Here is a 144,179-nt window from a genome sequence, read left to right as displayed (position 1 = left end):
GAGGTGTGTCAGAGTCCAACCAATCCTCTTCGATTTCCACGTGGAATGCATTTGTGACTCCAAGGTTAGCCTCTCGTTTTTGTCTTATACGTTGTTGTCGCTCCTTAGCCTCAGCTTGAGCTTGTATCTTCTTTAACTCGGTTTGTGCTTTGGCGGCCTTCTTTTGATGAATGGCCCATAGTTCTTCTTGTCTTAAAGGATCATAATATCTTTTGAATTTACTCCCATTGAGGAATCCAATGGTTTCAACTCCATCAAGAGTTTCCACACGAAGGGTACCTTGTGGGGTAATTTCACATACTCTATATGGTCCTTTACCAGCATTTTTCAACTTTTTCTTCTCTTTACGTACTCCATACATAAGGACTTTATCACCAACTTTGATGTCCTTGTCCTTCACATGGCGATCAAACCACTTCTTTCTCCTTTCCTTTTCCACAAGAGCATTTTTCACAGCCAACTGTCTCTCTTCGTCTAGTTTTTCTAAGATATACAAACGCTCGGTTAAGGGGTTACCATTCCATCCTTCTTGCGAAGCTACCCTAAGACTAGGAATGACAAACTCCCAAGGCATAACCGCTTCTTGGCCGTATACCATTTTGAATGGCGTACAATTAATAGCCACTTTATAAGCTGTACGATAAGCCCATAGAGCAGATGTCAACTTCAAATCCCAATCAGTGCGATGAGCTTCTACCGTCTTGGTTAAAATAGAGATTAGATTCTTGTTGGTGCTCTCGGCTTGTCCATTAGCTTGCGGGTAATAAGGTGTAGACTTATGGTGGGATATCATAAAGGTAGTGGTAAGCTCTCTTATTACCTCATTTATAAAATGGGTACCATTATCACTAACAATTTCAAAAGGGCAACCAAATCTTGTGATAATGTTCTCAAAAAGAAACTTAGCTGTTGTCCTCGCGTCAGCTTTTTGTGAAGACTTAGCTTCAGCCCACTTTGTTACATAGTCCGTAGCAACTAGAATATATCGAGATTGAGTGTTACGAGCTGCGGGACTAATTGGACCTACAAAGTCTAAGCCCCTTTTTTCAAATGGTTGGGTTACTTTAATAGGATGTAAGGGCATTCTGTCTTTGCACTGTGTGGTCTTGTAACGTTGGCACTCATCACACCCTTTTGTAAAAAGTGATGCATCCTTAAATAAAGTTGGCCACCAATAGCCTGATTGCAGCACCTTTCTAGCAGTCAGGTCTCCTGAAAAATGTCCTCCTACTATGCCCATATGTGCTTCTTGCAAGATATACAAATATTCATCCTCGCGGGCACAACGCCTAAGAATATCATCCTTGCCTAGTCTATACAGAGTTCCGGCAATCAAACAATAGGATTCACATTCTTTTACTAGCCTTCGAGCGATATCCTTACGAAGTTCCTTGGGTGGAAAACCATTAACTAAAAAGTTAACAATGTTCTCACTCCATTCAGGCATAGTCTCAACTATGAATAGGGAAGTATCGGGTAATTCATCATCAACTCCTGTAGGGGCTTCACCATTGGGTATGCGAGACAAATGATCAGCCATGACGTGCCTTTTACCGGGTCTCACTACAATTTTGAAATCAAACTCCATAAGAATTAACAACCATCGTGTGATTCTTCCTGTGGAGCATGGCTTGTTTACCAGATACAGCAACGCTTGATGATCCACATAAAATACAAACTTGTTTTCCAGAAGGTAATAGCGAAATTTCTTTACTGCATAAACCATTGCTAAACCTTCTCGCTCTGTAGTGGTGTAGTTCCTTTCAGCATTGTTCAATTGACGGCTCGCAAAGCTAATGGGATAGTCCAATTTATGTTCTCCTAGTTGAGTGAGAACACACCCAATAGCAAAGTTTGATGCATCAATATGCACATGGAAAATGACATCCCAGTTAGGTGTCCTTAAAATCGGAGCACTTGCTAGTGTTTTCTTCAATTGTTCATAGGCCTGGTCACACTCTTCAGTCCATATAAATTCAATGAGAAGCTTGTACAAAGGACGTGCTATCTCAGCGAAAAATAAAATAAACCGTCGATAATAACCCACGTGTCCCATGAACCTTTGAACTCCCTTGTAATTGGTTGGTGGAGGTAACTCTAGAATCACTTTAATTTTTCTCTCATCGGTTGAGATACCATTCTTAGATACTATATGCCCTAAAATAACTCCATGCTTGACCCAAAATTGGCATTTGAACGGGTTCAATGAGATACGATATAACCTACACTTTTCAAACACCTTCCGCAAACATGATAGATGTTCTTTCCAAGAAGAGTAAACACAAAGGTCGTCTAAGAAAGCTTCACAAAACTCTCTCAAATATTCTTTAAAAGCAGTGTTTATTAATCGTTGGAATGTAGCAGGGGCATTTGTTAAGCCAAAAGCCATCACACGAAATACAAACACGCCAAATTCTGTGATGAAGGCAGTTTTAGCTTGGTCCTCTAGCGCTATCGTGATTTGGTTGTAGCCTGAGTACCCATCTAGAAAGCTATAAGCTTCCTTGCCTACAACTCTTTCGAGTACATGTTCGGAATATGGTAGGGGGTAATGGTCTCTTCTAGTAGCTGCATTAACTTTTTTGAGGTCCACGCACACCCTGAGTTTCCCATTCTTTTTTGGCACGATAACTATTGGAGACACCCATTCAGAGTGTTCAATAGGATATATGAACCCACATTTGATAAGCTTTTCTAGTTCTTCTTGAATGATCTTTGCGTACTTAGGATTCATCGGGTAGGGTCTTTGTTGTACGGGCTTCGCAGTGCTAATCATAGGGATTGTATGTTGGACCACAGAAGGTGGAACACCTTTCATATCATGGTATGTCCAAGCGAATATGTCCTTGAATTCCTTGAGAAGCTCTTTGAGGACCGCCTCTTCAACTTCTGTGAGGTCTTGGGCAATAAAAACAGGTTTTGATTCTTCACCGGGGTCGGCTAATTCTATTTCTTTAACTATTGCCGGACCATCATAGATTCCATTATTCCCATCGATAGGTATTCTTTGGGCTTTTGTGTACACAACCTTTGCTTCCCCTGTGGTGTAAGATTTGAAATGTTCTGGTGCAGGATGCAAGTCTGGGGATTCTAGTTGTGCTTTGGTCTGTGCTTCCATTTCTGCTTTCTTGTGTTGTCGAGCTAACTCTTGGTTTTGACGCCTCCTTGCAGTGCGGCTCAACTTTGGCTTGTCTATGATCTCTAATTGGGCTATGTCATGGGGTCGCGGTCTACACCACATAACATTTTGGAGATATTCACCCCAATCGTCTACCAATTTTCGATGAGCATCACATGCTCCTATATAACTGAGCCATTCTGCTGAGGATCTCTTCTTTTTTATCCTAGCACGTACATTGGCTCGATATCGACGCCTCTTAAAGTTTTTCTTTTTCTTATTTGAGACCTGCTTTTGATTTGCATTTAGATCTGGCTCACTAAAGGAGTCCTCGTTGGTGTCCTCTTCACTCTCGGAGGAGCTATCATCGGTTGATGTGCTCGGTCCTTCCGAATGTTTTGACTCTGAACTTGCTCCACTCTCTAATTCATGAGATTCAGAATCCGTTTCACTCTGGGAGTTCGTGTCTGAGTCGTGTTGGTCAAAGTCTTCTATTGAGCTATCGGTATCACTGTCAGATTGGTCTACAATTGCCTTGCCCTTAGAAGATGCATGTATGGCACTTATCATGTTCAGAGGTGCAATTTGTGGTACCTCTTCCCCCTCTGGTGTGACCCAAGTGGTTCCTCTATTTCCCCAGGTATCTATGGTTGCAGCTAGGTGTACCCAGTCTACGTTGTCTGATTCCGTCATACCTGGTAACACATCCATGTAAGGAGAATCTTGGCCAATGTCTATATCCTTCTTACAAGTGTAACAATATTGTAGTGGGGCCGAGTGAACTGTGGTGTCAGAGCGATGATCAATAATGGTTTTACTCCCTAAGGGGTGTACCTTACCAGTCACCAAATCCACTCTAAGGACAGAGTCTTGGAATTGCAAATAGACATGATTTTTAGACCAATCATGAACCATTTGTGCTTCCCTCATGAATGGTCGTCCTAAAATCATTTCATATGACATAAGGTGTTTAGAGAAATCCATTACAATGAACGTATGTCGTACCTTGTGTCCTAGAACTTTGATCTTAAGATCCTTGAGCATCCCCATAGGTTTGGCTATGGTACCATTTGCCATCTTTACCACAATGTTAGTAACACTGAGGCGGGGTTTTCCCATGGATTCCCAACAATCTTTTGTAACGATGCTAACTCCCGCACCACCATCAAGAATTCCCTTTATAGTTAATCCCTTGGTAGTGATGGGTAGGGTCGCATTAGACTCGTCGCCTTCAAAATATTGCCCTAATTCGTTAATGGGTACCTCGATCACAGACTCGTGTCCATCTAAGTCAAGTGATTGCACATGATTTTCCTCATCAATCATAATCGAGTCAGGCCTATTTGGTTGCGCAAACTGCGGTAATCCCGTTCGTAGCTCTCCGTTAAGGAATGCTCGAAGTGCAAGGAATAACTCAGGATCTCCATACAGCTTTGCTATGATCGTGGTTCGGACCTCAGAAGACATGAAGTCCACTAGTTTGGCAACATTCATTGGCATTTTGCAGGGTGTAGGTCCTTGACTAGGAACAGGTGAGGATGGAATCTCATATTCCTCAATGGGATCAGGTATTCCTTCGTTAAACATCCTTTCCAACAAGAAAGGTGTATGCTCACTTTCTGATGTCCCGTCCTCACTCTCTTCTTGGATGATACTAGATATGGCTAACGGTCTATGGTTCATGTGGGGTGGATGAACTTGCGTGGGAAACAATGTGTCATGAATTTTGACATGCATGGGTTCTGGTTCTAGTTTCCTTTGAGTCTCCTCCACTAAACCTCTTAGATGTTTCACCTACTCAATCTCGTCTACTGGGTTTGGGTACGTCCCAATCTTCTTTTTACGATTCTTCCCTTTTTGCCCTTGCGGTTTATCTTGGGGGTCTTGGATTGGATTTGGAAACACTTGTGGTGTTTTTAGAGGCTCTTTATGGTTTTCTCTTATTTGGTTTTCATTTGGTTCCATGTTACGGTTTTCTTTGTCGGTCTTTCCCTTTGTGGTATTGGTTCTAGCCTCCATTGTCTCGATTGAATGTGAATCATCCTCGAGGTCATTCATATACACGGGGTCATCTCCTGTTCCTATGTTTGTTTTGGAACTTGGCTTTGAATTTCCCGTATTCTGCGACCTCTTCCTTCGTGTCTTCTTTTTCTTTGCTTGGATAACTGACGCGGTATCTCTCTCTTCGAGGATATGGCCTGGCCCTTGAAGCATGGACCGTGTAATCGCATAAGCGGGTGCGACGGGTGGTATTGGCGTTGTCACACTAGCAATTTCGACCAAATTTAGGGGTGTGATTTTAGGCGCATTTGGGTTATAGGGGCATTGGGCAATCAAGTGATCTAATGCCACAACGATTACATGTGAGTATTGGCATTGCAGACGTGCTCCCTTGATTCATTTGCATCTGTGCAGCATTCTTTTGCAGCCTAATAGGGCACTCCGCTGCCCGATGTGGTCCACCACACTCGTAGCATTGAAGAGGTGGCCTCCTAACCTGGGTGTTGATATTTTGACCTCTGGATGCGAGAGTAGCAACTTGATAAACCGGCTTGACTTGCCCCCAATAATATTCCATGTAGTATATAGGACACTCTTCCAATGTATCAAGTCCGTAGGCAATACTAGTGTCTATTTCCTCCTCACAGCCATCTGCATAAGCATTAGATGGCTCGCAACCCACTTGGTTCATAGGGGCGACTCTTGGATGCAGAGGCTGCGGTCCTAGCACAGGAGGTGGTAGCGGTGTAGCTTGTACAACATTTTGAGATCTAGGGACCATGTGTTGCGGTAGTTGCTCAATAGGTGGAGCAGCATCAATACAGGAGCTCGAGGTGCATCCGTCCAGGCTACAGGTGGTCTATTTGCCATCATACGTTTGATCATTAGACAATCCTTAGCTTGGTGACCATACCTACCACATGCGTTGCAAGTTCCATTAAATTTTACTCTAAACGTAGGGCACTCACTAGTGCTATGTGGACCTAAGCAAATGGAACACCATTGTTGCTCCCTTCTTGGATACATGTGACTATTTTGAGGGGGTCGATTATCCTTAAGAGACTCTTGGATTGCCTTGGTGAGGTCTGTCAAGAATGTCTCAAATACCTTTGGCTCATTGGCAATGGGCTTTGCAGTCATGGGTTCATACTCAATGGCTTGTGAGCTAGTGGATCTCGTGTCAGTAGACACCCTCATGCCTGCTATCATCAAGTTGTCCTCTAATTGGATTGCATTGGCAGTGACATCTTCCCAGGTTGTGATACCTCTAATCACTAGTCCATTATAGATTCCTTCATTCCTCAACCCTCGAATGAATCGATCAAGCAGTTGGTTATTGTTGAAGCGCTCATTTACAGGGCAGCGAGAGTTTAAGTGCTTTAGACGACTAATGAAGTCCCTTACTGACTCTCCTTCCTTACGTTCGGCCTTCTGTAGCTAAGATGCTACACCCCAAAGCACACCTTCTCGTATGTACTCCTTTAGAAACAACCTTCGAAGGGTAGGGTAGATTGTTTTCTCGTCCACCCTTAGGGTTCTATACCAATCTCCAGCCTTCCCACTTAATGTCAAGCTTAAGGCATTGCACTTATGTAGTTCGTTGCGTTCCCCTAAGGAATCACATACTTGTTCAAACACTTCAATGTGTTTTCTAGCATCTTCGTCCCCATTGAATTTTTGCGTGAGTTTGGCAATTTGTACTGCCTTACTTCTAGGCTCTCTATCAGATGCATGACGCATATTTTCCGCGATAGATCGACCTATGGTTTGAGCAAACGCAGCCAAGTCACCTATGTGAGGAGGCAGGGCCGGTGGAGGTACTCTTGGAATCATATGTGGGAGAGGGACGGGTACCGGTCTTGGCATATGTGTGGATGATGCAGGATATGGAACATAACCAGGCATAGGTCCACTCGGATAAGGGCTAGGGAGCGGCACTCAAGGAGCATAAACAAGTGGTACAATTGGAGGTGTGGGGGCCATGTGTGCATAAGGGGCTAGAGGCACATACGGTCGAGGCCCCATATTAGGTACTACGACACTAGGTAGTGGCATTGCGCTAATCGTAGATGTCATCGGTACATTCTCTGTCAGGCCTATCCCTGGAGTGAGCACTGTGTTTTCCTTAATAGATGGTTGAGCCAAGTTAGGGAAGCTAAAGTTGTCGCTCGGAGGCTCAGATTGCATAGAGACCCCAAGTGAAATGACGTAAGATGGGTCCATGGGACTCATTAGAGGAGTCTCCATTTGTGATAGAGTAGGCTGTTGAGCCTTGCTCGTATCCAGAAATCTCATGGGGCCAGTTGAGAGTATATTTACCCCTCAGTTTTGCCTTTCTGATTGAATAATGCCATGGATAACATTACAGATCATTTTCTGTTGATCTTCGATGCTCGTGGTACTAGAGGTGGATTGTACAATCTCTATCCATCCTACATGGTAGGCGTGGCCAGAGTGTAGATCCGTCAACACCTCAGTGTGGAGGTCGTATGTCCAATGATCATTAATGAACAATCCTTCTAGAGTCGACATGTTAACGGTTTCTTGTGAGGTAGAAGCAATGTTGCTCCCCGTGGTTTTACTTGTCACCAACGGTACTCTAAAGGGAACTTCTGAAGGAGGCAGCTCAACAGGGCCTTCTTGGTAAGAAGTTGGCAGGATATCCACATGGACACTCTTTGGTGGTGTGGGGTCCACGTGCGATGTGAAAGGAGAGTCCACTTCCCCACCCCCTTCGTGTGCTTCATTTGCATCAGGTTCCGAGCGAGTAGCTCTACCTAATGTTTCCATGAAATGGCTAAACATACTAGTACTAGTCTGTGGAGCTTCGGGAGGTGCATGGCCTTCTCTCTCAGTGTTTTGGGTAGGGTATGCTTCCATGATTTCTGAGTCGGAGGAGGAATCACTAGCAGCTATTTTAGGGTCTTGGGTGGTGCTACCTTGTGTCCCCGTTGAGGGTCTAGAGCCTATCGTGGATGGGTAATGGGTGCCCGTATGAATAGAGGCACCCTTAATATGCTCGTGTTCTAGCACCCGCCCAGAGCGTAAGTGCATGTGCGTTTGATACCCTCAGGTGTCAAAAAGCTGCTCTAGGAGGCCTTGTGACTAGTTTTTTGCGTGTTTTTTGTTTGTTTTTTTGCTAGATTTTTTAGAGCGTGTCGTGGAATGGGCCGTGTGATAGCTCGAAACAAGCGTATCGCTAGGAGGGACGCGCTGTGCTTTACAGCCCACCGTTTGGTTCTATTTTGCTCTTGAAAAGCCCGAAACAGTCTTTTCCTAGCTGGGGAACTAGGCTCCAAATAGCAAGTCTAAGGGTGCAAGTGGGAAGAGAAGGGAGGAGAGTGGAGGACTTGCCCCACATGCTCTCATTCCCTCTTGAGGGGGTAGGGTATATATATAAGAGTGAGTCTAGTATATATCATAAGATTGAGGACTGAGGCCTGGGCTTGGGCTTGGGCTTGGGCAAATGATCCCGATCCCGATCAAAATTTTAGTGATCCCCCCCGTCACTCACGCTTAAATATTTTTGATTTTTTCTCGTCCGTTTTTATAACCTCCCCCTCGCTCACGTTTTTATTTTTCGATTTTTTTAAAATTTTTATTTTTGTGCGCATTGACCTCACCTAACTATTTACTGTCCCACCTACCTCTACTGACCTGCTAATCAGTGGTTCACCTAATTACTAACCTACTTAATTAACTAACTGTGCGCCTAACTGTGCACAAACCAGAAAACACAGAAAATGCAGAAAATTGAAACTTGACAGAACTGTGCAGTGCAAACCAGAAAATGCAGAAAACGCTGAAACGCAAGAAATGCTAACTGTGTAAGCCGAAATCTGAGCTTAATAGAACTAACAAAACAGAGCTTAACAGAACACAGAAAACTTGAATACAATCAACAACATTGTGTCTTTCTCTACTGTTTTTGCATAACAACAATAATCAAACTTAAGCCGCGCCTTTCCTACATAAAAAATAGCTTCAATACAATTTACAGGTCGCCATTGGAGCTTCACGCGCAGCAGCTCCCCGGCAGCGGCGCCAAAAATGTCACGGCTAGGGACTTGCTACGCGCCGTGTGCGAGCCACAAAGGCTCCTAGCACAAAGTCATACAACAGACAAGCTCACAAGGAAGAATGGTGTGTCACTCACCTTCCTGCGTAGTTGCGAATGAAGGATTCCCGCGCCGCGAAGAAGAGGGAGACGCCGCTACGCCGCGCTCAACCGCCTCGCCGCCGTCGTGCCGCCGCAACGCTCGATCACACACACACTCTCACACTCTCTCTCTCTCTCTCACACGTACACACACACACACACACAAGGAGATGGTGAAGGAGAAGGTGGAGATGGAGCAAGAGCAGCTTCTATTGCACAATGAGAGAATGAGTAAAAATTAGGTTTAGTGGCTTTTATATGAGCTCACCCCATTCACACTTGGGCGCCCATACTTAGCCAACTACCTCCTTGAATATTCCAATTAGAGTGCGCCTGTCATCGGCGATCACCCTTACCCTGTTCCTATTGGTCCGACAAGCCCGGTACCTGACTCTAAATAATACAACGTTTATAGATCATAGGGTGTCCGTGTGCTGTGAGGGTTAACATGTGCCAAATCAAGCTTTCTACCTATAAACTTTTCCTCAGGTGTTACATCATGCACCGCAGCTGTAGGTGTCCTATTCATAATGTACACAGCTGTATTTACAGCTTCAGCCCAGAAATGATGAGGCATGTTCTTCTCATTCATCAATGCACGTGCAACCTCTGCAATGTGCCTGTTTTTCCTTTCTGCGACCCCATTCTGCTGTGGAGTATATCTGATTGTAAACTGCCTGCGTATACCATGCATTCGCAAAAAATTTGAAAAATCATTGGAGAAGTACTCTCCCCCTCCATCTGACCTCAATGTCTTGATTTGCATATCTGTCTCCTTCTCAATCATGACTTTGAAGTCCTGAAAGTGACCAAACACTTCACTTTTGTTACACATGAAGTAGACCCATAATTTCCTTGTATGGTCATCAATGAAAGAGACATAATACCTGCAACCATGTATACTTGCAGTATCGGTTGGACCCCAAACATCTGTGTGCACCACCTCAAGTGGCTTTTTACATACATTGCGCTCATGTGGAAATGAGCCCTTTGACTGTTTTCCAAACTGGCATGTTGCACACACTTTATGCATACCATCGACCTTGAATTTGGGCAAACCTTTTACAATCTGTTTTGATTGCATGCTGCGCAATCTCTGCTCATTGACATGGCCAATGCGTTTGTGCCAAATGTCAACATCAGCCACAACACCTGTGCCCTGTGCAAATAATGCAGCTTTTACCTCAGGCATGTCTACATTCAGCGTAAACATTCTGCCCACACATTTGCCCTCTGTGATCAGCTTACAGCCATTCTGGAAATCTTCTACATAACAGCCATTTGGATTGAAGCGAACCTGCAAACCCTGCTCAACCATTTGTCCAACAGAAACAAGATTCTTTGTAATGTTTGGGACATGAAGTACATATGCTAAGTACTTTGATTTGCCACTCTTCGTATTTAGAGGTATGTCCCCTACATGAGCAATGGGGTGAGCTGTGTCATCTCCTGTCTGCACATAGCCTGACACATCTGGTTTGCGCATATCTCTAAACCACTCTCCACGAGACGTCATGTGATTAGAGGCACCTGAATCCACATACCAAACATCATCTTGGGTGGAATTCTCTGCAGTCATTGTATTCATTACATGCTGCATAACAAACATGCGCTCGTTTTTGCTATCATCTGCATCTCTGCTAGTAGATGCAAAGTTGCCATGTTCTCTCTTTCCACTTGCTTTTCCCTTTGGACAGTCACGTGACATGTGACCTCTTTCACCACAAGTCCAACATTCTCTGCTATCTGCAGTATGTTGCTGCCTGCTTGATCTTGCACCATGACCTCTTTGACTCCCCCTGCCTTGAGACTGGTTTCCCCTGCCACCTGTATTGTTTTGATTTGATTGACCTTCTCGAAATTGGCCCCTGCAACCACTTGGGCCTCGACCATGACCTCTACCTCTACCTCTGTTGGAGTTAGAATAGAAGGCCTGTTCAGAATTATTTCTGCCATGAGAAGAACATGTGTCAAGGTTCTTCTCCTCAAGAATAAGCATAGAAATCAAATCTTGGAACACGGGGATGTCGTCTCTTGTATTCATGGAATACCTGAAATGTACATACTCATCTCCTAGGCCATCCAAGCATGCACGTACAATGTCATCGTCTTCCACTGAGACTTTAATAGATCCAAGAGCCTCAATGATACTCTTGATCTTCAAGGCATAATCATTGATGGAGAGGTTGTTCCTCTTAACCTGATTTAGCTCCGACTTTAGTTGAAGCTTCCTGGCCTTGGTGTTCACCTTGAACACTCTGCCTAAGTTTTTCCATGCAATGGCGGGGGTTTCAGCATCCTGTAGATAGCCCATCATGCCATCTGTGATGCTCATAGAAAGCAAATACATCACTTTGCTCTGGCCTTGTTGCCAGTCCCTCAAAGCTTTCCTTTGTTCTGCTGTAGCATTTGCCTCGGGAATCTCTGGGTTTTTTTCATTGTCTCCTTCTACATAGTCCCAATAACCTTTTCCTTTTAGGAAATTTGTTATTCTGAACTTCCATGCAGGGTAGTTATTTTTCTCAAGCTTCTCAGTAACAATCTGACTGAAACTGTCAGACATCTTGAAGCACTAAGACAAAATAGTTGCAATCTGCAAAAACCTGCAAATCTATTGAACCTGCTATCGTGGTACCTGTAACGCTTTCTACACTCAACGAGTGTCCACAATCAAGCGTACATACAACCACTATACTTGTACAGTAAATCTCTGTGTACTGCACTTTGGAGACCTGTTCAGAAACTTGTACGAAAAACCCTAGTTCAAAGACCAACATAGGGACTGGTGACGACCCCGTATATATGAACAACGCTGAAGAAGATTCTAATTCAGGTGAAACCATGGAGACCAAAACGACCACTAACATAGAAACCAACAAGGAAGATCTTCATGAGCCACAATGGCGAGGATCCAAAAAGAAGATAGGAACTTACCCAAACCCTACAGAGGAGATTGAGCGAGTCAAGCAATTAAGGAATTTTATAGAAGATACCCAAAGGGATCTAGAACCAACACCTAGGAAGATCCAGATTACAGAAGCCGTGTTCCCTACGCAACAACAACCTCACCAAGTCCATAGACCCTTGGGCATACCTAGTGTCATCCAAGAAGAAAGTGACTTAAAGTCATGGGAAAGTGGGCGTACTCACTTCTTGATGGAAAGAATGTTTACAGAGGGACTACCTGATCCTATCGAAGAAATGGAGATCCCATCTTCCCCACGTCAAGGGACTCAAGGCCAAAAGGTGCCGTTAAACATTGCCAAATTGATGGATTTCATGTCTTCAGAAGTTAGATCCACCATCATGTCCAAACTATATAAAGACCCTGAGCTAGTCTCAGCTCTTTGGGCCTTCCTCAATGGAGAATTGAAGTTTGGGCTACCACAATTTGCACAGATGGATGGAGCTGGGGAGATGCCAATAGAGGAGGAATACATAGATCCACAACCCAACCTAGATGAGAACCTTGTTATAGAAATACCTGTTAACAAGTTGGGACAATACTTTGAGGGTGATGAATCCAATGCGACTATACCAATCACTACTAAGGGATTAACTATGAAGGGAATCCTTGATGGTGGCACTGGGGTTAGCATTGTGACTAAAAACTGTTGGGAAACTATGGGAAGACCTCACCTTGCGACCACAACCATAGTAGTGAAGATGGCCAATGGGTCTATTGTTAAACCTATTGGGATGCTAGAAGATCTCAAGATCAAGATCTTTGGACATAAAATAAGAGTTACCATCATTGTTATGGATTTCTCCAAGCACACTATGGCATCGGAGATGATCTTAGGACGTCCTTTCATGAGGGAAGCAAAAATGGTGCATGACTGGTCTAAAAACCATGTCTACCTGCAGTTCCAAGATTCTGTCATTCGAGTGGATCTTGTGATGGGTCGAGCACATCCTCTAGGAAACAGGTTTATAATTGATCATAGATCTGACACCACAGTTCACTGGGCCCCATTGCAGTATTGTTACACGTGTAAAGCAGACACTGATGTTGGGGAAGATTCTCCTTATATGGATGTACTACCTGGGATGACTGAGTCGGACAATGTGATTGGGTCCACCTAGCAGCAACCATAGACACTTGGGGAAACAGGGGGATGACATGGGTAACACCTGAGGGGGATGAAATACCTGTACCTTTAAATATGCTACAAGCAATGCATATAGCTTCTGGAAAGACTCATCCTAATATAACGAAGAAAACATACAAGTGGGCTTCTTTAGCGACCATGGCAGATGCTAAAAAACAAAAGCCTTGTAGGAAACGTACCACTCGCTCCAAGAAATGTAAGAAAACGTGGCGCTGGATTCCTAAACGACTATTGGAAGCCCAAGGCTACTATCAAGGAAATGATCAAATCTGGGTGCCAAAACGTAGATTGTGTTCTTACCTATCACATGACCCATGTGAGCCCAATCCTGTAGCTCCAAAACGAATCAACGATTGCGGAAAGAAAAAAATCACAGAATGCTACACACCCGCTCCAGAGCTAGTTTGGGTACCGAAGAAATAACAATTTGTTCCACCTAGCTCAGGAAGGGGGGAGTCCCATGAAGCTTCTAGCTTCTCATATAATGCATCCATAGAGGTAAAAGCTTCTCCAGAGTCTCCACCTACAATAGTGGACCTCCATGAAGATACAAAGGAATCCAAACCTCCCAGTATTCAAGAATCACCTAATGGACCACTTCAAGTTCGATCCTGGGAGAGTACCTTACCACCCTTGCAACTCGACGAGGCACCTAAGGTAATAGAAAACTACTGGAAAAAATCCTCACCTAGTACCAATTGGAAGGATTGGTTTCAAAGGGTGACGAGCTCATTTCAAACGGTATGATCTACCCAAGGAAGGGGGGAGTGTTTGCTGACATCCATCATTCACTTGCTTCCCTCTCAACCTTCCTCCCTGACCTCTCAATCTCCCAATCTTAGGAAATGTACATATAAAGCCTTATACTCACAAAATAAAAATAAAAATAAAGAGCAAGAGCAATAAGCAAATGAGTATGCACAATAAAAGTCAAAACATTTGACCCAAACCTACACATTCACATTCGGTACACTGAAACAGAAACCTATGTCATAAAACACCTTTGATCCTCATCACTCAAGTGATGAAGGGTAGGTAGAATTAGTACGATAGGAGTGTTTCAGTTTTAGAGTTGAGTGATTAGCAAACTTCTTTTTTCCCACTGATGTGCCTCCTAGAGGTAATGTTTGTGTTTCCTTGTGTATACATGAACGTGTTGCTGTTGTTAGGATTTGGACCTTCATGGAATCTTTATCTCGACTCGCTCTTCAAATCAAGCGCGACCATCAACACAAACAGGTGTTTCTTGTCCATTAGCATTGCCCCTTATCTTTTTTGCATCTATGATTGTCTACTTTGATTGTGATTGGTAGCATAATATCCAGCACATTTCCTTAGTATCAAACATTTAATTCAATGTAAGTTTTTGTCATAATCACTTGTCTAGGTTTAAAAATCAAGCAAGTTCGACTAAGCTAGTTTGACCAAGTTAGGTGTTAGAGATCTTCTCTTAATACCATGGGGAATTCCTTCCTAATAATCAATGGTTACTTGGGTTCTTAATCCGATTTAGGTAGCATTGTGTGAAATGTACTAGGGCTTTCTAGTGGGCTTGACCCTATTGACCTTTAGCTTAAGTATTATAAAGGGAGTTTACTAGTGTGATGAGCCTGGGGAGGTGTATCAGTGTTATACGACCCCCCAAAGTTACAAAATTAAAATGATGAAAATGAACAAACAAAAAATCAAAGTGCCACAATGTAAAATCTTAAGCTGGAAGAGAAATCTCAGCTTGATTGGGTACTTCACTCACATGTATCGCCCTATGGTACTAGAGCCCTAGAGGTTCCCAGTGTGGGCGCTTTTTCTTGAAAAGCAAAAAACCCAAGGCATACAAAATAAGCACACATATCAAAATTGAATCACTGTGAAAAGACTTTGGGGGGTCAAAGAAAAAGTAATCAGTCAGGCGATGATTTCATGAGAAATTCCTTTTATCGTAGCTTAACTACAAGGTCTTCTAGGTATAGCCTCTAATCAGCCCTCGAACATGAAATACTTGGCTCTCGCGATTAAATAACTTAATTGACCAGAGAAAATTAAGAAGCTTACCCATGGTATTAATAGTCGATCTCTAGTGCCTTTCGATCGTTAAATTAGCGACCCCATACTTGTTTAATTTTTTACCTTTACATTTGTTTATGCATTTGATTACATTGCAATTTAATGTTTATTGCTGACAAATTGTTTAAAATTCTGTTACCAATCAATTTGTCTGCCTAAACTGCATATGCTTTTTAATCGCTTATGAGAATGCAATTACTGTGCCAATGTTGTTTGATTTTGCAGTGACTAAAGAAGGTTAAGGACATTCATCTCAAATGCTCTTCCACCTCGATGAACGAGCTTCAACTCAATAGCTTTCGAGGACGGAATCTACATCAGGAAGGGGGGCATGTTAACCCTCACGGCTCACGGACACCCTATCACCTACGACGGACGTTGTAACCTACGGCGGACATTGTATTATTTATTTGGTAGAGTCAGGTACCGGGCTTGTCGGTCCAATAGGAAAAGGGTAAGAGTGATCGCCGATGAGAGGCGCACTCTAACTTGAACATTCAAGGGATTAGTTGGCTAAGCATGGGCGCCCAAGTGTGAATGGGTCGAGCTCATATAAAAGTCAACTAAACCTAAAATTCACTCATTCTCTCATTTGTGCAATAGAAGAGTGCTCTTGCTCCATCTCCATCTTCTTCTTCTTCATCTCCTTGTGTGTGTGTGTATGTGTGTGTGTGTGTGAGAGAGAGAGAGAGAGAGAGAGTGTGTGATCGAGCATTGCGACGGCGACGGCGACGGCGAAGCGGTTGAGCGCGGCAAAGCGGCGGCTCCTTCTTCTTCGCGGTGAGGAATCCTCCACGAAGCAAGCGTAGAGCGGTGAGTGACACACCATCGCCTTCTTTGAGCTTACTAGTTTAGGCTTGTTGTGTGCTTGGAGCCATTTGTGGCTCGCACACCGTGTATCGGCAAGTTCCTTGCATTAACACGTGCGACATACGTGCACAAAAATGCAAAATTTTGTTGATATGGCGACGGCGAAGCGGTTGAGCGCGGCAAAGCGGCGGCTCCTTCTTCTTCGCAGTGAGGAATCCTCCACGAAGCAAGCGTAGAGCGGTGAGTGACACACCATCGCCTTCTTTGAGCTTACTAGTTTAGGCTTGTTGTGTGCTTGGAGCCATTTGTGGCTCGCACACGGTGTATCGGCAAGTTCCTTGCATTGACACGTGCGACATACGTGCACAAAAATGCAAAATTTTGTTGATATGTATTTTTTGGTGGTTTGTAGGTTGAATGATTTTGGATATGTCACCACTTCTTACACTGACATTTTGTGCATGATGCGTGCAATGTGCTTAGCTTCGAAAAACACCTTGGTTAAGAGGATGAATTTCACAGTCTACAAATGGATGCAATCATATATTGAAAAGAAACTTGGAAAGAAAGCGTGCTATAACGTCCTAATGATAGTGATGTCATAGTACGCTATAACCTTGAACCCTTCCCCTCAAGCTGAAAAGGACATTATGCTACCTTCAAAGTTTCAACAATGCTACAAGAAAGCTTTTTTTGAGGCAGATGGTCCAAGCAGAAGGAGGACAAAGTAAGCACTTGCTATTGTCAATCCCAATCTAGGCGATGAATGGTGGAGGTCTGAAAGTGTATTGTGCATCACTACTCTATGCCTAGTGTTGATTTGATTGTCTGTTCAAAACCCTGCGGACTATTGAATGGACTAACTGGCCCAAGTAGATTACTGAGGAAAGATTGTACGTTCTGGCATGTGATGATCTTCCTCCTTAGAAGAAAACTTACATTCTTTGAGCAATGGCCTCTTCTAATCTAGTAAATGTCAAAAGTTTGGATATTCCATAGACAGGTATTATTGTTCGTTTTTTTTTGTGCAAAATAAAAAATGGTAGGTTTCACTCGATGTAATTGACGCTATTCTCTATATCCTATATTGCAGCTGACCATGTCTTTTTCTATGATTGGATGCGTGTGGAGGTTCTATGGAACACCATACAGCACGAAGTTTGTTTTCTATACAACAACATGAGAAATATCACATCCACGCTTGGTCCAGGAGAGATGCTTGATTCCTTTCTAGATGAAGCAAAGTTGACTCACAGAAATGAGGATTTCCAATACGAGCTTGGTAAATTTAAATCTTTGGGAAGAGCTTGCCCAAAGCTTTAAGAAAGCTCTCACAGAGGTCGGTAACTTCAATAAAATAATTTATTTCTCATGCCCTTGCTTTCTCGAGTATAAGGAGGGAAAATTTCATGCCAGTAAAGAATTGCAGCATAAGAATGCTATCAAGGAGAGGAAGGAATGTGCACGGAGGGTTGTCCTAGTGGAGATGCCAAAAACACCTACAAAACCCACTACAACAACAAGAACAACTCTTTCATCTGAGAAAGTTGACAAAGTATCGTATTCTTGAGTATGTTTTGACCTTGGAACGTTTCAAACGCATCATAAACTTTGACTTTGCTTAGAGTTTTTTGTTGTAGACCAGGATTCCAAAAGACATAGGAAAGAAACCCTCGTCAAGCGAGCTAAAGGAAAGAAGTGAGTTGCAAACTTCTGACATAATCTAGTTAGAAAAGAATCCAAGTATCTTGTCTTTACAAGAACCATTTTAATGATATATAACATAGAGCATGATGCGGCCAGGCCAACTGAAAAAGATCTCAAAGAATTCTCCCACTCCTTGGAGCAATTGTTAGATCAGAAGGGAGATCAACACATGGTGGTGAGCACTGATCTAGGTTTTTGTAAGACCTGTTTTGAGAATCTTAATGCTATCATTTTTCAGGTGTATTTTGTTGACCAACTACTTTGTTTTGTTGGTTGTGTTCTTCAGTGTTCGATCGGCCATGTGAGAAAGGACAACCGTGTGTATGTCCAAGATGGGGGTTTGGGTGGCTACCTCGATGTCCGCTTTAATCATGTTTTTGCCTCCAAATTGCCTTGTGGATGGTATCCTGTTGTCATCTACACAGGAATGGAATGACATGGATGTTTTTTATTTTGGCAAAGTTGCACATCTGAGTTTTTTGATAGCAGATGACAATGGCATATTTGTTGTTGTTTGCATACCTAGCCAACATCGAATGGTACATGATGTTGCAATAGGCGCATGCTGGGAGCCAGCATACACTACAGTCACAGTTTGCAAGACACCAGTATACAAGAATGTTAATATGATCATAAGATCACTTCTTCTTATTGTTTTCAAGAAAAACCAAGCCCCAATTGCTGAAGTGCTAAAACCCAATGAGGACACATGGATCGATACAATCCAAGAGAGCAAATGGACCATGCAAGAAGATGAACACCATTGAGAGGTACATCCTTTTTTGTAATTTCTTTTTTTGTGTAGTTTTGTTTCTTTCTCTACTTTTCTCACAAGTCCTCTCGTTGTAGGAGGAATGGAATGTGGACATTGCTGTCTGTATCAGATATTGAACATATATACCAAGAAGGGAGATGTGGTAGTGTAATATGGAGGAGACACAAGTGTTCTTGGAATGCTTGGTAGCCATATGGGACGATACTTCATGATCATGGAGAGTAATAAAACACTTTTGGATGAGATTCCAAAAATTACAAAAGCACAAGCAGCGTGGCTAAGCAAAAGAAAAGCATTAGAACAATGATTCTGGGATTTGGACAAACACTAGTTGACTACAATTATATTTGAGAAGCGGGACAGATGGAGTGCGTTTGAAAGGGAGTTGAGTGAGGCTACGTCGGCCTATACGGAGAGCCAATCTTGGCAAGTGGGTTTGGATCCCATATACCCATGGAGTGAGTAGCACACAACAATGATCTGCCTGGCTGCATTTGGATCGTCTTCGCTACAAGATTTTGTGACGACAAAAAAACACAGCGGAGTTCAGAGCTCTCATAGTTGAGCCAAGAGTGATTCCCTTGGCAAGGGAAGCACATGGATTGCATGTTTCCAAAGTATTGAGGAGGCATGTTTAGTGTCAAGGTGGTCAAACACTCGGAACACTCAGATGTTGGTCAAAGAGGGACAGATGGAGTGCGTTTCAGAGGGAGTTGAGTGAGATTGCATCCGCCTATACGGAGATCTGGACTTGGCAAGTGGGTTTGAATCCTATATACCCATGGAGTGAGTAGCACACAACAATGATCTGGTTGCGTTTGGGTCACCTTCGCTACAAGATTCAGCGGTGATGGAAAAACATAGTGGATTTCAAAGAGAATGCACATTCCTCTCAGATTCGAGCCAGGAGTGGTTTTCTTGGCAAATGAAACACATGTATTACATGTATCATGAGTGTTGAGGAGGCATGTTTAGTGTCCAGGTGTTTGGATGCTCGAAACACTCATGATACATGTAATACATGTGTTTCCCTACATGGACAAAAATGGAAATAGAGAGAGAAAGAGATGGTAGCTATGGAGTTTAGAGGCTCTTATCATAATACAAGAGTAGTTCTCAATTGTTGAGAGACTTCTTGCTTCTTTGCAAATTTCACAAGAGAGAGGTGATGAGAGGTATGTAGAGGTTTCCACCACGAGGTTGATAGAGAGCGCAATCACTATGAAATGAGAAAAGTAATAGAGGGAGTAGAGAGAGTTACTTCTTCTTCCTGCGTATAGCTAGAGGGAGCTTGCATGCAGATTAGAGACCAAGAATTGACTCAATTTTTTAGGAAAGAAAGAGCATTTATCTTAGGCGTGCGACATAAAGTATCTCAAAAAATCAAAGGATCATGCTCTGTGTGTGTGTGTGTGTGTGTGTGTGTGTGTGTGTGTGTGTGTGTGTGTGTGTGTGTGTGTGTGTGTGTAGTTGTTTTACCATTAAAAATATGACATAATTGAACTTTTTACATTCAAAAGATAGCTGGCTTTAGAAGAAATGAAATGATAAGTACAAAACCAACTCAGTCTTAGAATTATTTTTGTACAATGTTTGTAATAATGAAGCCTCATTCTAGTATACAAAGTAACAAAAGAACTCCCCAGTAGTAAGTGAATGTGTAATCCAGTGTAAGACAGCTTGCCAAAGCCAAAGAAAACCTTCCAAGACAAGATAGAGTCCTTACCTGCATCCATCCAAGCAAGACAACAGATATGTTAGCCTTGGATGTGTTTTACAGGTATCAATGGACTATACCATTTGTTATCCATGTGGATCTTACCAAAAAAAAATCAACTTTGTACAAGCTCAGTCCATAGTAAATGTTTTAATTTTTAAAAAGGAACCCAAAATTTCCAATTTATATAAGAATTTAATATCATTCTAATTAGAAGGCCATTACCCCTTCTAATCCAAGTGTCTGAATCCCCCCTTATTTAGTCACAATTCATCTTTTAATGAAAGCACCAATTAGTGCAGTAGGTTTGTTCCTTTTTATTAAAAATTCCTTTAGTAGTTCCAATCTAGCCATAGGCTAGTTCAATGTCTGTTTTAAAGTTTGGGCAAAGTTTTAGGCCCATCATGTTATCAGAACTCACCAGTTTTGTAAGTTTACCTACCTTATACATCCTTAAGGCCAACCCAGGTGGCAAGAAGCCCTTGCTGAATCCAAATAAGAACACGAGTCTTCCCTCTACTTTTTTTTTAAAAATTAAGCTATACAATATGCAATTCCTTATGTGAATATAAACAGGAGATCCTTGTAGAACTTTCATCATGACGGTTTTAGCCATTCAGCTAGTAACCAAAAGAAGTGGTGCTACAAAAGAACCATCTAACACCCATAAGCAACAGGTTCAAGCCCTACTTTCACCATAATTTATAAGATCATAATGCCTATGTAACGATCGAAAGGCAGTGCATCAACCAGAATTTAGTGAATCATCACAGAAGCCGTAATGGAATGTAGTCAATGTGGAATCCTATATTATAGTGATGTAAATAGCATTGTGCAATGGTAAACCCTCTTTTTGTTCAAAAAATACTTCCTAAGCAGTAGTTAGCAGTAACCAAAAATAACCAAGTAAACAATAATTGCTAGTGAGTCAACAGACAAACGGGATTTCCACTAATCAAGAAAAGATACATATAATTGCCGCACTACCGAGACCAACAAAAATGAAAGAAGTGCGGGCATTTATGGGTCATTGTGGGTACTATAGGCGTTTCATATACATGTATGCGGTAATAGCTAATCCTTTGTATGCCCTCATTGCTAAGCTTGAGTGGACGGAAGAATGTGAGAAGTCTTTTCACAAATTGAAGCAGGGCTTAATTTTTGCTCCAATTTTGCAAGCCCCTGATTGGAGCAAGATCTTTTACGTTCATGTTGATGCATCAGCCTATGCCATAGGGTGCATATTAGCCCATCCAGGAGAAAAAAAAATGGATTTTCCCATTTGCTACTCTAGCAGATAGTTGAATAACGGTGGAGAAAAATTATACCACTACAGAGAGAGAAGGTCTAGGAATGATATATGCTGTCAAAAAATTTAGACATTACCTTCTTGCAAACAAGTTCGTTTTCTAATTTGTAGATCACCAAGCACTGTTATATCTCGTAAACAAACCTTGCAACACTGGAAGGATTGTTCGTTGGTTTATCCTATTGCTTGAGTTTGATTTCACAGTAGTCGTAAAAAAGAGAACTACACACACATGAGCAGATCATCTTTCGAGACTGTTCCATGGGGAAGCACCTGAAGGAATTGATGATGATCTTCCAGATTCGTACCTATTTTAACGTTGAAATAGTTCTGAGGTGGAGTGAAGAGGTCATCCCTCTACTTATAATCGGATTATTACAGGTAGAAAGACAACCATCAATCATACATCGAACAAGAAATCTCTAGCTTTTAGCCGGACGACTGTACAAGCAAGGTAAGGATGGGATTTTGAGACTATGTGTACAGCTGGATGAATACAAATACTACCTCAAACAGGCTCATATACAACTTACGGGGTTTCACAATGGAGAAACACAAACATACCAACTACTAAAGAGACTAGGGGTCTACTGGAAAAACATGGAAAACAGTGTCCATACTTATGTAAAATCATGTGATATTTGTACAAAGCAACCTCCAATGGAACATGCCACCATGTCTCAAGTAGTACAAGATCCCAAATGAAGTACTTACATAATTGAGTACTTAAAAAACAAGATCTTTCCAGAGGGATGGGGTAATTGTGAAATATTGTGTAGTTTTGTGAATATTGAATATATCGTTTTTACAACAAGCTTAACAAAACTTATCTTTATTTGTCTTCATGAAATTTTATTGGAGGCGGCTTCGTAGGCTCCACGCTTCAAGAAATTTTGAATGACAGATGTCGATGGGCTAAGCAGTTTGGCTTACACCCTATAGGGTAGCGCTTAAATCTGGCTTACACCGTATAGGGCAGTGCAATTTGTTCTTGTTTGATAGCACCAAATACTCGCTCTCTCTCTCACAACAAAGTCTCATATCTCTCTATCAAGTATGGACCACAAAAAGACCTCTCTCTCTATCCACCTTTATCTCTCAAATGCAAAGAGAATAGGCAGCTCTATTCTCTCTCTCTCTCTCTCTCTCTCTCTCTCTCTCTCTCTCTCTCTCTCTCTCTCTCTCTCTCTCTCTCTCTCTCTCTCTCTCTCTCTCTCTCTCGGTTTGCTACAGTGAGTTTGTAGCAAAGCTCTCTCTTGATATTCTAGGGGAGAACCTCACTCTCTCTTTCTTGGTTTATGCAAAAAGGGTCTCCCTCTCAGCAGCAAGAGCTTCTCTCGCTCTCTCTCTCTTCACTAAGTTTCAACGAGAAAAGAAGAAGAAGAAGAAGAGTATTTTAATGTCGTAGGAAACTATCCCAAGAGAAACTCTATCTCTCTCTTTCTCTTTCTATTACCCTTTTGCAACGAGAGAAACTCTTCTTGTAGTCATCGGCACTTGATAGCCCTCAAAAGTGAACTCTCTCTCTACACTCTCTATTTCCCAAGCATGGGAATGCACCCCTAGTGGCGATAAATGAATTCAAAGGCTCTCTTTTTTTCAAAAGAAACTTCTCTCTTCCTTTGTGTCGATCTTCATACAAAGCGCTTCTCTCTCTCTTTCGACTCCCTCTCGATTCCTCTCGCACTTCATGGGCACCACCCTCTCTGGCGACTCTCTCGTCCCTCAGCATGCCCCCCTCGTCATCTCATCCCACTTCAGGCATTGGGTTCCCACCTATTCAACAATTCTCAGCCCTTGCATGTATTCTCTTTCTCTTTTTGACCCTCAACATAGAGCTTCTCTCTCTAACTCTCTCTCCTCCTGCGGTCTCTCTCCATCAGAACGCACACTCAGAGACAGTCTCCCCTCATGCTATCTCACTTGATCTCTTGGCAACACCCCCAAGCATGACTCTTCTCCCCGTTCTCTTGACAGTGCCCCTTTGCAACCGACAATCTCTCACCAATCAACACACCCCACTCATTAGTCTTGTCACCCCTTGACAGCTCATTAAAAAAATCCTATTAAAAGATTATTTTTCTCATTTAATCAAAGCCTCCTTAAGCTCCCTTTCACACTATCTCAACTCCGACTTGGCCACCCAAGTTTGCCTAAACAAAGCAACATCCTCTCTTGCATGGCCTGGCAACTAGTGCGCCCTCTCCTACCACCCGCTCGGTCAGTTTATTTAAAAAAACATTAAAACACCTTTTTGCATCCTAAGACAAAGCCTCCTTAAGATCTTGTTCACACCCGATGCAACTCTCGGCTCCCATGGCTTCTTGCAAAGAGATAGTTCTCTCTCCCTATCTGGATCCCTGGAGAAGGAGATTCCCTCTTTCTCTACAATTCTCCAGCGGGGCTATCTCTCTACTAAATAGAGATCACACACACCCACACAATGTTGCTCATAAATTTCTTCTCAAAACCCCCGACAACGAAGAAATGGGTGGTACTTTCCTCTTCTCACGCTCTCTTTGTTCTTTTTGCAATGTGCACGATCATGTCGATGTCGTCGAGTTGAACGTCTTTAGATTTTTTTCTCTTTAAGCATGATGATAATAGGTTCGGTGTCTTCATTGCTTGTCAAAAGTAACTCCTCAAGGTAGAGCAAGTGAAATCATCATCGTGAAAATTCTTAATAAAATGACATTTCAAGCTCGCTTAAAGTGCTCAAAATCTCATGCAGATTCTCTCTTTCTTTGTCAAAATTCACATGCTCTCGGCCAAAAAAATCCAACAATAGCGTTTTGCATCGACATTACAGTTGGAGTTTTCTACAAGTTTCACAGGGTTACATGTATAGGTTGCAGTACTAATCAATTCCAAGGGGGTTTCTAAATATCGAGCAAAAAAAATCGAGCGTAGACAAATTTTGAGTGAATCTAAGGACAAGTTAGAATGAGCTATTGTGCAACCATCCAATATAATAGACCTCTTTGTTGTGGAAATCTCTAGTAAGAGTTGCTCAACCCACCTTGTTATTGACTGAGCTGCACTCATGACCTCTCTAGCTAGCCTAATAGCCTCATCTTTAGCCTTCACACAAATTATAAGCTCATGTTTCAAGCTTTCCATAACATTTTACTGGTTTGTAACTTCTTAAGTGCCAACTCATACCGCTACTTTTTAGCATCTAGTTCTACTTGCGATCAACCTTTCTTCTCCAAGAAAATTGCACTTACCTTCTCCACATAATGCACTTTGTCATTCTTACAAGCATTATTCATCCCATTAAGCTTCACTACTAATTTGTCAACGGAAGAGGTGGAAGAGAAACAGTACCGGGGGGTGCAGGGGGTAAAGCAGGAAGAGATAGGTAAAAATGTACCTCTCCTACAATGAAGAAGCAGGTGTACGCCATCACCTTCCCGCTCTTTGTGAGTGTGTGCATGACCTGATCCATGAGAGTGCATGAGAAATATGGAAGTAGAACGCGGTATGTTGCAATGTGCACCTTTTGCTTGAATAGGATGCCTCTTGAATCTCGTATAACCCAATTCGAGTGGGAGTTTTGCATATTGACATCACTTGGGTACTGTTGTGAGCTCTTTTGAGATTGTATCCCCCTTAGGGACTTTGTTTAATACATGCATCAGTTCTTGGTGCATGTGTGTGCGATTACTCATGTACGTTGCTTTCCAGCGTGAAAAAGGGAAAGCTGTTGTGAAGTCTGATGCCCCCAAGGGCGATGTAAAGATAAAAGAGATCAATGTGGTTGAATCTCCACCTCCAAAGGTTGTTCTCGACGTGCAAGAGCCATCAAATGTGCTTTTTTTCACTTTCGATTTGATTCTAGATGCGTTATTGGCTCTTGATGAGTGTTCTGTGCAAAATTGGATCATTGATTCAGGTGCCACTTTCCATGTTACTCCCCATAGGGAATGATTTTCCACATATACTGCTATGCATGGTTCAATCAAGCGTTGAGATTCCTATCAGCTTGATATATGCGGTATGGGAGATTGCAAGTTATGCATGACAAATGGAACTGAATTTATGCTTTGCGGAGTCAGACATGTTTGTAAACTGACTAAGAGTTTGGTGTCAGTTGGTCAGCTTGATGCTCTAGCCTATACTATTGTTTTTGGCAATGGTTCTTGGATGGTGCATAAAGCAAATTTAGTTGTCATAAAAGGTCAAAAATATGGCTCATTGTACTCTTTATATGTCTCTTCAATCAAAGAGAGTTCTATCTATGTAGCCGAGTAGCCTTCTACTGAGTTGTGGCATATTCGGCTAGGCCATATGAGCCAGAAAGGAATGAAAATTCTTTGATATTTGGGCTACTTGTGTTAAACTATTCTGATTTCAATCGATGTGAGCATTGCATCTATGGCAAGCAAACTAGGCAAACTTCCTCGTCATTACATCGAGAGTTGGGAAACCCTCTAGATTTGGTTCATAGCAATTTATGTGGGCCTATGCCACGTAAATCTCTAGGGGGAACACTATATTTCCTGAAATTCATAGATGACTCTAATCGAAAGGTGTGGGTCTACCTCTTGAAGAGGAAAGACGGAGTGTTTACTACATTCCAAAAATTCTTAGCCATGGTTGAGAACCAATTTGGTAGAAAGCTAAAAGCTTTTCAAACTGACAATGGTGGATAGTATGCTCCACAAAGTTCAAGAATTTCTATAGCAGATGAGGGGTTTGATGACAATTTACTACGGCGTACACACCTGCTCAAAATGGAATTACTAAGCATATAAATCGCACGATTCAAGAAAGAGCCACAACCGTGTTATCTATGGCAAATTTACCTCTTGAGTTTTGGAGAGAGGGAGTTAAGACAACTGTGCATATCATTAATAGATCACCTAGTACTCCATTGAATTTTAAGATTCTATAGGAGATGTGGAATGGCAAGAAGCCAAATTATGATAGATTACGTGTGTTTGGGTGCGAAGCACTCTGACACATTCCCAAAGGAATTCGCAAGAAGCTAAGTCGCACAAGTGCATCTTCATTGGTTATGGTGCAGATGGAGAGATGGGATATCGTTTCTGGCACCCGAAATCTAGACAGTTTATTTGTAGCTCACAAGTGATACTCAATGAGTCTGAAATGCATAGACAGCCTGTTAAAGAGGCAGGATATCGAAAAGTAAATTTTGAGAATGTAGCTTGCACAAATTTGGGAAAATCAAATGAGTCTATTGGTGATGTTCCTACCACTATTACTACTCTAGAGAGAGAAGAATTCAGTTGTCATGTTGTGAGAATATCTACACATATATCTCATGCACCTTAGCGTTTTTATCCAAGATATGACTATGTGTCATGCACTGACTACAATGAGCTGACTTGTTACAAAGAAGCTATTCAAATGGAAGATAGCATGAAGCGGGAGCAAGAATGATGGCTCCCTCATCATGCTCATCTTGTACGTGGATGATATGCTTATAGCCAGGAAGTCCAAAGATGAGATTGCACTTCTCAAGGATGCCTTAAGCAAGCAATTTTCCATGAAAGATTTGGGTGATACACATCATTTTCTTGGTATGTGTATCAAGCGAGATCTAAGCATGGAGTACTTGAACTATCACAGGAAGAGTATACTCACAAGGTCTTGCAATGTTTTAACATGCAAGGGGGGAAAACATTGAGTACTCCAACGGTTCCATACGTAAAACTTAGCAAGCATGATTGTCCCAAATCGGATGCTGAACAGATAGAGATGGAAAAGGTGCCATATTCTTTGACAGTTGGCAATCTCATGTTCTTCATGGTTAGCACACAACCAGATATTGTATTTGCAGTGGAAGTGGTTAACGGGTATATGGAAAATATAGGCAAAAAGCATTGGGAAGCAATGAAGGATAGTGAAGCATATTTTGAGATACATCAAGGGTTCAACCAACAAGTGCTTACGCTTTTGAAACAGTAATGCATCCATAGTCGTATACACTGATGCGGATTATGCGGGTTGTGTGGAAAGTAGACGATTCACATCTGGCTACATTTTCTTATTTGTTGGAGTGGCAGTCTCTTGGAGATAGTGTCTCCAAAATTGCATTTTGTCTTCCACTACTGAGGCTAAGTATGTTGCAGTTTCCAATGCCAGAAAGGAAGATGTGTGGTTATCTCGTATAGTGGGAGACCTTGGTATACACCAGACTTGAGTGTTACATTGTGACATCTAGAGTGTGATTGTGCTAGCAAAGAACCCCATGTTTCATTCCAAATTGAAACACATTGAGTTCATGTATCATGTGATACGCGATATTTTGGCTAGCAAACGCATTGAGTTAGCCAAAGTTCACACGGATGACAACCCTGCAGATGCTCTTACAAAGAGCTTAGCCTCAAAGCGATTCGCACATTGCATTGAGATGATGGGTTAGGGTGAAGCCTTGTGATGCTTCACATTTGTATGAGTTTATACTAACATAGGCCACTTGGGTCACTATGGTCTTCAAGTGGGAGATTGTAAGGGTGCAGGCCATATTGGCCGGGCGTCGCCCATTACTAACATTACTTTATTCATTGCATAATACGAAAGAATAAGCTCAGGGGGTTCACTATTCAATTACCCCTATATAACGTGCGTTTGTGAGGTAATTAAAAATCCCTTTTTTAACATGCTTGAATGAATAAAATGACCCTTATTTTATATATTTTTTCCAAAATGGAATATAAAAGCCCCTTATTTTAATGTATCTCTATTAAATTGCCTAAGTTTTTTGCATTTTAAAACCCCTCATGTTGAACTCATGTGGTATATTAACTTGATTACATAGTGCACCCCCCGAGAGAATAAGGGGCTATGAAAATTTATCCACTCAGAGCTCCACCTACACAACAGCACTTCCACTTCTGCACTAGCATCACCCACACTCCCGCTTGCCTCACAAATGCACAGTAGTTATACAACAAGTGGGAGCAAAAGTCTCTTCATAATCGATGCCTTTTCTATTGTGCATAACCTTTTGCAATAAGTCGAGCCTTATAGCGATCAATTTCACCATTTGGCTTACATTTCAACTTGTAAACCCACTTTGTACCAATGGCCTTTTGCCAGGAGGCAAATCACATAAAGTCCATGTGTTGTTTTCTATAAGTGCATCATATTCTGATTGCATGGCTCATCCAATTTTTTGAATTCTGTGCTTCATAAAAAGACAGAGGTTCTCAACATCACATGAGCTAGAAATAGCCCAATCATAGCAATCCAATGCATAAGATGCATGGCCGGAGCCTGAATGAGTATGACTAGACAAAGGTGCATCCAATTTACTATCACACAAAGTATGCACCGGTCATTTTGGCATGCATCTAGCGTGCTCATTCGCAACCCTTTCCACATCATCATGTACATCTACATCAATATTAGACTGATCTATAACATTTTCAGAAACCCCCATAGGTTGTACTTTTTTCTCATTTGAATTTATATTCAAATTTCCACCATTGAAAAAAGGTAACTAATTGTCATAAATTTCATGTGAGCTTACATTACTATCTCTAGGACATGACAACAAGGGCTACACAGAATCTTCCACAAACACAGCATCTTGTGAAATTAAGATACACTTTGTTTGTGAATGGTACAACCTGTAACCTTTGCTCTCAGCCTTGTAACCAACAAAAATGCATTTGATAGCCTTATCATCCAATTTTTTGCACTACGTTTGTGACACTAAAGCATAAGCCAAACAACCAAAAACACGCACATGATCAATAGATTGCTTTCTATCATGCCATGCTTCATAAGGATTCATAGACTACAAAGCTTTCATAGGACACCTGTTAAATACATAAGTGACACACATGATAGCCTCAAGCCAAAATGAATGTGGCAAAGCTTGACTCACTACAACACATCGCACGAAAATCGATGTTTGTACCGATGCAAATAAACGTGGCCTAAAATTTAAAGGCATCGGAATAAGTGTCTGTAATATAAACATCGGACTTGTATCATCGATATACGTGTCGATATAATCAATTTCTATACCAACATGTATATTGACGCTCATATCAACGCATGTACCGATGCTTTTCTAGACGCTTGTAGATACGTACATATCAACGTCTGCACCTGCAAAAGATTTTTGAGCAGAGAGTAGTGTCATTTGTTGCTACATCTGTTGCAATAACAAAGGCACAACCTCTCTGCTCAAAAGAAGAAGGCAAATGTAATCGCACTTTGCATTAAGATAGATTGATAGTGCATCATAAAACAATAAAGAAGTGTTAAGCAAACTACCATAAATATAAAACTAGAAATTGAAATAATCAAAACCACGATAGCATAACTATTATCATTGCCATAAATAGTTACAAAACTATAAGTATAACCATAATGATAACTGTAAGAAAAACCATAGCCTTATATTTGAACATAATCATTACCTTAACCATAAACAACACCATAATGACAATGACATAACAATAAACATAAGCATAAGCATGACCATAAAAGGGTGTCGGAACCATAACCATTGCCACTGACATAACCATATAAATACCATATCCAAAACCGTTGTTAACACCATAACCGTTGCCACTATCATAAGCATAAGCTTAAGCATAAACATAACCATAACCATAAAAGAGTTATCAAAACCATAACCATTGTTGCTAGCATAATAAAAAGAGAAACAATAACCATTGTTAGTGGCATAGCAAAAAATAAACCATAACCATAAACATTATCATAAGCATAAGCATAACAATGAAGGTATTGTTAGAACCATAAACATTTCAATTATGTGCATCATAAACTTAATCATAATCATAAATAGTGATTATGTGTGTGTGCATGAAAGAAAAAGAAGAAGCATTCACATTAAGCACTCATTTTTTGTTTGTAAGAAAGAATCCTATATGAAAAGCCCTTCAAAAGCTAGCTAATAAAAGCAGCGCTGCAATGGTGGCTTACTTGATAAGGAATTAACACTCAGGGTTGGAGATCCAGGCATGGGTGCAAACATGCAGATTACCGTGATGACCAGCTGGGAGGGTCAGTTCTTCACGATGGACGTGGAGGTAGACCAGCCAGTCAAAAAGATGAAGGCGCTCTTACAGCGGTGAAGAGGGATAGCCGCGCCATCGCAGTGCTTGCTTCAGCTGCACGTCAACACCATCGAGCTGCCCAACTCTTACATTTTGCACTCCGCGGGCATCACCAAGGGGTACATCCGTGTCTTAGGAGTGCCGGTACGAGCGCCAAACCCCGATCGTGAGCATCATCATCATGATCCGCAGCAGCAACAACAGGAAGCTGAGCTTGCCTTCATGATGAACGCCGACCCCTTCTATGTTGAGGCGCAGCGCAGAAAGAAGGCCAACATCCAGCAGAAGAACATCCATGACAACTGGTTAGAGGCCATGGAGCACTACCCTGAAGTCTTCGCCAGGGAGAATTACACGTTGAGCTGTTTGTGGACATGGTGGTAAATGACGTTCCCATCAAGGCCCGTGTCAACAGTGGAGCAGCGATTTTGACCATGTCCTATAGGAGAGGTACAGTGGCGATTTCGACCATGTCATCTACATGGCTACGCATACGTCTGCACCAAGCACCACCCCGATGTGCCACACCAAAGGGGCTTACACAATCAATGTATTCTGATGGACAAAGAACAAAACTACACCTTATATGATCCTCGTTTAACTATCACAAGAAGTTTTTGACAAATTCTCACAATAATTCCCACATTGTGACTTATCTCAACTGCGAAGGGGACTTGGCAATGGAAGAAGAGCAAAATTATCCCTTATTTGATCCTCGTTTTAACTATGGCAACACCACCCAATAGTCATCTACCACCCATACGTCTACACCACGCACCAACCCGACGCATGTCTATAGAAGCATGCTCAATGTATGTTTTAATGCCTGTTTGCATCACAAAGAATTACCTACGTTGCATTGTTCTTGTTTAAAGACCAGCATGTAGTGTTGTAAAGGTGGTTCTCTTAAATTGTGCTCATCTTTGCCTTTTGTAGCCTACTCTTATGGCTCTTGCTCACAAGCAACATGATAAATAAGCAAGAGCAAGGGGTTTTGTAGATCCACTATGGAGATGTTCCCACAAGCCTGATCATTTTGACTCGAAACTTATATTGATCATCCTGTCATATAGACTCCACATTGGTCTTCTCTCAACCTGCATGATCTAATCTCCTTTAAAAGGATGCCTTGCATGTGAAATTGACACTTCAAAATAATTGAGGCTTGCATGCTTGATGAGGACTAGTCTAGATATATAGTTGTAGTCAATTCCCAACAATGTAGCTTAACATCATGCTCAAGCTCCATTTGATTCTCCCTTTCTATCATCAGGGATGCAAAAGTGGAAGTGGAAATTCTCAAGCTCTATTTGCAAACATTTCATTCTCCCTCTATCATTAAAGATACAAAAGTGGCAGTGAAAAAGTATTGTTACAGGTGAAAAAGCATGCACGGAATGATGTTCATGAGCAATCACGATTAGAAAAGCACAGAGTATCCACAACGTGCGATGTTGATATTGATACATGGCCCATTCTATGGCTTTGATTTTTAATAATCAAAGGTTACAAACTCTTCAAAGATCGAGAGAAGGGATAATTGTGGCAAGAAAGCATCCAAAAAAACATGAAGACAACTTGTGGAATGAGCTGGTCACTTGACAATTATCCCAAGTTAGAACTTCATTGTCAGATGTCAGATCAGATTAGACCAAATAGGATGAAGAGAATCAGACTTTAAATGACAATTAAAAAACTAGACAGACAATCAAACTAAAAGAGTATAATCAAATGTTGGACAACAAGACAACTAGAACTAATATGTTCAGATTACTCAGCTAGAAGTACAAATGAACTAGCATTGGATGCTGAATTACAAGTGAGTCTAAGAGTTTCCAAAAGCTTATGAGTACAACAGAGCTTTGCTAAAGACTAGCCTTGAGGGGCTCACTACACTAAAAAGAAGATCACATCATTTCAATATTAGGAATTAATTTATTGTATATTTTGTCACATTTTTGTATACAAAAGGGTGTTGAAATTGATATTGGAAAACATTTACACATTGAATTAAAAAAGGGTCCCTTTTACTAGTGAAAATTCCACAACTAAGGGCTTAAATAGTCCTTGAACACAAATGACATATAGGATTTACATATAGTGACTACCGTAATGAATCTGCTTGATTGGCTTTGATACGGGCTTCATACAGAAGTTCAACCATCTCTTTGAACTAGTAATTGTAGCAATTCATTTGTATACTTGATGAGCAGACTAATTTGGCATCACCAATGACTCATCATACCCCTAAAATTCACCAAGTCATCTTTTAATTAAGAGATTGTGCTTTCCTATTCTGTTTCATTGAGCATAGATTTCCAAGCCACAGAGAGCGCCTTGCTTTGCTCATACCATTCCTAAGTCTGATCTGCTATTTTGACATATCTCACCATGAGTTGGATCATTGTAAGGTAGAATTGTGAGAGCTCCTCCTCCTTCATGAAGATTGCATACATCAACATCGGTGAGTTTGGTATTGCCTTGATGTAGTTGAGGATGATCGGATTTTCTTGTTGCATCACTTTTTTTAGAGCCCTCACCAAATGAAACAAACTCTTTAGCGCATTCTCCTAGTCTCTGAGTGTCATCTGAGTTCTTGGGCCTTGACTACTGGATGCATTGTTCTCCAACATTAGGAAAAATATGAACCTTTGCATGGGCCTTGTAAGGATCCCTAATTTTAAGGGATTAAGGTTGATTTTGTGTAGACTTTGGGGGACAAGTGTATTTAACAGTCTACTTTTGAGTAGGATTCTCTAGCCTTTTTTTAGGGCCATCTAGGATGTGGTCCTCCTAGAGGTCCCTTTCTCTCTCTAGCTCTTGAAAAGTGAAGGAAAAAAGTTGTTGTGGCATTAACTACCTCCTTCCATCCCTTTTCCATGCCACATAATCCAAAACATGCATAACCCTAAGCTAGAAAATGTTTTTTTTTAAAAAAATCAAATTTCACCTATTTTTTCCTCAAAAGTTCATCTTAACGTATCTACATATCAAACAAAGGTTTTTTTGATCTGTTTTGGACTTACACTCACTAAAAGGCCAATTTTTGAATTTTTATTTTCCCACCAAAAAAATTACTCTCTCCCTCTCCTCTCCTCCTCCCTCTCCCTTGCGTCTCTCCTACCTCTCCCCTACCTCCCCCTTCCATTGCCTTCCCCCTTTAAATCCTTAGGTTTAGCAGCCATATTGCTCAACAATATCACAAACTATATATCCCACACACCATAAGTGTGTATATTTGCTTGCCCACAGAGTTTGCATCAAAAGTCACACACATGGGTGACCAAAGATCATCCCAACAATGTCGTGCTACAGATTGACGTCAATGTTGATTGTTGGGTGGATGCAAGTGATAGTCTATACACTCTAATTCATTTTATATTGTCTTTGTTCCTCCTAAAATATTTAATTCAGATTTTGAACCATTTTTCACAAAAATCTCCTATGTGTATGTATGTGTATACCCAACACACACACATGCACTCACTCATGTCCTTCTCTTTCATTGTAGAGCTTGCATAACCTTATAAGCTTTGACATAATAGATCTTAAACATCACTTTTCCTCTAAAACAACCTTCTTTGTTACATCTTGCAGGTAGGTGCTTCAAATCCATGCTTATAAGAGGTAGATAATCTCATCACAATGTATATTATAGGATTGTTTATGACCAAGTGGATGGAAATACTTGCAAATTTGTACAACATATACTAAGCAAGTGTCTTTATTATACAACTTGCAAATGTTGAATTCATACATGCTTTTTGTTTGAACAACTGGTCTCTAACGCGTCATGGTACAAGGTGACCTCTTACTATGCTAGTTGAGTGGTGGTGTTTGTAACAATGGCTCAAGGAATTGGCAGAACATGAATCTTTTATGGTGGCACAAAGATCTCCTCAAGCAATGTGGCTCCCACTACACCAAGAACCATTATGCTAACATGGAGAGATCCCTCATAGGACAATACAACATGTTGCTTTTCATCAGCAACACACCCTTTCCTAACCTGAAGGCACCCCCACCAAAGATATTTTTATGTGATAGCTATCCCATGAGTACACCATGTCATGGAACGGATGCAAGAACTATGAACGCACTACCCCTTGTAAGTTGTCCATGAATGTATGTTTCTCAAAGTCAATGAGAAGAATTTTGGACTTTTTTGTTTGTTGATATGTAGGAGCACTCTAGGTCTACCATATTTTGAGATGTTTGATAAGTTAAATAAGATTTGTAGTCATTTAAAGTGTAAATTTGTTTGTTTTTTGGTAAGATTGTACATGAGAAGACATAAATGAGAACTTTTAAAGAATAAACCTAGATGAGATTCCTATTATGCACTTATGACACCATCTCTCCTTGAACCCTTTGATTTCTATTGTTGTGGGGGGTCCAAGGGGGGCCTATTTTCAAATTTTTAGCAATAACTTTTGCTTGAAAGAAATTTTGTTTGTTTTAAAGTTTGTACAGAGTCTAGGAATTCATTCAGATTCTTTTCCTTCAATTTTTAAATTTTGACCCAAGGCAATCCTTGGAAGCCACTTTTGAAGGACTTGGGGTGAGATTTTGAGAAAGTTTTGTATGTGGAAAATACATCTCTTAAAACAAGTAGAAACATTGGTTCTTTGAGTATTTTCAAATTCCAGGATTTCGATAATCGTTGGAGCCCGTAGATGAAGGAAAAAGTAAGAAATGTATGTTTTACATCATTATTTTAGAAATTACCAACTTGCAGGTTGATATTTGGAGAATCTGAGCAAGATATGATTTTTTACATCACAAGATGGTTGAAGAGCGTGACAACGTGATAAAATATCATGTGAGATAAGCCCAAACAGATTCGGAGTCGATTGGGAGCTACAAGTTGTTGAAAATAGCCTAAAATTAATTTTAAAAAACCTAAAATTTGTATCATGGACAAACACCTAAATTCTGTAACTACTTGCCATTTAAAGGCCCTAGGTCCCCTCAACAAGAGGGGTCACAAGGGCACACAAAATGCCCAAATAGGGATCCTTGTTTGGGCATTTGCACGCCCTTGTGGCCCCTGTTGTTAAGGGGCCTTTAAATGGAAAACATGCTCTTTTTTCCATGCATGGCCATGAGATAGAGGTGTGGTGTTTGATGTACAGAGAGCAAGCGCCCCCCCTCCCCCCACCCCACCCCATTTTGTTATGTGTTCAAAGGCCTCTTAAATCCTATGCATTGGGAATGTTTTGATAAAGAAATTTCTTTGGTTTTTGAAACCACATTGACTCCTACTGTTATAGTACCCAACCACAGGTTTCTTGACTAGCAGTTTACATAGGCTCGAGTGGTATATATCTTCTATGTTAACAATACATGCATCTATAATTTATGTTTACACTTTCTCTATCCAAATGAGCTACATAGTAGAAGTCAAATCCAAAATCTTATAGTTAAGTTCACAAGGGTGATAGCTATTGGTAGCAATACCAAAGAAATAACTACCAGTAGCCAATGAATAGGGATATTTAAGAAGATTTGATACCAAAAACTTGTCAACACTACTAAAAAAACAGGTGGAAACTCAAAGGATATACAATATATGTATGATGAAACATGAATCAACAATAAGTTAATCGTTCACCTATCAATCACCGCTATACATCGACACCTCCATCTCAAGTTGTTCTTTCTCAAAGTCAAGCTTGGCATAGGCATACTAGTATGGAAACAATAACATGTTGGAAAGCAAGAGTTTAGATTTCTCAACTTGTGAAACAGTGCTAATGAATCATGTGTTAGCAGGTCACCACGACGGACGTCTGCAGCATAGCTTATTTACTAACATAATGTCAATATGCAAGGAAGTGACTTGGGATGGGGCACGGAGACTCAATGGGATCGTCAATCTCAGCAAAGTGAACCTAAAGGACTGTTCATACTTCTACAATAGAAAATCAACCACTTCCTAGTCAGAGAATCAGTCTATGTCCAATCTCAACGCTCTAGGTCATCACGCCTTTTCGGCATCCAAACAAATTCGAAATGCAACAAAACTTAAGGAGAGGTATTACAAAACCTAAGGAAATATTCCTACTAAGTTCTGCAGTCATGTGGGAAGGTACGGAAATCACGATCCATCCAAAAAAATGTATAGAAAACTGACACAGAACTACATGGAAAGGTTTCCCTTAAGCATAGAAACTCTCTTCCAAGGTCAAAACATTTTAAAAAAACCATTTAAGACCTCAAATCAATGCATTTAGCTCACAACAGACAAGATGTTTCAAACCACAAAGAATTGAGAATGATTACACTTAGATTGAAGAGCCAGAGACAAGGAACACAATGTGCTATTTGGAATTGAATTCTATTTACCAGACAAGGAGAAAGATTGATTACAATTTGTAGCAACAAGGTATCTCTCTGTCGACATCCAATTACTTTCCAAGATAATGATAATGTTCTTTACAAAACTAAGGGTTTTCACTTGAAAACTTGGGAATCTTTCCCACGGCCATTTGGTCACTTACATGGTTTGTAGGCTCAGAGAGACTAAGAGGGATTGATAGATTATATTACAATTTGAGAATCATCATTACCAGAATTACACCACTTCTTTTGAAAAAATGATTGGATACAACAACTTCACCTTTTGAGTGACATTCTATTGTGTCCACCAAACATTCCCCCCTTCCTATTCATTGCACGTCCTTGTGCAATTTGCCTTTGATTGTTGCCTTAGTAGATGATCAGGGGATGATCAATCTCTTTTCCAGTGTCCTAGTGAGGCGCCTGAATTTTTGTGCCCTTGCCTCGATCTCCATCTTCGTTGCTACCTCTTTGAAAGGATTATTGCTGAGAGTACTCTGATATGCTATATGTTGAGCTAGTAAATCTTTGGTCACGGGATTAAAGATGGAGGACTCCACTTCAAATAATCCTATCATGAATGCGTCCTCAAAAGTTTGGCTTTGTGATGCAAATCCAACCAATAGGAAAGCTTCAATGAATGCTCAACTCCTCTACCATGCTAATTACTAAGATATGCTAAGCTTTTATGAGTGATTAGGTGAGGAAATATACTTCTTTCTTGTAAGACTACTCCTTCTTCTTCTCAATCTACTCTCATACCCCGCTAGCTCTCACCATCTTTGAAGGTGTGTGAGGTCTTGGGTCTGAGACCGTGAGGGAATTGATGTTGTGTTTTATAAGTGTGTGCATGGTGCTTGAAGCTTTCATCTTCATTACACCAGCAAGTTATTGAAGGAACACAAAGTATTGTATTGTAAAATGTTTGTATGTAGTGGGAGGGCAAGAACATGACTTTTGCATACAATTCCATGATAATGTTTCTACTGGGAATTTATGTTACCATATTCCAGCACAACCCTCTTGTGCCTTCCATAAAAACTTGCCTAGGATGCTCCGCTGCTTCTATATCATTGAATACCGTAATGCAGGTGATTAGCATCTTTGCAATCTTCACTAGCATTTGGCATGCAATCTTCACTAGCATCTGGCATGCAAGATATGGTATTTCCTTCATCACCTTGACGACTCCCTTGAGCGTCTGAACCATATACTTTTATGATGAGAGAATGTTATTGCTTGGCCTCATTATAATTGGGTAGTTTAGAACTACTGGTCTTTTGCTTTTGCCCCATAAATAAAAGCTTTCCCAAGATCGTCGTCTATCGATGGGACAATAAATTGGGTCCATCATGAGATGTTGTGGAGTATTTCTATAATATGTTTCATTAGTTGGGCGCTGCTCAAACCATTTCCTTCGCCATATTGGTTGATTGTTGATTATAGTATGAATCTGTATGGCAGTGACACAACATCCCTGTAATCTTCTCTTTGGCTTGGCTCAAGGACAGGTAGCATTTTTTGTTTCCATAAGAGAGCCTCTTGCCTCATCAGTGGTAGTGCGATCATGAAATTCCCGAGGTCTTTTACCACTTCGTCGAGAGTGACCATGAGAAGGTCCGCTGACTCCAACACCTTGAGGTCATATTGTAGATACTCCTTGTGTGAAGGGTCTTTGACTTCTGAGATCCACCGCTGAATTTCTTGTTTTGTAGTATCCAAGATGGACATCATGGCTGGATCTTCAAATTCATGCATTGCCGTTCCTATGCTTGTACCTAGCATACCTTTGTGGTGAGCTTCAATGGTGAATTGTTCCAATCCTTCTGTTTGTTCAACTTCCACAAGGACTGTTCATATTGGCTTCACCTGTGTTGCCCTTATAGCATCCAAATCTTCCTTTGCCTCTACCAGTTGCTTTCTCAAATTTTCAATTTCTTTGTCTTTAGCTTTTTGCAAAGCTCTATGCAGTGCTTTCATAATTTGCATGTCATACTTCTCTTGAGCAAGGGCCTCCTTTAGATCCGGGACCTCTTTAGTCAGCAAGGTCGATTTAGTTGTCATGCTTGTGGAGCTCGACATCTCCAGCAAGGCTAAAATTTGGGTCAGAGTCTTGCTAACCATCGCATAAGACTGTTGCAGCTTCACATTGTGTTACCTCTCCCTGATGCTTTTGTTTCACCCTCTTCTGGACTCCCTCTTGTTTTAGCTTGCTTTTGAATAAGGCCTCAGGATGTTTCAATTGCTGCTTTGGCTAGTGGGGTAGCTTCATGTTCTTCTCCTAACCCTATTCCATAATGTTTTTGCCGGCACTGACCATTTTAGCCTTGATTACTTCCAAATGACCATTTGCAAACTGAAGGTAACAAATCATTAGGTTTTAATGATTTTAAGACCCCTTTTTGTGACTATTTTGCCTGGTCAGTTATCCTTTTGTATCCTCCATTGAGTGATCAACTTCTGCCCTGATTTTGTCATCAAGGTACATGGATCGCGATCCATGTTGGGAAGGATATTGGGGTTCCAGTTAGTGGAAGTTGTTCATGGGCTTATGGGGAACTCATTGTGCAAGTTTCTCTGATTTTAGGGCTTGGGGAATATGGTTCGTGATCCATGTTCCAACCCCTTTTGCAATTGTTTTCGCATGCAGTGATTCTGTCGATTATTAGGGGTCTACCGAAGAAAAGGTTTTTGAGCAAGGTTTGAACTCCCCCATTGGCTTTGGCAACTTGCAAAAATTCTGACTTAGATCTGCTCTGATCTGCTGTTTTGGTAATGCTAGTGCAGTGTGGAGAATAAACAAGTGTTCTTGTAGGGTTAATGATCATACCTGTCAAATTTGGTGGAGTAAGAGCTATCGAGGTGGTCGCAGTAGGCAGAGACAAAGCGAGAAACTCTATGCTTCTCTCTCTCTCTCTCTCTCTCTCTCTCTCTCTCTCTCTCTCTCTCTCTCTCTCTCTCTCTCTCTCTCTCTCTCTCTCTCTCTCTCTCTCTCTCTCTCTCAATGCAAATGAGCATATTTTGCCCCATTTCACTATATGTTCCCTATCTACCCGAAATGCCCCATTCATACTTACCTCCATTGATCATATCTTGCTTTTCATATCACCTGCAGTTCCAACCGTTCTTTATTCTGATATTCAATAGACAAATGGCCTTTGATCTGCAGTTTTGATCCTTAGAAGTTGGCTCAAAATCCATCTCGTGCAAACCTTTTCATGTCTGCCATGTTTGAAGCCCTTGCTTTGAAATTTTGGTGTTTGCTTTTAGAAGTCAATTTCGACTTTCCTGGCTCAACTTATTAATTTTTGTTGATTATTTGTCCTTTTTAGCTTTTTAGTGCTAGAATTAAAGAAAAATTGCCCACAACTATTATTAATTGGCCAAAATTTTGCCAAAATTATTGTAATTACTCATACATACATATTCTTAACCTGTCATTTAGATGGTGTCAATATGGCTCATGATTATGCCTACTAAGAGTTAAAAGGCTAAAAAAAAAATTGTTAAAGGAAAAGAAAATAATATATACAACATGATGAGTATCTTGTTGTCTTTTCCCCCCCTTCCTATAGAAAGTCGTCCCAGATGAACATGTGTCAAAGTGCATGGGTAGGAAGTAAGTGCCGTAGATTGTGGCGCTATGATGCGAATTGAAGATATGCATGGGGTAACAAAGTGTTGTGCAAGATGTGGGTTCTGAACAACAACTTCAGGGGCTTTTGATGATGAGGTTAGGTTGAAGCTGCGTGGTCCAAACAAAAGTAGTTGTAGAAAACGTGCTTGTTCTTTGATAGTGGCACATAGAAGTTGTGACACTGCATTGTCTTTTGATCGAGGGCTCTGTTTTGGACGCCATTGAAATTGCTTTGATGTTCGAGTCATCTAGTGAGCGAGTTGGTTTCTGTTTCCATATCCAAATGACGTCTTTTGGTTGTGTCGATGGTGTGATTGGATAGACCTGGTTTGCTTGACAAAATCCTTGGGTGGTTTGTTGAGGGTTGGGTTTGGTTGATGCTGCGTGGGTGGACTTGTAGCACCATTTCATTTGGGTATGCATAATTTCTTTTGATGGTTTTGCATAATGGACTTTTTTACCCAAATTTTCTTGACCATCGTTTGAGAACATCATTGTATGGGAGCAGGTGTTGATTGGAGAGGTTCCCATTTGTAGTCCGATTGTACAAATGGTGTGGTGAAAGATTTTTCATGTAGCATGAGTTATAAGGTATTATCCTGCCAATTTGGTGTGGCTTGATAGGTGCGCATCCATGGCACTCCCAGAATAGTTGCTTCATTAAGATCTGTACCCTCAACCACATGAAACTGATAAGGATAAACCGTTCCATCAATAGTTATTGGTAAATTTACATGTCCTAGGATGTTCATTGTTCCTTGGTTGGCCACTTTGAACCCAGTAGTATTTGGCATCAGAGGTCCTTTTCTTAATTTCATAAAGGTAGACTAGTTGACAACATTTGCTCTTGCCCCAGTGTCTACTAATGCACGCTTGATGGTACCATCATCAAGTTGCAACACAATTCGTAGATCTATGCCACCTAACCATGTAGACTCCATTTGTATGGATGCCATTGGAGGAAAATTGGTACAATTGTTCTATTGGCCATTTCTCTGAAGGTTTGCCAGCTCATTCCGCTTTAATATTCTACTCTTAGCTTCTTGCTATGCCTGATCCTAAATATCAAGGGCTCGACTTCTTCCCTGATCTGCTGCATGTATTGTTTGGATTTCTTCTGGTGTCAATGGATGAAGATATTTCTTTAACCTACAGCCACTCATCCAATTAGGCATCTCCTCATCGGCCAACGTTGCAAGCTTGATGGCACCACTGCGTGATATATCATGTATTACAAAAGGCCCCATCCCTCGCCTTTTGAGTTTTTTGGAGTGTTGTTTTAGGGTATACACCAAAATGTAATCCCCTTTTTGAAACTTCTTGCTAATCACATGTTGATCATGGAAAGCTTTCATTTGTCATTTTTGAGCATATATACCTGCTACCACTCTCATTCTGGTTTTATCTAATTACTCTAGGATGTCTAGTTTCTCGGATAGCTCGTGTCCTGTCCATCCTAATTGTGTTGAGACTCTAATGTGTTAATTACAAATTCCATGGGTAAAATTTCCTTAATCCCTAACACAAGGTTAAAAGGAGTGGTTCCGATGGAAGTTTTAAATGCTACCCTATAAGCCCATAATGCTGAGTGTAGCTTTTGATCCCAATCATTTCTTGAGTCACTCACTATTTTGGTGAGCACCGTGCATAAGATTTTATCCGTACTCTCTGCTTGTCCATTAGCTTGTGGGTGATATGGTGCTGATTTGCGATGGATCACCATGAATTCGTCAACTAAGCTTTCAAGACGTTGATAGACCATTTTTGGCGTGTACAAAGTAGCGTTTATATACATGGTCATATGTACAAAAATATGTAAATACATGCATTTGGGAGCTTTTCAAAGTGGTTTCAAGTTCAAAAAAAGATGCAACGTGTACACATTGTGAATAGGCAGGTTCGCGTGCAAGCAGTCGAGCACATGTACATGCCCAGATAGGGTATCGGGGCCTTGTATATGGTTCTAGGTGGATTATTTTGGCTCTAGAGAATGTGTTTGAGCTTTCTAGAATGTAAATAATGCAGGCGACAAGTATGGGTACTCTCATCCCGCTCAAGAAGTTTGGGACATGCAGTAACTGTCTATTTATGGTGCCTGAGCTGCGCATCGCCATAGAAGTGGTCAAAAATGGAATATGGGTATGTGGAAAAGTGGTTTGGGTATCAAGGATCAAGCATGCAAAATTTGGTGAATTTTAGAGTCCGTTTGGGGTTTTTCCCGCGAAAATGCCCGTTGAGGGGTCAAAATTAGCCAAAACTGGGCCAAAAAAGGTCAAAATTGGTTTTAAAAAAAGGTGTGAAAGGGCTTCAAATTTCGACATCACTCACGGTGCCGTGATGGTCTAGGCTGAGGGAGAACTTTTGAAGAGCAATATCAACACTTTCACCCCTCTCTGTGTGGGAGGGAGCAGGGTTCCTACAGATGGTGTAGTGCAATCCCGTCGCGTTCGCGTCCTGTTTTCGAGTGTGTGGAGGAGTGAATGAGAGCTTTCTCTCTTCAATTTTGCACCTGGGAGAGTCTATGGAAGTTCTGAGGTTTCCATGTATGTCTGTGCGCTAGGATTTGAGGGAAGAAGGTGCGGCTTTTTGCAAAACTATGTGACCCTGTATCGGTGCCATTAGGGTTGGCGCTACTCCAAAGAGTCCAACATAGTGGAGTTTGGTGAAGGCTTTGCAATAGTTTGAGAGTGGGCTTTTGTGGCTGGAGTTTTTGGGTTTTTGATGGTTTTTCTTGTATATTTTGGTCACCATGAAGCGTGATTTCAAGTGTTGATCACCTCTACTCACCTTATAGTGTCTGCAGGCAGCCAAGGGCTTGTAGGTCGAGGCGTTTGGTTTTTGAATTGAGCTTGTGGGTAGAATTTTTAGAGAGCTTTTGAGTGGTGGTGAGTAAAGTGAGAAATTTAATTAAATTCCTTGTGTTGTGTTGAGTTGTCTGGGTGTGTGAGTGTGCGCACGACATCTTTTGCTCCATCATCCTTTGGCGATCCTGTTGGGGAGCGAAAATTTGACGGTTGTGCACCCAGGTGATGCAGATTTGCTGTGAAGTTTGAGCTTCATTGAAGAAAAGTGGTGGTTTGGTTAAGGTGCTTTGGTTGAGGTGCAAGACTTCAACTTTTGTGGAGTTACTCATGTAAGGGAGAAGCAACTCCGAAGAGATGGCTTATAGTCGGCCAGTGTTCACAGGAAAGGAGGATGTGAAGGACTGGATTGCGGACTTCGAGTGGCATACGCTTGGTATGCACATTGTGAATGACGAAGCAAAGCTTTATGTATATCCTCTTGCACTCAAAGGAGAAGCTCGAGAGTGGTTCAAAGGTTTAGAGGAAGACAAAAAGCAAACATGGGAGCAGGTGAAGCTGACAATTTTGGACAGGTTTGGAAAGAAACTAACCGCAACAGAAGTGACAACAAAATTGAGAGGTTTGCAGCAAGATGTTCATGCTAACTTTAAAGAGTTTTTGCAACACTTCAAAGGACTTTGGTTTCAATTAGAGGCGGCATCCCAAGTACCTCCAGGGGATTTCTTTAAAGTGCGTCAGTTTATGGATTGTCTGCATCCAAGTGTAAGGAAGAAGGTCGATCAAGATGAGCCTGCTACATTTGAAAGAGCTGTGGAAATTGCCGAGGCCAAGAGCAAGAAGATCAAGAGAAGGTGGGAGCAAGGCATGACACACGCTGAGCCAGTTGTGGTGCAACCAATGGTCCCTATGGCAACGGATGATAGAGTGGAGCGAGTGGTTCAAGGTCCAGATCCCATTACGGCCCGGGTTTTGCATGATCTTGCCGATCAGTTGCAAGAATTAAGAATTAACATAATGAATAGGAACCAAAGAGAGGAGCGGCCAGCTGGGAGAGGTAGGGGACGAAGGATACAAGGTAGATGCTACAACTATGATGTAGAGGGTCACTACGTGTCATAAAATCTAATATCTAATATCTAACCAACCCAAATGATTTTCTCATATTAAATTGATCACTTAATGTGGGAGAATAAACGGGAACAAGTGTTAAGATATAGACATGTGCTTATAGATCTATCTCAACACGGGGCCAATGGTAAAGGGGCCCAAATGAGAGATCGTCTATCAAAGAGCAAGGCTAACAAATGGAGCATAAGACCTTAGGGTTAGCTTCATTGAAGACCTCCAATAATGTGTATAAAAGGCCTTTGACCTTAGGTAAGCTATGGCTGAGCTTGAGGCGCGGGAACCCGACCCAACTCGAGGTGCTTGTCCTGCTTGTCATGCTTGATGACTAAGGTGCTTGATGATTGAGGTGTTTGAGATGCTTGAGGTGCTTGACATGCTTGAGATGCTAGGGTTGCACTTGAGGTGAGAACCCAGCCCAAGCTTAAAGTGCTTATGAGCCAAGCTTGTGGTGGGAACTGGGACTATGCATGAGGGGCTTGAGGTGTCAAAAAGTCAAAGATTCAATCCCTACAAGGAGGGGGCGAGCCCTACATGAGGGGGGCTGAGAGAGAACACCCACACACTCACACAAGGCACGCATGGTACAAAGAAAGCAAAAGGGACACTTGTCAAGTTCCTCCTCATGTTGCCCTCATGGTGTGCCTGAAGCCTATTGGTTGGCCACCAAAGGGGTCCAATAAGAATTTAGGACATTTAATTAATTAATTTAACATTTATCTAGCCCTCTCTCTCAAAGGGGAAAGGGGGACACTTGTCTCAAGGCTACCATTGCTACTTGTAATGCCTCCTGCTTGTGATTGGTTGGGCCTGGAGGGGTCCAATGAGCTTCAAGCATAAGCTACAAGGGGGGGTCGACCCAAGCAAGCTAAGGGGTTGCTTAGGGGGTATACTCACCCACACACACTCACAAACACTCTCATTGTGTGCTATGCAAAGTGCAAGAGCTCCCTCTCCTTCTCCAAGCAAGTAGAGGTTGAGAGCCTACACCAACACTCTTGGATATGGAGTGCAAATCCAACCAAGAGCCATGCTTCAATGCTTAAGCTTGCTATCTCCTTCTTCTTCATTACTATGCTATTATGTATGCTAGAAACAAGAGTTATGCTAAGTGAGGAACTAATTCTTTCTCCAACGAAATGTTTCTTCTTCCTCTTCCCTACCCTCATTCCCTGCTAGCTCTCTCCACCTTCGAAGGTGTTTGAGGTCTTGGGACTGAGGCTTGGGATAGTTAAAGCTTTCTTCAAGTTTATGTTATGTTTGTGATGCATGAAGCTTTCCATCTTCATTGCATCACCTAGGTCACAAGGAACACAAAGATTGTATTGTAACAAGTCTCTCTTAATGGGAGAAATCATAATACAAATGCCTATTGGAGGGGGGACCGGCTCAACATAAATCTGGTCCTCAACTGTTGTCATGTTCTCTAAATTCTCTCTCTTGCAAAAGTATTGTTCATGCCAAGTTAGCTAATTGCTATGATTATGTTGCTATCTTCAATTATGTTCACACGCTATGCTCACAAAGTCATTTCTCAAAAGTACTCTCATTAATTTCCGCTACTCTCAAATTAGATAGGCCAATTTCATTACATTGGTATCAGAGCATTTGGTTCCTCTTTTCTTGCTTAAGAAGAGAGGTCCTTAAGTAGCCTATAAATGGTTGATGTTGTTAATTATATTCGGGTAAGTGGAACTGGGATCTATTATTGGTTTTGTTGAGCCCACTATGTGGGGGATGGTGCACACCTTGGGAGCTTTGGACTTAATAATGGAGTCTTTAGACTTGCCTACGGCTTTACCATTATTAAGCCATAAGAAGTCCGAAAGGAGCTAGCCCTTGGCAACTCTGCTATGTTAGACCTACTCCTCTACTCTCTATAATTAACCACTTCGAGCCGTGGGTGTAGATACTTAAGAGCCGATTTTCAAAGGCTAAGAGGAGTGGCAACTAAGGTTTTGAATTGCCAAAGCATACACTAAGTACATACATAAATTTTGTTAACATGGTTGACAATAATCAAGAGAGTAGAATGAACATTGATAGCTTTGATTTTGCAGAAGGTGCTAATGATGATGCTCCCATGTTTGTGAATTTTCTCGTCACTAGGTTGCAGCAAGCTATGGGCAACCCTGCTTTGCAAGCCGAAGTTACTCAACAACTTCGTGCTTATGGAATTTCCCTTCCTCTCCAAGAGGAGAGAGAGCTTAGGAGGCCTCTTGAAGAGACCGCCAAAAGAAGACTCTCTCCCATTCGAGAGGAGGAATCCAAAGAGCAAGAAAGCAATGAACGTTTAAGTTCCTCTGAAGATGTGGCTCCACGAAGACGACGGTCTAGACGATGATCGCCCACTCCTCCCAAGAGGAAAAGATCAACACATAGTCCTTCTCCTCATCACTCTGAAAGACAAGAGAGGAAACAAAGGAAGAAAAGGCCTAGGAAGAGGTCACCCTCTTCTCCTTCTTCTTCACCTTCCTCCTCTTCTGACGAAAGTTATGGTTATTCTCCTAGAGAATACAAGAGGGGAGGACATCACAAATCATTTCCTACATGGCGAAGGTCACAAAAGCTAAAGAAGTTCAAGGAGGGAGGAAAGAGTATTTTTTTTCTCACCTATGATGGCACCTTCGGTGCTACCGACAAAGTGTTGTCCTTCATCCAGCAATTTGATGCGGCCTTTGGAGATGAGGGCTTCACAGAGTCCTCTAAGCTACGCCATGTAGCTATGAACTTCCACAAATCAGCTCGTCAATGGTGGGCTAGCCTTCGTGGAAATGGTGAAGCCCCAAAGACATGGAAAACTCTACGAGTTTCCATCATGAAGCAATTCCTTGCAAGCAATGCAAAGGACAAAGTGCTTACCGAATGGCGCAGCTTGAAGCTCCTCTCCCATGAGTCTATCCACAAATATGTAGACAACTTTTGGGATTTACATCTCAAGGCTACTGTCTTTCAAAAGATAGACTTTTCCGAGCAAAGGCAGCAATTCTGTGCGGGATTACCTGAAGAGATGGCCGAATACATCAACTCTCAACGGCCTAGTACTATTAGCGAAGTAATCCATCACACCATGGTTACCTCACGCATCAATTTCCATCAAAGGGCTAGACGTAATGTCAAGCCCATGGAAAACAAAGACAAAAATGATGCAAAGGGGAAAACCAATGTTCAAAATACTTCCCAAGTCAATTCCAACAACAACAACAATCGGTCCAAGGAGAAGGGAGTTTACAAAGGTAAAAACAAACTCTCTCCTGAAGAGATTGAAGCTTTTCGCAAGGACCATAAGTGTTTCAAGTGTGGGGAGCAAGGACATGGCTATCGTTCTTGCCCCAAGAAGAATACTCATAATGAGCCTCCTAGGGCTTCCACCATCAAAGCTCCCAAAGAGGATGCTCATTCCAAAGGATCATCACTTTCCTATGCTTGGGGAAAGGTAAGAGAGCATGATTCCTTCATCTTGTTTGACCCTGGCTCTACTCTTAACTTCATATCAATGGAGTTGGCCACCAAGTTGGGCATTCAAGCTTTTGAGATGGGAGATATAGTAGTGGCTTATGCAGCTTTCAAGGGACAACAAGCCTCCGTTACTCCCTTGATTGGGAAGTTGAGGCTTCATGTCCAAAGCTATGTCGACAAGGAAGACTTCTTCATCTCTCCTCTCCAACATGAGGATGTTATCCTAGGGGCACCATGGTTTGATCGCATGGCTACCAACATGAAGTTTCCTGAAAGGAGAATCTACTTCACCTACAGGGGAAAGAACATGTATATAGATGCTAGTGAGTGTGGTCGCACTATTCCACTTGTAAATCCTCTTGCTTTTGATAAGTCAATGAAGAGCTCAGTTTCTGCGTACATGATTTTTGTCAAAGAGTCTCTAAAAGATACTAATGTTTCATCAAATGTAAATGGTAGGAATCAAGAAGAGTTAGAATTGTCTAATTTTCTAAAAGGATTCCAAGATGTGTTCATCGACGATATCCCTATGGACTTACCTCCAAAACGAGGGTATGATGACCATCGTATTGAGCTCCTTCCTGGAAGCTCACCACCTAACAAGCCTCCTTATCGAGTCTCACAAGCTCAACAAGAGGAGATCATGAGGCAAGTACAAGAGCTGGTAGACAAAGGGATGGTGAGGCCTAGTTCCTCTCCCTTTTGTTCTCCAGTCCTTTTAGTGCAAAAGAAAGATGGTACATACCGTATGTGTGTGGACTATCGAGCACTAAACCATATCACTATCAAAAACAGATTTCCCGTACCTCGGGTAGAAGATCTGTTTGATAAGCTACAAGGCTCGACCTACTTCAGTAGGATTGACCTTAAGAGTGGCTATCATCAAATAAGGATAGTGGATGAAGATATCTTAAAGACCGCGTTTCGCACAACGTTTGGTCTTTATGAATATTTAGTCATGCCTTTTGGCTTGACTAATGCACCAGCTACGTTCAATCGTTTGATGGAGAAAATTTTTAGACCATACCGCAAATTCACTGGAGTGTTCTTTGATGATCTCATCATCTACTCCAAGTCTTTGGAGGAACATAAGCAACATCTTCAAGTGATTTTTCAAGCATTGAGGGAGAACAAGCTTTTTCTCAACCAAAAGAAAAGCAAATTCTTCCTTCAAGAGATTCAATACCTAGGTCATATTATCTCTAAAGATGGTATCCAAATGGATCCATCAAAGTTAGAGGTAATAAAAGCATGGCCTAACCCAAGAAATCTACATGAGCTAAGAAGCTTTGTTGGTATGTGCGCATACTATAGACGCTTCATAGCAAAATTCTCTCAAGTAGCAGGACCACTACACGACTTAACTAAGAAGAACGTTAAGTTTGTATGGACTGCCAAGGAGCAAAATGCTTTTGAAAAGCTCAAAGAGAAGCCTACTTCCCAACCAGTCCTTGTGCTTTCGGATCTCTCAAAGCCATTTGAGGTCCAATGTGATGCTTGTGGTGATTGCCTTGGAGCAGTTTTGCTTCAAGAAGGGCATGCCATAGCATATGAGAGCCGAAGGCTCAATATTGATGAACGAGTCTTGGGCATTTATGAGAAAGAGCTTTTAGCTGTTCTACATGCCCTAGACACATGGAAGCACTACCTATTGGGGACTCCATTTAGCCTACGAACCGACCACCAAAGTCTCACGTATTTCATGACGCAAACCAAGCTTTCCGACAAACAAATGAGGTGGGAAAATTTTCTTTCACAATTTAATTTCCATATTGCTCACATAGCTAGTAAGCACAATCAAGTGGCCGATGCACTTTCACGACGACCCAAAGTTAATGTGGTGTCTATAGCTACTCACAATGATCTATCCTCTATGATAGATGAGTATGCTATTGACCCTGACTTTAGAGACATAATGTCCGCCCTTGCTTTGGGGAAGAAAGAGGAACCATTCACTTTGCAGGATGGTTATCTTCTCCATGGCAATAGGCTATGTGTTATCCATTCCCTTCGTGAGAAAGTTATGTATGAATCCCATGCTCCTCCATATGTGGGGCATAGAGGTATTCAACCTACTCTCCGAGGAGTAGAGACGTACTTTTATTGGCCTACCATGAATGTGGACATACAAGAGTATGTTTCCAATTGTGTAGTATGCCAAAAGACCATGTATGATAGAGGGAAGCAACCTGGATTACTCCAACCATTGCCTATTCCAAATTCACCATGGTAGAGTATATCCATGGATTTCATCTTGGGATTACCCAAGTCTATCCATGGGAATACAGGAATATGGACAATAGTTGACAGGTTTAGCAAGCAAGCACATTTTATTCCTGTCAAAAAGACTATTAAGGCACATCAAATGGCAACTCTCTTCATATCTCAGATTTTCAAGCACCATGGATTACCCACATCCATCGTGTCAGATAGAGATCCTAGAATGAACAGTAATTTCTGGAAAGGTCTCTTTGACAATCTAGAAACAAGATTGAATTTCTCTTCGGCCTATCACCCACAAACGGATGGCCAAAGTGAGATAGCCAATCTTACGATACTCGATCTACTCAAGACTTATGTTACCGAAGTAGATCAACGCTCACAATGGGAAAAGTACTTACCTCTTGTAGACTATGCCTACAATAACACTGTACATACTTCTACGGGAAAAGCACATTTTGAGATCATTGAGGGAAGACCTAAAAGTCCATTGCTACTCAAAGTATATGGGAAGATCTTCGCCGCCGATGAGTATAGCCGTGACCTACAAGAATCTTTTCAAAAGATTAAGGAGGCTATATCCATCTCTCAACAAAGGCAAAAATCTGCTGCTGATAAGCTCAGAAGAGCCTTAATGTTCAAAGAAAATGATTGGGTCTTACTCAAGTTTCCTAAGGCTCGATTAAGGCAAACGACGGGCAAAAATCCTACGGGCCATCAAAAGTATTATGCTAAACTAGCAAAAAGATACTATGGTCCTTTCCAACTCTTGAAGCCCATCAATGAGACGGCTAGTTGCCCAACCATTGGCTCATACACAATGCCTTTCATGTAAGCCTACTTAAGCCCTACAAAGGAGAGCCACCAACTGAACCAATTATTGAAGACCCTCCCGAAGTTGAAGACCAAGAAGAGGTTCCACAACCCGAAGCTGTTCTTCGGCATGAAGACAAGGTACTACGACATGGTAAGATTATCCGACGGTATCTTATTAAGTTCAAAAATTATCCTTTTGAAGATGCTAGATGGATGCAAGGAATATAGCTTAAGGATAGTATGAACCTTGTCAATGCTTACAATGCTACATTAGAGTAAGAAAATGTACAAATTTCTTTTAAATGACTCATGTTTTTGTCTTATAAGTCTAGTCCTCTTTTTAATTGTGCACAAATTTAACTAGTATGCATGCTTAGAATCATGTTTGTGATGACGACGTCTCTCAAACACCAAGTAGAATTTGTCACTCTACTTTGGGAGAATGAAATGGACTAAAGAGTAGACATGATTGCGGCAGCTATGTCTCCCAAGCACCAAATGGATTAGTCATCCATCTTGGAAAGATGTCGTAGGGTAAAAAGGGATCCTCTACCCGCTAAGTAAAATTGACTATTGACTAAGGCTTTATCTCTTCTACCTCATAGTCGAGGACGACTATGATTTCAAGAGAGAGGTAATGTCATAAAATAATATCTAATATCTAACCAACCCAAATGATTTTCTCATATTAAATTGATCACTTAATGTGGGAGAATAAACGGGAACAAGTGTTAAGATATAGACATGTGCTTATAGATCTATCTCAACACGGGGCCAATGGTAAAGGGGCCCAAATGAGAGATAGTCTATCAAAGAGCAAGGCTAACAAATGGAGCATAATACTTTAGGGTTAGCTTCATTGAAGACCTCCAATAATGTGTATAAAAGGCCTTTGACCTTAGGTAAGCTACGACTGAGCTTGAGGCGCGGGAACCCGACCCAGCTCGAGGTGCTTGTCCTACTTGTCATGCTTGATGACTAAGGTGCTTGAGGTGCTTGATGATTGAAGTGCTTGAGATGCTAGGGTTGCACTTGAGGTGAGAACCCAGCCCAAGCTTAAAGTGCTTATGAGCCAAGCTTGTGGTGGGAACTGGGCCTATGCATGAGGGGCTTGAGGTGTCAAAAAGTCAAAGATTCAATCCCTACAAGAAGGGGGCGAGCCCTACATGAGGGGGGATGAGAGAGAACACCCACACACTCACACAAGGCATGCATGGTACAAAGAAAGCAAAAGGGACACTTGTCAAGTTCCTCCTCATGTTGCCCTCATGGTGTGCCTGAAGCCTATTGGTTGGCCACCCAAGGGGTCCAATACGAATTTAGGAGATTTAATTAATTGATTTAGCATTTATCTCTCTCTCAAAGGGGAAAGGGGGACACTTGTCTCAAGGCTACCCTTGCTGCTTGTAATGCCTCCTGCTTGTGATTGGCTGGGCTTGGAGGGGTGGGCCTGGAGGGGTCCAATGAGCTTCAAGCATAAGCTACAAGGGGGGGTCGACCCAAGCAAGCTAGGGGGTTGCTTAGGGGGTATACTCACCCACACACACTCACAAACACTCTCATTGTGTGCTATGCAAAGTGCAAGAGCTCCCTCTCCTTCTCCAAGCAAGTAGAGGTTGAGAGCCTGCACCAACACTCTTGGATATGGAGTGCAAATCCAACCAAGAGCCATGCTTCAATGCTTAAGCTTGCTATCTCCTTCTTCTTCATTACTATGCTATTATGTATGCTAGAAAGAAGAGTTATGCTAAGTGAGGAACTAATTCTTTCTCCTACGAAATGTTTCTTCTTCCTCTTCCCTACCCTCATTCCCTGCTAGCTCTCTCCACCTTCGAAGGTGTTTGAGGTCTTGGGACTGAGGCTTGGAATAGTTAAAGCTTTCTTCAAGTTTATGTTATGTTTGTGATGCATGAAGCTTTCCATCTTCATTGCATCACCTAGGTCACAAGGAACACAAAGATTGTATTGTAACAAGTCTCTCTTAATGGGAGAAATCATAATACAAATGCCTATTGGAGGGGGGACCGGCTCCACATAAATCTGGTCCTCAACTGTTGTCATGTTCTCTAAATTCTCTTTCTTGCAAAAGTATTGTTCATGCCAAGTTAACTAATTGCTATGATTATGTTGCTATCTTCAATTATGTTCACCCGCTATGCTCACAAAGTCATTTCTCAAAAGTACTCTCATTAATTTCCTCTACTCTCAAATGAAATAGGCCAATTTCATTACACTACATCCCTGATTGTCTTGAACCACCAAGAGAGAGAGGAGGGATATACCCCTTTTATGGACGTGGTCGAGGGAGAATAGAAGAAAATCATCAAGAGCGGGCACTAGAAGCACCGCCGCCGCAACAACCACAATCGTTGCCTGGAAATGGAGAAGGCAGAGCTATTAACATCATTACCCTTGAGAATCAAGATGTGGATGGTTTGGTCAGTAAGAGAGCTAGGCATGATAGGGAGAAAGAGACGGAAGAAGAGAGGGAAACAAGAGCAAGGAAAGGGAGGGCTAAGGTAGAAGACAAACCAGAGAGTAGCGAGAGGCAGCGAAGAAGGAAAATTGGTCCAAAGGACTACCTCCTTGGCCAAGGTGTTGAAGACTATGATATTGTAGATGACATACAAAATCAAAAGGCAAATATATCTTTTGGTTAGTTGGTGGCTTTGAACGCTAAATTGAGGAGGCAGTGGACCAAGTGTGTGAGTACGCAGCTTCCTTCCAAGAAGGAAAAGCATCAAAGTATGGTGTCATCTTTGAGGGTTGGTCACCCAGTGGATATGGTGCCAATAGTTGAAGCTATGCTGGGAAAGAAGACGGAAGTGCAAGCATATGTGGATGGTGGTGCCCAGGTGTGTGTCATGACCGAGGCTATCATGTGGGTTGTACATCAACCAGATATTGTTATACTATTTTCTTGAATGGTGACATATTTGAGGAGGTTTATGTAACGCAGCCTCGCGGTTTTTTCATTAAAGGAAGGAAGATAAAGTGTGCAAATGTAAGAAAGCTTTGTATGGGTTGAAGCAATCTCCCATGCTTGGTATGAGAAAGCTGACACTCAATTGGTTAAACGAGGCTTTTGTAACAGTCTAGCAGAAATCACTTTGTATGTAAAGCATGAGGGTGATGAACTTCTCATTGTTGTTCTATATGTGGATGATTTGTTGATCACTGGACCTAATGAGACACATATTGATGAATTGAAGGCTCATTTGAATGCTACTCTCGAGATGACAGAGTTGGGGCTGTTGCATCATTACTTGGGCATACAGTTTAAGCAGTGTGATGGCGGTATTGCCTTGTGTCAGACAAGTTACATTAAAACATTGCTATGTAAGTTTGGACTTGAGGATTGCAAACCTATTGCCAATCTCATGGAAACAAGTTTGAAGACTCTCATGATGTAGGTGATCCTGCTAATGTCACTCTTTACCAAATTGTTGTTGGATGCCTTATGTATGTACTTAATACGTGGTTGCATATTCAATTTGCAATCTCACAGGTTAGCAGATTAATGCATAGCCAAGGGTCTAAGCATTGTCAGACTGTCATGAGGAATTTTTGCTACTTGAGTGGCACTTTATGTCTTGGCTTGTTTTATCCCAAGGGAGGATCATTGCTGCCAGATTTACATGTTTTTTTGGATTCGGATTGGGCTAGTTATCATGACATGCGAGTGTCTAAGAGGGGTTTTTGTTTTATGCTTGGCAGTTCATGCATATCATTGTTGAGCAAGAAGCAAACTACCATGGCCGCTTCCTATTGTGAGGCTGAGTATAGAGCAGTCTTCACAGCTACGGTTGAGTGGTGCTCAGACGCCTTATGGCTGATTTGGGTGTTGTACAGAACAATGCCAACATATCACCTACACTAACATAGCGCATTGGTAGTTGCAAGGAACCCAGTTTTTCATGCTCGCACAAAGCACATTAAGGGGCACAAACACTATGTCAAGGAGACACTCTGAGCATGAGAGATCAACTTAGCTTATGTGCCAACACAAGACAACCTTGCAGATCTTTTCACAAAGGCAGTGTCTCTTGAGTAGTTCAAACCTTTCCCCAAAGCTTTGGGCTTATTCCCCTTTGTGGATTGATCATGTTCTCAAGGTATGGCAATTCCCTATATGCTATGTGCTAGCTCTCATTCCCAAGGGGGTAATTTGTTACCATACATATGCGGTAGTGATGTGTGTGAACACACTTAGGACCATAAAGGTATTTTTTTCCTCATGATAGCCGGTTTTCAAAAATCTAAAAAAAAGAGAACGTTCCTTTTTCGTCTGCCCAAAGCACGGCGCAACGCCAGAGGGCTCGGCAATGCGCTGGTTGACTGATGGTCCACGAATGGCACATTTTCAGCCCTTCATCCGCGAGTATAGAAGACCTCGAGTAGCCCGGTTAACACTTTGAAAAGGAGGAAAATAAGCTATCTTCTAGTTAGTGAAAGGCTCTCCGTACGAGAAGACCTGCCTGCTCCAATCCAATACGCCACCCTCATTTATGGCATCACCCGCCCCTTGCCACTTCCAGGCCGGGACCATAGCCCTTGCCCTCTTGGCCTCGCGGACATCACCTAGCTTGTCACACCCTCGTCAGCCCCCTACAAGCCCTGATCCTCCCCTCGCTCTCGCCAAGCTTGGCCTTATACCCCGCCCGTTATCCCGCAAGGTTTGTGGCCCCATCAACACCATGGGCTCAGCTCGCCCCCTGCCATGTCCCACGTGGCCTAGCTTTGGCGGCACCCCTGCTCATGGCCCATCACTGCCCATTATTAGCCCTCCGATGGCCAGCTTTGATGAGCCGCGACCGCGGGAAAGAACCCAACTGGGGAAGCTTAATAATGCAAAAATAATATAAAAATTAGTTTTTTTTCCTCCCCTGCACTAATGCCACCCTCTTCCCTCCCATGCATGCGCCCACAGCGGGCTGCCCCTCCTTTGGCACCACCCTCAGCCTCTCTCTCCCCATCACTCGCTCTCTCGGCATCTCTCTCTCCCACTCTCTCTCATACCCTCCCTCTCTCATTCTCTTGTCGGCCGAGCCCATGTGGCGCATGAAATCTCTCTCTCTCTCTCTCTCTCTCTCTCTCTCTCTCTCTCTCTCTCTCTCTCTCTCTCTCTCTCTCTCTCTCTCTCTCTCCCTCCATCGTCCGTCAACCCACGAGGGGCCGCCATGCTTGGGACAAATGTCTCCCTCTCTCTCTTTCATTATTCACACACACATACACACACACACACCCTTACTACAGTTTCTCCCCACCCCTCTTGTCCATATTCTCTCATCCATACTCTCTCTTTCTCCCTCTCGCGGGCCGCCATTCCAGCTTCTCCCTCTCTCCCCATTACCCACTCTCCCTGGCCCGCTATAGCCCCTGATTTCCCTCACTCTCTCTCTCTCTCTCTCTCTCTCTCTCTCTCTCTCTCTCTCTCTGTGTGTGTGTGTGTGTTTGTGTGTGTGTGCAGTGTTTGTGCTATTTTAAATCACCGTTGTCCGCGTCCTAGCCGCTCAAAGCTAGGTGGTGCCCCCTATTCATTTCCTGTGGCCATCTCGGCGTGCACGATCCTGGTGTTGAGGTCGTCGGGGTCCGTGTTGTGCTTTGCACTTGTCACTCATTAAGAGGTTTTTCCCCCGTGCATTGTATATACGCCCATCATTCTATGGCTAACTTATCTTTCCATTGCACACTAAGTAATACTACTCTCTGTTGTGTACCTTGAGATTCTTCATCATCTCCAAGCTGTGTGGGCTTCCCTACAACCCTGTTTCCAACAAGGTGCTCCATGCGAGGGCCCATTCGAAGGCCAATCACAGATTACTTTAAGAGCATCCCTCCTCAGGCATCAGACTACACGACATATCGTCCCATATCACGTGGGACTCTGGTAGCGAGAGCTACAGAGATCATAAGATCCCGATGCCCACAACCTCCTCACAAATTACATCGTTGTTTTGTCTACCACCATCAACGTATTCAAGATATAAGTGAGAGATATAGAGCAGCTCCTATGAGGTTCTTCACAGAGCAGGAGATTGATATCATGTTGTAGAGACCTATGAGAGAGTTTATGTGAGGACACAAGATGAGACAAGCCTAGTAGGGCACCCCTGTACCAGTGGGTTATACAAATTGGCGAGCGGGTATTTCTGAGCAATGAAATAATCGAGCAAGTCCCTTTAAACATTCTTTATTACTAAGAGAAAATTGCAGAAGTACAAGAGGGTTTTCCATTGTTGCAAACTAACCCCACAACCAAACTCAAATACCATGATGACTAATCCCATGGAACCAAACTTGGAGCCAATTTCAATCATGGAACAAATAAATGCCCCCAACTTGTCGCAAGTGTTGACGAAATCATTCCACATCGATGCTTGCGACAAGCCAAGGGCACCTAGCATATGCTGTTCTAGCACTTTCCACCTCTATTATCCACTTCGAATACATTTCCATCCATAGTCTTCAAGATTCTTCGAAGTGCACTTTTTCAACCTATCAAACATGACTCCGAAGTGCATACAATGTAATGTTCTATAGTGGTTTGTACCATTCGCGTAGGCCTCTAGCATTCACTCTCCTATAGATAGCCATTTATCAAAGTGTAAAATGGTGTCTCATAGTAAAAAGTGATCAACCCCAACCAAGGGCCTAAGCAGTGTTAGAAAAAAACCAGGGTTCAGTGTATTTTAAGCAATCTCAAGAGCCTTCGATCTGGATCGCACCTTTGAGCTCTATGTCCAGCGTGAAGTTGAAAGTGCCAACATCTCTCACCAAAATGAAGGCTTGTTGTTAAAAACCACATAACCATCCCTCTCTCTCTCTCTCTCTCTCTCTCTCTCTCTCTCTCTCTCTCTCTCTCTCTCTCTCTCTCTCTCTCTCCCCTAGATCTTTAAGGTCTCTTGGATAGTTTCCTACGACGTTAAAACTCTCTTCTTCTTCTTCTTCTTCTTCTTCTTCTTCTTCTTCTTCTCTCTGTGTGTGTGTGTGTGTGTGTGTGTGTGTGTGTGTGTGTTTTTGTTTATGCATGTGCTCTGTGTGTGTGTGTGTGTGTGTTTTTTGTTTATGCATGTGCTCTCTCTCTCTCTCTCTCTCTCTCTCTCTCTCTCTCTCTCTCTCAATCTCTCTCAATCTCTCTCTCAATCTCTCAAAAACACAATGTGTGTGTGTGCGCGTGCGCGTGTGTGCGTGTGAGAGAGAGAGAGAGGGAGAGAGAGAAAGGAGGGGAAGGGAACATGGGAGAGAGGAGAGCGAAGGAGCATACCTGGCTCTCCTTCCTCTCCTCGTGTGTGTATGTGTGTGTGGAGAAGAAAGAGAGAGAGAAAGGGAGAGCGCGGGTTACCTTTGCTTGCTTGAGTGTCGAAAACTCAAATCTAAAATCTGAGTTTTTGGACGCTCTCGGTTATTTTTTACCCCTGTCGACGTCGCTATAGGCGTTGCTATGAGCGTCGCTATTTTACTTGTAACTTAGCGACGCCGTGGGTTTTCACTTTTGAGCGTCGCTAATATGAAGTACATCTTGTAGTGTGACCAACTACTTTGTTTTGTTGGTTGTGTTCTTTAGTGTTCGACGAGCAGAATTGTCTCTCCTTCTTGGATACAAGCATGGAGAAAATGAGATTGTTGGCTCCATGTTGGCAGGCATTGAAGGCCATGTGAAAAAGGACAACCGTGTGTATGTCTAGGCTGGGGTTTGGATGGCTGCATGGATGTCCGCTTCAATCATGTTTTTGCCTCCAAATTGCCTTGTGCATGGTATCCCGTTGTCATCTACACAAGAATGGAATGACATGGATGTTTGTCATTTCGACAAAGTTGCACATCTGAGTTTTTTGATAGCAGATGAAAATGACATATTTGTTTCCATACCTAGCTAACATTGATGCAATAGGTGCAGGGTGGGAGCGAGCATACACTATAGTCATAGTTTGCAAGACACCAGTATGCAAGGATGTTAATATGATCATAAGATCGCTTCTTCTTATTGTTTTCAAGAAAAATCGAGCCCCAATTGCTGAAGTGTTGAAACCCAAATGAGGACACACAGCTCGATACAATCCAAGAGAGCGAATGGACCATGCAAGAAGATGGAACACCATTGAGAGGTACATCCTTTTTTGTAGTTGCTTTTTTTGTGTAGTTCTGTTGCTTTCTCTACTTTTCTCCTTTCCTCACAAGTCCTCTCGTTGCAGGAGGAATGGAACGTGGACATTGCTATCTGTATCAGATGTTGAACATGTATACCAAGAAGGGAGATGTGGTAGTGCAATATGGAGGAGACACAGGTGTTCTTGGAATGCTTGGTAGCCATATGGGATGATACTTCACGATCATGGAGAGTAAGAAAAAAAATTTGGATGAGCTTCCAAAAATTACGAAAGCACAAGCAGCACGGCTAAGCGAAAGAAAAGCATTAGAACAATGATTCTGGGATATGGACAAACACTAGTTGACTACAATTATATTTGAGAAGAGGGACAGATGGAATGTGTTTCAAAGGGAGTTGAGTGAGGCTACATCGGCCTATACGTAGAGCCGGTCTTGGCAAGTGGGTTTGGATCCCGTATACCCATGGAGTGAGTAGCACACAACAATGATCTGGCTACATTTGGATCGCCTTCACTACAAGATTTTACGATGATAAAAAAACGCAACGGATTTCAAAGAAAATGTGCATTTCTCTCATGGTCGAGCCAAGAGTGATTCCCTTGGCGAGTGAAGCACATGGATTGCATGTCTCCAAAGTATTGAGGAGGCATGTTTAGTGTCAAGGTGGTCAGACACTCGTAACACTCGGATGTCGGTCAAAGAGGGACAAATGGAGTGCATTTTAGAGGGAGTCGAGTGAGACTGCGTCGGCCTATACGGAGAGCTGGACTTGGCAAGTGGGTTTGGATCCCATATTCCCATGGAATGAGTAGCACACGACAATGATCTGACTGCGTTTGGGTCACCTTCGCTACAAGGTTCGACGGCAATGGAAAAACGCAGTGGATTTCAAAAAGAATGTGCATTCCTCTTAGAGTCGAGCGAGGAGTGGTTTTCTTGGTGAATGAAACATATGCATTACATATTTCATGAGTGTTTGGGAGGCATGTTTAGTGTCCAGGTGTTTGGATGCTTGAAACACTCATATGTTGTTCAAAGAGGGACAGATGTAGAGCGTTTCAAAGGGAGTTGAATGAGGCTGCGTCGACCTATACAGAGAGTCGATATTGGAAAGTGGGCTTGGATCCTGTATACCCATGGCATGAGCATCGCACGCCAATGATCTGGCTGCATTTGGGTCAACATGAATACAAGATTCCGCATGTTATTGTTTCAAAGAAATTATGCAATCCTCTCAGAGTCGAGGGCGGAGTGGTTTTGATGGCGAACAAAACCCATGGATTGTCTATTTCCAGAGTCTTGAGGAGGCATGTTTAGTGTGAAGGTGGTCGGATTCCTGGAACCCTCAGATGGTGGTCAAAGATGGGTAGATGGAGTGCGTTTCAAAGGGAGTTAAGTGTGGGTACATCGGCCTATAAGGAGAGATGGTCTTGCCAATTGGGTTTGAATCCTGCCTACCCATGGCACGAGAAGAACACACTAATGATATGGCTGTGTTTGAGTCATTGTGGCTCCAAGAGTCAACTGCGACGAAAAAACGTAGTGAATTTTAGAGAAAATACGCATTCCTCTTAAGGAATGATTCCCTTGGTGGCGAACTAAGCCAATGTATTGCATGTTTCAAGAGTGTTGAGGAGACGTGTTTAGTGTCAAGGTTGGGATGCCTAGAACCCTAAGATGTTGGTCAAAGAGGGACAAATGGAGTGCGTTTTAGAGGGAGTTGAGTGAGGCTGCATCGACCTACAAGGAGAGCCGGTCTTGGCAAGTGGATTTGGATCCCGTCATGGTGTGAGCAATAACGCACCAATGATGTGGCTGCGTTTGGGTCATTGTAGCTCCAGGAGGGATAGATGCAGTGCGTTTCAAAGGGAGTTGAGTGCGGATGCGTTGGAATATAAGGAGAGCCGACATTGGCAAGTGGGTTTGAATCCTATCTATTCAATGATGGAAATACGCAACAAATTTCTGAGACAATGCACATTCCTTCATGTTGGTTGAACATGCGGACCCCTTGGATGTTGGTCAAAGAGAGCTCTTTTGAAGAATACATAGAAAAAAGCTTTCTCAATGGACAAAGAGCTCAAGCAAAATGCTAGCCAAGCGAGTTATTTGTGTGAAGCCATAGAAAGAAGCTCACTCCATGGACAAAAAGCTCACTCAAAAATCTTGCTTTGTACCCTTCCCCATGTTCAACAAGCTGAAAACTATGTGTGTGGTGTGCATACGCTCACGTAGATACATAAAAAGCATGCTCTTCTCTTAAGTTGTGCATGCAAAAGAGACACCGTTTTGATTGTATCTACCAAACCCCTATGAAACAGACCAAACCCTTTGAGACGATGATTAATCACATTGTTTGGAGTATTATCTCTTATTTGCCTCATGTCAAAATTTTGATTTTGTGAAGAGTTATGTTCAATATATAGCATGTTGTTTCTTGTACTTAGTCAAAGTTTTGGACCTTAGGCTCTTTGGAGGGCTACCAAATGTACTCATTGGATGTGAAATCCCACTTAACCAAGAAAAGACCTTAATTATTAGTTTTGATAAATGTATTTAGACTGCCTTTATCACCTCAAGGATGTGAGTTATTAATTGCTTTTGGTATGGGATGGAGGGGTATCATATGGAGTTGTGGGTTTGATGTGAATAAAGTTCATATATGCGTTATGTCTTGCTTTTTTTGAACTAATCCCACTTGTTGGATGTCCATAAAGATATGATTGGATGTATGGCTACCTCTCGGCTACCTACACCAAGTTGTATGTTCAATTTTGCATAAAACAACTTTCTTTTTGCATCATAGTTATTCACATTGATCTCATATGTGCGAGGTAATGTGGTAAGGTGATAGCCTATGTTATAGGAATGAGATTGGTGCATTGATATGGGGTCAAACACTCTCTCTTGTGTGTTATGCATGCATCCATAAATAGGAAAAATTTGTTTTGCATGAAAGAAGTTATGGCATATGTTTACTCATAGTGATAGGGTTGTTTTTTTTATCATAATTATGATCATGTGATGGTGATAGTTTGTGCACGAAACCTTGGAGAACATGTGTATGTCTCATATGCACATCTCTACTACTTTCTATCCTTCTAGGTAAAAACTATGTAGAAGGAGGATCAAGTGCAGTTGTAATGTGGCACTTGCATATGATTAAAGGCTTTTACATTGGTGATTTGAAATGATGTTTAATCATTCGTCAAAAAATATTTATGCATTAAAAAATCACCTTAAGCATCATATACGTATGTGAGTCGATCAATAGTAGGTGCAATGAAACTCCAACTGTAGGAGTTGCTTTTAAGATGGTTATGGTTTATGGTCAAGGGCTAAGATTTTCCTTGTGGTTATTGTTATTATTTCTAGTTGTGATAGGGGATGTGACTCTTGGATTATTTTTTTGGATATGCTTGTACTAAAGTGATGTGCTAAAGTGGTTTTATAAGATGGTTAAGCATCACCCAAAGTGGGGTTGAGTGCTCACTCATCTAATCGATTGTGGTTTATGTCTTATAGTTTGATTATGGCTTGAGGTTTGTCTCTTGGCCATAGCCAAGGTGTGATGACATGTATCGCGAGAGCCATATGTATGGCTTACGGTTCATGCTAAGAGTAGAGAACCAACTTGATTGATTGTCTTAAGAGGAATTGTTTGATATGTATACATGGCTGCATAAAGACGAGTCATGTTTATGTCGATATGCAACTTTATTAGATGATGAGAGATACCCCTTCCCAGGGGTCTATGCACAAAATACACAATTTACACTTTTATACAATTTTCAATATACATCAGAGTTTGCATAGGGGAAGAGTTATCAGCGCCTGACTTAGCATGGAGTTTAGGCCATGAGCCGGACTGCATCCAGAGGCACCTATCGACTAGTGCTACGTTTGAATGGGTGATATGAATGGAAGCCTACACAAGAAAAATAACATTGTGAAGGGTGAATATATGCGTACACGCATTGCAGGAAGAGAGAGAGAGAGAGAGAGAGAGAGAGAGAGAGAGAGAGAGAGAGAGAGAGAGAGTGCACAGAGACACAAAAAATGACGAAAGACAATCTTTAAATGCTCCATCTAAATGAAACAGGCAATCATGTATTAATGCAATAACAAAAACTGGGTATACCATAACATCACAAATATAAAATGACTAATAGAGCACCAGAACCTATGTAGGGATCGATCGGTCCACCCATCCACTTCCGCTCTACTACGGACATAGAGAATTTCACTTCGTCGGGAGTGAGCCATAACACCTCCAACCTACCTGAGCCAGACATAGGTTGAGGCTGCTTCGCCTCCCTCCATGAACTCGAGCTCTAAAAGGATTTCAAATACCAGCAGGTTATAGGGTATCAATACCAACCATACTAGTTTAGGCGCCACACCTCTTCAATGCACAACATCAGGTGTTTAAGCAAAGCCAATGCAAGATTCTCAACACATTAGCCGTATAAAATGTCAACCCTCGTCGCACTAATCTTGTAGATGAGTCTAACAAAAAAGAAGACCTAAGCAACACTCCCTATGCAACAAAACCCTAGGTCATCGACCCTTTTGTCTAAGGCTAAGCGATGTAGGTGATCCTAGTCTTGTGGTGATGCTGCTATGAGAAACAGGGTTATACAAATTGGCAAGCGGGTATTTCTGAGCAATGAAATAATCAAAGCAAGTCCCTTTAAACATTCTTTATTACTAAGAGAAAATTGCAGAAGTACAAGAGGGTTTTCCATTGTTGCAAACTAACCCCACAACCAAACTCAAATACCATGATGACTAATCCCATGGAACCAAACTTGGAGCCAATTTCAATCATGGAACAAATAAATGCCCCCAACTTGTCGCAAGTGTCGACGAAATCATTCCACATCGATGCTTGCGACAAGCCAAGGGCACCTAGCATATGCTGTTCTAGCACTTTCCACCTCTATTATCCACTTCGAATACATTTCCATCCATAGTCTTCAAGATTCTTCGAAGTGCACTTTTTCAACCTATCAAACATGACTCCGGAGTGCATACAATGTAATGTTCTATAGTGGTTTGTACCATTAGCGTAGGCCTCTAGCATTCACTCTCCTATAGATAGCCATTTATCAAAGTGTAAAATGGTGTCTCATAGTAAAAAGTGATCAACCCCAACCAAGGGCCTAAGTACTGTTAGAAAAAAACCAGGGTTTAGTGTATTTTAAGCAATCTCAAGAGCATGCGATCTGGATCGCACCTTTGAGCTCTATGTCCAGCGTGAAGTTGAAAGTGCCAACATCTCTCACCAAAATGAAGGCTTGCTGTTAAAAACCACAGAACCATATCTCTCTCTCTCTCTCTCTCTCTCTCTCTCTCTCTCTCTCTCTCTAACCAAACCTTAAGTAATCTACGAGGACCAAAATACAAAAGTCTACAAGCCATCTAGCACAAAGAAGTTGCTTGCTATAAAAAACTCTATATCAGCAGCATACTAAATTTTCCAACCAACAAAAACAGTATCTAGAACATGCTGAAATTACTTCCAAGCATGGCCAGCTCCAAAGGCTAGTTTTGAAGCAAAACTTCCTATTCTATCATAAAGCCTCTGCAAAACCAGCCCAGAAAGCATCTCCCCACCTCATGACAAATGAAGTCAAAGAAGATTGCAGGTGAATACACACTCTAGAATATCCATCTTCTTCCTGCTGCATCTCAAACGCAAGAGGATCATCTACAGACATACGGCACCTAGCTTGTTACCTCTTGAAGCAGCTCTATTTCCACTCGAATGTTGCCATAGATTTCCTCCAATGATTCCAAACAAAAAAGCTTGCTGCCTGGTAGAAAAACGACACTTGGCAGCTTACAAAGTCCACATTCGTGACAACTTTATGGTGGCCTTCACCATTATGCTGAACAACACCCAACTTTCTTAGGTGTCGTCGACTCATTACTTGTAGAACTAATCGTTTGCCCTTGTCTTGGTACAGCAGCAAGGTCTTCGCCTATGTCAAGAGCCTTTTCGCTAACCACCCTGTAAATCTTCATAAGGACTTGCATGAATGCATTTTCAACATTTGTTGCTTCCAAGGCAGAGGTCTCCATAAAGAATAAACACTCATCTCTGCAAAAGACTGGCTATCCTCTGTTGAAACTGCCCTCAAGTGTCGCAGATCGGATTTGTTTCCCACAATCATTATCACAACAATTGAGTCTCTGTGCTCCCTGAGTTCTCGAAAGTCATATGTCTAGCTATGTCATACACGAGCAAAGCACCCACTGCACCCCGGTAATATGCATTAGTGATTGCTCGGTATCTTTCTTGGCTGGCAGTATTCCAAATCTATGCTTTGATGGTCTTGCCATCGACATTGATGGTGCGGGTAGCAAACTTGATATCGATGGTGGACCTAAACTCTAGGGCGAACTCATTCTGAGAGAAGCGCAATAGCAGGTTGGACTTGCCTACACCGGAGTCATCTATTAGAACCACCTTGAAGAGGTAATCATGTATAGTCGTCCATAAGGTCTGTAGGCCATCGCCACACTCAAAGTGGGAGTCTGCTAGGACCTAAGAAGAAGCCTCTCTCTCTCTCTCTCTCTCTCTCTCTCTCTCTCTCTCTCTCTCTCTCTCTCTCTCTCTGGCTGAAGGCGAGCAGATGGTGTAGTGGGGAGGGAGGTGAAGCATCCTGAGAAGGGGGGAAGGAGCACATGCAAGGGCTCTCCCCGCACACGCTTTTCTGGCTTCAAAGTAATTTTTTCTTCTGTGACTACAACCGCACTGACTGGAGGAGGTGATCTCGGCCGCCAGCTGAAGGGGACCGCACGCTCCAGTATCTCCTTGGTCTGCTCCTGCAACCATTCCGCACTGGGGGAAGGAGCACATGCAAGGGCTCTCCCCGCACACGCTTTTCTGGCTTCAAAGTAATTTTTTCTTCTGTGACTACAACTGCACTGACTGGAGGAGGTGATCTCGGCCGCCAGCTGAAGGGGACCGCACGCTCCAGTATCTCCTTTGTCTGCTGCTGCAACCATTCCGCACCGGCGCGGAATGGTTGCAGTAGCAAACCAGTGAAAGGGAAAATTACCAAAATACTCCTTTAAGTTGCCCTCAAATTTCAAAAGTTCCCAAAGTACCCCCGATCGTTTGTCCTAAATTCCCAAAATACGCCCGGTTATGAGATTAAATTTCTCCAAAGATAATTTTCTTTTGAAGCTTTTCATAAGAACACTGATTGTCTATCAATACAACATGCTAAAACTAGAATTTGAGTTGGTTATGTAGGCTCTGGAGACGAATTGCTTCATTATTGTTTGAACATAATTGCCCTTTTTGTGAGGTAATTTGTGACAAACTCCATGCTAAGCACTCAAAAACGGATCTCAATTGTCGCAAAGGAATAAAGATTAGAAAATCTTGAAGAATCCAACCAAAATAGATACAAGGGTATTTTGAGAATTTCTAAAATATGAGGGGTATTTTGAGGATTTCCACAAATAATTAGAGGGGTACTTTGATAATTTTCCCTTGAAAAAAATAGGATTTGTCAAAATGAGTTGGACTCCAAGCTTTTGTGTATGATTTTTTTTTTTGTCGCTTTTCTCACTCGCACCTACAATTGCTGCGTTTTGCCCATTTACTGCTTCCTGTCCATAGGATCACGACCACACAATCTGGCTCTTGCTAAATATCATACTCTCAAGGATATGGGATCCTTGAGAGCCTGCCATGTAGCCGCGAGGACAACCTACTTTAGTAGATTAACCAGTCAGCAGTTCGTTCCACCAAACATGTTTGAACATAAGCTACAAATGAGCACGAACTTTGTATAACACAACTCGAGATCCAAACTAGGGCAGGCTACGAATGAGCACGAACTCTGTTCAACATAAGTCAAGATTCGAACCAACACTCTCGATTCATTCCAACATGGTATACCCCATAGCGCTAATGATATTCATATTTATCCTAAGTCACAGACGACAGTACTAAGATTGGAGGGACATTGGATTGTAGCCATAGACGTCGGCATGTAGAAGAAACAGTTCTTTTGTACCTCTGTTCCTGTGATAGTTGCTCTTGTTTACCTATTGTTGCAAAAGATATGGTAGGCTTTGGAAGTTGTAAATCACCATTCTCTGAGCTAGGACTAAAAGATTCTTTCAATCTTGCATGGATATCCTAGGAGTAGATTATTCTCTAGTTGTGCCATGGCCTTGGGTGTTTTTAACAGTGAGAGCACTCACAATATAGAAGTTTTAAGGAATTGTTGCTTCATGACTTTATCTCTGCATCCAACAGGCAAATGCAACTGAGACTTGGTCCTTTCCTCTGTAGAAGAACTTGCATTTGGCTTTGGTCGGCTCTAGTCGTATCGTTTTTGTCTACTGATCTCACAATAGACGTTAGGCAAGAAATTGTCTCAAGGAAAGTGGCTCCAAAAGCAAAATGATCAGATAAAGCAGCAATTTGGAGGTTCTGCAAAAGGCACCTCTTCAAGCTTTACTTTATCCTTAAATTTGCAATTAGGAGGGCTCGGAGAATTAAGAGGCAACTTAGAAGCCAATGCTGCACAAGCTTCCAACGAACTTAGGTGAAACAAGAAGTTTTGACTTGAACTTTTGGTAATTAGTAAAATGGAGCTTGCCAAATTTTTTACAACTTATTTTTGAGAGGAGGTATGCGACATGGAATTGAATTGTATATGTTTCAAGTATAAAGAGATTGCTTGTGCCTCCGGTATTCAATTTTTATATTGGTTCTAAAATCTCATTTTTTGTCGATTGAGTGTTAGATTTGTGTAGTGAAAGTAATGTGCATGACCTAATTTTTTTCTTTCACCATTGTTGACATTATTTTTTTCTTTTAGCATTTTTGAGAGGAGGTGCGCCACATGGAATTGAATTGTATATGTTTCAAATATGAAGAGATTGCTTGTGCCTCGCGTATTTAATTTTCATATTGGTTCTAAAATCTCAATTTTGTCGATTGAGTGTTAGATTTGTGTAGTGAAGGTAATGTGCATGACATAATTTTTTTCTTTCACCGTTGTTACTATTGTATCAATTTGCTCGAATTTGTCTTCGCTCGATTTTTTTTGCTCGGTGATTAGAAATCCCCTGAGAAACATAACACACGAGTCCAATCACAATAGCATCTTCCATATGCACAAACAATCTTTTCTAAGCAGTCAGATTGTACAGGGTCTCTATCCTTACACGTCCACTATGAACCATAAAAAACAATTTCTTGATCCAACCCAAGAACCATAAATCATAATCCAATCACATCACATGGGTGAGCACCCCACCCAACTCATGGTGATGCACATCCAATCCTACAAGACCACTTTAGTTCATAATACGATTGGAAAAATTTCGAAAGTGCAACTATATCACGAAAAAAGATCCAATAAACACATCGGCTTCCACAATAACAAATCACAACCATAATGCATGAGGGATCTCAACCCTTGACCATAAACCATATTCCATACTGAACCGACTTCCCACACTTGGAGTTTGACATATCCACTGCAATCAAAGTAAACCTACACGCATGGTCCTTCAGACATGAACTTTTTATGCATAAAATAAGTCCAACCAACAACTAAACATGATATCAAAATGCAATTTTGACAATACTCAACCATGCATAAGTGATGCACCGTGACTGCATCTCACCCTCCTAACACATAAAGCTAGTTTTGACCTAGAAGGGTTGAAAGCAACATACACATGCACATGAGGCATCCACATGATATCAAAATCCACTTTTGACAATACCCAACCATGCGACTGCACCTCACCCTCTTAACACATAGAGCACCTAGAAGGGTGGAAAGCAACATACACATGCACATGAGGCATCCACATCCATCCGTGAGGTTCCATATGACATCATTTCATCAACATAACCAGGATGCAAAATAGCTCGGTCACCTTAATCAACCATAAACCATAGCTTCACATATATGCAAAAAACAACTTTTGCCATTTTTGGTATTTGACCTCAAACCAATGCATCAAGCTCATCTCCATAATATATACTAACACCTTATCACATCACTTTGCCCATATGAGACTCATGCATCAAACGGTAACATGAAAAGAAAGCCACTTTATTCATATCTATATGCACTGTTCGGGTTGACTAACCATATACCCTCATATAAGTTTATGGACACCCAACACTTGAAATCAATTGACTAAAATAAATCATACATCATATATAAACAGCTTGACCAATTCGTGGTAAAAAATAGCGTTTAAAAAAAAAGACAAAATTTTCGAAAATTGAACCATGGGTTCCCTTTATCCACCGGAACAAGAAAGCGAGCTCTTTTTTTACTAAAAAGCACTAAAAATCATACAAAGCTAAAAATAACGTTAAAAACGTTCGAAAAGCAAATTTTTACAAAATTGAACCATAGCTTCCTCGAGATTTGTAAATTAAGGATCCGGTCTTGCTTTATGCAAAGAAGCACCAAAAAGCACAAAAAACATGAAAAAACTAAAAAAAAGGATTTTTCTAAAAACTAAACCAAATGTCCATCCGATCTATTGGAACATGAAAACGACTTTGATTCTCACTTTAAAACCTTACAACACTACCAAACAAAGCATTCTAAACCAAAATTTAGTGAAAAGGATATTGATATCTATTTTTTTATTTTTAAAAGAGACCCAAAATTTGAAGATCTTATAGATGACCGCTTAGAAATTTACACTACACAAACAATTAGGGAAAGATTTATGGGGTTGTCCCCATTGTCCATGTAGGAGGGGTTGGCTAAGGTAGGATTTTCCATGGGACCTACACTAATAAGTTGGACAGAAAGATCCGTTTAAAAGATCCGTGCCAAGTATGTAGGAGGGGTTGGCTAAGGTAGGATTTTCCATGGGACCTACACTAATAAGTCGACCAGAAAGATATGTGCCAAGTCTGTACAACTTATTCATGTTTGGGGGGGCTGACCTTGCATTGGGTAAGGTTAAGCAAAGATACATGGCGCGTAAACTTGTTTGGTTGGTGTTGATACCCTACTACTGATAAGTACTTGGAATCCTTTCAGAGTTCGGACTCATGGAGGGAGATGAAGTGGCCTTATTCGCAGTGTGGCACAAGATAGAGGTGTTCTAGCTTGCTTTTAGGGAAGTGAGATTCTCTCTGTCCATAATAATAGTAGATGGATGGGTGGACTATTTGGTCCCATACAAGTTTCGGTGCCCTTACAAATCATATTTGGTCTAAAGTTATGATGTACTCACTTTTGGTGGCACAAATTCATGGTTCTGCTCATTTAGCTTTGGTTGGGGCATTGCAAGGTTCTCTCATATATTCTCGTGTCCATCTATGCATTGTATTTCACTATCCACTACTCTTTCTCTCTCTTTTTCATTTAGAAACAATATACACATATATTCACCCTCAACTTGGTCATTTTTTGCATGCGCTTTCATTCAAACACATTCAAGGGTAGCACTAGTGGCTAAGTAGCTTTGGGTTCAGTCTTGCTCATGGTTTAAACTCCAGGCTTGGTCGAGCGTGAGAATTCTCTCCCCTATGTTGTTGCTTACGCACTCTGATGTACATTGAAATCGTTATATTAATGAAAGATGTAAATTGTTAGTACCCTTGGAGAGGGGATCTCTTATAGATGTGTTTAGGCTTCATGTCACACATTATAATCCGTAATCTATCATAATTCTTGATATGGTAGCTAAGTGGATGCAAGGCACACAAGTAAGTCTTTGAGGATTTGCTTATTCAATTGAAATGTTCCAGGGGAGAGGGATGTCTTGGACAAAAATGTTGTTTAAGTGGTGTATTTATGAAAGCACAAAATAGTTATTAAGTAGCTTCTCTTTAGGCAGCATCACCGCGGGAGGCTCACTCTACACCCCTCTCTTACCATACGATTTTGGACTTCTTTCAAATGCAAACTGTTCGTTTTCCTTTGGAGGCAGTGGAGAGTTGAACTTGGGTCTTTACCATCTATGGTTAGCTGCCGTTTGAACTGCTTCTGAGAGCTTGAACTGAAAAAAATAGCGCGGGAAGCAAAGGAAGCCACTTCTTCCCCTTCGTGCCCGCTGCAGGACTAGCATTGAAGCGTGTGAATATGGCGTCAGAAAACGTTCACCAGTTTGGAAATATTATGCTTGGCGGTCGCGGCGGTGCTGTAAGTACTCCTTCTTTCCGCAAAACTTAAATGCCTCTACCTCTTTTCGTAAAAAATTAGGGTTTTCCCAGCTTTGGTGCATGCAGAACATTGTTTGCGACTTCCTCTCTTTTTTTTTCTGTCCTCAAATTTTTTCTTCTTTGCATTCCACTGTGGTTTTTGCTTGAGTTTTAATATAATTCTGTTCAGGACGAATCATCATGGTTACTTGTCTTTCTGGCTTACCCAACCTCTTCAATTCCCAATAGAACTCGGGGCCAGCAAAAATTGAATTTTAATCTTTCTGTTCAAGACATGAATCACGGATGTATTTTGTCTTAGGCTGTTTTTCAATATGTGTTGTTCTTATCTTTTGTTGTTATAATTCTATCTAACTGTTTCCTTTTAGTGGTAGGCTTCATCATGGGTGAGTCTCCCTTGGATCCCTAGAGTCGCAACTTAAAGTAGTTCACAGAACTTTGCAGTGATGTATGCTCATGTCTGTGAAGGAGCATTTGACACCGAGTTCTTCACAACTATGTATGATAGAGTTGATAATATTGTGTTGTGGATGCCTGATGTTAGTCTATAACTTTCACTTTCCTTATCGAGGTACATGCTTGTATATTTGCCCTTTTTTTTGGTTTGCTCATTAGAAGCTACCTACTTAGTAAATTAGTTGTCATTTTTCTTGTAGGCAACTATAAATTAACAAATTTAATAGTTTTTTGTATTACATGGCATTGGTTCAATGATTGTTTATGGAAAAGAGAGAGGGAGGGAGGGAGCAAGGCATGTCAAACATAGTATATCAACAAAAAATGAATAATCATTTTAGTGTAAAGTGTATATATTTAACTAGTAGTGTGTCTTTGTGATTCACTTCTTTTTTCAGAATTCAGGGCAGTTAAAGATTTATGCTGGTGGCTTTGTTTGGAGAAAGACAGGCGGTGGTAAGGTGGTCGAGGTTTCGAAGGCAGATGTTTCTAGCCTAAGCTGGACTCGTGTTCCTAGAGGCTATCAACTTGGTGTGCGCTTGAAAGCAGGGTCCAATGTCAAGTTCAATGGTTTCAAAGAACAGGTTTACATACTGAAGTGAAGGTTTATTGATTGTCCTTAGGGTGTCATTCTATGTCTTAAAAATTTGCAAGCAAGAGCACCTATTTGGGTCATAACTCAACATAATAGCAGATACAGATACAAAGATAGTGAGGATACTAAATTGCGGAAATAGAGGCTTTACATTAATGGACATTCTGTATAATTAGAGGATGATTGTGTACATTATTTGAAAGTATTTTATTACAGTCCTCTTTTCTTGTCACAGTTTTAGTTGCTCAGGAAGGTCTTCTTTTGTTATGTGTACTGCTCTGTTGAAGTCTCCTTTGTTTAAGTTTGACAATTGAATCTTGTATTGATGGTCTATTGGAAAGGGTTAGGTTTGTAGCTGCATATGATTCGGGCTGCTAATGTTATTTCTTGGATTCTTATGATTGTTCAGGATGTCTCTACGCTATCTAATTTTATGTCCATAAACTTGGGCGTAGTCCCTGAGGATAAGCCACTTTCAGTCAGCGGAAGAAACTGGGGTCAAGCAGACCTAAACGGTGTGAACTGTTGTCATGCATTATATTTTTATGAATTACTCTTATTTCCTTGTTTCTCTCTCTAACATGTGTATTATGGTTAGGGAACATGCTATCATTTGAAGTTGGAGGCAAGCAGGCCTTTGAATTGTCATTAGCAGATGTTTCACAGACACAACTGCAAGGAAAAAATGACGTTCTATTGGAATTTCATGTGGATGACACTACTGGTGCAAACGAGGTGATTTGCTTTTTTATTTGGTTTTTTTGGGTTTGTGGCTCTCTCCCAGATTGGACTTACTTGTTGGTTCTTTTTTTTGCCTGTTTAGAAAGACTGTTTGATGGAGATGAGTTTTCATGTGCCTACAACAAATACTACTTATGTCGGAGATGATAACAATCCGCCAGCTCAGGTCTGGGAATTGACACAGATGCTTTTGTTCGTTTGAGCATGTCTCAGAATTTTATTATGGGATTCCAAAGTAGCTGGTTTAGGCCAGTTCTCTGTGTTCAATACTAAACCATAGTAATTTCTTGGGTTCTTTATTTAACGCTATGGCATACTTGACCGTTTAGGTGTTTTGCGACAAAATTCTCTCCATGGCAGATGTGGCGTCTTCAGCCGCTGAAGCGGTTGCTGTTTTCAGGGAGGTTACTATATTAACTCCAAGGTAAATTTTGTGTTTTAAGACAAATTAAACGTGCAGATTGCTTATCATTTCAGAGGAAGAACAATAAAATGCTCATATTTTTACTGCTGTATGCTGGTTCATTCTCCTTGGGAGTTGCGGTCGCTTTGTCTTGGTGCCTTTTGTGATTGCAGATGACATGATTTACTCGGAACAAAAAAGGGAAGAGACATTTGATATGTTTTGATAGTTTTCATGTTTATATTTTGATACCGCCAGGGGTCGATACAGTGTGGAATTGCATCTTTCCTTTTTACGCTTGCAAGGTCAAGCCAATGATTTCAAGATTCAATATACTAGCGTTGTTCGCCTTTTTGTCATTCCAAAGGTAGGGGTATTCTTTAGCACTCTCATTTTGCAAGAATGTTTATCAGAAGGACTGTACATATTATCATACGGATCGTGATATCTCATGGGTACATTTTTTTTCATCTCCAGTCCAATCAGCCACACACTTTCGTAGTAATCTCGCTGGATCCTCCCATACGAAAAGGACAGACATTTTATCCCCACATCGTCTTGCAGGTAATTTTACATACCTTTTTCATCTCATTGAAGTAAGCTTTTTTTTTTTTTTAACAGGTAATTTTACACACCTTTTTCATCTCATTGAAGTAAGCCTGCACATTGTTGCATCATTCAAATTTCTCATGTGCATAGTTGTGAGACTGGTGAGTGTTTGGGGTTTGAAGGGGCAAGAAAATTTGGGGAGGGGAGATGATGTATTGATCGGCAAAGTATTGGGAGGTGCTTTAGTGTGAGATGAGAATTGTTCAGTAAGGGGAAGTTATGCAGGTAAGGTGTATCTGGAGTCCTGCATTGCCTGTAGAAATGGAGTTTGCATATCACCTACGAGATGGGTGTGCTTGTTGCTGGTTTTGTCAAAACAGCTGTCCACTGATACTTTCACAAACTTGTGCCAAGTGTTTGACATCTTTTTGACATCAAACATGTGTCATGTTTTCTTCCCTCTTTTGTTAGTTTTCGACAGATGACACACTTGAATTGGACCTGACCATCAGTGAGGACCTGCTGACGTCAAAGTATAATGACCGGCTCGAAGCAACATACCAAGTCAGTTTAGCTGTCCAGTTTCTCTCTGCTTAAATTTTTGAATTTGATTCTGGCTAGTCTCATACTTTGACTTTCGGCATAGGGGCTTGAGGTGGAGGTGTTTGCTCAAGTCTTGCGAGGCTTATCAGGAGCGAAGGTGACAAGGCCAGGGAAATTCAGAAGCAGCCAAGACGGCTATGCAGTCAGAGCATCTTTGAAAGCAGAGGATGGTGTTTTGTATCCCTTGGAGAAAGCATTTTTCTTTTTACCAAAGCCACCAACTCTTATCCTTCATGATGAGGTTGGTCGAATAAAAACTCTTTGTTGACCATAAGCTGAATTAAACTTATTGTAGGAATGATATACAAAGAAAAAACCTAAAGAAACTGGGAAAGCCTCTCCTAAAGAGATTAAATTAAGCTGTTAAACTATAAATAATTCTTCAATGTTGGATCTTGATGAGGTTGAACTGCAGGGCGTGTCTTTCTTAGTGAGGGCATTCTCGCCTGTATCATACTCAAGTTCTGCAATGGAGCACCTGCTTCCTTCTTTCTGCCACTAAAGATGTCTTTGTATGGTCTTTGCTGCCACCTCTTGAACCTACACTGGGATGCTGTTTTAGCAATTTTACCTACCCTATATAGGGGCCGAGCAGAAATGCCTGACCCACACCCTACATGCAATGACCCAAAATGTGGGAGAAATAGGAGTAAACTAGGGCGCCCTTCAGAAAGGCACAAGGTTCCTGCCCGACAAAATCTAGGAAAAAATCCCCGACAGGCCTAGAATCTGGAAAAGCCTCACAAGGCTGGACATAGCCACAAACAAGATCTAGACACCAAAAGCATAAGTTCTAAAAACATCAGGTTCCAGAAGCATCTGCCTTCAAAAAGCTTGTGCCAAATTTGCCCAGGCCTGCACCTGCCTACAGAAATCACGGGATTCCATACGCTGCCACGTGGCACTGTTGGTGTAGGACGCAGAAAATCCGTACAATCAGCCCGCCAGCAGATTTTAGGCCCTGTCGGCAGAATTTTATAAGTTGGGTAAACTTCATTTTCCCTTTAGGCACCTCGGCGAACACTTATAAGTACCTGTTCCTGCCTCTAAGTTTTAGGCCCCTCGGCAAGAATCTGCCAAACACTGTCAAGTTAGTTCATGACCCGCCGGTCACTTAGATGACCTAGTGCCATGCAGATGGACATAGATGCAAACATCACATAGGATTAACTGTTCCTGCACTCAGGGTTATCAAGCAAACCTCTCTATAGAGAATTGCAGGGCCTAGAATAGACAATCCTATCCACCAATGACAACAAGTGCTAGCGACCTCCATCAAAGTCTGCTAGGTCCTAGGATCCTGTCACTTGTGCAGGCTAGAATTTCACCATCTCTAGCATGTACACCATGCTGTGTGGGCATGTCATCAATAGCTATATGCTATAGAAAAAGTCAGAGATGGGCTGTGCTTCCATTGAGAATTAGTCGAGCCATCTTGCTCCGAAGTGCGGCTCACAATGCTAGAAGCTAACATACACGTGTCCCTTACTTGAGTATCACTACAATTTACAACTTGTAACTCATCTCCCATACCATTATTCAAAGATTGAATAGGTCCTCTAGGCTTTACCAAGGAAGTAGGAGCCATCGCCCGAGCCTAGTTGGAATGAGGTGGGTTGCTTGGACAACTATTCTAGAGTTAGAGTTAGACTTCAGATGGCCAGATGATTGATTCAAATTTCAGATGAACAATTGAACTGAAAGGGAATAGACTTAAGATTATAAGACAAGTGGAATTGTATTCGGATTTAGATGATGATTCGAAGTACAAGAGTTCAAAGACAGAGCTCTAAAATGAAAGTACAACTGGTACAAGACTCGTCCAGAGTCTGAAGAATGAAGAGTCTTGAGCCAAGAGTAGCGTCCCCAAAATGGGGTTAGTGGGTCCTATTTATAGGTTTCCGTGGCAGTGGAGTTTTTGTTGTACAGTTAGTCTAGCTGGTCCTATTTATAGGTATCCGCGGCATTGAAGTCTGATTGGTCGTACAGTCTCGCAGAATAGGGTAACTGACGGGAACTCTGCTGTTGAGCTGGCTTTATCTCTTTTGCTTAGACTTCCACTTATCTGGAGCCTTCTTCATTTCAGGCATATGAACTTGTTGCACTGGTGGTTGTGCAGTTTGGTGAAACTGGCACGTAGACTCACGGAAGTGCGGTAGACTTTAGCTTTCACCCGATCTTTACACTGTTTAACTTTATTACGTCTTTACACTGTTTAACTTTATTACGCAAAGGAACTTCATGAACAAGCCTATAAATTGGAATTCAACACTTCAAACAAACCACAGCTTGGCAGCTAGAGTGCTCCCAAGCAGATAGTGACACCGCATTGCTCCCAAAGGTTGGCGCCCCTTCCGGTATTTCTCCTATTCTAGCCCAATTTTGGCACCATAATTGCAATAGGAGGCTTCATAGAAAAAATTCGCATATCCTAGGTGACTTCCCGCGCACATTACAACACTTTGACAAACTTGGCGAGAAAATACAGCATGCTGAAATCTTTGGAGTCTGTTTTTCACCCCTAAAATGCACCGGATTACTTGTTTCGCAGTTCCCTAACTTCCCCGAAGCTCCTCGGACTATTAGGGATGAAAAAGGATCAAAACCCTAAACCTGCAAAAAAACACAAGCTATAATTCCCTATTTGGGGCTCTGTTTTGCGTGCAGATCGCATTTGTAGCAAGTTCGCACCTACAGGTGTAAGGTGCAGCGGAAGTGAATGTTGAACTTTGCTTAAGATGAGTGCTCCGAACTGTGCTCAAGAGTTCTTTTTTCTTACGGAAGAAAGAGCCTTCCGTTCCTTTAGTGAGAGAGTGCAATGATCACAAACAAAGTGAATTGACATTGTGAATGAAGGTGTTGAGAGAGAGAGAGAGAGAGAGAGAGAGAGAGAGAGAGAGAGAGAGAGAGAGAGAGAGAGAGAGAGAGAGAGAGAGAGAGAGAGAGAGAGATGAAATGTTATATTAATGCCTTCAAAAGGCCAAAGTGACCTATGAGACCAGAAAGTTACAATGTGGTGGATCTGATACAAAGTCAAAGTAACAAAATAACAACATAACAAAACAAAAAATACTTTGGGATCCTAGATTGCTCGATGTGAACTAAGCAAAATGGGCGGCTTGTTGGGATAGCTAAATCACAGGAGATCTAGCATCGATCGTTGGCGGATCTCATCAATCTCCTCCATGGTCAATAGTCTCGTGCATGCTTGGCCAGAGTGCTCCGAATCTTTTGATGTAGCCTCCGTCGATGCTGTGTATGTCCTCCACAGTCGTGGGCGCTTGGATTTCCCCAGCTCAATCGCTCAGTTGATCAGTGTGCCTCTGGTGTGAGACGAAAGGGAGCTCTGCTGTGGGAGTGGCTCCTGCAATTGTCCCGTGTTTGCTCTAAAGAAATCTGTGATCTGTCTCTGAGACTGGCTAGCCTCTCCACTCATCAGGCTATCTCTGTGTCTGCGCAGCTTGAGCAAGAACAAACCCATGCATCTCTGATCCTCGTATCCCATGACTCTGGAGAGTGGTCCAAAACCCTCTCTGAACAAGCAATGGAAGCGGCCTCGTATCTCGTAGTAGACGGGGCAGCGGCATGTGTAGTGCAACTCTGTCTCAGGCTCCATGTCACACAAGGGGCATGTCTTGGCCTCTGTAGATTGCTGGTAATCCGTTGTATCTCCCAGTCTCAATCCACAACTGGTGAGAAGATGTGCGTAACTGGCCAATAGCACATCGTATACCATGAGACAAGTGGGTTATTATGTATCTGGGTCTCGTCACAAAACCATCCTCCGTAAGCTGGAGAAGATGCTCTCTGTAGAAAGCCATCTTCGTGCCCAACTCCTGTGCTGGCTGTATCCATGTCCTCTTGGTGTCTAGCTGGGTTAGGTCTTGGCGGATGAGCCTGGTGATCTCGGACTGTGTAAGAGTGGGAGATGGTGCATCCAATGAGTATTGGAAGGGTGGCAACCTGTCTATGCTGAACCCATGCGCCTGAAACCATGATGTCATCTCCCCATACCAGCATGCTGTATCTCCTCCCTGCATGGCTAACTGTCGAGAGGACTCAAGTGCAATCCAAGCATATCTGTCTCTAGGAAGTTCCCACGTGCGGTGTATGAAGGAGATTGATCTGGTGAGTGCCTCAACCACTAGTGGGGGGGCCGCTAGCTCTGCTTTGATAATGGCACGTGGTACTGATGCCTTGGTTCTAATGAGCCGCGAGATCATAGAGACGAGAGGTTTCTCCATGTTCCCCCATCCATCAGTGCGACCCGACCTCCCGTGGTGATCCAATGAAGGTCCCCATATCTCAGTGCCATAGAGCAATGCAGAAGCCACCAAAGTGTCAAAGAGCCAGAGCTTCGTCCGAGGCTCCTGAAATCGAACTTGCGAACACATCCTCTCCAATCTACCCAATGCTGCATGGGCTCTAGTCAATCTGGTCTCTGCTGCTCTCCTGAGTGAGAATGCAGGTCCGCTAAAAACCACTCCAAGGTAAGTGTAAGCATCTGTGTACTCCACAGTCTCTTGGTCGTATGTGAATGTAGGTGCTGACCTCCTGATCCACTGTGGGGTGGTATTAAACACCATAACCTTGGTTTTACTAAGGTTGACAGACAAACCACTTTCGTGGGCAAACCTATGGAAAGCATCCAAGTGACGCTGCATCCCCTCCGGAGATTCGGAGATCAACACAATATCATCTTCATATAACAAACGTAGAATCCATGTCCTTGCCAGCTGTGCACCTCTATCACCATCTCTCTTAATGTAGTCAGAAACCTCATCCACATACATACCGAATAGACTAGGAGAGAGCGGGCAGCCCTACTTCACCCCAATAGTGGAGTGAACCGGTGTAGATAGTCCCTCAGGGGTGCATACATGCCCTACTACTGATTTGTACAATGCCATGATCCCCAAATGAGCTCTGTGGGTACTCCCATCTCCTGTAATCTGCGCATCAATCTAGCTCCGGGTATTGTGTCAATGGCTTTGTGGAAGTCCACAAAGCTACAATAGATCCGTCTCCCATGAGATCTGCCCTCCTCGATGATGGTCCTGAGTGTCAAGATATGGTCAAGAGTAGAGAAGCCTCTCTTGAACCTTGCCTGCCCAGCTGCAAGCATTCCTTCCCTCTCTGCCCTTCTACTCAATTGTTGCTCAAGAATGGATGCATACAACCGTGCCAGTGTGTGTCCAATCATGATAGTGCGATAATTTATAGGCTCCATAGGGTCTCTTGACTTGAAGATAGGTACAATCGTAGATAGGCCCCAAGTATCCGGCAAGCCCTCACACATGGCACGGTTAAACATAACTGCTAGAAGCTCTGCTAGTAGATCTTTGGCATGCATGAAATGCTCAGCCACTAAGCCATCATGATCATATGCTCTCCTAGTCCTCATCCTGTCAATGGCTTTCTTCACCATCTCAGCGATGAAAAAAGCACAAGTGTGTGGGCATGGATTGGGGGGGTCAGGAAGGGGCGGCTGTCCAGGTATTGTGTACAAAGATGATGCGTACTAACCCCAGGTCTCTGTGGAGGTAACGGCAGGGGTGGGGGGGGGGGGGGAGACTCCTCATGAAAGAGCCGCCACGCCTCATGCGAGTCCTGACTCAAGAATAGCTGGTACAAATCTTGCTCTAGGCGAGCCAAAAATGCCCTCTTCTTCCGCGGCACCAGGTGTCGGAAGTCAATCTGTGACTGTCTGTGAGTGACGTCCCCCAAAAGCACGAAGTTTAGCTCTAGTCTGGCGACACTCCTCATCATACCAGTTGTTCTGAGGCATGCTCCTTGATCGGCGTCTCTGCTCAGGCTGGGTGTGTGGGTATGCCTCTGCTGCTGCATCATGTAATGTCTGTGTCAGTATATTAGTAAGCTTCTCCAGAGGTCGCCCCGGTTCCTCAATGCATAGGCGTTTGTAGATCTCGTCTATGTATACAGAATCCGTCTCCCGCGTGAAGGTGTTGCGAGTAGGGGCTGCTACTTGTGGCCTGTGTGCTACACTGAACTAGAAGGAGATGGTCATCGACACAAGAGCATGATCCACTGCCACCCCAACCGGTCTGGGCCCAACTGTGAGATCCTGGATACTAGAGATGAGATTCGGCTGCGCCATGACATAGTCCACTGTGTTGGCTCCATGTCTGTGTGGGAAGCATGTGAAACCTCCCGCAGACAACAGGAAACCTCTGTAGGCCATTCAAGGTGGCCAGTCCATGTGCAATGCCCATGTCTATCAGGTGTCGCCCATACTCAGTATATTCCACATCGTGTGATATTCTGGCCAGGCCCGTCTCTACAAAATCTAGCTCTCTCAGCATCTCCTCTGAAGTATCATAAAACACTGTCTGGTGATGGGCAGTCCTAGCATTGAAGTCCCCTAGAATGATAATGTCACCATCTCTAGAGAACTCCCATATGTCATCATCCAAAATAGAAAAGGGGGACTGTCCTCTGGGTGATACATAGAAACGTACTTGGGGGAAAGTAGCAATTAGCAATGTAGAGATATCTGCCTGTCTCTGCTTTCAATCTCACCCACATGTACCTAGCTTGCTCATCCCTGTGGGCTATATGTATCAATGGCTTCAAATCCTCTCTAAATAACATTGCCACTTCCCCCGAGCCCCGTCCTTTGTGCTCTGAGCGCGTCTCCCGTCCGTAAGCTATCTCCCATCTGTATCCATTGATGTGAGGCATGGATTGCCCAGAGGCCTGATGTGTCTCAGAGTAAAAGATGATGTCTCTTCTAGTAAAACTATCCTCAAAAGCACCCACATCAAGACGCATAGATCCATTACAGTTCCAGGCAGCCACTTTGAGTGTGGTCCCATAAGTCTCGCACCATCATGTGGAGCGTCGCTCTAGTATTACCACTCTTTCATCTCGGTAAAAGGCAATCTTGCCTTTTCCCTTGCCGCTCTAATCTCTGGCATTACCTCCTGCATATGAGCGATCTGCGAGAGGGTAAGATCATCCCCGAGAATGATGCCCGTGTAAGGTGCAGCGGAATGATTGTTTGCGCTTTGCTCAAGATGAGTGCTCCGAACTGTGCTCAAGGTTCCTTTTAATTCTTATGGAAGGGAGAGCCTTCCGTTCTTGATGAGAGAATGCTATGATCACAAACAAAGTGAATGGACACTGTGCGTGCAAGTGAATGAGACTGAGAGATAGAGATAGAAGAGAGATACGACACCAGAGACGTTGTAAAACCCTCCTCCGAAGGCCCCACTCGTCGGCGAGAGTGGTCTACTTATGATTGCACAAAGTGGTACAATGATGATGCAACTTGGTACTATGTCGGTGACGACGACGGGGATGACGACGACGATTTTAGGGTTGAAATCTGCGGTCTTCTATCTGCTGTCCATAAAAACGCTATGGCTGAAAATTTGGGACTGTTTCGGGTGGCTGAAAAACGCTGTTTTGGCTGCGTTTTTGAAGGCTGAAAATGACGATATCTTGCATGCATCTAGGGCTGAATCTGCTGCTGTATGGAGTGCTGCAAATGCTTCACTTCAGGCTGAAAATGAAAACGCTGGCAGATTTGGGGAGCATTAGTAAAAACGCTAGGGATCTGGGATGGATGGCGATGCTACAAAACGCTAGGCTTGATGTTGGCGGTGACGGCAAAGCTGAAAACGCCAGAGGATTGTGGGCGATGAGGGAAAACTGAAAACGCCAGGGCTAGGGGTTGGGGTTGACCAAAAACGCCAAGGTGTAGAGGTTCTTGATGGTTCCTACTGAGAAGGTGCCTGTTGAGCGGGGAGCTCCTGTTGCCTCTTCTGCCAAATAGTGCTAGCTCTAGTTTGCTTATATACAAACTTAGCAAAATTGCCCTATCTACTTTTGTTGGGAAGTCACTTAATTTAATAAGTGAAAAATGTCAAAAATAGGGAAAATAAGCTAAATGCACTGGAAAATTCCCTTGATGGAATGTGATGGATTCTGGTGGGAATATTGATGATCATGTTGTGTGCAACCAGAGGATATGCATCTATACTGAGTGACTGGGCATGCACGGTCTACGAATAGACTCACAAAAGTGCCAGATCACTTCTAATCTAGATCGATTGGACTGACTGAACCCTGAACATGCTGTAGCTTGTCCATGGACACATAGGGTTGGATGTGTCACGTGACAGCCCGTCTCTTTAAGAGTTGGCCTTTTCTTCAAGAAGGACTTCTTCGCTTCCATGGAGGGAAAACGGAGGACGAGTGCCCTTTCTTTTGAGGTTTCCCCACTGCTTCCATTTTTCTTTATGTTGCCCACTCTCCAGGCTCTTGTGTGCGTCGGCTCATGAACCCCCATCAAGGCCATGAGTTCTTTTACCTCTTCGTCCACATTGTCTTTGTCTCTAAGACCACCAATTCTCACATGTAAAGCGCACACACGTCTTCTTTGCTCCTCCTCTAGTGTCAGATTAATGATAGTGGGTGTGGACGTGGATGTTATCTCCTTGCTTTTTCCTTTCTTGGCCACCTCGATCCATTTCTCGGCTTCATCCGGCTTCTGTTGAGTTTTTGTAAGAACATCTACCCAAGAAGTCGTCATCTCTTTGTGTTGCTCTTCTCCCTCTTTGATGGCCCATACTTGCTCCTTGATCGTGTTGATTTCTTCGATTATTGAGGGTTGCAATTCGCCCTCTTCCAGTGTGTTTCTTGATCGTGCTTGGGCGAGATCTTTCTTGAGTGACGCAATCTCTTCATCTTGAGTCGTCACCCGATCTTCCAGTGCATTGATCTTGCTTTCTTGGATCAACACGCGTCCTTCGAGCATTTTTATTGTGCCCAATAGATTGCGGTTCATCTTGGCAATGGTCTCCTTCATTTCCTCTTTGCACTTTTGAATGGCATCCTCTATGGGGAAGTGTAAGTGAAAAGGGAGCAGTGAGTCACGTTACTGGAGGAAACAAAGCACAAAGTTCAACAACAATCAATAGATGGCTGCAAGATGTGGGCACAGGCTTCTCAAGTTATTCAGTCATATGGTTCTTCATTATCTGCTTATGGTTTTCTTTTCTTCTTAGGGGCTCATTTTGTACGGGCCTTTAGTCTAATGTTTCTATTCAGTGGTTGCGGCTATTGATAATAACTTATTGAATCTATAGTTTGGGCTTATAACAAATTGAAAGTTGCTCTTGTCACCCGGAGCTCTAAGTATTATACATCCTTTTGTTTTCAAAAACAAGTTGTTTATACATATAGTTTCAATATCTCCACTTATGAATGCAGCTTTCTCCTTATCTGGCAAGCTGCTATGTAGCGATTGGGGTTAGACATGTTAGCCCAGTGCCCAATGGAACCTACGGGGTCTGACATTGAGACAAGGGGTTTAAAACAAGGACAGAAGTGAAGGCTGTAACTAGCGGCAATGCACAAGGCAAAGCGTCTTCTATGCCATAAGATTCCACGTCTTTGACAATCTCCCATACACTTTCCTTAAGTGACTCTGGGTGTTCACAAGTTTCCGGGGCCGTAAAGTTGAAGTTTAGTCTTTTGTCTTTTGCTTCCGTAAAAATTGGCTTCAATTTCTCTAAAGAAGACCCCCATATCCGGACTTTCAGAATCCTTTAATCTTAATGTGGCAGCGGAAAAGAAAAAGGCCAAGAAGATACGACAAAGGCAATACTATTGTTATATGGGCAATTCGTCATTCACATTTTTGTTTAAAGCCAATTTTGTCCAATAAAGTCCGTAAGGCAAAGGACAAGTCTATAGTGTAATAGTAATGAGATAGATTACGTAAGGCTTTATTACAAAGTGTGCTCCGCTCCTTGTATTTGTTTAACTGCGTGCGAAGTAATAAAGAGAGAGAGAGAGAGAGAAGAATACGACACCAGACGGTTCTCAAACCCTCCTCCAAGGGCCTCCCTCTCTATGGCGAGAGAGGTCTATGCTATTGATTGCACAAATCTGGTACAATGGTCTAGATGCAATGGACTTGTCGACGATGTTGACGACAATGATGACGATGACGAGGACGGGCTGAAATCTGAAAACGTTGAGGTTGAAATCTGCAAATTTGCTAACTGTTGAATTCTGACACTGTGTCGGCGAGGACGGCGACGCGATGACGATGCGCTAAAAACGTGGATGCTGAATTTGCGGACAGCGGGTTGAAACTGAAAACGCTGGCTGATCTGGCGGTACGGCGAGGATCTGTTGCGGGTAGGTGAGATTTGCGAGGCGAGGGGCTAGATCTGCTGTGTCTAAGTGCTGGAAACTGAAAACGCTGATGCAATGGCATGATCTGAGGCCGAAAAACTGTAAACGCTAGGCAATCTGCAATCTGCGAAAAAAGGCTAGGTGAACTGTAGCCAAACGCTGGTCTGGATATGCTATCTATTGAAAACACTAGGCTGGTTCTGTTGTAGAATATGCTAGGCTGATTTGCAACCAAAACGCTAACTGCTTCTTGTTGGCTGGAAAATGCTAGGCCTCCTGCCGGTCTTACTGAGAAGGTGCACTGCAAGTTGCTGGACTTCTTCTGCCTCTTCTGCTAGAAAGTGCTAGCGTTAGGTTTTCTTATATATTGACTTAGCAAAATTGCCCTACCCAGTTTTCCAACAAAAGTCACTTTATTCTATAATAAGTGAAAAATGGATAAATTGGGAAAGCTGGGTGAAACCTGTAGCGCGGATAATGTGTCGTGCTCTCTACAGTGTGGGTGCCCCTCAGTGCAATGTGCGCGACAATCTCACTCAAACAAATGGAAACTCTCTCAACAGAATGAAACACAAGAACAATGGATAACAACAACAGAGACACAACAGTGGACCAGAACATGCAGACTCGACTAGCTCAAAGAACCATGTACAGACTCAGGTGTGGCAGCACACTCAACTCCAGCCCAGGACTCACAGGTACAAAATGGGGTGTCGAGGCTCAGATGTGCAGGGATGGTGAAGCAGTGCTCAGTGTAAGACCCGCTACCTAGACGACGAACCGACCATCTATATAAGATAACGATAATGACCCAACGGCTACTAATAGATACAATCATACAGAGCCACCAACGGCCCATAAATGTCAGCCAGCTAAGTGTGACCTGGCCACATGTCCACTAGGCCACCTTCCGTATCCCTGCCACGTGTCACCGCCCAGAGTGTCCGTCCAATGTGAACAGACCAGACCAACTGTACTAACTGTAATTGTGTCCTGTGAAAGTGACACTGTAGCCTGCTACAGGTTCCCCGCCACAAGACTAGTCACCGTCTCGGTGAGCCAAAACTGAATGAACTGCAAATTTAACTATATGTACAATGAAAGGTGGGGTAAGAGCACAGTCCTGTCACCCAAGGGAAAGTGTCGTCGCCACTGCTGCTCTAGAAGTATCCAGATCGAGAGGAGCCATCAGATCGATTGTGTAACTATGCGGTTGCTGTACTGTGCTCTGCATAACGTGGTTTCCTGTGGTTGTAGCAGCCATCTGCTGCACAGCCGATGGAAGCACCTGCCTTGAAGTGAACTCCGGACGCCTAGTAACACATCCATGGCGGTGTGCACCAGCAACACCGTCACAACAAGGAACACTCTGGCTCTGCATGTGTGGCATCTGGACCTGAGACCCCTGCTGAGTGAAGTATTGGAATTGGGGCTGTGGGTAGTGTCCCATGAACTGCTGAGAGGGCTGAGAGGGACCTGCTGGGTAGTGTCCCATGAACTGCTGAGAGGGCTGAGAGGGACCTGCTGGCACTGCAAAGCCTGTTGGATTCTGGACCTGTATCCCTGGCTCAGTCCATCCATATCCCACAGGAGCCTGGGTAGGCCTGTTATCATACATAAGCATTTCTTGAAATCCCTGCACCTGTGCTTTTAGGTCATCAATAATCCTCGACTTTATCTTCAATGCCTGCTATAGTGCAAAAATCGTTGCATCTCAATCTGCGATGACACTCTCGGCAACTCGCAGATATCCCTCCATAGCTATGTATGTGACAGAGTGATGCTGGTGGGTTGCAATTAGCTACTCCGCGCCTAGCTCGATGGTGGCAATAGCAGCTCTGGAGTCCTGAAGTAACTTCTCTGAAAGCTGAAACAGAGAAGTGGAGTTGGTCCTACCTGAAGATCCCTCAGATGAATGTGATGCTGGAGGGCGCACATGTGGCACAGCCGGCGAGCTAGAAGTAGGTACAGTTGGTGTAGTAGGTGTCTCGGAGATTGTTGCTGTAGGTGGAGCGAGAGATATGTTGACCGGTGTATGAGTGAAGATGGGAGAAGAAGGAAGAGGATCCTGTATGGTTGAAGTGACCATCCTGTCCTGAGGAGCGGCAGTAGACACTGGTGCCGGCACAGCAGAACCAGGTGTAGAAGTAGACGTATGATGTTGAAAATGTACCCTAGTCTGCTGGCTCTCAGAAACTGGCAAGGAGAGTAGAGACTTCACTGTATCCTTCACCACTTTCGCCTTGATCTTCTTTTTCTTGGTGACTGCGGGGTCAACCTGCATGCTCAAGGTTTTCCTTTTCCCTTTCGAGGTTCCCTGTTCCTCATCCACTTCATTTATGTTAATAGGTATGTTTATGACCCATGCCAAGAGAGGTGCCGCAAAACATTTAAAACTTAACTGCACAGACTGCACTTGGGCCCGAAATCTTTTAGCCCTAGATTGCAAAGAGCTGAAGAGAATTTGGTGGAATCCACATGGGATAGTGTGGATTAAACAGTATAGCCCGTCGCAGTGGGAGAATGTAGTGAGAAGATCTGTTTTTACCTTGTCTTCGTTGGCATCCCGAGCCAGAAAGTAATACCTGAAGATTGCGAGAAGCCGTTTGTTTCGCTCATAATTTGGGTGATCCGAGCTCAATAGCTCTTGACATGCTTGAGTTGTCGCATCCTTGGACAACAAAGAGAAAGTGCGAGTAGTAGACTTCACAGCTGGAAAGTTGGTCATACCCATGGCATGGCCAAGCCTTGTAGCTGTTAGCTTGTGGCCCTGGACCTTTGGAAAGTCTTTCAACAGTTGATGTATCAGTTCTGCTGGAACCGTATCAGGTAAATTTGCATCAGCTAATGCTGTGAGGCCCAGAGTCCGTAGCTGAGCAGTCGAAAGCACCTCACTGAGAGATGGTCGAGGTTGCTGCATATGAAAATTTAATGAGAATGTTGTGCGATTTTTTGAAGAAGCAGGCCTCTTGATTTCATGAGTGATGATTTGCTACTTTTCTTTTTTCTGAGCCACTTTTGAATGTTCCTCCTGATCACTGGAAGCACCTGACTCGGAATTTACATCTGAATCATCAGATACTGTTGAGTCTGCTTTGTAGCTCTCATCACTTGGGTCACTGGAGGTAAAGTCATCTATGTCATGGCTGCTGCTGCTTGCAGATACTTCCTCTGCTTCGCTCTCTGATTCTGCAACCAGAGGTTTCCTCCTCTTCAACTCTACCTTTTTCTTGCTACTTCCTTCTGGCTGTTTCTCGTGCTTGCTACCTCCTGCCATGGTGAGGTCGGATGGATGACAACCAGAGCAGTTGAGTAGACAAGTGATGGAAAAGTACTCAGTCAGATGCAGACCAAGTTGGATTTTCTGCAAAACGATTTAGGCTGGGGCGAGTTCGAACAAAAATAGGGCAGGGGCGAAATTGGGTGGATAGAGGGTAGGGGCGAGAGTTAGAGGGTAGGGCGAGAGAGTGTGCTGGCAGAGAGTAGGGGCGAGGATATAGGTAAGGGGCGAGAGGGGTGCTGGGAGACGGTAGGGGCGAGGGTATAGGTAAGGGGCGAGAGGGGTGCTGGGAGAGGGTAGGGGCGAGAGTGGGAGGGTAGGGGCGAAAGGGGTGCTGGGAGAGGGTAGGGGCGAGAGGGGGTGCTGCAGAGGGTAGGGGCGAGGGTATAGGTAAGGGGCGAGAGGGGTGCTAGGAGAGGGTAGGGGCGAGGGGGGTGCTGAGAGGGTAGGGGCGAGGGTTAGAGGGTAGGGGGCGAGCAGCAAGGGGTAGGTAGGCCGAGGGGCTTGGGAGACTATGGTAGGTTAAGGGCGCAGCGAGTGTGAGCAGGTACAAAGTGCTAGCAGATACAAAGAGAGGATAATTTTTGAGTAGTACAAAGTTTGAGCAGATACAAAGAAAGGGCAATTTTGACTCCAGATAAAGAAGGGTATTAGTAGATTAAGGTTCCTGCATCAAAGCTGAAATTTTAATGGCACCAAAGGTTTTTGTTGCTATTGGAATCAAAAGTTCTTTGACATAAACTCTGCCAATTCCTCACATAGACAGTATTGCATTGGGAGTCTCATCCAGCCCTTGATTACACCTTGTTCACTGTCCCAATCGCCATCTAAGCAGAGTCCCCAAGCAGATTCCACTTTTCAAACTGAACAAAACCACTCTGACTAGAAGCTTGACTGAAAGCTTAACTGGAAGGACCTTAATACTTAACCGCAAATAACATTGACAATAGAAACACTTAGAGGAGTGACTGATTAGAGGAGTGACTGGACTGTAGAAGTTCCCGATAATACCCTATTACGAGGACTTAGTGGAGAAAAGATATCTTAGAGGAAAGGCGGAAACTTGTAGACATAGCAGAAACTGAGACAGTAACAGAACACCCGTTTTGATGGAAAGATAGTGGGGAGGAGAGAGATGGGACATAGAACCTACAGATGGCAGAATAGTTGCAGACCCTTTACTTAGAGGAGTAATAGCACTTGATTCTAGAGCCATTTACCAGTGGCAAAGGAACGCCTTCCAAAGTGATTAACTGGACAGCCCCCTGTGGCAAAATCTCATGTACTATGAAGGGCCCTTGCCAGGTTGGAACCAGCTTCTTTGCTTTTTTCAAATATTTTGTCTGATAGAGTAGCACTAGTGTGCCTTGCGTTATTTTCGGCTTTCTGAGGTGGCGATCATGCCACGCTTTGCGACGAAGTTGCTCCGCTTGCAGAGCGTGTGAAGCTAAACGGCGGCTTTCATCCAATAAGGTGAGACGGGATATAGAAGCAGATTCCATGCCCCAACTTGCACACAGACTGCCCACCCTAGGGGATTCGGAGTTGAACTCAAATGGAGCTATGGCTTCCAAACCGAAAGCTAGTTGAAAAGGCGTTTGATTCGTTGTTGCTTTGAAAGATGTGCGGTATGTCCAAAGAGTACCGTGCACAGCCTGAGCCCACGATGCTGGATGGAGATGACATGCTTTCCGCAAGAGGGCGATCAGAACCTTGTTGGTGCTTTCGGCCTGCCCATTGGCTCTAGGGTAATAAGAGCACAACTTGCGATGAAAAATCTTGTAATTGGCCAGCAAAGTTGAGATCAGGTCATTGACAAAACGACTGCCCCTATCACTGGTGATCTCTAAGGGACATCCAAATCTGCATAAAATATTTGCATATAAAAATTTGGCTACTGTATTGCCAGTGCAATCTACTGTCGCCACTACCTCTGCCCACTTTGTTGCATAGTCTGTAGCCACTAGCAGATATTTGCGACTACCTGGTTGAGCCGGGGGATATATTGGACCCACAAAGTCCAAGCCCCATCTCTCAAAAGGTAGCCACGCCATCGAGATCTGCAGAGGACGGTTGGATTGCTTACTTGGCTTCGGCCCACAACGCTGGCACACATCACAAACCTTAGAATATGCTATTGCATCCTTAAAAATGTAGGGCCACCATAGACCACTCTGTAGAATCTTCTGGGCAGTGATGTGACCAGGGTAATGGCCACCAGTGGGACCATTGTGGGCATCCTCCAGAATATGCTCCACCTCATGAGGCGAGACACAACGCTTCAGAACACCATCTGGTCCCGATTTGTAGAGGTGGTCCCCAATCAGAGTGAAAGGCCTGGACTTCAACAGCAATCTCCTCTTCTGCAGTGGAGATGCCTTCTCTGGGTATAGCCCAGTAGATAGAAAATGTAGGACCTCGCCGTACCATTCCGGTGTTGTATCGATTTTAAAAAGACTGCTATCTGGAAAGTCATCCGCAATCCCTGTAGCTTCTTCACCTGTGCGAATGCGAGAGAGGTGGTCAGCCATTACATGATGCTTACCAGGACAGAGTACCACTTCAAAATCAAACTCTTGGAATAGGAGGAGCCATCACCATACTCGACCTGCGACCTGTGGCTTATTAAGCAGATAGCGCAAGGCATGGTGATCATTAATAATTGTGAAGTGGACCCCTAACAAATAGTGACGAAATTTTTGTAGAGCATACACTATAGCCAAACCTTCCCTCTCTGTGGTGCTATAGTTGCGCTCTGCTTTGGTGAGCAAGCGACTTGTATAATGTACAGGGCGATCCAAGTTGAACTCTTTGCTAGGCTGAGTCAGCACAACACCCACAGCCAGCAGACTGGCATCTGTATGCACATGAAAAGGTAGGGCCCAATCCGGGGCAACTAGAATAGGCGCTTCAGTGAGGCGTTTTTTGAGGTATGCAAATGCTTCAGCCTCAGGTGTTGACCACTGGAAGGGAACAGCAGCACTGGTGAGCCGGGTCAATGGTTGAGCAACCTGTGCATACATATGTATAAACCTGCGATGATAGCCGGTGTGGCCCACAAAGCTCTGAACACCTTTGGGATTTATGAGAGGAGGTAACTTCAAGATGACCACTATCTTCTCTGGGTCAGGTGCTAAACCTTGAGCAGAGACCACATGGCCCAACAGTGTGCCCTTTGTGACCAAAAAATGACACTTGTTCGGATTGAGCTTTAACCATGCCTCTCTGCACCTGAGGAAGACTGCAGAGAGCTGAGTAAGATGCTCCTTTAGATTTTCTACTGGGATCGAACATTGAGCACCTGAGAAGGTGGAAAAGTCGTCCATGAATATGCGAAGGTGATCAGTAAGCAGAGGACAAAAGATGAGATATACTATGCGATTGAAAGAAGGCGGTGCATTTTTAAGCCCAAAAGACATTCTAGTGTAGATGAAAATACCACAGGGAGTCACAAAAGCTGTTTTGATTTGGTCGTTAGGATGTATTCCTAACTGATTGTAGCCGCTGAACCCGTCCATAAAACTATACAGTACATGGCCAGTGACCTCTTCAAGGACTCTCTCAGTGAAAGGTGTCGGAAATCCGTCCGAGATTGTGACCTTATTCAGAGCCCGGTAGTCGACGCAAACTCGAATTTTGTTGGACTACTTCTTTGGGGCAATAACCATAGGGGACAACCATTCTGAGTGCTCTACTGGTACAATAATACCTACTTCTTGCATTTTTTCCAACTCGATTTTGATTGCTTCTGCATACTTGGGATTCAGTTTGTAAGCCCGTCCTCTGACCGGCTTAGCCCCCTCAACCAGAGGAATTGTGTGGACTCCTAGCTCTGCTGGGATTCCTTCTAAATCGTGGTAAGACCAGGCAAACACATCCTTGAAAGAGCGCTCGAAAGAGATTACCAGGTCGAGTAGAGCGGGGTGATCCCATAACCAAGTGGCTAATAAGATGGGCTGATGGTTGTCAGGGCCGCCTAGGTTGACCTCTCTGACTGGGTCAAGCGGTGCAGTGGGCGAGGTTGCGTCAGAGGGAGAAGACCGTGCCGCCTCTGTTAGCTTCTGGACATTATGAGCTGGCATCTGATCAATGTTGAAATCAGCATACTCTTCCTGCAACCATCTTGATGGAAGCTCTGCAAATGGTAAATCCTCAGATACCTCAAGGTGCTCCGGCATGGGTGGAGAGTCAGATGGAGTAGAGGCTAAGGAAGGAGCTTGGGTGTTGGCCAACTCTTGCAAGGAAGACTTTTTCCCCCTTCTATGGTGGGTTATAGGCTCACCCAGGCTGACGGTTTCCATCAAGGGACCCTCTGAAGGATGGGCACCAGAGACCGGTCCACTTGGTTCTAGCTCACTTGGCTGACTGGGATTACTGGCTTCAGGGGTAGCTTCAGGTGTAGGATCAGGGGGAGAGGGTGAATCTGTTGGCAAAGGTTGAAGAGAGACTACATAGCATGGCATCGAAGAGGTAGCTTCTAACCACTGCAGTAAGTCTTCATCGGACCCATCAGGAGGGACCGGCTGCTCCAAGTCAGGGTTGGACTCTACTGACAAAGAGCTCTGTTGAACAACCGGATCCATACCTCCTTCGAGACGAATTTGTTGCATTGGAGAGCCAGGAGTATGTATCCACATGGCGTCGGTTCCCTAGTCGTGAAGTGCTTTCGTATGTCGCAACCATGGCCTACCAATCAGCAAGGGATAACCTCCCTCTACCTGGGGAAGATTAACTACCACAAAATCCAAGTTAAAAGTGAAATCTTGTACCTTCAGAGGCACCTTGTCGACTATGCCCATTGGGTAGACTGTTCTCTGATCGGCCAATGTAACAGTGAAAGGAGCAGGTCGGGTAGGCTTTAGACCTAAGGCCATCATAGTGAACTCGGGCATCAAATTGATTCCAGATCCTCCATCAACGATAACGCCAGATAGCTGGTGCCCAAGAATAGATACAGTGAGGCGAGGACTTTTATAATCGGTGAGGGGAGCAGATGGATAGGAAATCAAATAAGACTCTGAGGGTTGTACAGGGAGGTGCCCGCCACTAGGCCCAGCCCCTGGGTACAGAGATTGAATGACTGACAGGGTGTCACTTCTAAGTGTTGCGTCGAGCCTTAGCATGTCGTATAGTGACACCTGTTGAAAAGTATTTTTCAAGATGGCTTCTGTTGTGGGCTTGGCGCCTTCGAATTGAGCTCTCTTTGGGACCTTAATCTGTTCCAAGTCCGCCACTGCTTCCAAGAAGGCTCCATCAATGTCAGATAACAGTGAAGTTGGTTTGCTTTGAGCAATTTTGAAGGACTTGTCCTTTGGGTCAAATAGACCAGCTTGAGGAAGTGGGGACTGGCGAGGTGGACCTGTTGGCAGACTGAGACCAAGAGCTTCTCTTTGTGCCCTAGTAAGGACACCAGCAAGCTCCTCCACTTGCAGTGGCTTAACCACATGAGTAGCAGGTGATGGTTGAGACACGGTGTTCACAGTAATCAAGTTTATCTTCGGGAAGGTGAATTCTTGTTGGTTCTGAGTCGAGCTTGAAGACGTGGATGCCCTTTGCGTGGGACAATCCTTACTGTAGTGATCCTTCGAATCAGGGCAATGACGACAAGGAGGGGACCCCTCAGGTAAAGGACACTTGCTCTGATAATGCCCATATTCTCCGCATCTGAAGCAAAGTATGGGCCGATTGGAAGGACGGAACGGGGGACGAGGTGGTTGCTGCATGGAGTTGGAGGCTGAAGTGTAGAAGCTCTGAGGGGTTGAGGTGGCATTAGCATTATAAAAACTTTGAGTCGGGAAAGTACTTGACATACCTTGGACAGCAGGGGTATTGAGCAAAGGTGGCATGTAGTTGGGATGGCCGTAGTGGGAAACCATGTTGGATGCTGGTGCTAACCCCTGTTGGAGAGTAGGACCAAGACTTTGCTGTATTTTGTGCAATCCCTTTATATAGTAGCAATCCTTATCTTCATGACCCGATTTTTCGCAGAAGTGGCAATAAGAGCGAAGGGGACAGTCCTGTGGAGGGTGTCCTGGAGAGCGGCATGAACTACACCATACCATAGCCTTAGTCTCTTGCTGAGACCTGAGACCTTCTAACTCTCTTTTAAGTTGATCATAAGCCTCTTGATGTGGAGGCTTCTCCTGTCCGAGAGAGAAGGATCTCTCTTCGTGAAGGGCCCGCTGTAACTTTAGGGCTTCCAGTTCCCTTCTTAACGAAGTCAAGGGGTCCGATGGACTGTCCATGAGTACAGGGGCAGTATCTAAGTGAGGAGAGTCAGTGAATTGCCTTCTTGCTCCCTCTATTCTAGTAGCAGTAGCAACAAAGTCCTCCAGACTGGCTTCAGAAGTCTTAGGCAGAGCCTTCTCTACCCACTTCTTCACCATGAATTCCCTTGGTTGCTGAGGCAGCTTGGCGACCAGGGACTTTGTTCTAGTCATGAGCTCTGCAAATGTCTGCTTGGGCTGGAGCAACAGGTTGGCCAACTCATCTAGAATCTTCTCTTGATAATCCCCTGCTCGGAAAGCTTCACATAACTGCTGTCTCCTTAACATGGTCCAAGTAGTAAAGTGGTTTTCAACAAACTGACTGTACCATTTATCTGCAAGACCATCCAAGGTGGACGGGAAGAGCACCAAGTATGCGTCTTCTCTGTTGAGGCCACGACCTCTGCAAAGAGAGACAAACCTCCGAGCATGGTCGTTTGCATCTTCTGCGGAGAGACCTTTAAAGGTAGGGAACTTGATGTTCACCTTTGCCAGAACACTTGTGAGCTCCTCCATGGCCTCTTGCTCCTGAGTTTGTTGCTCACTAGCTTGCTGTAACAGAATAGGGGAGAGCCTTACCGGAGAAGGTGACCTGGAGGATGTAGAACCGGTCGAAGGAATGGAGGTAGCCGTATGAGTAGGTATGGGTGATGGGGTTAATATGCTTCTACTGGGCACCAAGGGTTGACGTCGTCTGTGGTAGTACTTCAGAGGACTCAGTAGTGCACTTTGACGCTCCAAAGACCTCCTTGTATGTGTCATGCAGTAACCGCCAACCCCACCAAGCTTTGGGCAAGAAGACCTTCACTTGGGCAAGACAACCTTCACTTGGGTGAACATTGGTCTAGACTCTACTAGACCAAGGCGAGTGACTAGACCACCTTGCCTGGACCAGGACGAGGAAGGACTAGACCAGGGACGAGAAGGACTAGACCAGGACGAGCACTGGGTGGACCAGGGCGAGAGAGGGCTAGACCAACAAGGCGAGAGACTAGACCAACTAGATTAAGTTGTCAAGGGTGAAACTGGACCAGACCAACAGGCTGCACAGGCGAAGCGAAGAAACCAGCTACTCAACTGAGTGAGACTTCAGTTGAGGTCCCACCGTGATCGCCAAAATGAGAGCACCTGTAGCGCGGATAATGTGTCGTGCTCTCTACAGTGTGGGTGCCCCTCAGTGCAATGTGCGCGACAATCTCACTCAAACAAATGGAAACTCTGTCAACAGAATGAAACACAGGAACAATGGATAACAACAGAGACACAACAGTGGACCAGAACATGCGGACTTGACTAGCTCAAAGAACCATGTACAGACTCAGGCGTGGCAGCACACTCAGCTCCAGCCCAGCCTCACAGGTACAAAATGGGGTGTCGAGGCTCAGATGTGCAGGGATGGTGAAGCAGTGCTCAGTGTAAGACCCGCTACCTAAACGACGAACCGACCATCTATATAAGATAACGATAATAACCCAACGGCTACTACTCATAGATACAATCATACAGAGCCACCAACGGCCCATAAATGTTAGCCAGCTAAGTGTGACCTGGCCACATGTCCACTAGGCCACCATCCGTATCCCTGCCACGTGTCACCGCCCAGAGTGTCCGTCCAGTGTGAACAGACCAGACCAATTGTAACTGTGTCCTGTGAAAGTGACACTGTAGCTTGCTACAAAACCAGAGGATATGCAACTACTCTAAGTGCCTTGACATGCATGGCCTGCGCACAGGCTCACAAAGGTGTCAGAACACTTCCTAAGCTGACCTGAACCCTGAACCTGAAGTAGCTTGTCCACATGCACATAGGGTTAGATGTGCACGTGACACTAGGTCTACTTTCCCTTTGATTTGGACGAGATTTCTCGTGAGAAATGTTTGCGAATCAACCTGTACCTGTGGGGGATTAGCAATTAGCTATTCCAGTTATGTGCAAGAGGCTCTTGCCTCACAACCATGCATAAACCCACACAACTGTATATACAGATGAGTAGCCCTTGAGCTGGGCATCACGATTCTGTATTCAAAAGGGGAGAGAGGTGCACAAGAGCGGAATCATCCTGCTACATAGAACAAGGGAGAAGGCAAGCTTTTCATTTAAAGCTGTAAACCTGCACCCACTACTTACACACACATTGTAGGCTTCACAATGAAGAAGAAGGCAACCAAAATCAGCCTTTTTCTCAAAATTGGGTGCCCCCAATTGATGTGGCCTTGTAGAGTGTCTAGTTTGCCCCTTTTGAGTTAATTTCCTAGTACCCACCAACTTATAAAGTGTCGTGTGACTTTGAACTAAGCCTAGCCAACCTATTACTACTCGGATTCCAGTGCTGATTGGCCTGACCAACTCGTGGCGACCTAGCCTTCATTGCTATGGGTGAAACTCTTGGCCATCGGCTGTTTCACACTTGCTATACAATGTCTGGACATTTGTAACGTCAAAAGGAGGGTCCCAAAAATTAAATAAAAATCAAGGAAAGAAACCAACAACCAAGGTTAGTGGTTGTCACATCTTCGTGACGTCAGGCCACCACTCGCTGGTGGGGAGTGTTGGAGATTGCGTTTTTCTTTTGGATGATTCAATAAATGGCTTCTTTTTGGAGTTCTATATGATTCGGGTTTGCTATTTAGTTACAGAGGAAGTAATTTTACTCTATGTTGTCTCAGATTTCTTTCTAATGGTACTTATTCTCTTTTCCCAGGATTGAGCGGGAAGTGGTTGAGCCACTTCGGTGGTTGCTTCGTCTTTCGGAATTTTGGTGTGACGGTTGCTCTTTCTAGTGAATATGAGCATTTGTTACTATGCCGTGTCTTCCAGATTGATCCTTGGAGACTGCAGTTTAGGACACCTACTTATCCTTAATTGACATGTCGTCTGATACATGTGGATAATGGTCCTTCTTGGACCATAAAAAGAAGGACCAAAAACCAGTTACAGTTAGCTATGGCATTTATCACAGTGGGGAGACAGTCTTCATGGTTCTCCTAGTGCTACAGACTTGGACACCCCAAGCCGGAAATTTGGCACGACACATGAGAGAATTACTTAAAATACTTCACAACTTTTAAAATAGATTCGACACGGCCCGGCGTAGTTCCGTGCTCAAAGGGTTTGGCCCCAAAATCCGGCGCCGCTTTCGGTATTTGTTTTTAGGAAAAATTACCATAATAAATCTCTAATTTGTGGAAATTCTCAAAATACCCCTCAAATTTCAAAAAGTCCCAACATACACTCGTATCTATTTTTGTTGGATTGTTTTATATTTTCTAATTTTTATTCCTTTTTGACAACTGAGATTCGTTTTTGAGTGCTCAGAACGTAATTTGTGACTACCTCGTAAAGAAAGGCAATTATGTGTAAAAATAATGACTCCAAAACCTATACTCTAATTCTACTTTTAGCATCTTGTATTGATAGACAATCAGTTTTCTTATGAAAAGATACAACTTTTTTTATTTTAGGAAATATTTAATCTCACAACCAAGGGTATTTTGGGAATTTTGGAAAATTTGAAGGGCATTTTGGGAATTTATGGCAAAATATTGGGCATATTTTGGGATTTTTTGAATTTTAGGGATATTTTGGGAATTTCCGCAAATTAGAGGGGTATTTTGGTAATTTTTCCTTGTTTTATATTAATACTTGAGCAAAGTTACAGAGTCAGAGGTTGTCCTCTTTGCTCAATTGCTCGTCAGCAAACCGAGTTCAGGAGGCCCTCAAGTTCTTATTTATAGGCCCATGGTCTTCAAAATTAAAAGCAGCTACATGAAAAGCTGTAAATTCAAAAGCAACTGGCCCAAAAGCAGCCAGCATGAATCGCGGAAATCCATACAACTTGCCACATGGCATGTCAACGCAAAACGTGGAGGTTTTGTATTGCTGCCACGTCAGCGTTCTAGCGAAGTTTGCGGGAATCCGTACTGTTTGAAAAGCTGCAAATTCAAAAGCAACTGGCCCAAAAGCAACCAACATGAATCGTGGAAATCCATGCAACCTGCCACATGGCATGTCAACGCAAAACGTGGAGGTTCTGTATTGCTGCCACGTCAAGATGTCGGCGAAGTTTGCGGGAATTCGTACCGTTGTTCCTACATTTCAGCCACGTCATCAGTTTGTGACATACCCCCCTCTTGAAAGAATTGTAGCCCTCGATTACGCTTGCAAAATCAAACATAAGCCATAAACCAGTTCAATAGACACGGACTCTAAGTACCGACACACTAGACGACACAAATCCAGCACTTGTACAAAGACGACGGTCACATCACATCACATTCAAGTCATTCCACATAAAATCCATCCAGATATAGGACCATGATTCTTGGCAACATATTTAGCAATCGCATCTAGATACACACCGAAGCTCACGGATGTCGGATTAACTAATTCTTATTGCGATCATGTCCATAGATTTCTCGAGAACAAAATTCTGCAGCCATTTTGTCAATCATTTCGTCTTTCAATCTTGCATTCAAACATAATCACATGTGTGAGTAATCAAAAATCAGATTCATTTTCGAGAATTCCAGTTCACCAATCACACACTGAGTCCATACTGACAGAGTGTTTCAATCATTGAGTCTAGTCATCTTATTGCTGTGTAGCCATCTCATCCTTGGGAACTCTTGACGCGCTCACCACATTATCCAATCATATTATTCATCTGCAATCAACATTATCATTCAAACTTCATGATTCTTATCTCGAATTGTGAGCTGGATTTTGGAGCTGTTATTGCTTCCAATTGCATTGATATGCAAATTGGTCATCATCTCATTCTTGATTTCACCTGTTATCTGTACACAAATAGCAAGATCTTTCAAAACATATTAATTTCACATAAATTTAGAGTCATCTCCGAGAATTCCTATTTCAAAATTATTCATTCATAAAGTCTTAAAGGAAAAAAATACTGTCAGCACATCAATATATTTTTCAATTTTTCTATCCAATATGCGTTCTAGAGCGAGCTATCTCCTCGCCCAGTTCTATTCCAGTTTGTCAGTCGTTCTCATTCTTGTGCCTTTTTGGGCACTGCAGATATATGTCGTTCCCCATAGTCGAAACACTTTCCCTCTTTGAGGTATTCGTCAATCTGTTCCTCTGTCAGTCGAGGGCGTGTATCTTTGTTTCTTTCGCTTTTGTCATCATTTGTCAAAGGTTGATCTCTGTCAGTCGGGGGCGTGTATCTTTGTTTCTTCTACTTCCGTCATCATTTGTCGAAGGTTGATCTGTTGGATACGTCAAGTTACCTGAATGCATAGCAAACCCTTGCTTAGCATGTCCCATCAGTTGTTGTATGGACTCAGATTTCTGTAATAAGCAGTAATCTTGAATCTCTTTGGGAAGTCCACAACAGAATCAATCGATTTGGTGCTAAAAATTGATTTTTAAAAAAGATGACGCCTTTTAGAAAAACATCCCAAAATCTCTCGCAATAAGTATCCAGAGTATCTGCCTTGGCTATCCGAAGATGATTCCGGGCGGTAATCACGTCATGTTCGTACTCTTGAGTGAGCCACGAGGAAATAAAGTCTTTTGAACTTCAGCCACTTTGTCGGTGCTTCTTTTCGTAATAGAAGAGTGGACCACTACGTGCGTGCATTTCCTTTCAAATAGGATGTTGCTCTTCTAATCTTGGAGTGCTCTGAATAGCGCCCTCCAGGAAAAGCTTTGTCAAACTGTTGAATAAAAGCGAGGGCCTTGTGTGCATCTCGAAAACCTGAAAAAGGTATCAAATTTTATTGCTTGTCCGCCCTCCTCGAATTCTTTGGTCTTCTTGCTCTTATCTTCGAGAAAGTCGTAAGGGTGATGTTGTGGGCAATGGGAGGGCAGCTTAGCTGGCGTTTCTCGACAGGTCTTCCCAGCGTTTTTGCTGGCAGCCATGGTCTCGTTTCCGCTCTCCCTCGAGATCAGTGTTGTTTTGAGGAGAGATTCCCCTAGAGCCTCGCTTTCTCAAGAGGCTAGGGTAGCCCATGTCGAGGCCATGTTAGTGGTCTCTTGTGCACAAGCAGATGGTAGTAGCAGTCAGTTGTGTGTACCTTAGATCTATCCATTGGGGTATGTTTGTTTTAAGCCATACCACCTTTGGTCACTTGTACAAGTAGCTCGTTATCGACATGGAGAGCCTTTCCGAGAAATCCCTCTCTCTCTTTCTCTCTCTCCCTCTCATTCTCAGATGTCGTGTCTCTTTTTAGCGATCTCTCTTCTCCACAAGTGCCTTGTTTATGTATGTGGCATTGCAGGTGTTCTAGATCAGAGTCGAGGTGTTCACCAGATCGCAAACCGGTTCTTGTCTTCATCGCATCTTCCGCTGCCTATTCTGACAAGATGCTCTCCTAAGAGTGGCTGAAGGGGCTGTCACTAGGAGGTGTATTTTTCCTGTTGCCTTCTTTAAATATGTACTACATATTTTTTATTTAGTTTATTTTTACTTGTTTCCCCCGGAACCCTTGAAAAGGTGCAAGTGGACATTGCATGGCCCATGTGAAACGGTTCCGACCGAACGCGTTTCTCACATTGGGAATCTAGGGCGGTCAGTTTGGGACTGGTCAGGCCAAAAAGCATTAAATTCTGATGAGTATGGAAGCCTGTGTGTGCCAAATAGAATTTGGGCCACTCGTGAAGTCACTTACAACTTTATAAGTTGGTGGGAACTAGGGAATTAACTCAAAAGAGGCAAACTGGACACATGGCAGTAGGAGAGCAACGTGCAGGTCAACACACAATTTAAGAAGTTCTCATCCCAAGAGGGGGCGCCCTAATTGAGAGTGGAGATTGATTTTTGACGAAGTGACCTACAGTGTATGTGTGAGTGGTGGTTGCAGGTGATCACAACTTTAATGGAAAGCTTGCCTTCTTCCTTGTCTCATGTAATGTGACGATTTGCTCTCGCGCATCTCTCTCTCCCCTTTGCATATATGGTGATGCCCCACTAGTCGGGCTTCTCGGTTGATCATGTACACTTTTGGGGGTTTTATGCGTGTTTGCCAAGGCAACCGCCTTCTGAACAAGTACCGGATTAGCTAATTGCTAATCCCCCACAGGTATGCACAATTCCATCGTGAAAGATTGCGAATTCGGAGAGTCTTCTTGCGTAAACTCGTCCAAATCATAGGGGGATTGTCCCTTGCATGCGGGAGCTCTTGAAACGTGTGTAGACGCGTTGCTCCCCCACAACGATCCGCAGAGAATTATAGCATGTGTTTTTCTGTAGGTTTAGGGTTTCGCACCTAAACTGCAAGAAAACTCCAAGGGAGTGTCGGAAGGCCTTGCGATGCTTAGATAGGGCTTTGGACACGTGGCAGTGACAAAATAGGGAATTATAGCACGCTGAAATTCTGTTACAGCTCACCAAAAAGCTTCTAAAATGCGAGGGAATCCGTCCCAAAGGTGTACTTTTGACCTATAGGGGTTTTGGCGTCGTTATGTTGCCGAAATCAAGTCAGAAACCTGCAATTTCAGCCCTTGACAGGTTTGGACAGCTAGGTGAGAGTTTGACATAAGTGTTTGGTTCAACTGAATAAAGATATACCGAAAGGGGCGTCAGTCTTTGGGGCCTACAAGGTGTCGGTCTTCGTGTGTGCAGTGATGGTCTAGTCGCTAGGCCTATCTATGCTCTCGTTTCTTCTTGGTGCTCTGTGTAAAATTAACAGGTAATTGAATAAGTACCACCCTCTACTGTGTACAGGCCGGTTATATGGTTCCATTCACAAGATAGTCACTTTTTCTTCAAAAAGTGCAGCGTGGATTGTTGTGGGTGAAAGCAACACAGAGCTTGTCGTTATGGAAGAGAAGAGAGACCAAATACTTGAAGAGGAATCTTCCTTACAAGGCACAAAGAAAGTTCCTTCCAACTCTTCAAGAAGAGGACAGGTTATTTAGAGCTCAACTGCGTAGCAACATGGAAATGTTTCAGAAATTGGCCAACAACCAAGGATGCAGGAGTTTTTACAGGCTCCTACACAGGGTTTTCAGGCTTTGACAGAGGACATGATTGAGCCGTTGCAAGAAAAGGGGATTTCCAATGCACAGATGTCTCTCGATGCTCGAGGGAAAGCCCATGTGATTGAGCAACCAACGGTGTCCATTAATCCCAAGCAATTTGCTTTACCTGGACAAGGAACCGTTTGTGAATGGTCAAGGGAGTAATGAATAGGCTATTCGTCAGACCTTTCCGTTACCTACTTTATATCCTGGTTATTTTGGACGTGGTTCAATGTTTCAAGCTATGACTGGACCTTCCACATGCTATATGCCAGGGAATGTGTTTGGGACAATGCAAATAGGCATGGTTAACCCTAAAAGTTTCTGTACTCTCATAGATTCTGGTGATAGTGTACTCTCTCCAATCCTCCGCCTAAATGTCGCTTTTGATTTAGGTCGGGTTTCATAGATATTTTCATCTCCGAGGTTGGCTAGTTGGTCCATCCTCCGGCACCTCGTGTGAGGCTTCTGCCCTCCTGTTGCTTTTGTTGCCTCACGCGGCGTGCTGGCATCATAGAGCGGTGCCGGGATGCCCCGTTGAAACCTGTGTACTTGTGAGAGTGTGCGTGTGCGGAAGAGAGAGAGAGAGAGAGAGAGAGAGAGAGAGAGAGAGAGAGAGAGAGAGAGAGAGAGAGAGAGAGAGAGATGAAAATGAAATGTTATATTAACGTCTTCAAAAGGCCAAAGTGACCTATGAGACTAGAAAGTTACAATGTGGTGGATCTGATACAAGGTCAGAGTAACAAAAATGACAAAATAGAATACTATGGAATCCTAAACTGCTAAATGTGAGGTAAGCAGCTAGGCGGGATAGCTAAATCACAAAAGATCCAGCATCAGTCGCCAACGGATCTCATCAATCTCCTCCATGGTCAATAGCATGACCGGGCAACGTGCATGTCGGGCCAAAGTGATCCGAATCCCTTGATGCAGCCTCCGTCGATGTTGTGTAGTCCTCTGCAGTCGTGGGCGTCTGGATCTCCCTAGCTTGGTCGCTCGGTCGATCAGTGTGCCTCTGGTGTGAGGCGACGAGCTCTCCTGTGGTAGTAGCTCCTCCGGGTGTTCAGTGTCTGCTCTAAAGAAGTCTGTGATCCGTCTCTGAGACTGGCTAGCCTCTCCCCTCATCAGGCTCTCTCTGTGTCTGCACAACTAAAACAGACCCAAGCATCTCTGATCCTCGTATCACATGACTCCGGAGAGTGGTCCAAAGCCCTCTCTGAACAAGCAGTGGAAGCAGCCACGTATCTCGTAGTAGACGGGGCAGTGGCAAGTGTAGTGTAACTCTGTCTCAGGCTCTATGTCACATAGGAGGCATGTCCTGGCCTCTGTCGGTTCTCCACTGTATCTCCCAGTCTCGATCCGCAGCAGCTGGTGTGAAGATTTGCGTATCTGGCCAATAGCGCATCGTATCCCATGAGACAAGTGGGTGTCCATGTATCTGGGCCTCGTCACAAAGCTGTCCTCTGTAAGTTGGAGAAGATGCTCTTTGTAGAAAGCCATCTTCGTGCCCAACTCCTGTGCTGGCTGTATCCATGTCCTCTTGGTGTCTAGCTGAGTCAGGTCCTGGCGGATGAGCCTGGTGATCTTGGATTGTGTAAGAGTCGAAGAGGGTGCATCCTGTGAGTACTGGAAGGGGGGCAATCTGTCTATGTTGAACCCATGTGCCTGAAACCATGATGTCATCTCCCCGTACTAGCGTGTTGTATCTCCCTGCATGGCTAACTGTCGAGAGGACTCAAGTGCAAGGCGGACATATTTGTCTCTGGTAAGTTCTCACGTGTGGTGTATGAAGGAGACAGATCTGGTGACCGCCTCCACCACTAGCTCTGCCCGGATAATGGCACGTGGTACCGAAGCCTTGGCTCTAATGAGCCGTGAGATCATAGAGACTAGTGGCTTCTCCATTGCCCCCCATCCATCAGTGCGACCTGTCCTCCCGTGGTGGTCCAATGAAGGTCCCCAAATCTCAGCTCCATATAGCAATGCAGAAGCCACCAAAGTGTCAAAGAGCCAGAGCTTCGTCCGAGGCTCCTGAAACTGAACGTGTGAACACATCCTCTCCAATCTACCCAATGTTGCATGGGCTCTGATTAGTCTAGTCTCTACTCCTCTCCTCAATGAAAATGCTGGTCCACTGAAAACCACTCCAAGGTAAGTGTAAGCATCTGTATGCTCCACCGTCTCTTGGCCGTATGTGAATGCGGCCACTGACCTCCTGATCTACTGTGGGGTGGTATTAAATACCATGACCTTGGTTTTACCAAGGTTGACAGACAAACCACTTTCATGGGCGAACCTCTGCAAAGCATCCAAGTGACGTTGCATCCCCTCCGGAGAGTCGGAGATCAACACAATATCATTAGCATATAACAATAGTGGAATCCATGACCCTGCCAGCTGTGCACCTCTATCACCATCTCTCTCAATCTAGCCAGAAACCTCATCCACATACATACTAAATAGAGTAGGAGAGAGCGGGCAACCCTGCTTTTCTCCAATAGTGGAGTGAACCGCTGTAGATAGGCCCTCTGAGGTGCGTACATGCCCCACTAGGTGCCCAAGGGGAGGTAGGGCAAAGCCTGGAAAATCCCCCCACGACCCAACAAGAAATAAATGAACTAGGAGGGCGCCCGGACAAAGGTGGGCGGCCGGACAGTGCAGTCTAAATGCATATGCAAAGGGTGGCCATCCCGGAGGCACACTAGTCGTACATGTATGCTCTAGAGCTGTGAAGCAGTAGATTGGTGTAAGTCTACGAGTACTTCCCCACAACCGGGTGTGCTCTTGTTGTTGCAGCTAGTCTTGGTAGAACGTTCTCCATGTTGGGCACCTTGCCCTCGCCGAACCAGTCAGCTGTCATCTTGCGGAATTTCTACACCCCCTGCGCGTTCAACAGCCCTACCTTGCGCTCAGTAGCCCAAGCCTATGCGCTCAGCTCTTGGTGCAATTTGTGAGAGAGAGAGAGAGAGAGAGAGAGAGAGAGAGAGAGAGAGAGATGAAATGAAATGAAATTTATATTAAACGTCTTCAAGAGGCCAAAATGACCTATGAGAGAGAGAGAGAGAGAGAGGGAAAGAGATTTGGACCGTTGAAACACACCACATTATGTGATTTTTTTCTTTATGTAGATCGACTACTTGGAGTTTGAGAGACATGGTGCTGGAGGCTCGTCATCGCATTACTTTGATTTAGCTATTCGCCTTAAAAGTGAACAAGAACATCAGTTTCGTAACATTCCACGGAATGAGTATCACAACCTTTTTAATTTTATCAAGTAAGACTTTATTTGATTATGTGACCTTTGATTTTTTCCAGCTTGCATTATCTTTTGCGTACATTGTAAATAATATTGTGGTAGAGTACTCAATGTATAGAGAGAAAAATGGTACTTCAGCTCCAATTGAAAGCAGTGAAGGACACGATCAAGCTGAAGAAATGGTCTTCAACATCTATCTGTCGATGAATTTGAGTGGGGTAAAAAAGGGGAAAGAATGTGAAAAAAATGGATAGAACAAGTGTGGAATAGAAGTTCTCTCTCTCTCTCTCTCTCTCTCTCCCTCTTTTGGATAGGTTGTCTACAACGGTGGTCAGGTGTGCTTTCTCTCTCTCTCTCTCTCTCATGCTGCTTTCTTGCCCCCCCCCTCGCGCAGCGTCCGCCACCACTCCTGCCTGTTTTTACATGTGCCCTGCCTGCTGCTACCTGCGCACTGCTCCCCCACAGTGCTGCCGCTCCACTGCAGTCCCACCCGCTGTGTAGCTGCTGCACCTGCACCAGTGGTGCCGCCCCACTTTAGTCCCACGTATTGTGTAGCTGCTGGACCTGCACCAGTGCTGCCGCCCGTATCCCTCCCCCTCTCCCTGCTGCCGCCTCTCTACACACACATATACACATTGCACTTTCACATCCAAAACAAACCAACCCCCCCCCCCCCCCCCCCCCGTGTTGCCCCCTCATTGCACATTATCCATACACCCGTAGCCACATCCATCCATACCCCTATCTTTCATCATGACTCCCCTCAACACTTGAGTCGCGAAAGACAAACGAATAAATCAAGAAAGCTCCGAGATGGCAAAAGGAGGAGTGACCAAGGAGGAATTAACCAAGATGGACGAAAAAGCTCAATGCCACAATCAAGGAGAACAAGAAAATGACGGATTCCGCCATCAACACTATCATCAACCGCCTCTCCAAGCTCGAGAAGGAAGTGGAAGCCTTGAATAAGGAGAAAGAAGAGTGGGTCAAAGAAAAAGAGATTAAAGACGAGGAGACAAGGAAGGAGCTCGCGATGTGGAAGGAGGCCCAAGAAGGATGGAAAAAGGAGGAGGAGGAGGAGATGCAAGAACAAATGGCCATCCTCAATGCTTCAATCGCATCCCTCAGCCCGAGGAATGTGAAATAAACAATGAAACCAAAGAGGCCATCAAGGAAGAACTCACCAAAGCTCTCACCGAAAGCTTGGAAGACAAGCTCGAGGCCACAAAGGAAGGGTGGGTGGAGGTGGTCGAGAAGAACCTTAAAAAAGAAGCCAAAGAGGACGCTCACAAGGAAGAGGCCCTCCTTGTACACACCACACTCGAAGAGGAGAAGATGCGGCATGCCCTCCACCTAAAAATGTACGAGTCACCTACATGGAAGAAGGGAAAGACTCCACTCCCGAGAAAGATGGCAAAACCCTATGTACCAAACTTGGGTACAAGATAGAAGACCCAACCCCCTTTACCAAAGCTTGGAGAGTCGGTAAAGACCCAACCAAAAAGAGGGCCCTCATCCTCCAATTTCCATCGGAAGAAGCCCATACCCTTTTCATCCGCAAGAGGGTCATCCTACGAGGCCTCACAGGGGCACTCATCTACCTTGATGATGACCTCACAAAGATGCAAGTAGAACATAGGAGAGTATGCATGCCTCGAGTACAAGAAGCACGCAAAGAGGGGAAATGGGCCTCCTATTGTGACGGTCGAGTCATCGTTGATGGCAAGGCCGTAGCATATGGACTTGCGGCCTATGGGACAGTATACGAGGAGATACACATGGCAGTTTGGAATTGCACTGGCTCTCTCTGGACACATCCAGGGAGACTGGAGGAGGTGATGCATGACCAAGACATTGTTCTATTCACAGAGATATATGTGAGTCCCGAGAGAGGCCTACCTCGAGTACAGGATTACCAGTGGGAGTCTCGACTCTCTACACAAGAAGTGCACATGGCACAAGACTTCTAGAGGATCTGGCAGAGTAGCAATCCTCTATCGCCGCTCACTTCATATCAGGATACAGACAGTAGCCCGCGACCCAGAGGCACGCTACGCGTGGATACGGATTGAGCTGTCGTCAAAGGAGCACACTTTATACATTGCCATTTGCTGCTTCGCACCTAGCGGTTCTAGATTTGCACATGAGGAGCAGGGGTAGAGGAGATCCATACACATGTAGGAGAGGAGGAGGATGATACACAATCACCATATACATGTCTCAAGGAGGGGATCATGGAGTACTCCAGACTAGGGGAAGTCTTCCTTATGGTGGACTTCAACGCCAGGACACAAAGTAGACAGTGTGACATCTACGACTTCGATGACCAAGAGCTACTCTCCACCATGGAGAACATAGAGGTAGAGAGGACCTCCGGAGACACCACCACACCCACACCATATGGGAGACACATACTCCATTTGGGATCACAACACCGTCTCGTTATTTATAACGGGATGGCGCAATGGCCATCATTTGGAGGCTTGACTTGCATACCACCATTGGTATCTGGCGGAGGTAGTACAGTGGATTACATCATCGCCCTCAGAGAGACAGTCCATCTGCTCACATCGTTCACCATCCCACCACTACCTATCGGGGCTCACCACGCTATCTTGCTCTCTCTTTCACTGGTTCATCCATTTCACACACACCACCCACACCCACACCACACACTACCATACATTTCACACATGAGTTTGCTTGAGTCTATTCATCACATGTATATGAGGGGATCTATGCTCTCGATCCAAATACACCACTCCCTACAGTCACTAGCCAGCTCTCCATAGTTCTTCACGACAGGGAGTACAGAGACTTATACAGACAGCTACGGGCTCGACGAGCCTTAGAGAAGATCCCCGAGAGCGAGGTCAGGAGACAGATGAAGGCCATTACACGTCGTAAAAGGCGGGCCTTCGAGGAGGAGCAAGAGCTTGAGCTATACCACCTTCTCATGAGTACAGACTGCGCCACAACATGGAGGATTCTCAGAGAGCCACGTCCTACTACCCCACTAGAGGACCCTTAGACCTGACATGATTATGTCGAGCGCCTATACCAAATACCTAGGCAGCCACTGATCCCAGAGCCATCCGACCCTCGACCTACCACTTCGACTTTCTTTACATCTACTATGGTAGAGAGGGCCATGCGGCGCCTATAGCACGGCCACTCAGCAGATCATACCGGCCTACACAACGAGCACCTGATCTATGCGGCATACACTCTCTCCCCCCTGATAGCACGTCTCTTCAATCGTGCATTGGTTGAGGGACTACCAGATTAGTGGACTATGCACACCATTGTGTCTGTCCACAAATCTGGCGACACCTTGGATCTAGGGAACTACAAGACTATCATGATTGGCCACACACTGGCCAATTTATACGGGGCAGTTCTTGAGGCAGAGCTTAGCACACATGTAGAGGCATCAAGGATACGGGCACCAAGACAGGCAAGATTCAAACGCACTTTCTCGACCATCGATCACATTTTCGTGCTTCGCTGTCTGATAGACGGAGCGAAGGCGCGGAAGAGGAGACTCTACTGCTGCTTTGTGGACTTTTGCAAGGCATTTGACAGGATCCCCAGAGACAGACTCTTTCAGCGCCTTCAGGAGCTACAGATACCCTCTGACATGATATGGGCCATTCATTCCTTGTATGCACAAGTCACAGGTAGAGTGCGATGCCCTAGTGGACTATCGGATCCCATTGCTAGCACCATCGATATGAAGCAAGGATGCCCTCTCTCCCCGACTCTATTTGGTCTCTACATCGACGAGATTTCAGATTACATCCTACGAGCAGGCGGCGCGGGCTTAGACTTGGCAGGTATACCACTCCACATCATGCTCTATGCTGATGATATCATCCTTGTTTCTAAGACACATGAGGGTTTACAGAGCCACCTACGAGCCTTAGATGATTTTTGCACACACAGAGGGCTCACAGTGAACCTTGACAAGACCAAGGTCATGATCTTCCATACCTCCAGGACAGTTCGTAGTAGAGCAGCACTTACAGCAGCAGCAGGCGGATAGGTCGAGGTGGTCGATTCATATGTTTACTTGGGGGTGTCTTTTACTGGCACCACTGGCAGATTTTCCATGGCCCAGGCAACCCGAGACCGGATCACACGAGGATATGCAGCACTGGCCACCTTAGAGTGTAGATGCCATCAAGCTCACTTCAAGGAGCCCCTCACCAAGGGGTGGCTCTTTGACACTCTAGTCACACCTACCATGATGTATGCTGCGGTAGTATGGGCACCAGGACTCTCAGCACCTCTATGGACACAGATAGAGCGCCCACAAATCATTATGATCTCTCGTTTGCTCCACAACAAACCCTCAGTCCCACATGACATCATCAGAGCTGAGCTAGCCACACCGTTGACGCTAGTAGAGGCCCTTTTCTAGACGATTTGTTTCATTCAGCCCATGCAAGAGCTCCCACCATACAGACTCACCCTTAGAGCTTTTGAGGCATCGATACAACTGCATCAAGAGGGTGACACGAGAACATGGTACTCACAGGTCATAGAGTGGTTTACATCCCATGGTTTGGACATCACAGACTTGCCTCCTTTTCAGTATGATCTTGACTCTCCTCATATACGCCTCTCACACACTGAGAGGAATCGTGTTCTCAGACAAGATCTCTGGCAGCTCTACATTAGGGAGACATGCATGGTCTGCGAACAGACTCACAAAAGTGCCAGATCACTTCCTATTCTAGACTGACTTGATTGAACGGAACCCTGGTCATGCTGTAGCTTGTCCACGGACACATCCAACCCTATGTGTCCGTGGACAAGCTACAGCATGACTAGGGTTCGGTTTAGTCAAGTCAGTTTAGAATAGGAAGTGATCTGGCACTTTTGTGAGTCTATTCGCAGACCGTGCATGTCCAGAAACTTAGATTAGATGCATATCCTTTGGTTGCACACAACATGACCATCAGAATCCATCAGGAGCATTTTCCAGTGCATTAAACCTATTTTCCCTATTTTTGACATTTTTCACTTATTATTTTTAATTGACTTTTGTTGGGAATTGGGTAGGGAAAATTAGCAGAGGAAGTATATAAAGAAACCTAGCGCTAGCACTTTTGGGCAGAAAAGGCAGCAGGAACTTCGCGTTCAACAAGCACCTTCTCAACAGGACCCCCCACCGGCGGTAAACCTAGCGCTTTCAGCCAAGGACCAAAGATAAGCCAGCGTTTTCACTTGCTGCAGACACTCCAACGGTTTTGCATTGCAGATCCAAACCGACAGCCGAATACAGCAGCCCTAGCGTTGGCAGAATTCAGCCCTAGCGTTTTTGGAGCAGCAGGCAACCTAGTGCTTTTGGTTTGCAGATCAACCTCAGCGTTTTTGCAGATCTTCGCGACGGAATCAGCCCTAGACTCAGCGTTTTCAGTTTTCAGTAGTCAGATCCCGCAGTTTTCACCTCACAAAGAGTGTCTCTCTCCCTTTAGATGACTCTTACCAGGAGGAGATACCGCCAAAGTGCCTTTCTTTCTCAAGAGGCATGGTAGTCCATGTAGAGATCGTGTCAATGGTCTCGTGTGCAAGAGTAGATGACAGTAGTAGTTGGAATTGTGTGTGCCTCGGGTCTATCCATCGGGGCATGTCAGATCTATGCCGGATTACCCTTGGTCACTTCTTTGAGCAGTTTGTTATTAGAATGGAGAGCCTCTCTCTCTCTCTCTCTCTCTCTCTCTCTCTCTCTCTCTCGCTCGTGGGACCTTCCTAGAAACAAATATGCCTGGCTTGCTCTCGAGTCCTCGAGTCTTGACTCTTCCCGGTTGAAACCGGCCCGTAGGGCGGTAGACTTTAGCTTTCACCCGAATCTTTTCTTGAAAAACTTTACTTGAACTTCACGAATAAACCTGTGATTGGAAATTACACTTCAAACAAAACACTACTTGGCAGTTAGAGTGCTTCCAATGTAAGGTGCAAAGGAAGTGAATGTTGATCTTTGCTCAAGATGAGTGCTCCGAACTATGCTCAAGGGTTCCTTTTACTTACGGATGGGAGAGCCTTCTGTTCCTTTAGTGAGAGAGTGCAAATGATCACAAACAAAGTGGATAAACACTGTGAATGAAGGTGCTAAGACTAAGAGAAAGAGAGAGAAGAATACAACACTAGAATGTTGTCAAACCCTCCTCCAAGGGCCCCACTCTCTATGGCGAGAGGTGTCTATGCTATTGATTGCACAAATCTGGTACAATGGTCTAGATGCAATGGACTTGCCAACGATGTCGACGACAATGATGATGGCGGATGAGATTGGTTGATATCTGAAAACGCTAGGGGCTGAAATCTGCAAATCTGGTATCTGTTGAATGCTGACACTGTGTCAGTGAGGACGGCCACGAAGCAACGACGCAACGACGATGTGCTGAAAATGCAGATGCTGAAATTTGCAAACAGCGGGCTGAAACTGAAAACGCTGGCTGATCTGACCGTGCGGCAAGGATCTGTTGCACGAAGATGAGCTCTGCGAGGTTTGGGGGTTGCTGCGCGAAGTCTAATTGTTGAAAACTGAAAACGCTGATGCTAGGGTTGGCTCTGTTGCCGGAAATCTGCAAAATGCTGATGTAGATTTGTAATTGCAAAAACGCTAGGCCTGATCTCTGTGGTCTGCTAACGCAGGGGCTGATCTGCAAAGCTACAAAATGCCAAGGCTGATCTGTCGGAAAACGCTAGCTAAGCTGCTGCAGAAAACGCTAGGGTCATTTGTTGCAAAAACGCTAGGTAGTCTTGTTGGCTGAAAAACGCTAGGTTGTCTTGCCGGGTCTTACTGAGAAGGTGCGTTGCCAGAACTTGGTTCTGTGATGTCTCTTCTACCAGAAAGTGCTAGCGCTAGCTTTCTTATATATTAACTTACCAACTTTGCCCTTCCCAGTTTCCCAACAAAGTCACTTATTAATAATAAGTGAAAAATGGCTAAAATATGGAAAATGGGTTGTGCACTAAAAAATGCTCATGATGGCTACTGACTGTATTTCTGATGATCATGCTGTGTGCAACGAGAGGATATGCAACTAGTCTAAGTGCCTGGACATGCACGGCTTGCGAACAGACTCGCAACGTGCTAGAACACTTCCTAAGCTGACTTGAACCCTAGTCTTGAAGTAGCTTGTCCACATGCACATAGGGTTAGATGTGCACGTGACATCCCCTTCTTTTTAAAGTGACCTATTGGTACCGAACTGTATGGCGTCGAGGGAGATCGCTAACAATGTCTGGAATCATGGGAAGGACTCTTCGTCGAACCACTCTGATGCGTGGGTCGTGCGATACTTGAACTTCATAAAGGTCTGCAACGCTTGCTTCTCTGGGCGCGTAGAAAGCGACACAAAGGGATCTGTGGTTGCTTCAATGCTCCAACTTCGGCTATGGTTGTGCGTCTACCTTCTTCAAGAATCTCCGAGGAGGAAAATTCTTGAAACCACTTCCAACACAAAAACATGAACATATCCATTCCATGTAGCGTGACCGGAAAAAGGCTATTCTTCCTAAAAGACTGTGCATGCAATTGAGATGAACCAAGTGACGGAGTGCCAAACCGTTCACCAAACACGCGCAAAGAATGGGGTCGAATCTTGACTTTCTGATCTAAATCTATGAACTATGGCAAATCACAATGAAAATGCAGATGCTTGATGGTCAATCTTTCTTGCGTTCGTTCTGAGACTGTGTCATGCCAAGGAAGAGACATGGAATGTGAATTCCTTGAATGCAAACTTTTCTTCTTTTCGATAGTGATCCGCATACATTCGTGCTCATTCATGAGTGAATCATGTGCATCGCACAATACGGCATGCTTGTTGAAAGGGAACACAAAGACGGTGACAAAAATACAAGAAACCGTCACGAATGAAACACTCGAACAATGCGTGCTGACTAATCATGGGAACACACAATACTTCCTTAGTGGGTTCCTTAGATTTCGACTCGAGAGCCAAGATTGGTTCTTCGTGATTGATCATATCTGCAATGAGGGTAGCTTCACTAGAAAAAGCATCAACTAAACCATAATCCTTGTGAACAATCACATCTTTATCATGCAAATCATCATGCTTGTGAATAATCACAGCTCGATTATGCAAATCATGTGTGTCGTGCTTTGGAGAAGAAAAGACTGAGAGAGTCTCCTTCTCCTTTTTCTTTTCAAGCTTCACCTGCACACTAAGAATGAGAGATGAAGAATGAACAACTTTCTCTCCATGAGTGACAATGGGAGAGTCACTTTTGGCATTGAAAGTGAAAGTATTGTCGTCCCGATCAATGAGAGGGTTATGCTCATGAAACCATCGGATGCCAAGAAGCATATCACATCTTGAAATAGGAGACACTACAAATTTTCTGTGGAAGGACACTTGTTGGACAGTGAACAACAATCAAGGCACTCTCGTGTAATGAGAGAGTCCATACCGGGAGCAAAGCTCGACACCTCGAAAGGAGATGTCTTGCGAACGTCCAAGCGGGCTCTTTCGACAAGAGAGTCACCAATCACATCATGCATACTACCAGAATCAAACAAGACCACCTTGTGTTGACCATTCACATGACCATAACACTTCATGAGAGACTCATCAATGATAGGATCGTGAGAAACTTGGGACACACGAGTGTTCTTATTTATGGCATTAACAAAGGATGTGGGTTATGTGGGTTCTTTAGATTCGTTAGATTCAATCTTAGGACGTATTTTCTTTATATGCCCCTTGACGTGACAATGATAACATCGACCTTCCTTAGAATAAATGACTCCTATGATTCCTTGTGTAGCTTTTTCATCTGGGGTGAGCTTAGGTTTAGCAAGTGTGTTAGCTTTACCCTTAGATTCATTTTGAGAGTTCTTTTCCGAAGGATTAGAGGAAGGCTGGCTAGAAGAGTTACCTTTCTTACCATTCTTACCGTTCTTACCGTTGAGTTACCGTTCTGAGGGTTCTGAGGAGTCTGAGAGGTACTGTGAGAGGACTTGTTCTCCTTAGGCTTTCCCTTATTGCGCTTTATCTCCTGTGCGAGAGCATTCGCTACCGCCTTGTTGAGATTGATTAGATCGAGTATTTCGTCATCATACTTGATATACTCGTCCAATCCATAAAGGAATGCCTCCTTGCGCTCATCATCCAATTTGCGTAATTGGGTGCCGAGCTGCAAAACACGATTAGAGAAAGACATAACGGGCATACCATTTTGCTTGAGACTGCGTCAATCGTCTTTCAACCGTGCTAGGTACTGTGGTGGCATAAACCGCGTCTTGAGCTTGTCTTGGAAGTCGGCCCAATTGAAGGAAAGGGGCGCGCCTTCTTCAGTTTCTGCTAGGTGCGTGGTGAACTGTCTCTTGCCATGCGTGGTACCAATTAATGGCATCATCGGCAAGGTACATGGCTGCCATCAAAACCTTGCTATTTCCTGTCTTCTTAGTTGTTGCAAAATAGGCATTAAATTGATGCAACCAAGAATGAATAACACTAGCATCCATCTTACCGTCATACTTACTGAACATGATCTTCTTTGTGACTGGGTTGTTGGAGTCCGAATCTCTGCTTGTGCTACTTGATGAACTACCAACATCTTTGACCGACTCGGGTTTCGAGGTAAGTACTTGTAGGCCCAACTCTTGCGTTGGTCTGTCTGCGCCTCATGCTCTAACTCCAAGGCGGCTAGTCTTTCTTCGCGCTCGCGATCCAATTCTGCCTTTCTTTCCTTGGCCGCCAAGCGCGCTTGCTCACGCTCGTGATCCAAGGCTGCCTGTCTTTTTTCAGGTGCCAAGCGTGCTTTCTCACGCTCACACTCTATGGCTAACCATCTTTCTTCGGCCGCCAAGCGCGCTTGCTCGGGCTCGCGATCAATTGTGGCGCGTTGCGCCTCTTGTTGTAGCATCGTGTCCATCATTGACTTGACCAAAGCCTCCATAGGATTTGATGCAAACTGTGGCATAGATGGGGAAGGGGGAGGGTCGGAAAAACGTCCTGGTGGGAATATTCTTCTTCACCACCTCCATGCTCATCACCGTCATGCAAAGTATCCATTCCGCTTCGGGTGATGACCATACATTGAGATCTTGGGTTCTTAAGTTCACGAGGAACTTGGGTTCTTGTGTTTCTTGGGTTCAGGCTTCTTGAGGTTCTCCTTTAGCTTGCAATCTGTGTTAGAGAAAAATCTTCTCTTACCCGAGCTCTACTCTTGCCTGTGGCGGGCGCACCCCTTGGCGGCCTTGCGCTTTCACCAAGGTTGCTTTTTCCCACCTCACGTTGATTGGCCAGTCGCTAAGTGCACGGTCCGCTCTCAATGAGTGAAAAGAGGAACAAGGGGAGGCCGGACAAGCCCTTCTTTCTTGGGTTTCCTGTCACTCTTCAAAAACACGATTAGGAATCGACACGCCCAAGTGGACTTGGGTTACGTGCGATGGCAACAAGCAAAAAAAAGATTCTTGTGGTCCAAAACACTGCCAAAGTCTGGTACCAATATAAGGTGTAACGGAAGTGAATGTTGATCTTTGCTCAAGATGAGTGCTCCGAACTGTGCTCATGGGTTCCTTTTACTTACGGCAGGGAGAGCCTTCCGTTCCTTTAGTGAGAGAGTGCAAATGATCACAAACAAAGTGGATAAGCATTGTGAATGAAGGTGCTGAGACTGAGAGAAAGAGAGAGAAGAATACGATACCAGAATGTTGTCAAACCCTCCTCCAAGGGCCCCACTCTATGACGAGAGAGGTCTATGCTATTGATTGCACAAATCTGGTACAATGGTCTAGATGTAATGGACTTGCCGACGAGGAGACATGCTGAAATCTGAAAACTCTAGGGGCTGAAATCTGCACATCTGGTATCTATTGAATTCTGACATTGTGTCTACGAGGACGGCGATTGGCGACGACGCGACGACGATGCGCCGAAAACGTAGATGCCGAAATCTGCGAACAGTGGGCTGAAACTGAAAACGCTGGCTGATCTGACTGCGCGGCGAGGATCTGTTGCGGGAAGGTGAGGTCTGCGAGGTTTGGGGGTTGCTGTGCGGAGTCTAACTGCTGAAAACTGAAAACGCTGATGCTAGGGCTGGTTCTGTCACCGAGAATCTGCAAAACGCTGATGTAGATCTCCAATTGCAAAAATGCTAGGCTTGATCTCTGTGATCTGCTAACGCCGGGGCTGATCTGCAAAGCTGCAAAACGCTAGCTAAGCTGCTGCAGAAAACGAGAGGGTCATCTACTGCAAAAACGATAGGTAGTCTTGTTGGTTGAAAAACGCTAGGTTGTCCTGGAGAAGATGCACTGCTAGAACTTCGTTCTCTATTGCCTTCTGCGAGAAAGTGCTAGCGCTAGATTTCTTATATATTAACTTACGATTCCTTGTCACGTGACACATCCGACCCTATGTGTCCGTGGACAAGCTACAACACGACAAAAGCTACAACACGACAAGGGTTCACTCAGTCCAATCAGTGCAGATTTAGGTTCTGGCACTTTTGTGAGTCCGTTCGCAGACCGTGCATGCCCAGGCACTTACAGTAGATGCATATCCTCCGGTTGCACAGAGCACGATCATAAGCATTTCCATCAGAATCCATCAGGGGAATTTTCCAGTGCATTTAACCTATTTTCTCTATTTTTGACATTTTTCACTTATTTATTAAGTGACTTTTGTTGGGAACTGAGTAGGGCTATTTGGGTAAGATAATATATAAGCAAACCTAGGCTAGCACTTTCTGGCAGAAGAGCAAGGAGAACACAGGCCACAGGCAGTAGGTTCCCCCTCTCTCTCTCTCTCAAGCAAGACCCTTTCTCTCTTGGTGGCGTTTTTCCCAGAGTTACCCGGAACGCGAAACGGGAACGGGAACGGCGATGGGGATCCTCGCGGAACGGGGGAACGGTCAGGGGTCCGGAACGGGAACGGCGCGGAACGGGAGGCATAAAAAACACCCAAATAATGCTTGAGAAGGGAATGGGTGTGAGGGGGTGCATTTTAATTTTTGAGTCCTTGCACACTAAAAAAATACCTAATGTTCCATTGCAAATTTGCAAAAAACTGCCTATTTCTTCCCATTTTTGAGAGTTGGCCGTTCCGGGTCGTTCCGGCCGGCCGTTCCGGTGTCAGGTGGTCACCTGGAACGGCAAAACGTTTCGGGGCGTTCCAGCTTGGCAGAGGGGGAGGGAACGGCGTTCCGGCCTTCTAGGGCCTGCGGAACGCGTTCCCCGGTAACTATGGTTTTTCCTCCAAGCAAAACCCCCATCTCCTTGGCGTTTTTCAGCAAAGCTCATCGCCACAGATCCAACACCCTAGCGTTTTCAGCATCAGCCACAGATCCAGCACCCTAGCGTTTTCATCACTTAGTAGCATCGCCATACTCCACAACATGGACCAACGTTTTTGCCAAGCAAAGCCAACGTTTTGGGGCTATCTAAAACAGCGTTTTCAGCCAGCAGATCTCAGCCTAGACCAGCGTTTTTGGCTTCATCAGATTTCAGCCTTCTGGCGTTTTTGGACAGTAGAGTAAGTACGCAATTTTTCAGCCATAGAGTCGGTCTCATCATCCCCGTCGTCGACATCGACATAGCCTAGACTTGCATCAGTTCTCGTTTATCCACTTTGTACCAGTTTGTGCAATCGATACTAGACTACTCTCGCCAACGAGAGTGGGGCCTTTGGAGGAGGGCTTTACGTCTTTGGTGTCGTATTCTCTTCTCTCTCTATCTCTCAATCTTAGCACCTTCACTCATAGTGTCCATTCACTTTGTTTGTGTCCATTGCACTCTCTCATTAAGAACATAAGGCTCTTGCTTCCATAAGAACAAAGGGAACCTTGAGCACAGTTCGGAGCACTCATCTTGAGCAAAGTTCAAACATTCATTCCATTGCACCTTACATTCCTTGTGCGAAATCTCTTATAATTGTCTTGTATAAGCATCCAAGGCCTTCTCGAGCCTCCCATGCAGTTTAGGTGTGAAACCCTAAATCTACATAGAAAAACACCAGGACCTAATTTTCTGTTTCTCATCATTTTGAGCGGAGCAAACACTTCTACGCGTGTCCTGGAAGCGCTTGCACAAAATGGGACAGTTTCCTTTTGAATCGGACAAGTTTTCACGTTAGAAAACTCTCTGTTTTCGCAATCCTTTGTGATGGAACTGCATATCTGTAGGTTATTAGCAATTAGCTAATCCGGTTCCTGTACAAAAGGCTCTTGCCTTGGCAAACATGCATAAAACTCCCAGAACTGTACATGGTCGTCTGAGACGCCCAACCAGAGGGGCATTACCATATGTACAAATGGGAGAGAGAGATGCACGAGAGCAAATCATCGTGCTACATGAGACAAGGGAGAAGACAAGCTTTCCATGAAAGCTGTGATCACCTGCACCCACTACTCAGACACACATTGAGTAGCACAATGTTAAAAAATCAGCCCCTATCCTCAAATTGGGCGTCCTCTCTAGGATGAGATCTCTTGGAGTGAGTTTTGACCTGTAGGTTGCTCTCCTACTGCCACTTGTCCAGTTTGCTCCTTTTGGTTTAGTTTCTAGTACCCATAACTTATAAAGTCCTGTTGAGGGGCCTAAATGACTTTAACTGAGCCTAGCCACTTCTTTACTAGTCAGTTTCAATGCCGGTCGGCCCAACCATTTTGTGGTTGCCTGGCCTTGAATCGTGTGGGTGAAACTCTCTGTCTACGATTGTTTCACACTGGCCATGCAATGTCCGGGCATTTGTGATTTTACGAAGAGAGTACCAAAAATTAAATAAAAATCAAGGGAAAGAAACCAGCAAATATATTTAGTGGTTGTCACAGTCTCGTGACATATCCCTCTCTTGAAATCGCAAACGTCCTTGATTGCATGCATCCTATACATGCCAAAAGTGTGGTTAGCACCCATTTATCATCGCATGTTTCCGCAAGAAAGCATGTCAAACATGTGTACAAATGACCTAATGAGACCTTCATACTTTTGTCAAACAATGTAGACTTCTATTGCACTAAATCCTTATGTACTTGTGAAGTGCTAGCTCTATCATCACCCCTCTTTTGAGCATGTGTCAAGCCCTTTGACCTTTGTTCTACTAAAGTGATCCGAGTTGGAGAATATGTGGGTTGTAAACCAAAAGCTTCAAGGTAAAATCACAATACATTGGGTGACTCTATCAGTTCATTTTCTTCCATCCACTTTGCATCCATAGGTGGACCTTCACCAAATAACGTCTTGCAACTTTTCCTGTAACTTTTCTTTCTTTGGCATGTCCTCCAGAAGACTCGGCTGAGTCTTTAGCCTTCTCTCTATTTCCTGACCCTTGGGAAGCTTTAGGAGTCGCTTTTGCAAAGGATCTCTTTACTGAATTTTTCTTTGATGGACCCCCTTTCATGTTGCCCTGGAATCCACTGTCCTCCTTCAACAAGGCATGACTAGTGTTGGCAACTTGCATAAGCTAAGTAAGGGCTGCCACTCTGTTCTTTATACAGTAGTTCCAGAGCCCTTTAGGCAGCCCACAACAATACTTCTGAATCTGCTCTGTCAATGGCACATACCTGTAGGAAGTTACTTAGAGTAACGCTTTACGGAACTTCCGATTGTACTCATCTAAGCTTTTGCAAGTAGCCATAGTGAGTTGGTGCCAATCCGTCATGACATCGGCTTCAAATTCATTTGTTAGCCACGTAGATGCAAACCTTTGCTTGAAGTATACCCATGTGGCAGGTGTGTGTCCTTGCATCAATAGCGTCGTCCACCATGAACGTGCATTTCCTTTAAAAAAGGTGGCAGCTTTCCTGACCTTGGAGGCCTCTGTAAACTTCCCCTTGCATAAGCCGTGTCAAACTGTTGGAGGAAAGTAATAGCCTTCGTCTTGTCCTCGAAACCACTGAAGGTATCAAATGCACCACCTTCCTTGTATGGTTTTGGTATTTCCAATGCTCCCAAATTATCATAGGGAAGTGTCTGCAACACAGTCACTATAATAGTGATCATCGGCACGCCTTGCGATTGACATTCTCAGTCACTAGTGCCATGTTATGCTTTTGGTCGGGAAAACCAGCCATGCCAAAATTACCATGTGGCACCCCAAACTGACCCTGATTGCATTGGAACCCTTGGTGCACGCCAATGTTACCATACATGGGATTTGGCATCATGCCTTGCATATGCCCAAAGACTGTTCCTAGCATATATTGCTGGTTTCCATGCGCATAACCAGCCATGCTTTAAAACACAGATCCACTTTTGAAATACCCAGGATGTATCGTGGGTGGTGGAAAAACCTGTTACATAGCTTGGAAACTGGTTCCCTGTCCATTTAATGCAACATTCGGACTCTGAAAGGTGGTTGGTTGTTTTGGTATAGCCTGTGGAACTAGCGTTCTAGCCACCCGTTTGTGGACAGAAGGAATTTGTCTTGGAGTCTCAACTATCTCCGCAACATGTGAGTGCTCCTTCCCTGTTGAGACGCATAAGGGACCTGGAATTGAGCCTCAACGAACTCTCCTGCATGAGAAAGTTGCCTCGTTTGTTGTGACATTGGTGGCGCTTGCAGAAATGCTATAAACCTAGTATTCTGCTCCAACCGAGAAAACACATTCACAACAGCAACGAACTCTGTCCTGAACGCATCTTCGTCTGTTGCCCAGTCCTAAACCCTTGACCTTGTGGAGCATTCACATCAACAAAAGGCACAGACAGTGGTGGCCGCGAACTCTTGCCAATCTGAAACACTGGAGGAATTTTCTTTATGTCCTGCGAAGAGGAATCCTCTTCCCTGGTGTCATTCGTCCAAGTTAGCCATAGTGTAATTCCAAGTTCCTGTGCTTTGTGTCTTTGTCGATTCCCAACCAAGGTTCACTTCTTAAGAAAAAAGTGATTCTGTCCAAGCGTCGGAACCATTAAACTGGCCCGCAGGGCGGTAGACTTTAGCTTTCACCCGAATCTTCTCTTGAAAAACTTTACTTGAACTTCACAAATAATCCGGTGACTGGAAATTACACTTCAAACAAAACATGGCTTGGCAGCTAGAGTGCTTCGAAGCAGACATCGACACCCTGTTGGCCCCAATGAGTGGTGCCCCTTTCTTTATTCTTATTGCACTTGAGAAAAACGTGTAAACTTTACAAGTTGTTCCCCTTTTATGTGGCTGAAATTCCCCTATTCTAACCCAATTTCGGCAGCATAACCACAGTTGAAGTCTCCACGGACAAAATCCCAAGTAAACAATGACTTTCCAAGCACTTAGAGCACTTTATAGAACCTGGCGAGAAACTACAGCACGCTGAATTCTTTGTTTTTGGCTTCCAATTTGTGCCAAAACACCTAGTCGGTGATATTGTAGCTTCTTCGAAGCTCCATGGACCTGTAGACATCAAAACTGGCCAAAATCTTGAACTTGCAAAAAATTACAGCTTGCTGTAATTTTCTGTTTTGCGTGCAAATCACTTCTGTGGGTAGCTCTCGTACTCCCGAACCTACAGGACCACTTGCGCTTTGAATTAGACGAGATTCCTCACGGGAAATCTCTCTAAATTGTTCTGTATAAGCACGGAAGGTCTTCTTGAGGCTCCCATGGCGATATCTTGCAGTTTAGGTGCAAAACCCTAAACCTGTAGAAGAACACAACAGGTTGTAATTTTTTGTTTCGCATCATTTTGAGCGGAGCAAACATGTCTACGTGTGTTTTGGAAGTTGCCGCACGCAATGGGACAGTTCCCTTTCGAATCGGACAAGTTTTCATGCAAGAAAACTCTGCATTTGCGCAATCCTTCGCGATGGAACTGTACGCATCTGTATGGAATTAGCAATTAGCTAATCGGGTTCCTGTATAAAGGCTTCTGCCTTGGCAAACGTGCATAGAACCCGGAGAACTGTACATGGTCATTTGAGAAGCCCAACTAGAGGGGCATTACCATAGGTGCAAATGGGAGAGAGATGCACGAGAGCAAATCATCGTGCTACACGAGACGAGGGAGAAGGCAAGCTTTCCATGAAAGCTGTGATCATCTGCACCCGTTACTCACACACACACACATTGAGTAGCACAATGTTCAGAAATCAGCCCCCACCCTCAAATAGGGTGCCCTCTCTAGGATGAGACCTTTTGGAGTGAGTTTTGTCTTGCAGGTTTCTCTCCTTCTGCCATGTGTCCAATTTGCTTCTTTTGGTTTAGTTTCTAGTACCCACCGACTTAAAAAGTCATGCCGAGGGGCGTAAATGATTGTAACTGAGCCTAGCCACTTCTTTACTAGTCAGATTCCAGTGTCAATCGGCCCAACCATCTCGTGGCTGTTTGGCCTTGACTCTTGCGGGTGAAACTCTCGGCCATCGGCCGTTTCACACTGGCCATGCAATATGCGGGCATTTGTGATTTTAACAAGAGGGTCATCGACAGTTGGCCTTATAGGGAGACAAGGCCTGTTGGTATGGACAGATGATTCTTGGTTCCAAATGCATGGTTTTGGCATGGACATATTGCCTCCCTTCCAATACTCTTTGGAGGCTTCCTCTCTCACTGTGCACGGACAGAGATTACTAGACTTATCCGCCAGATGGACACTAGGAGGACTTGGATAGAGCCTATTGAAGAGTTGGGCACGAAGATGGCTTTTTATAGAGAACATTTTCTCGAACTCACGCCAGGTGGCTTTGTAGTTAGGCCCAGCTATATGGATACACATTTATCATATGGGGTGCGGTGTGCTATTGGCGAGATACGCACATTCTCACACCAACTTGAGATTGAGATTGGTAGATATAGAGCATCTCCAGTTGAGGCCAGGGTATGTCGTGTATGCCATAAGGAGCCAGAGACAGAGATGGCAGATGCATTACATATGTCATTGCTCCAGATACTATGAGATTCGTAGTTCAGGGAGGGTTTTGGATCACTTTCCAGAGTTATGGGATACCGAGATCAGAGATGCTTGGGTTTGTTCTTGCTTGAGTTGAGTAGACACGGAGATTGCTTGTTGAGGGCCGAGGCGACCAAAAGACAGTCTCAGCGGAAGGTTACGGACTATTTCGGGCCAGCCATTAACACTAGACAACTAGATAGATAGGTCTTGCAGAGCAAAGTTCGGATCCCACCTCCAGTAGAGGCACACTGATTGACAGTGCGATGGACCTAGGGAGATCCATATGCCCACGATTAGAGAGGAGGGCATCCCAGCATAGATGGAGATTACAGAGGAGGATTGATATTATTTTGGTGCGCCACACACAATACCTAGTCAGCCTTTTGACCATGAAGGACATCGAGGAGATTCGATACCGAGCGATGATGGATTTACTCTTAACTCGAGGATTATCCCCTTCTAAGTAGCTTAAGTTTCTTGCATCCCTCATTATTTTGTACCTTTGTATTGACTAGAGAGTGTCTAGTTTTTCCCCCACTTTCACTTTTACTACAAGATTTTGTTTAGGATATTAGTCTTTCTTTCAGCACACATACTTTGTATTAGATTCACTAGTTTGTAACTTGTTGATCTCATAGGTCATTTTGGCCTTTTGAAGACATTAATATAACATTTTATTTCATTTCATTTCATCATCTCTCTCTCTCTCTCTCTCTCTCTCTCTCTCTCTCTGGCAAGAAAAGGGGTTGTATTATGTGTACATAAGAGACCTCTGGAGATGCACAATGGCCTATCGAGGAAGTAAAAAGTGGGCTAACATGGTGTGAGCTATATATACATCAAGTTGGCTTGTAAATGGAACCATTGTGGGGGTTCATAGTGCCATGTGACGTGTCCATGATCTTGACGGAAAAGAATTGACGATCTCGCCCATCTGTGAAGAAAGACGCATCGACGTTGCTCGCTGCCCTGGAGGAGCCGGCCGAAGAATCCCATTGACTGCTGCGAAGGGTATGCAATAGCTCTGTCCAAATGGTTGTCAACACGGTGGATGTAGGAGAGGATTGAGAGCCCAATATGTGGGCACAACGAACCTGCCACATGGTCCAAAGCGTATGTTGCATATCGTGGTGAAAATTGTGTCTCGGTGTGTCACAAAGTGATGACGTGGCATGACCAACTGGAAGAGAAATGGTCGAGTGGACAAGAGAAATTGAACCGACCAACTTGAAGAACTTACGAGCACTGGCCGTGGAGCCTGGAACCCTAAAAGACAGAAGATTGCACTTTGAAAGAGATTTCTGTAAAATGCATTGACATTCTAACAAGGTAGATTGTATAGATTGTTGACATGGCAAGATTGTACGGACTTCTAGGTTTTACGCTACTGTGCTGACGTTGTAGGATTTACGAATTTTTGTAAATTATGCTAACAGCTTTTGCAGCCTTCAACGCTAGCTTTTGGGGTACTGTGCTTTTGAACCTGATGCTTTTGGGGTTCTGCTTTTTGGGCATCCCTTGTAAGTTTATAAGAGCCCTTGGGCCTCTCACTCTATAGAGCATTTGGACGCAGAGTTTGAGAGTAGAGGACCCTCGGGAGTTGTACTTTGCAGTTATCAATAATAAAGAAATACCGGGCGAGGCCCCAGTTTTTGGGGCCAGTGCTTCTAGGCGCGGAACTTTGCCATGCCGTGTCGACTCTCTCTCTCTCCATTTCCCTCTTGAATAACAAGTCTTGAGTTCAACTCCTCGCTGGCTAGATCTTTAAGGTCTCTTGGGATAGTTTTGTACGACGTTAAAACTCTCTTCTTCTTCTTCTTCTTCTCCGTATTAAAGTTCAATGATTTTGAAGTTTCTGTTTGTGTGTTGCTATTGATTTCTCGCTTGGAGTGTCCAAAGCCTGTAACAGTGTGTCACATGACACATCCAACCCTACGTGTCCGTGGACAAGCTACAGCATGATCAGGGTTCAGTCAGTCCAGTCAAGTCTAGATTAGGAGTGATCTGGCACTTTTGTGAGTCTATCGTAGATTGTGCATGCCCAGTCACTTAGCATAGATGCATATCCTCCGGTTGCACACAACATGATCATCGGTATTCCCTTCAAGATCCATCAGATTCAGCCAGGGGAATTTTTCAATGCATTTATAGCCTATTTTCCTATTTTTGGTTATTTTCACTTATTATTTTTAAGTGACTTTCCAACAAAAGTAGGTAGGGCAATTTTGCTAAGTTAATATATAAGCAAACCCAAGTTAGTACTTTCTGGTAGAAGAGGCAGCAGGAGCTTCCCGCTCAACAGGAAACTTCTCAGCAGTACCCCCCCCCCCCCCCCCCCCCCCCCCCCCCCCCCCCCCCCCCCCCTCATGACCCCCTAGCGTTTTCCATCTCCAGTAGCCATCGCCATAAACCTCCAGTGCTTGGCGTTTCCAGCCCTTACCGGCAGTAGCATCAAGTTTCCACTAACGCTAGCCATCCTTGGTCATCATCAGCGATTTCAGCCATTACTAACGCCAGCATCATCAAGCACTTCAGCGTTTTTTCTTTGCAGAGTCAGATCAGCCTAGCGCTTTTGGCTAGCAGCATGAACCATCAGCGTTTTTCAGTTTCAGCCCTTATCGCATCAGAACCATAGAGTTTTCAGCCTATGACACAGAAGCAGATCAGCCCCCAAGTTGGTTGCAGATGTTCCCCCATTTTCAGCCATAAAAACGCAGCCAAAACAGTCATTTTCAGCCACTGGAACAGTCCCGAAAATCAGCAGATGGAAGATCTCAGATTTCAGCCATCAAGTCGTCGTCGTCACCACCGTCGTCGTCATCAGCATAGCCCAAGTTGCATCAGTCCATTGCATACGCGTTGTACACCTTTGTGCAATCAAAGTAGACCACTCTCGCCGACGAGAGTGGGGCCTTCGGAGGAGGGTTTTACAACCTCTCAGGTGTCGTATCTCTTCTCTCTCCTTCTCTCAGTCTCATTCACTTGCACGCACGATATCCACTCACTTTGTTCGTGATCATAGCACTCTTCATAAGACGGAAGGCTCTCTCCTTCCCTAAGAACTAAAAGGAACCTTGAGCAATAAAGATCACTAATCTTGAGAAAAAACAACATTCATTCCGTTGCACCTAACACAGTGGTATCAGAGCTCAGAAAGAATCTTCTTCTACGGAGGATCCAATCCCTTTTGCAGCATGTAACAGACTTGGACACTCCAAGTCAAGAATCAACCGCGACAACACCAAATAACCACTTCAAAACAAGTCACAGATCACAATAGATGTACATTGGCCCGGCGGAGTTCCGTGCCTAGAGATATTGGCCCCAAAGACTGGCGCCCCTTTCGGTATTTCTTTTTATATTAATCAAATCAAAGTACAAGAGAGCGGTTAGGGTTTCAGTCTCAGACTCTGTGTCCAGATGCTCTGAGAAGTGAAGCCCTCACCACTTATTTAAAGGTTACAAGGGATGCCCAAAAGCAGAGCCCCAAAAGCTTGAAAGCAAAAGCAGATTCTCTCTCTCTCTCTCTCTCAATGAGAGTCAGTAAAAAGCAAGTTCTTTTTTTCTCTTTCTTTCTCCCAAATCAAAGCGAAAAGCTGAAATTTGCATCTATTTTTTAAAAATAATAATCCGCCTCCGCGATTTCCGGAAATTAGGGTTTTTGGCAGAAATTAGGGTTTGCAGGAATTTTAGGGTTTCTGACAGAAATTAGGGTTTTTGCTATCTGCCACCTCATCACTTTGTGACACAGCACATGCAGGTTCTTGAGGACTGAGCTTACAAGATTTTGTTTGTGAAAGAATCTTCGTGTCTCGACCACAGACTTATTAGCCACTCTCACCCTTAGGCCATCGCGCATCGGGCGCGCTCCCCTGTTCATCACTCTGTCTTAAAGGGCATAAGCCATCAAGAACCCCAAATTACACATGGATTCTCGCGGAGAATTTGACAGAGATAACACCTCTCAGGGGGGAGGCGAACAAAAGTTGAAATCCGGCGTGGGAACTGAAGAAAAGAATGAAGATTTTTCGGCGGAGACATTTGCTAGAGCGGAGTACAAGCGTCAACTATAGGTTGACACGTTTGATCAAGTACGCCAGAGACTCGAGATTTGTGAAACACCTAAAGAATTACCGATGGATGAGATTCACGCGAGATGGTGAGAGGACATTGATTCTCCTTTCAGGTCGGGAAGTAAGCTGAAAGAAAAGCCTAATGCATACTATGTGGAGGTACTGTCTTGTGGGGATGATCATGGGTATGGTTTGCTTGATTGAAATGTTAAAGGATATGAATCTGATAGTAACAGGATTTAGTAGATCAAGACATCCGTAAAATGACCAGTGTGGTTTGAATGTGATTGCTAAATGGTTACACAGATCAAGATTTGTATCTGAGACCCTCGGAAGAAATTTCATTGATCAGTGTGACTGGTGTCTTTGTAGAAGTTCTGGATTGGTGGAGTTTGGTGCATGAATACATGGAATCAGTGTCTACTGAAGAAAATTTTCACCCTTTGGCTGTTTTTGCAGGCGTAATCGAGGGTGATTACAATTCTTTGAAGAGGGGGAAATGTCACAAAGTGATGACATGGCATGACCAACTGGAAGAGAAATGGCCAAGTGGAGAAGAGAAACTGAACCACCAACTTGGAAAACTTAGGAGCACTGGCCGTGGGGCCCGAAACCCTAAAAGAAGAAGCTTGCACCTTGAAAGAGATTTTTGTAAAATGCGTTGACATGCTGACGTGGCTGATTGTACGGATTGTTGACATGGTAAGATTGTACAGATTTCCGGGTTTTACTCTGCGGTGTTGACGTGGCAAGACTGTACAATTTTCATAAATTACACCGGCAACTTTTGCAACCTTCAACGCTAGCTTTTTGGGTACTGTGCGTTTTGAACGTGATGCTTTTGGGTCTCTGCTTTTTGGGCATCCCTTGTAAGTTTATAAGAGCCCTTGGGCCTCTCACTTTGCAGAGCATTTGGATGCAGAGTTTGAGAGCAGAGGACCCTCGGGAGTTGTGCTTTGCAGTGATCAATAATAAAGAATACCGAAAGGGGCACTAGTCTTTGGGGCCAATGCTTCTGGGCACGGAACTCCGCCATGCCTCTCTCTCTCTCTCTCTATGAAAGTTCAGTGGTTTTGAAGTTTCTATTCGTGCGTTGCTATTGATTTCTCGCTTGGAGTATCCAAGCCTGTAACACGGTGGCAGAAATGCATCTGTAGAGTGCCTGGTCTATATCCTAAGGGAGTAAGCAAGAAGATCGGATGTGTCGGCAAACCTTGAAAAAAGGTGTGTGACCTCGGAAATTGCAAAAGCCATGCAACTGTCCCCCACGTCACAAACCCATTATGGATGCCCACTCTAATCATCAAACGACAAATTGCCATCCACACTGGCTGCACATATGGACAAACCAAAAACAGTGCCTCAAAGACTCAGGCTCCATAGTACATCTCTGACAAGTCGGATCATGACCAATGACTGCCGACCAAGTGCCTACATGCAATCTAGCATGTGCTATCATCCACATGAAAAAACATATTCTGTGATTGATCCGGAGGGTCTAGATGCAAGACCAAAACTCTCGTTGGAAAGCTGGGAGGATGGGCTGATCTTGCCACACCTGCAACTTGCGTGGACGATGAGAGAGAGGGTAATAGAGGTGCACAGTTGGCACGGACATGGATTCCACTACTGTTATATGTTGATGATATTGTGTTGATCTCCGACTTTCTGGAGGGGATGCAACTTCACTTGGATGCTTTGCATAGGTTTGCTCACGATTGTGGTTTGTCTGCCAATCTTGGTAAAACCAAAGTTATGGTGTTTAACGTCACTCCACAATGGACCAGGAATGAAACAGACTTGGAGACTCCAAGGCAAGAATCAACCGCGACAGCACCAGATAACCACTTCAAACAAGTCACAGATCACAATAGATTTACATTGGCCCGGCGGAGTTCCGTGCCTAGAGATATTGGCCCCAAAGACTGGCGCCCCTTTCGGTATTTCTTTTGATATTAATCAGATCAAAGTACAAGAGAGTGGCTAGGCTTTCACTCTCAGACTCTGCGTCCAGATGCTCTGAGAAGTGAAGCCCTCACCACTTATTTAAAGGTTACAAGGGATGCCCAAAAGCAGAGCCCCAAAAGCTTCAAAATCAAAAGCCCTGAAAGCAAAAGCATCTGCTCTTTCTCTCTCTCTCTCTGAGAGTCCCAAAAGAAAGCAAAAGACTTTCTCTCTCTCTCTCTCTCTCTCTCTCTCTCTCTCTCTCTCTCTCTCTCTCTCGCTCGCTATTTGCGTAGAAAAAGCAAGAAAAGCTGCCAGCGCAAATTCCGCCGAAAAACGTGGAAATCTGTACTGCTGCTGCCACGTGGCACCCCCGGCAGGAATTAGGGTTTGCTGAATTAGGGTTTCAGCCTGAAATTAGGGTTTGCTGCAAATTAGGGTTTTTGGCAGATTTTAGGGTTTGCAGGAATTTTGGGGTTTCAGCCAGAAATTAGGGTTTCTGCTGTCCGCCATGCATCACTTTGTGACATACCCCCCTCTTGAAAACATTGTAATCGACCACGATTACGCCTGTAAAACTGACAAAAGCCATAAACCGTCTTAGCAGACGCTGACTGTTAGTACCTACGTACTAGGAACACACACCTAGCACATGTACAAAATCGACAGTCACATCACACGACATCACAGGACATCACCAGACATCACATGACATCACATGACATTCAACATTCATTCGGATCTTAGACCATGATTTATCGGCAATGTAGCTAGCAATCACATCTAGGTCCAATCGGGACCTCATCGATGTCCGATTGACTAACCCCTATTTCAACCATGTCGAGATCAAGTAGACCAAAATGCTGCAGTCATTTCGTTTATTAGTTCCTGCACTCAAAAGAAGTGAAGAAACAAATCAGTATCATTATCAGGAATTCCATTTCATAAAGTCATCCAGCAGAACACTGTCAGCTCTCAATATCCCTGAAGCTCAAAGAGACATCAATGACTTTAGTATCAAAATCAAGGCTTTTGTTGACAAAGGAGCGGAGTAACTCCCCTCTTGTGCATCCCACTGCACCAGATCTTCGGCCAAGCTGAATTTCTAGGTTCCGTTTGGAGTAGACTATGCTAAACCAAAACATCGAGGTAAAGTTTCACGATCCGAGGAGTATCTGCTAGGTCCTCCTCCATCCACTTCGCATCAAATGCAGAAAAGTTCTTGAACTTAACCAAGAACCGCCTTCGGACTTTACCTTTAATCTTCTTATTTTTATGTGCCAAAATCTGTTCAGGAACAAGGATCTCCTCATTTTCTTCCACTTCGGGTTGCTCATCGGGCTCCCCATCAGCAGGCACATCACCTTAAAAGGTTTCAAGAGACTCACATGGAATGCATTGTGAATCCTCCAAGTATCTGGCAGTTTCAATCGAAAGGAGACATCATTTATCTTTTCAGTGAGGTGGAAAGGTCCGTAGTATCGCATACTAAGGTTTGGAAAAAGCCTCTCCTTTCCCTTTTTATTTCGTAGGCGTGCCTTCTCAAAACGTAAGAGCACCCAATCATCCTCCTTCAGTTTCAAGTCGCGACGATGGCGATCCGCTGCCTTTGTCTATCGTTCTTGAGACTTCTGCAAAGTCTCGCGAACCTTGGCAAAAGCCGTATCCAAATCTCGCGAATATTCATCCGCTTCAAATATCTAATTGTCGTGCTCAGGAAGGATGTAACCTTCGCAGCACTTTCAACAATCTCAAATGGCGCCTTCCCCGTCGAAGAGTGTATCTTGTTATTGTAGGCAAATTCCACCAAAGGTAAGTTCTTTTCCCATCGAGTCTTCTAATCCGAGATACAAGACTTCAATAAATTTAAAACCACTGAATTGGCAATCTCAGATTGCTCGTCAGTTTGCAAGTGGAACGATGACGAGAACTGCAACCGCGTGCCAATGTTCTCCCAAATTGCCTTCCAAAACAAACTCATAAATCTGGGGTCTCTGTCTGAGATAATCGTCTCAGACGTGCCATGTAATCGGAAAATCATCGTGATCATTCTGTGTTCTCGGGAGATCAAAAATGAAATCCATTTCAATATTTTCCCAGGGGCGCGAGGGTATGGGTAAAGGCTATAACAATTCCTGTGCCCTATGCCTGTCAAACTTGACCTTTTGGCATACTACGCACAAACTCTTCCACATCCTTTTTTAGTCTCGGCCAAAAGAAGTATCTCTCTACCCCTTCATGGTGGTAGCAATGCCGTGGTGACCCGTAAAAGGTGGACAGTGGCATTCAATCATAACCTTTCCTCGCAACGGCTGTGTAACGCACAACATAGTCTTTCTCATCAAGTAGCCTTCCCGAAGGGAGTATCCAGCTACTGTCTCCCCATCCCGTATCCGTGTGAAAATATCTGCAAAATTTGTATCTGTGGCATATTGATTGACCATATCCTCGAAGCTCCTTTGATGTATCGCGGAAATAGCGAGAAACAACGGCTTTGGAGACAAAGCATCTGCCACCACATTCTTCTGTCCTTGCACATGGACAATCTGGAAGTGAAATTTTGACAAGATGTTCGCCCACCGCATTTGTTGTTCCGAAAGCTGCTTCTGTGGCAAGAAGTAGCGCAAACTCTGATGGTCTGTAAAGACAGTAAAATCCGCTCCGAGTAGGTAATGCCGCCACTGAGTAAGAGCATGGATAACCACCAAAAGCTCTTTCTCATAAATCTGTGCTGTCATCTCCGGCCTAGAGAACAATCGGCTCTCATAAGCAATGACATGGCCTTCTTGCATCAAGACCGCACCCAGACTACGACCACATTGTAACCTATTGAGTATATCATCGATCCTAGGAATTGGAAATCTGTTCTTGATGGTGATTTTGTTGAGAGCGCTATAATCGATGCACATTCTCCAAGATCCGTCTTTCTTCAAATCCAACAACAGTGGAGAGTAATACGGTGAAGTACTATGCTGGACAAGACCCTTTTCCAAGAGGTCTTTCAGTGGGTTCATAATCTCTTCATTCTGTGCTCGGCTCACACGGTAAGGTGGCTGGTTCGGTGGTGTGCTTCCAGGTATCAGATCAATGGTTTGATCTTCAGGCCTTCTGAAAAGCAATCGGCATGAGTGTGGAGAAAAATCTTGGCGTTCTTTTGATCATTTGTCAAAAATATTCAACCTTGTCCATCGTTCAGTTCTCTCCCAAAAGAATGAGTAAGAAACTGAAGTTCATCAAGTATAATCTCTAAGCCCTTCATTTATCAAAGTCGCTTTCTCGGCCCGGTAGTCAACCACGGCGTAGTTCTTGTGGTACCAAGGGATCCTGAGTAGAACGTCACTCGCGTGCCCTGAACACCCCTGTCATTGCAAACAAAGTTTGTCAATGCTCTATGTAATGGCAACATCCCATCCGGGTGCCAGTCGAACTACCTCCTCCTGTGGCGTCAGTCTGTCGGGCGTAATTTCCAAATCGAGCCGCCAATTCCAAGTGAAAAGAAGTTGGCCTTGGCTCCTTCAAAAGAGCTTCATGATCCGCCACTTTGCCCCAAAAGCGGCAAAGTTTGTACTTTCATTCATTAGATTCGGTGCAGGTCCCACGCCATGTGGTATCAGTTCTGCTTTTCTATCTGCCTTTTATGCCACGTTCCTCAGCTGCTCTCGAACTCTCAGGCCTGTCGTCGTCTTTATCATTCTGTTCTTTCTGTGCCTTTTTAGGGCACATCGTGGAGATATGTCCCGGTTCCCCGCATCCAAAGCACTTCCCTTCTTTGATGAATCGAGCTCGCTCCTGAGGAGTAAGCTTGGGTCGTGCATCCTTTTTCTCTGGGTTTCTCTTTTTCTTTCTACGTTCATTCCCAGAATTCTGTTCAGCTCGTTGTGTCATGTTCTCATCTGTGGGGTAAGTCAGACTGCCAGAGTGAATGGCAAAGCCCCGCTTCGCATGACTCATCAACTCTTGAATAGAAGCTGGCTTCTGCTCCAAGCAGTGATCTCGGATCTATGTAGGTAGACCCAAGGCGAACCGCTCAATCTGTGCTATGAACGTGATCTTCTGGAATGAAGAGGCGGGTAGAAAAGAGCTCCAGAATCTTTCACAATAAGCATTGATTGTATCTTTCTTGGTCATCCGAAGATAGTTCCAAGTAGCTCGTACATCTCGTTCATATTCTTGTATCAACCAAGAAGGAATAAAAACGTTTTGAATTTCAGCCATTTAACTGGCTCAGTCTTGTTTAAAAGAAGCGTGGGCCACCAAGTACGAGCATTCCCCTTAAAGTAAGAGGCAGCTCTCCGAATCTTGGAGTGCTTTGAATAGCGTCCTCCCGCGAAAGCGATGTCAAACAGTTGTATAAAAGACAAAAGCCTTCGAAGCATCTGAGTATCTTGAAAAAGTATCAAACTTGATCGAGTGGCCACCTGCCTTAAACTCTCGGACTTTCTTGCTTTTATCTTCGAGAAAGTCATACTAGTTAGCTTTGTAAAAATTCTTCTTGTTCGGATAAAAGTTTCTGTCATCGGAATCTGAGTTGTCTGTAGACGAGTCCTCAGTAGAACTGTCAGTCTCTGGGCAAGATGTAGCCTTCTTTGCCTTTTTCTTGCCCTTTCCGAAGTGTTGTTTCTTGCTTCGCTTTTTACCTTTTCTGTCTTCTTTGCTCGAATCTGAAGAGCTAGAAGAACTGTCAGACGAAGAAGAAGAAGAAGAAGAAGAACTGGGTACTCCTTTAAATCGAACACGCCTCTTCCGTTTCTTTGCCTTGTCAAAAGTCGACTGACGACCCAAATATCCTGGGAAGTCAGTGCTTTTCTTCTGCTTTTTGCCGTGCTTTTTGGCTTTCTTTTGTGCCTCAAAAAGCTGAGCAATCCGTGCATCAACCACGTCTTCTAATTCCTTCTCTGAATATTTCTTGTGAGCAGAAGGTTTCTTGAGAGTGGGTGTAGTGGTTTTTTGACATTGCTCATGCACTCCTTGAAAAGAAGTCTCGCTCATATATTTTGCAAATTTTGGGTCCTTCGGAAAATTGATGATCATCTTCGTTGCATCGCCGATCAACTGGTGACGCTCCATCTCTCGCCGCTCCGCTTGAGTAGGCCGAGGCGGGCCATACTCTCTGCCGGAATCTTCGTTGTGATCCCTGCCCGCATCTCCAGATGCAGAGGGAGTCGACTGATCCTTGCGTGAAGCCATAGGTGCTGCGGAAAAAAAAATTGGGGATCGGATTTCTCGTAGAAGAGAAATCGGCCGTGCTCTGATACCACTGAAACAGACTTGGACACTCCAAGTCAAGAATCAACCGCGACAGCACCAAATAACCACTTCAAAACAAGTCACAGATCACAATAGATTTACACTGGCCCGGCGGAGTTCTGTGCCTAGAGATATTGGCCCCAAAGATTGGCGCCCCTTTCGGTAGTTCTTTTAATATTAATCAGATCAAAGTAAAAGAGAGTGGCTAGGTTTTCACTCTTGCTCTGAGAAGTGAAGCCCTCACCACTTATTTAAAGGTTACAAGGGATGCTGAAAAGTAGAGCCCCAAAAGCTTCAAAATCAAAAGCCCTGAAAGCAAAAGCATCTGCTCTTTCTCTCTCTCTCTCTGAGAGTCCCAAAAGAAAGCAAAAGACTTTTTCTCTCTTTCTTTCTCTTGCTATTTGCGTAGAAAAAGCAAGAAAAGCTGCCAGTGCAAATTTCGTTGAAAAATGCGGAAATCCGTACTACTGCTGCCACGTGGCACCCCCAGCAGGAATTAGGGTTTCAGCCTGAAATTAGGGTTTGCTGCAAATTAGGGTTTTTTTGGCCGATTTTAGGGTTTGTAGGAATTTTAGGTTTCAGCAAAACATTAGGGTTTCTGCTGTCCGCCACGTCATCACTTTGTGACAGGGAGATTAACACCCACATTCACATACGGCCATGAGATAGTGGAGTAGAAAGATGCTTACACCTACCTTGGGGTGGTCTTTAGTGGACCGGCATTTCCATTGAGGAGAGCAGCAGACACTAGACCGACCAGAGCACATGCAACATTGGGTGGATTGGAGAGGATGTGGTCACAGATTCCTTTTCAAGAGCCTCGGACGAAGCTGTGGCTTTTTGACACTCTGGTGGCTTCCGCATTGCTCTATGAAGTTCAGATAGGGGGGCCTTCATTGGACCATCACGCGAGGTCGGGTTGCACTGATGGATGCGGAGACATGGAGAAGCCTCTAGTCTCTATGATCTCGTGGGTTATTAGAGCGAAGGCTTAAGTACCACATGACATTATTCGAGCAGAGCTAGCTGTCCCCTTACTAATGGTTGAGGCATTTACCAGATCAGTCTCCTTTGTAGGCTGGTTGTGGGACCTCTGTAGAGACAGATATGCCCGCCTAGCGCTTGAGTCCTCTCGACAGTTAGCTTTGCAGGGAGACACAACATGCTGGTATGGGGAGATGGGTTCAGCATGGACAGATTGCCCCCCTGCCAGTACTCATTGGATGCACCCTCTGTGACTCTTACGTAGTCCGAGATCACCAGGCTTATATGCCAGGACGTAACTCAGCTAGATATTAGGAGGACTTGGATACAGCCGGCACAATAGTTGGGCACGAAGACGGCTTTCTATAGAGAGCATCTTCTCCAACTTACTGAGGATGGTTTTGTGACAAGGCTTAGATACATGGACACCCACTTATCTCATGGGATACGATGTGCTATTGGCCAGATACGCACATCTTGACACCAGCTTTGGATTGTTGAGATTGGTAGATACAATGGAGTACTAGTAGAGGCCAGGACATGTTCCATATGTCACATGGAGCCGGAGACAGAGTTGCACTACACATGCCATTGCCCAGTTTACTATGAGATACGAGGCCACTTTCACTGCTTGTTCAGAGAGGGCTTTGGACCACTCTCTAGAGTCATGGGGTATGAGGACCAGAGTTGCTGGGTTTGTTTATGCTCGAGTTGCGCAGACAAAGAGAGCCTAGTGAGAGGAGAGGCTAGCTAGTCTCAGAGACGGATCAGAGACTTCTTTAGAGCGGACACTGGGCAACCGGAGGAGCAACTACCACAACAGAGCTCACATTCTCCTCACACCAGAGGCACGTTGATCGATCGAGTGACCGAGCTAGGGAGATCGAGACGCCCACGATTGCGGAGGACTACACAACATCGACGAAGGCTACATCAGAGGATTCGGATCACTTTGGCCCGACATGCATGACGCTCGGTCAGACTACTGACCATGGAGGAGATTGATGAGATCCGCCAGTGACCGACGATGGATCTCATGTGATTTAGCTCTTTTGAGGATTGTACACCTTGCTCATCTTGTATCAGGCTTTGTATAAGCTCTCACCCTTATATTTCCACACGCACACCCACATTGTGTTGTGTTAGCCTCCAATCACTACTTTCACCTTCCTACTCATATCCTATGCAATTCCAGCTAGCTGCTCAGTTCACATCTAGCAGTTAAGAGTTTAGTCTTTCGCTTTACTTCATTTTATTTTTGTACCAAGACATTGTATTAGATCCACCAAGATTGTATCAGTTTGGTCTCATAAGTCATTTTTTCCTTATGAAGACGTTTAATAGAACATTTGATTTCATTTCATTTCTCTCTGTGTGTGTGTGTGTGTGTGGCCGCTTTCACTATCTATTCAGAGAGGGTTTTGGGCCACTTTCTAGAGTCGTGAGATACCAGGATCAGAGATGCCTACCAGCGATTCGCAAACATAGAGAAGATCTCTTGAAGAGGGGCACAATGAGAGAGATCCAGCAATAACGGAAGATTACAGATTTCTTTCAGTCACAGATAGAGGAGTCCGAGCAGCCCCGACAACATAACAACACCAGAGGCACCAGAGGCATATTGCTTGATCGGGCGATAGAGTTGGGGCGGTCCCGTCGCCCACGAATGAGGGGGCCCTCTCGCCATCGATGCAGACTGCGATAGAGGATCCATACCATATTGGCGCGACATAGGAGCCATCTTGACAGAGTGCCTACCTTGGAGGACATTGAATCTATATAGCCTTTTGGATACTGATGTATATGTATATGATGCCTCGACTGTCAGAGAGCTCCATTGTATCAACTCACCCTTTGTATTCCCCTTGTGTCAGCTTGCACCCCATCCCTACCCACTATTTTCTTTTCAGTTCTTTGTACTTTCTGTACCCAGACCTTGTATTAGATTCACCACATGTAACCTTTTGGTCTCATAGGTCATTTTGGCCTTTTGAAGACGTTAATATTACATTTCATTTCATTTCATTTCTCTCTCTCTCTCTCTCTCTCTCTCTCTCTCTCTCTCTCTCTCTCTCTCTCTCCCCAGATTGCCCCCTTTCCAGTACTCTCTTTAGGCACCCTCGATGTCTCTTACACTGGTGGAGATTACTAGACTCATTCGTCAGGACTTGATCCAGCTGGATACCACGTGGACATCTATGATTCGACCCAGCTACATGGACACACATATATTTCATGGTTTGCGGTGTGCCATTGGTCAGATACGCACATCCTCACATCAGCTGGAGATTGAGACTGGTAGATTCAGAGGGATACCAACAGACATCAGGATAAGCCGCTAATGCCAGCTAGAGATATAGACACACTTTATCGGGGAGAGAGAGAGAGAGAGAGAGAGAGAGAGAGAGAGAGAGAGAGAGAGAGAGAGAGAGAGAGAGACAATCACAGAGACAGATTACAAATTTCTTTTCACTAGATATAAGACAGCCAGAGGAGCAGCCATCACTGCAGAGCTCGGCCCACACTCATTCGACCACTACTGGCACTCTCATCGACCGAGCACTAGAGCTACGAAGATCCAGATGGCCTTGATTGAGGAGAGGGGCTACACAGCATGGACTGAGACTACAGCAGAGGATTCGAGCCATACTCTCTCGACATCCAGAGTGCAGATGAGGATGGATTCTAGTAGTAGTATCTTTGTTCTAGTATTAGTACCCAGACATGGTATTAGATTCACCATTTTGTAACAGATTGGTGTCATAGGTCATTCTGGCCTTTTGAAGACGTTAATATAACATTTCATTTCATTTCATTTCTCTCTCTCTCTCTCTCTCTCTCTCTCTCTCTCTCTCTCTCTCTCTCTCTCTCTCTCTCTCCACTCAGAGCCATCATTGAGGAGGGCAGATCGCGTGGGAGACGGATCTATTGCAGCTTTTTGGATTTCTGTAAAGCATTTGACAGAGTGCCCAGAGCGAGATTGATGCGCAGATTACAGCAGATGGGAGTACCCACAGAGCTCATTTGGGGGCTCATGGCATTACACAGGTCAGTAGTGGGGCATGTACGCACCCTAGAGGGTCTATCCACACCGGTTTACTCCACTATTGGGGTGAAGCAGGGCTGCCCGCTCTCTCCTACTCTATTTGGTATGTATGTAGATGAGGTTTTTGAATACATTGAGGGAGATGGTGATAGAGGTGCACACCTGGCGGGGACATGGATTCCACTATTGCTATATGCTGATGATATTGTTTTGATCTCTGACTCTCCGGAGGGGATGCAATGTCACTTGGATGCTTTGCATAGGTTTGCCCAAGAGAGTGGTTTGTCCATCAACCTTGGTAAAACCAAGGTCATGGTATTTAATAGCTCCCCACAGTGGATCAGGAGGTCAGCGCCCGCCTTCAGATACGGCCAGGAGAAGGTGGAGTATACAGATGCTTACACTTACCTTGGAGTGGTTTTTAGTGGGCAGCATTTTCATTGAGGAGGGCAGCAAAGACTAGATTGACCAGAGCTCATGCAACATTGGGTAAATTGGAAAGGATGTGTTCATAGGTTCAGTTTCAGGAGCCTCGGACGAAGCTCTGGCTCTTTGACACTGGTGGCTTCTGTATTGCTCTATGGAGCTGAGATTTGGGGACCTTCATTGGACCATCACGAGAGGACAGGCCGCAATGATGCATGGGGGGACATGGAGAAGCCTCTGGTCTTTATGATCTCGTGGCTCATTAGGGCCAAGACTTCAGTACCACTTGCTATTATACGAGCAGAGCTAGCTGCCTCCCCACTGGTGGTTGAGGCGCTCACCAGATCTGTCTCCTTCATACACCGCATGTGGGAACTTCCCAGAGACAGATATGCACGCCTTGCACTTGAGTCCTCTCAACAGTTAGCCATGCAGGGAGATACAACATGCTGGTATGGGGAGATGACGTCATGGTTTCAGGTGCATGGGTTCAGCATAGACAGATTGCTTCCTTTCCAGTACTCACTGGATGCACCCTCTCTGACTCTTAGACAGTCCAAGATCACCAGGCTCATTCGCCAGGACTTGACTCAGCTAGACACCAAGAGGACATGGATACAGCCAGTACAGGAGCTAGGCACGAAGATGACTTTCTACAGAGAGCATCTCCTCCAGCTTACGGAGGATGGTTTTGTGACGAGGCCCAGACATCCTCCAGCTTACGGAGGATGGTTTTGTGATGAGGCCCAGATACATGGACACTCACTTGTCTCATGGGATACGATGTGCTATTGGCCAGATACGCACATCTTCACACGAGCTGCGGATCGAGACTGGCCGATAGCACATCGTTTCCCATGAGACAAGTCCTGGCCTTTGCTGGTACTCCGCTGTATCTCCCAGTCTCGATCCGCAGTTGGTGTGAAGATGTGCGGATCTGGCCGATAGCACATCATATCCCATGAGACAAGTGGGTGCCCATGTATCTAGGCCTCGTCACAAAACCATCAACCGTAAGCTGGAGGAGATGCTCTCTGTAGAAAGCCATCTTCGTGCCCAGCTCCTGTGCTAGGTGTATCTATGTCCTCCTGGTGTCTAGCTGAGTCAAGTCTTGGCAGATGAGCCTGGTGATCTCGGACTATGTAAGAGTCAGAGAGGGTGCATCCAGTGAGTACTGGAAGGGAGGCAATCTGTCTATGCTGAACCCATGTGCCTGAAAGAGATGAAATGAACTGAAATGAAATGCACTACACATGCCACTGCCCCGTCTACTACGAGATACGAGGCCGCTTCCATTGCTTGTTCAGAGAGGGCTTTGGACCATTCTCCAGAGTCATGCAGTCCGAGGATCAAAGATGCTTGGGTTTGTTTTTACTCGAGCTACGCAGACACAGAGAGAGCGTGATGAGAGGAGAGGCTAGCCAGTCTCAGAGACAGATCACAGATTTCTTTAGAGCTGTTTCATTGGACACCCGGAGGAGTTACTACCACAACAGAGCTCGTCGCCTCACACCAGAGGCACATTGATTGACCGAGCGACTGAGCTGGGGAGATCCAGAGGCCCACGATTGCGGAGGACTACACAGCATCGACGGAGGCTGCATCAGAGGATTCGGATCACTTTGGCTCGACATGCACGATGCCCGGTCAGACTAATGACCATGGAGGAGATTGATGAGATCCGCCAGCGACCAATGCTGGATCTCTTGTGATCTAGCTATTCCAGCTAGCTGCTTAGTTCACACCTAGCAGTTTAGGATTCCATAGTAGTATTTTATCTTGACATTTGTCATTTCATTTTTGTCATCTTGTTACTCTGACTTTGTATCAGATCCACCACATTGTAACTTTCTGGTCTCATAGGTCACTCTGGCCTTTTGAAGACGTTAATATAACATTTTATTTCATTTCATTTCTCTCTCTCTCTCTCTCCCTCTCTCTCTCTCTCTCTCTCTCTCTCACTCTCTCTCTCTCTCTCTCTCTCTCTCTCTCTCTCTCATGATACAGTATCATGTATTACATGCCCAATTTGGTATAAGATGGAGCCAGCTCGTTTGATGCACTCTCATGATTGTATTACTGTGAGCATATAGATATGCATTTCCACCCCTTGTGTTAGAGCTCTATCATGCGTCATGAATCATGTACCTCAGCTTTCCAGGGACTATATGCTTTTCCTTTTGTACCTTTTGTCCTTTCACCGATTGACAAAGGACACACATATGTACATTTGATTTGTCTCAAAGGCCGACTTCCGCCTCTAATAAACATATGCTTTTCCTTTTGTATCTTTTGTCCTTTCACCGATTGACAGAGGACACACATATGTACATTTGGTTTGTCTCATAGGCCGACTTCCGCCTCTAATAAACGTAAACAATCTCTCTCTCTCTCTCTCTCTCTCTCTCTCTCTCTTTCGTCATCTTTCTTGATTTTTGCTCTAAACAGCAGAGATGCCTTACAAGCTAAACGTGCCTTGCATTCCTTGTCTCTGAATTTCTGGCCTTACCATCTTGTAACGACACGTAAGGGTGTTATCCCTGTTTTCTAAAAGGTTTACTCGCTGGTAATTGCAAGGATAGGAGACTTATTCCTAGAAAATAAAATGAATAAGCTGTGTCATTTTTCGTTGATCTTCCCTTGAGGGTTGAACACCAGCTTCTTGCACATTTTTTAACTTTTCCTCTACCTTGATGCACTTTCTTATTGATAAGGGATTTTTCTGTTATTGCATGAAGCTCCAAGAACTTAAAGATTCTGAATCTTGGAGAGATGCAAGGGCCTACTGGAGTTGCAGCTGTTTTAGAGGGGTCAGATGATGAGACACTTGATCCTCATCTCGAGCGAATCAAGAGTGCTCGGGACGGTGGGGCTGGAAATGCACTTGACAGTGATGAAGAGGTGTGCATTCTTTTCTCTGCTGACAGTCGCATGTTTTAACTTGTGTGGCGTTTGTCTCTTATTGTGCATCTATATAGGCATGTGTTCCTATTGTGCTTGATACATCATCTTTGCAGTCTTTATAATTCATTGCGTTTCTTTACATGCATGCCACCGTTTATTATCTTTATTTTGGCTGAACCTGTACATTTATACAAATTGCACATGCATGTAGATTAAGTTGATTATGTCTGTAGTGTATTTGGTACCTACCATATCATGTTTACAGTACTGTGATCAAGGATATTCGTTGACATCATTTAACATTTGGTTCCTATCTGTAAACAATTTGGAAAATCTGCAAGATAGAGTCATATGATTTTGAAAAATACAAAAGGAAGGAATGTACGGAGGAATTTTCTTTTGAAGACACTTGATGGGATGGAGTTTCTCTAGTATTGAACATCTTGACTGCAGGATGAAGATTTTGTGGCAGAGAAAGACGATTCTGGTTCTCCTTCAGATGATTCTGATGAAGAAGGTTCTGATGCTAGTGAAGGCGGGGACGAGGAGGCAAGCTCTTAAGGCATTCGATGTTGGAGTGGGTATTTTTGGGCGTTGATTTCTGGGTCTAATGAACCTATTTTGATATCTTTTAGAAGCCTGTAAAGGAAAAGCAAAAAGAAGCTGCTGCATCCAAGCCAGCAGCAGCTAGGAAGAAGAAACGGGAAGATGGTGACGATGATGGCAAGAAGAAGAGAAGGAAAAAGGACCCTAATGCACCAAAGAGAGCCATGTCGAGTTTTATGTACTTCTCTCAAGCTGAAAGGGAGGTGAGATGGCCATTCTGTAAAATCTCATTGTTGATCTGAGTTTTCATGTTGGGTTTCACCTAGCAATTGAGCAATTTTCGGAGTGTAAGTTTGTCATTGAGAAGCTAAGTGTAAATGGTTCACTTTGCCTTTTGATGCTTTCCAAGATTTGGAATAAGATATGAACTCTGGGGCCAAACCCCATAGATATTTTTAAGTTTTACACAAAGAGAACGCTTAGACTTGTCTTTTGGATTGTGCTTCAGGTGTTAAAAAAGACAAACCCCGGATTAGCGTTCAAGGAAGTGGGAAAGGTTCTTGGAGAGAGATGGAAAAAGCTGTCAGGTAGGGCCAACTCTGCTTATGCACTTGGTTTGAATTGGTGTCGTGTAGAATGTTCTTGAGCGGTTGTTGCATGTGTGCAGAGGAGGAAAAAGAACCGTACGAGAATAGTGCAAAATTAGACAAGGCTAGGTATACGAAAGAGATGGCGGAGTACAAGAGTGGTGGACAGACTGGTGGAAATGAGTCAGTAGAGGAGTCTGAATAAGGTTCTCAGATGCTTTGAATGCTCTCTCATATATTGTTCTCAATTTTAGGGCCAGAAAATCAGTGATTTGTATAAAGCTTTCTTGTATATATCCTCCATCTACAATGCAGCTTGTATAGTGCTTTAATTTTAGTGCATATTTTAGGGAGACAGGCTGCCAGAAATGAGTGATGTAAAGTAGTGCATTGTTTGGGTAAAGTCCTTCAATCTGCCAAGGACCTTTAAGAAGTGATTCAGAAGAAAAGGTGTATTGAAGGTGGCATCAATTTTCACTCCTCTGAGAAGTGTTAATGAAATAGGTGCAAATCGGCCTCTTGTTTTTTGGCTTGGGGGTCGTGGCAGCGTGACAAGCAAGCACACACCCAGTAAAAAATTGCAGCAGATTAGGTGCCAATCATTATAGAAGTGGTGCAATGTCTTTTTTTTTTTCTCTTGTATCAAGGGAATGACATAGACAAGAAACTTATCAATTGATGGAACTAAGTTAAAACTGTTTGTGACAATTTATCATAGTTTGTTTTTTTT

The 144,179-nt window shown here is 43.9% G+C and overlaps 1 protein-coding gene and 2 pseudogenes across 1 annotated transcript; 2 read left to right on the top strand and 1 right to left on the bottom strand.

The window, feature by feature from the left end:
* The first annotated feature begins 30,798 nt into the window (after positions 1-30,798).
* LOC147448500 (DNA damage-inducible protein 1-like) lies at positions 30,799-31,427 on the top strand (annotated as a pseudogene).
* Positions 31,428-64,870: 33,443 nt separating this feature from the next.
* Positions 64,871-66,369, bottom strand: LOC147448499 (ras-related protein RABA1f-like; annotated as a pseudogene).
* Positions 66,370-71,201: 4,832 nt separating this feature from the next.
* Positions 71,202-143,914, top strand: LOC147448498 (FACT complex subunit SSRP1-like). Its single transcript, XM_086521082.1, has 16 exons — positions 71,202-71,516; positions 72,391-72,576; positions 72,997-73,102; positions 73,186-73,322; positions 73,411-73,494; positions 73,658-73,752; positions 73,990-74,098; positions 74,209-74,295; positions 74,752-74,844; positions 74,927-75,124; positions 105,715-105,860; positions 142,151-142,313; positions 142,770-142,865; positions 142,952-143,125; positions 143,371-143,449; positions 143,530-143,914. The coding sequence occupies exons 1-16, from the start codon at positions 71,457-71,459 to the stop codon at positions 143,652-143,654; spliced, it is 1,938 nt and encodes a 645-aa protein (XP_086377208.1). The 5' UTR covers positions 71,202-71,456; the 3' UTR covers positions 143,655-143,914.
* The last annotated feature ends 265 nt before the right edge of the window (positions 143,915-144,179 follow it).

The sequence above is a fragment of the Adiantum capillus-veneris genome, chromosome 10, assembly GCF_014529385.1.
Source record: "Adiantum capillus-veneris isolate H3 chromosome 10, ASM1452938v2, whole genome shotgun sequence".
Taxonomy (NCBI): Eukaryota; Viridiplantae; Streptophyta; class Polypodiopsida; order Polypodiales; family Pteridaceae; genus Adiantum; species Adiantum capillus-veneris.
The sequence above is the reverse complement of the archived record's forward strand: the minus strand, read 5'-3'. Positions and strand labels throughout refer to the sequence as shown.

Bases quoted from the DNA above. Each gene is read 5' to 3' on its own strand.
- LOC147448498 (XM_086521082.1), top strand. From the start codon at position 71,457: ATGGCGTCAGAAAACGTTCACCAGTTTGGAAATATTATGCTTGGCGGT. The intron at 71,517-72,390 runs GTAAGTACTCCT...TTCTTTTTTCAG, and splicing joins TTGGCGGTCGCGGCGGTGCT to AATTCAGGGCAGTTAAAGAT. The intron at 74,099-74,208 runs GTAGGGGTATTC...TTTCATCTCCAG, and splicing joins GCCTTTTTGTCATTCCAAAG to TCCAATCAGCCACACACTTT.